At 34.0% G+C, this 144,179-nt stretch overlaps 1 protein-coding gene across 2 annotated transcripts; it reads right to left on the bottom strand.

Moving 5' to 3' along the window:
• Positions 1 to 33,530: 33,530 nt before the first annotated feature.
• On the bottom strand, positions 33,531 to 79,887 carry LOC143258684 (uncharacterized). Of its 2 annotated transcripts, none has more exons than XM_076518098.1 (4): positions 79,649 to 79,887; positions 69,561 to 69,638; positions 39,003 to 39,147; positions 33,531 to 36,465 (listed from the first exon to the last, which is right to left on the bottom strand). In XM_076518098.1, the coding sequence occupies exons 2-4, from the start codon at positions 69,636 to 69,638 to the stop codon at positions 35,735 to 35,737; spliced, it is 954 nt and encodes a 317-aa protein (XP_076374213.1). In that variant the 5' UTR covers positions 79,649 to 79,887; the 3' UTR covers positions 33,531 to 35,734. The 2 variants fall into 2 exon arrangements, with proteins under 2 accessions (XP_076374213.1, XP_076374212.1); XM_076518097.1 differs by lacking the exon at positions 79,649 to 79,887 and adding an exon at positions 70,933 to 71,651.
• Between the last annotated feature and the right edge of the window lie 64,292 nt (positions 79,888 to 144,179).

Below are 144,179 nucleotides of genomic sequence, written 5' to 3'. Positions count from 1 at the left end.
ATGATTATTTTAGTTGTGTTTTCTCTACAGGAATAGTTGTTTTGTTTCTTAATGTACGTATTATTGATTAAAGGAACTAAAGATGTATAACTTTATTCAAAACCTTTTAGTTTGATCAGATCACCTGTTTTCATCTTACAATTCCAGATATGTACTAGTCCTTTTCTTCCTTCTTATCATTCACCTGGAAGGCCAATCTGATAGCTTCTCGAAATAACAAATCTAGTCGCTAAGTTGAATTATGTTGGGCACAACTGTTGGATGGATTTTTTAAAGACAACTCTTCCGTCTTATGAATTCCGAGCATCTGAATAGGTGACACTGAAGTCCATAGCAGAGTACAGCCAATCAAGGAATACATTAGACCTCTATGTCACAGATTATATTTACAATGTTATCTTTGGTGAAATGACAATAAAATTGTAATATAATAATTAAACAGTTGGTCTAATGCCGAATAATACATTAGATATAATACTATAATATCATTAACACACCTAACTTAATTTAGTCTGGTGTATGGTGAGTTAAAAAGACTTCAAAACCCTATAAATAAAATAACTTTGTTTAATGTGCCGATGTTTTGGGTCATTCTAGTATGATATAAATACCATATTAAAAGACGGCACATAAGATTTAATAAGTGAATAATTCATTTAACTTTTTTGGTTCATTTGGTAGTTTCAGAACAAAGCCACATTGGGCTACGTGTCGCTTTCACCGCGAATGTTTGCATTGAAAATCCAGCAACTTAAATATATTTTGATTCTGGTATACCAGTAATCTATATAATTCTAGTTGTATGGCATACTGATTTTGGTTGCAATTTGCTTTTTTTCTTTATTGTGAGAGAAGATGCTTTAAAAGACCTTTTAACCCAACTGATTTCAGATAAATAACAGTTACAGGAATTCAATAATTAAGCACATGTCAGCTATCAGGAAGATGTTATTATGAACCAAACATTTTTCTAGATGTTTAACTTATTGCAAAACAGAAATACGATATTCTTTAAATGAAATTAATAAGTTTGTTTCTGGTAAACAATAACGTGTGAGATAAAGTTACGATACGATCAAAAAAGGCGAACACCATCAGTGTCTAAAACTTCTCTGCAGCCATGTGCTGACTGCCGCAGAGAGCAACCGAAATAAATTTCTTGTTATTTCTGTTGTCACGAGCGGGTGCTAGTTTCCATACATCGTCTTCCTATCCCTCTTCCTGATCCTTAACCTTCCATCCGCTTAAAGATCAAAAGATAGATATGTTACACTTTTTTCTCAAATACTTCTTAAGGTTTTAAGTATACTTTATAAAATGTTGTATAACCTGACCTACCGTGATCTAAGCGTGAAAGTACCAATTTGGCGTTATTATTCTCCTTTCTTCAACTAAACGCTTTGGGTTTTTTTCATTTCCAGTGTTGTTGTTTTCTAAATTATATATCCAGCTGTCCATTTTCACATCTCTTTATCTCACCTGTGTATATAATGTCTTCATTACGATGTGGGTTCGGGCACGGCATGGTCAGGTGGTTAAGGTGCTGAACTCGTAATCTGAGGGTCCCGCGTTCGACTCCTTGTCGCACCAAACATCCTCACTCTTGTAGCCTTTACATCGATGGAGAAGAGGAGCCAAAGAGTTAATACTGATTGGTGATTACTAGCTGTCTTCCCTCTAGTCTTACACTGCTAAAGTCGGGACGGCTTGCGCAAATAGCCCGCGAGTAGTTCTGCACGAAATTCACAACAAACTAATCTATGTATGGAAGTCTGTTTCTTGAAACTTTTTTTGACTAATTACGAGTAACCGATGAAAGAAAAAAAGAATATTCAGTAACTCAATTAAGACGTGATTAAAATCAAATTAGATAGCTTCTTTTAATATTTTTGACAACAATGAATATCTGAAGAAGTGTTATTGTACTTTGTTTTTTATTTCTTCGCCTAAACGACTAAGTTGGAGCACCACATTTCAGTTATATCATCCCTAATTTTCAGTTGAGGACCAGGAGGACAGCAACCAGTCAACAGCTCCACCCGCTTGAAGTAGCTACTCTTAACCAACTATTGGGATTTACTGCCATTCTTGTAGTGCACCCACTGTTGAAAATAACCTCCCGTCTACTAACCACTAGGCCACGCCTGGACAGATGTGAATCTTGTATTTATTTATATTATTTATACTACATGCGATTTTTAAGCAAGTATATTAAAACACATTGACAAAAAAGGTATTACAACTAAGTTATTTCATGGAAGTTATAGAAATTATTTGACTTTTAGATTTCAGCTATGAACTATTGCCATGTGAAATAGATTTCCAGCTGGAAGGCTAAATGGCCAAAGTATTTTTGAACGTTAACGTTCTTTTATTTGTTGTTTCAGGCAAAATGTTGAAATGTTCAAATTTTATAAGACAGCTCAACGATCTCTACTTCAAGCTGAATTTATAAACAAATGACACTCTCAATATCTACAATACAGCTTTATTAACATCAAGAATTTTTTTCGCATGTTCAGATTATGTGCACATTATAAATTGATTGGAAACGTCAAAAACGTTAAAGATGGTCAATTTAAACAACTTTGAAAAATATATTTATTCGATAACCCTCACAATAATGGTGCCTTTTGAAACTTTGTAGAATTGTTCTTTTGTTCATAATCCAAATTTCGTTATCACTAATTCATCCAATTGTTAACCCATTAACACAGCAAATAAAGTTTTAGCTAGAGGCTCATCCTTGGCTCTGCCACATTCAAAACTGCATCTCGTGGACTTCGTTACTCATTTTGAGACCACTTTACATCAGCTATAACAGGAACCGTGTGGGCCGACGGTGTTTTAACATTTTATAACATTAGGACTCATACCAGCAGCATTGCCCTTGATGCTTTCTATAACTGCAATCAATACACACACATACAGATAAAAACAACAACAGTCTACTCAGCAAAAATGAGAAGTGTGCCTTGATGTAATTTGAATAAAGCAAGAATGTAATTATTACTAGGACTGACAAAGCTATGGGGTTCTAGTCCTTAACAAGGACTAGTTAGTCTCTAGGTACATGAAGTGAAACACATTCTCAATGATTCAATTCAATTACGGAAACTAAATTATAACACAGGCTAGAGATGGTTATATTGTCTTTAAATTTTAACATACTCTACAGTAATTCCTGTACGCTGGATTCGAAAGTGTTATATATTTTTTCTCCATTACTTATAGATTTCCCATAAAATGTAATATGTACTTTTATATAAGTGAACCATTTTCATTGAAATTGTGTTACATTTTATTATGCTTAAGATCTTGACACCCACAGGCTATAGATTTCTCTAAACCAATCTCTGCATGAGAGTCTTATCGATCGTTCTGTAACCCGCGAGAAGCACATCACTAATACATGAACGATCAACAGACCGCATGACGTGTAATTTCTGGATAGTGTTTGTTTGTGCTTGTATTTTACATTATTTTCTCGTTTTATTATTATTTATTGGTCGCTGTGGTAAGAAGTTATGTAAATGACCCAAACATATTTTCTTTCATATTTGTTGTAAAATTGATCCAAGTAAAAGTTGTTTTTCTTCCCGATTTATAAAAAAATTCCTTACGTGATAGAATGACATTTTTTTTCAAATTTGCATAGCTGAATTGTGGAAAATCCATTATTATAACCAAAACAATTTTCATGAAGTTTTAATTCACAGGCCTGCGTTATTCAGTTTCAACTACATAGTTCTTTGATACATTGTTTAGGCAGAGTATTCATGATGAAACTTTATAGAATGGACAGCAGGTGCCTGTTGTGGAGACACAAGTGGGGACGACGACATTTCGAAAGTTTTCCTGAAGACGAAAGGCGGAAGACTTTCGAAACCTCGTTCTTTACACTTATGTCTCTACAACAGGCAGTTTCTGACCATTCTATAAAGTTTCATCACGAATTTTTTTTAATTAAAGAAAGCAACATTATTTTTGAATTTCTTTTGTGCAGGTAATTTATTATTTCATATTATACAGTGGACTCACCATTTAATAATTGCATCACATTTTTCATTTCATCAAAGATGAAATTTAAAATATTACTTGTAACGTAAGGACATAATGCATTTATTAATTCGCTGCACTCTCTGCTGCGGACTGCAGTTTAGCTTATTTAAGGTTTGGTCTGTTTTGAATTTCGCGCAAAGCTACTCGAGGGCTATTTCCGTCTTTAATTTAGCAGTGTAAAACTAGAAGAACGGCAACTAGCCATTACTACCCACCCGCCAACTCTTAGGATACTTTTTAACAATGAATAATGGGATTGATCGTAACATTATAACGCCCCCACGGCTGAAAGAGAGCGAGCATATTTGGTGTGATGGGAATTCGAACCCGCTACCCTCGAATTACGAGTCGAGTGCCTTAACCACCTGGCTATGCCGGGCCGCTTATTCAAAATAAATCACAACCAGAGACCAAAGAAATAGTTAAATCTCTTATAATAGTGATGTGTATATAATATTTGTGGTTTGTAAATCCTTTCTAACTTGAATTAGGCATTTTGCCTGCGGCCCGGTGTGGTCAAGCGTGTTAAGGCATGCGACTCGTAATCTTAGGCTCGCGGGTTCGCATCCCCGTCGCGCCAAATATGCTCGCCCTTTCAGCCGTGGGGGCGTTATAATATGACGGTCAATCCCACTATTCGTTGGTAAAAAAGTATCCCAAGAGTTGGCGATGGGTGCCTTCCCTCTAGCCTTACACTGCTAAATTAGGGACGGCTAGCACAGATAGCCCTCGAGTAGCTTTGTCTGAAATTCCGTAACAAACAAAGAGCATTGTGCCTATTTTTATTATTCAGTATTATAGAGTTAACCAAATGTTCAATGATTATAATACAGATTTTTTTTCATCAAAGGCATAGTGTCATAATATTATTTATGCATCTAAATTAACTTAGGTTACTACATGGCAAATTAAAAGGGCTTAAAGACTCAATATATTAAATATATATATGTATATTAACAAATAAAAACAGGAATAAATGTTTATAACCATATCGATGAAAAACAGGGAGGAAAGGATCGTGTGCTTGTCATCATTTATAAAAATATCAATATCAGAGACATTTGCCCCCATATCTGAAAACACCATCAACAGAGAAATAGCGTTAGTAGCATATTTTAACATCATATCTTTAAATACTCCTAATAAAAATTGGATTTATTATCATACCTAAAAACACCGCTAACAAATACACAAAGATAGAAATAGTATTTATGTTCATACCTGAAAATTCTAACAGAACTAAAAGTAGTGTTTATTTTTATTCCTAAAATTTCTTATAAAAATATAAAATAAAATTAGAAACAGCGTATTATGTCATACATTGAAACGAATTAATACCATCCAAGAAGAAATGACTGTAAAACAGAAAACGTTTTACAATCAGATTAGAGAACATTACTACCAAAGATGCAGGTTTTAACACAAAAGGATGATAATAATTAAAACGTTGAAAGTGTAGTAATGGGTTCACAAAAAGTATAGGAATTGATATGGTGTAATAAAACTCCTTCATACACTTTTGTCATATAAGGTGACATGATATTATGGACCACTCATTCATTTGCGGTGACATCCTATTGGTCTGGCATATTCAGGTGGTTAGAGGGCTCAACTGGCAATCTGAGAGACGCGGGGTTCGACTCCTCGTTGTACCAAACATTATTGCCCTTTCATCCGTGGGGGCATTATGTCGTGACGATCAATCTCACTATTTGTTGGTAAAAGAGTAACTAAGAGGTGGCGGTGAGTGGTAATGATGATGTCACGTAAGGGACGCTTAATGTTGCAGTTTATGCTGTCGTAACGTCGACGAAACTTATGCATCCCATAAATCATAAGAAGAATTATGTGATCTGCAGGCTACAACACAACATGTGAACTCCAAAAGCAAAAAATAAAAATCTTTATTACTCTTAATTTTGGATCTATTAGCTCTTGAAACAGACACTCTCGGGTGCCTTGCGGAAGTACATCTGGTAAAATACTTCAATTTATAAGTGTTCCAACGATCTATAATTATAGTCAGTGTAATAAACTGTAATATTATTTTACTTGTACTCTTTAAACGCTGATGTTTCCAGGATATGTTACTGAAGAGTTTAGATGAAAATATTATTCACATTTTTGCTATATTAATACATAAATAATATTCTCAAAGTTTTGAAAAAAGAACGAGAAAAAACCTTTTGAATGTAAAGAAAATTTATAGAAATATATTTGCGGAGACCTAACTCTATCTTAAATTAAAATTTTATTCCTTTTCTCTCATGTGACTACAAATATGTAGGTTCAAAATGGATTTGTATTGGCGTATAGTCACACTATATAAGAACATATGAACTTTCTTCCAGATTCGTTTGTTTGTTTGTAATTAAGCTCAAAGCAACACAATGAGCTGTCTCTGAACTGCCGACCACGGCTATCTAAACCCGGATTTTAGCGTTGTAAGTCTGCAGACATATCGCTTAGTAAATTATACTTGTCACTTAAGCAGTCGGTAACGTTTTTCTTGTCATTTTATTGAAGAATGCCATTTCACTGTCACATTATTTAGGGATGTAAGGTTCTTCTTGCTATCTGAATTAGAAATTTGGTAAATTCTTTGTTGTCATTTATTCAGAAACGATGTAAAATTCTCTTGATATTTTCTTTAAAATGTTCTAAGGTTGTTTTTTTCCTATAAATATTAGAAGACTTTCTTTGTTATTTATTGATGAATGTAGTAATACCTTTTATGTCATTCATCTATGAATGTAATGCCACTTTTCAGTAAGGAATATTGTAAGGCTTTTAGAAATGCATCATTTTTTCAGATTTTATTTAAAAGCGTAAGGTTATTTTCATTATTCATTTTGGAATGTTATAAAATTTTTCTTTTAATTTAACTAAAGATGTTGTAACGCTTAAGATTTAAATTTAAAATGGAGGATAAAATAATTTATGTTTGACAACTAGTAGCGCACAAAGGTATTATAAATGTCCCTTAAATTACCTTGACTGCCGTATGCATTAATTTTCTAGTCTCGTCTTTTGGTACTTGTTACTGAAGAACAACCTAACGTTTAAACCAAGATATGACTATGAAGTTGCAGTTACCTTTAACCCCAACTTGCATCAGAGTATTTTTTTTTGGCGGACTTGGAAATGCACGAGCAACTATACCGCTCATCCGGGCAGTCTCACGACAGGCGGCTGCTAGGGCAAGAGGGTGGATCTTCAATTTCACTACAGTAAAGCACGCGCTTTATAATGAAAACACTTCACCTTAGGCTACAGAGATCCGTGTCACGCGCACAATGAAAACGAAATCAGTTTATTAATAGAAGGATGCAGTACCCCGATATTAGGGCTGCACTAAGGGGGATCTAGATGTCGGAAAGGTCTTGACCTCCGGACCACAACGTGAGTGGTAGAAATATTTGCTCATAATCCTTGACACTTTGCTGACCCATGATAGGTATAGAGAAAAGTATGACTTCAGCTTTTCTTTGTTTCTATGCAATAACTTCGTATTATATTACGGTTATCGTAATGTTTCATTCGAACATTTAGTGCATGGACGTTTGCGTTTATATGACTCTTACATCGTTATCAATGCCTAAGTAGCCTATTTAGAAAAACAATTTATTCACCTCGTTTTATTATTCATGCCCAATAATTAATTGCTTGTTGCTGTTACAGTAAACTGTACCATAAGAATGTCCATAAAACAATGATTTTTAAACACATTTCTTATTTTATATCCACTTGACGGTCAAATGTAATTGAACAATCACATCCGTATTTTATCCGTTTTACTGTTAATTAATGAAATGCGTACATAACCATCATTTACAAACTTCTATTTCAAACTAGTTTTTTTTTTAAACGTTTACGTATCCCGAAGATTTTTTCGTTTAAAGCGACAAAAAACAAATAAGCGTGTGAATGAAGTTCTTTGGAAGCCTCAATTTATTCCTATATTTGATTTTTCGTATCGAACCCAGCATGGCGAGGTGGGTTAACGCGTGTGACTCCTAATCTGAAGATCGCAGGTTCGCATCCCCGTCGCGCCAAACATCCCTCCCCTTTCAGCCGTGGGGGCGTTATAATGTTACGGTTAATCCCGCTATTCGTTGGTGAAAGAGTAGCCCAAAAGTTGGCGGTTGGTGGTGATGACTAGCTGCCTTCCCTCTAGTCTTACACTGCAAAATTAGGGACGGCTATCACAGATAGCCCTCGAGTAGCTCCTCGCAAAATTAAAAAAAACAAAAAAACTTTCATCTTGAATATTTTTCATGGAACAAAACATACAGCGGCCTCAACTATTTTGGGTTTCTCGGTTTCAGGATCTATTTTTTTCATCGATTTGATCTCTCATATCGAGTAACTTATCCCAAACAGTGTATGATGCTTCTAACAACAACAATAATAATAAACATTTATGTTCTATTTAACACTACATTCACATTTATTTATTAAACAAACGGTGAAAAATAACAATAGAACGACTTTAAATTTTTAATCTGTGTGATAGAACAATTTCAGGTAAGGATTAAATACATTTCATAAGCACAAGATGGCGCTCTAAAAACCTTACCTTGTAGTACCATTTCAGCTAATAAACATGGAATACGGTCTGACAAATTAAAAGATATTTAACAAGTTTTGACTCCTTAACTAAAAGCCTAACAATTTAACAGAGCCACCCCCAATACTAAGGTCGATCGGAGCATGAAAACTTAGCTATGTTATGAAAGTCCCCTCCTAGTTGCTCAACAGCTTCTGACGCTAAAATTGGATTTCACTATACGCGACGGGGAGACTACAGGTAACTCATCGTGTAGCTATGGCTTAACAAATAAATTTATATAATTATTTTGATTAAAAATATTGATATTATAAAAAAAACCTTTTCCGAAATTAAACAAACGAAAATTGTAAATTACAACTGAAAACTCTGAAATTTCGGTTTAATTCTTTCTTACACAAACATTCACGATACATCTTGCTTTCAAATTTATAAGTTGACGATAACAAAAACTGCGGAAATTAATTTTTGTTGCCAAAAAACTCTTGTTTCTTGATGTTCTAGAAATTTAGTAGGTTTAATGTTTAACTGGTAAAGTTTAATCGGGTTTTGGTTTTAGTGATTCAAGTTTCAATATTAAAAAGGTGTTTGACTCAAGAGTACCAACTTAGCGCTATTTCAAATCTATAAAAATGTTCACAAATATATTTACAAAAAGTTAACTTATGGATATTGTATTTTGTTTATAATATCTTGTTGGTGTAAATTGTATTAATCACCTGGTCAACAACTTAAGTTATATCTCTTTGCACTATAGTACAGTAATCGGTTGTTGCAAGCTATATTCACGTGAAGAAACTGATATATTAAATTATGAAGCATTTTTCATAAGCTATGAAATTAAAGATATTACAAAATACCTTACCAGAAAAGGCTCATGATTTGACCTTTTAGCTTAGTTTCTGGTTCGATTGGAACTAGAGAGAAAAAATAATTACCACATAAAAGATAGCACTGAGATATGGTCTTGAAAGCTGATCTTGCTTGTGAGTGGTAAGAATAGTTTGGTTCTTTTTTGTTAGTTTTTTTAAGTGCCCGAATAGAAAATGCTCGTAGGTGAACTTTTTATCTCATTCGATAGGCCACTCTCATGATAAAGAGGAGTTACCGCAGACAATGTTAAACAAGAAAGTTTATCTGAAAGTTATAAAAATATGGCTACCCCTTACTATAAATAAACAAACGATATTAGTGAAAACGCAATTGTGACATCACTTGGACAAATAACCTGTAAAAGAAAAAAGAGTAAATAACTACAGTTGCAACATAGAGATTACTTTATAACTACGTGAGACAATCAAACTATCCATGAGTAAAAAGAAATCAACTTAAACTATAAAAAAAAAAAAAAAGAGACTTTCAAGTATGTTGGGAGTACCGACGATTGGTGTTATGCTGAAACAATATAAACTTAGTCAATAATGAATTGTTATGCTGAAACAATATATACTAAGTAGAAACAATACAAATTTATTTAGTCAATAATGAGTTCTTATGTTGAACCAGTAAAAATTTAATCACTAATTATGAGGTATTATTCTTGATCCAGCACTGATATGTCAGTTATTATTGTTTCTTTATGCTAGAGCAGTATTAACCTAGTTAATCAATAATACAGTTACACTGTAATGTTGGAACAATATTAATTTCGCGTTATTCCATTTGCCTTATATATTTGTTTCATCACAAATGCGTTGCTATATTAAAAATAATAGACTGGAAATTGAAAGTCTTTCCTTCTATAGATATTTATATTACGAAACACTTAAGGAAGGGAGGGAGGGACCAGTACTAATCTATAAACATTCAATTCCATTTTTCTCTTGTTTTTTTCCCTCACTTCCCTCACTAATTGCTTCCGTCAACCAGTCTATGCGAAATTTTTCTGCAGGGTTATTAGTTTGGACTATGTATGGTATTAGTCACACTGGCTAGATGTATCTATCGAAATTAGCCCCACTAATTTATACACACACCAGTACTTATGCAAACGGCCATAGACAACGTAATACATCAAATCCTCTTTTATCTGATTCCTTCTGGGATATGATTTACTACTACTTGAAGACGTTTCCTGATAGCAAGATGAACTCTTTGTATATCTTTAGTGTTTCATTTGTGTGAATTTCATGATTTTGCAATGATAAACTAGAGAGAACACCATCCACCGCTAACTCTTGGACTACCTACGAACAGTGGCATGGACCTTCACTTTATAGCGCCTCAACAGCTGAAAGGGCGATCACGTTTGGTAAGATGGATTACGAGTGAAGCACCATAATCGCCAGGCCATGCTAAGCCTCGTTATCTTTACTAAAGACAAAATATTTTTTTCCTATCGATCCTATTTCTTCTAATACCATGTTCCAAATACAAACTTCAGTCATGTTCAGGTTTCAAAAAGAACTTCAGAAATACGTTTACGTTTTAACAAAGAGCTATTTGGGCTTAGTAACATTGTCACCAGTAGTTTTATAGCTTGAGGCTGGAAGGCACCAAGCACAGTTACAACATTTTATTATTCAGCATATAGAGTCAATACAATAGCTCACATTCATGACGAAAAATTTAACAAAAGCATGAGGATTTTCATCACTTGCCCTTTTTTGTGGTTGAACAACAAATAGATATTAATGATAAACTCTTTATTGAGACTGGTCTTGATTCAATTTGCAACATTAAAATTATTTTGAAAAATAGTGAATGACATATAACTACCTCATTGAAAAGGGTAGCTATACCCCTACATTTTACGCTAAATAGTAAGAGCTGTCCTCACCAAAGAGTAAGGATAACTCTTACTGGTCAAACAGTATTGCTTGACCAGTCATTATTGCATTAACATGTTGAAATAAGAAGTGAGTTGACTGTCTAGTTATATCACATTTTTATATTAAAAAAGACGTAATTATTGCACTGTTTCTCTAAAACACTATCGAGTTGGCCAAACATCATTGCACTGTTATGTTTAAATAAAATTAATCTTTATTACGTTGTTTATTAAACAGAGTATATTTTTGCACATAATTATAAAGTTATATATATATAATACAGTAATATTGTATAGTGCAGACATTGTTGTATCGAGACATAACTGATTTTGCACGATATTATTGCACTGTTAGGTTAAACACGTGTGATTTTCCGTTAATATATTGAAATAGAATTGTATGAAATAGCACTGCGTTAGTTTATTGAAACAGAATAGATTTTGTACGTAATCATTTTCTTGTTCTTTTAAAACAGTATAAGTTAGTCATTAGTGTGTTGTTATATTGAACCAGAATTCATGTTACCATATTATTACATTGTTATCTAAGGATTGTTACTTTGACTTGTCAGTAATGCGTTGATATTGTGAAACATATTTGGATTCCACCAGTCATTACTGTTTCGTAAAGAGTATTGATATGACCAGTCATTAGTGTTTTATTATGATAAACTAGTATTCGTTTCGCTCATTACTATTGTTTCCCTAAGTTGATACATAATAAATTTGGTTAGTCATTATAATTTGTTCGTTCTGTTCAAAAAGGTAATACTTAGAAAAAGTCATTATTTCAAAATAAAATGGCGGACATATCATCTGACTGGTTCGGGAATAGATCTACCTGTTATAATGACTGCAGAGCAAAACAGACATATATAAAGAGAAAATTAAATGACTTCAATATCAGATTGTTGTGGTAATAAATATCTCGATATATTTTGACATGAAACAGTAACATTAAAGTACGTAAATTTATAGCTTGGAAAAAAAATCATGTAGACCTAATATCGGTGAATGTAACTTATAATGATATTTATCAAAACTTTTGGTACAACGTAAGAGATTACTTTTTGTTCAGTTTAAATAGAGAGCTGCACAATAGGCTACGTCCGTTGTTCCTATCGCATGGATCGAACACCGAATTGTATCTTCATAAGTCCTCTATCTTACCGTTGAGCCTTCGAGGACGTAGACTTAGTTAACATAGTATCACTTCTATACTATAAAATAAATAAACTTTCCTACTGCTGTTTAGAAGTCATTGGTCAAGACAAATAAATGATAGCAAAAAAGTTATTATAGTGTTTACTTGAAGTAATTTCTATGAACGTACAAAAAGTGGCTTTTAATTAAATAGATATCAAAGGATTTTGTGGCACTTATCGCTACATCATAGTTTAGCCAAAGGCGAAAAGATGAATTACATACGTAATAAAAAGAACCTGTGAAAAACAACGAAAATAGCTGTATCAAAATGCACGAGTTGAGATCCTATAAAACATATTTACAGCTTTTCAAACCTTAATTATACCATGAATACACATGAAGAATTCTGGGAGTCAGCCACAAAAAGTCTCGTAGTTGAAGACCATAGTTAAATTAACAGTTTATGAAATTCTCACTTTGATTTTACTTTTCTTTTCAACCAATAAATTTAACACTCCTTAATTTGGCGAAATTACTCTGATTGTTAAACACGGTTTTGTCGAAAAGAAAGAAGTGGGTGATCTCGCTTTGCTGACTTCATGAACTAACAGAAACTTCCGTCTGTACTTCGTTTATTATTCAACTTATTGTTTCATAAGTGCTATTACTGATACGTCATAGATAAACGATCTTTTCCGTATATATGTAAATTTCGCCATTATACAAATTTTCTACTTAATCATCGCCTAGTGAATCACAGTACAACATGTCACTTGTAGTGTTGAAAGTGAAAATAAGGCCAAGGTTGTTGTCGTACTTAAATAAAGGGACAGGAGTTTCAAAGCGGACCATTAAAAAAAGAAAAAAGACAATAGAATCCCAAACGAATGTAGAGATGCGTGAAACAGGAACTGCACACATGTTTTTAAGACCTTTCCGTTTAATACCAATAGTTATCCCACAATTTCTCAATAAATATTTTAGTGTTATATATTCTATGTATGTTATTACGTATTTTTCTATTTTTGTTTTCATATTTATTTATTTCCATATATGTATTCACACTGAGTTTTTCTCTTTCAGTAAGATATAATGAGTTATGACGTAATAGAAAGTGTTGGTAGTAATTTATAAAACTATAGATGATTATAGATTGATTTGTTTGTTTATTTTAGAATAAAGCTGCACAATGTTGCCGGGCAAGCGTAGCCCGATAGTTAGCATGCTCATACTGTTTATCCCAGAATTCATGGTTCGCGGCTCGTTCCATAACCACCCTTTGCACTTTGAGATGTAATATTATATAAGAATGAAGATCAAATTCCACTATTCTGTCAGACAAAAACAGTCTAGGAGTTGTCGGTGGGTGTTGCTTACTGCCTGTCTTCCTTCTAGTTTATGAATTACAATTTAAGAACGGCTATAAGTAATATACAACCCTTGCGTGGCTTTGCTAGAAATTTCTGAATCAAACATACAAAACTTGCACTTTATCCACCGTACGATTCGCATCCAGAAATTTAGTATTATAAGCTCTTAAATTAACCACTGAGCCACAAGGAGACAATATTTAGTTTAAAATGTACATATATATATTTGTTTTGTTGGTTATAGGTCAACTTAGATATAAAAGAAACTTAAGTTACAAGATATAACATTCCCGTATAAACACAACTATAAATGAATTGTACGTATACAATCTGTTTCAGAAATACAAAAATTAATTGTCAAACGAGTACGAAATGTAAGTAAGATTGGAAAATTTTCTCCACATAATTTTTGATAAAGTTGGAAAATTGGACTGACAAAATTATTTTTTATAAAAATATATATAGTACGGTTACCATTTCTTTAACCTGAATGATTAAAATGAACAAATAGACAATAGACACTCAAATCATGTTACTTAATCAACCATTTACTTATTTCAAAGCCATTATTAATCCTACTGTGTAACACGTTTCACTTTAACTATGCTTCTCAGTTCCTCAGTGGTAAATTTAAGGGCTTGTATTTAAAAAGCAACAACGTTTAATACTCGTAGAGAGCATAGCATACAGAGTCCATTACACAGCTTTGTGCTGAAAACACAAAAAAAACTTTGACAACGTTGTTTCATCTACTCTCTCGAAAACAAATATTACTAAAACTGTTTTATTAAATATCCTCTATTAAGGTTCACCAAGAATCCAACTTAAAGCAAGTAATTGTGAAACCTACAACGAAATTAATTCATATAAAACAACTTTGCCACCGATGGTAAAATATATATCGCATAATTTTGAAGTGTGTATGTGTGTTTTACTTATAGCAAAGATACATCGAGCTATCTGCTGACCTCACCGAGGGGAATCGAATCCCTGATTTTATCTTTGTAAATCCGTAGACTTACCGCTGTACTGGCGGGGGGCTAATTTTAAAGTAGTATATCCTGCGAAACATTACACCTTAATATCTCTGTGATCACCCCTGGAGGTAAAAAATATTAAACTATGATCCACTGTGGCATCTGCAGAATTTCAAGAACTGCAGTTCTGAAACGCACGTTTGCACACCTCACATTTAAACACACAATCACCAAGTGACACTTATATTTAAAGTATAAGGTTATGTTTGCATGATGAAAATATAGGAAATAAACGTTCTTTGATTTATTATTTAATTTCTAATGTATTACATATATATATATATATATATATATATATCAGAACGGCTGATATGGGTATTAACACTTTTATTGATAAGCAAAGAACAACGATTCGATCCTCCTAGGTCATCTTCAAGTTAACAAGACGGTTACCTGATGATCACAAGTTGGTGAAACCAGAATCTGGTTTCACCAACTTACTGCTTCATAGCTATGTTTTAAGTGACAAGATGTAGATATACTGATTGCAGTGGCAAACTAAAAAATAACTAACATCTGCATATTTCTTTAAAAATGCTAGTGATTCATTGACTCTTCTTTTCTGTTTGATGAACATTTCAAACAACTTTTTCAGTTTAACTATATACAACTTTAAAGAGCAATTTCAAATGTACTCATACAGTCACAATCTTTTTCTTATATGAATATTCTAAAAGAAAAAAACGAAACATTTGGTGGCACTAAAATCCACTACATGGCAGTATGCACACACTGCAGTAATCGTTAACGTTTTAGGATCGATAAAGATGAAAACTCATATCGGTTCACACATGTTGACAGTCCATTTATGTTACGAATATACGCTTCAAGAATTAAAAGTACATAAACCACCTAAAATAATTAGTTGTAAACCACACACAAGAAAATAAAGGAAAAGAAGTTTTCTACATACAATAAGCAAATAGCAGATTCAGTAAAACTATCTGTAAAGATAGTACAATCTATATACACAATCTTAAAAACATTCTGATAAGTTAGTTGGTTGAAATTCTATATGAGGCGACCTCAGATGACTGTTAGCGCAGCATCTTTTCTATCGGGAAGACCAAGATTGAATATCTGCCATTACCTTGAAGACGACAACACAAACAAAACGTATAATATAACGTAGTTGGTAATTAGCATCTAGTACACAATAATATGAGTAACTAATTAGTGATAGGACTGACGGTCGTATAGAAGACTAATCATGACAAGGATCCTTATACGATTTTGAATCATTTTTGAGTCATTGCAGTAACATAACAATCCTAATTAGTTACTAGAAAACTCAGTCATACAAATACATCAGAAATTTCTATACTACAAGCGTCAAACAGACATCTCAGGTAATCCCTAGGTTGCACGTGTATTCGTAGAATAATCTAGCTAGTTCCAAGATTTTGAAATCACAACAAAATCTTTGCTAGTTTCTAGAAAAGAAGATGGTGAAAAATTAATATCAGGTATAGTTCTCAAAGCACAGTTTATAGTTCTTAGAGTTCAGAGACGTACAGAAATTTTACACAATTTTAAATACAAACAGTCATTTAAACTTCTCAGCTAGTTATTATAAAATGCCACTCAAGTACCCCAGTTAATTCTCAGAAATACTAAACATACAAAAAGTATAATCCGTTTTTTGAAGTGTTGTCACATAATGCTCTTATTCGTAGATCAGAACATCAAACAAAAATTTCAACTGTTTCCTAGACTTCATCTTAAGACTACAATTATTGCTTTTTTCAAGTTATAATCATATAAAAATATTCAACTTATTTTCAGATGATACAGTGACTCAGACTAGGTGTCAATTTCTGCAGTTCATTAACCCTACAATAATTTAACGAGCTGATCTTTTTATCATATAAAAGGGCCCGGCGTAGCCAGGTGGGTCAAGGCTTTCGACTCGTAATCTGAGGGTCAATTCGAATCCCCGTCGCACCAAACATGCTCGCCCTTTCAGTCGTTGGGGCATTATAATGTTACGGTCAATCCTACTATTCGTTGGTAAAAGAGTAGCCCAAGAGTTGGCGGTGTGTGGTGATGACTAGCTGCTTTCCCTCTAGTCTTACACTAAAATCCTAAAAACAAACGGAAAATTTAAGTAGTTTCTTTAAATAACTCAAACACATAAAATATCTTATAGTCATACAACTTTCTAAGCTAGTTACTAAAATATGAAGGCACATAAAATTTGAGGAAATTCTGAAATAATGCATTCACACATTAATTTGAGCAGAAAAAAAGGAAAATAAAAGGTACCAGTAATGATTTAGAAAACTTTACTAAGAAAGAGCAGATTTAATCTAAATCATTTTATCTAGGGACGTTCAACTGCTAATCTGAGAGTCGCGGGTTCGAATCCCAGTAACACTAAATATGCTTATCCTTTAAGCAGTGAGAACGTTACAATTTGACGGTCAGTCTCTCTATTTGTTGGTAAAAAAGTTGGCGCAGATATCCTTCTTATAACTTTGCGCAAAATTCAATACAAACAAACGTTTTATCTAGAACTGACACCAGAATGTTTGAACACCCTGTGCGTATATTTATTTGTTAATTTTGTTCAGTACTTATCTGATAAATTCACGAAGAATTTTTGAACTAGTTTCCACAATGCTCTAACACTATATTTATCCAAAAAATACCTCGTATAAAATTTCGACATCCTCGAAGGTTATTAGATCAAACGTTATTAATATTTTGTGCCTTATACAGTTATTTTAACGAGGATGATGAAAGTGTATTAGACGAATCTTTATTAGTAGTTTGTGTCTCATACAGCTATTTTAATCACTTATGTATTCAACTCATCGGGCTATAAACAGTCTATGATCAAGTTAGTATCCAGGTGTGAGGAGACCACGGACATCATATTGTATTTAAACCGTTTATTAACATATACTGCTAATTTTCACATCACTATACCCATATTTGTGGTTTATATGCATATAAGTTTCTTTGTTGCAAATCTGACCCGTGAACCTTGATCTCTTGACATCTGTGCTGTTCTACATCCATATGTATGCATGGAGTCTGTATAGTCCAACTAACAGAGCTGCATCTTTACGGGTAGAGAAGAATTAGTTGACCTAAATCTCTTTTACACGGTACAATACTATATGCACGAAGAAACATATAGAAAACCGGATGATTCTTGTTTTACCTCATCATATCTTATCTTTTAGTTTTTTTGTTCTGTCCTTCCTATTCTGTGATAATCATAGAGATAAGGTGTGCGTGTTATATTTTTATCTACTTTTTTAAAAAACCAATGGAGTCTTGTATGTTAACTTTAAAATATACAGGTTTTTCGTTAAATATTTGGATTGTCAAATGTCATCTAAGTTTTTAAAATTCAGTAGTAATAATTACTTTTTATTTTGAATTGGAAAGGTCAAAGGTCAATATTTTATAATTGAGCTTTTAAACTTGTCTTAATTTTAATGTAATGATTTTGTACATTATCTTTGATGTTTTCCTCATATTTTTAAAAGATGAGAGAAATAAATATCTTAAATTTTAGCCTTGTTGAGCAGGGTACGTAGGAGAGCGTAGGAGGAAAATTATACGCAAGTCGGGCCACTGTCCAGTGACTCGTTTGTTTTATAGAGTTCTGAGAAAATAATGAAATTGAAACTGCACCCTGTTTTTCTTTAATTAATCAGGAAAATAAAAAGGATCTCATGAAATTACTTTCATTAGGTTTCACTCAATAAATCTGCCAAAATAATTAAAAACGCGTCTACGAATTAGAACTTGGCTGATAACAACTTGAAAAATGTATTCCCAGCTCGTTGCAAGAAGACCTTTTGTGTTTGTCTCTAATGTAATAAAAAGTGAAATTATATAAACATGTTGTTATTGTTGAGTGATATTCAAAAGATTGCATCATCAGAATAAAAATCGACTTTTATTTTTTTTATTTCTTTGTAAGTAAGCACAAAGGTACACAATGAGCTGTCTGTGCTCTACCCACCACAGCTATCGAAGGTGGGTTTCTAAGAGTTGTAAATCGACTTTAAAAATCAAAACTTTAGTTATCATTTTGACGGTGACTTAAACAACCATTTGAAATCCAACTATATGCACAAAGGTACAGGTGGGATAAACGGCCAGGTGAGATATTCTTAAAATTCATGTGAAGTCATTCCTAATTTTGAATTGCTGACTTGAAGTAAGGTATATCATAACAATAAAAAACACTTCTTAAAATTGGTTTGCTTGTTTGTTTTTTAGATTTTCGCGCAAACCTACATAAAAGGATGATTACGCTTAGTTGTCTCTATTATTTTGGAACTGATAAACTAAAGGGAAGGTACCTGCAGCCAATTGTTGTGTTACTCTTATCAGATCAGATACTGGGATTTGACCGTGCTTCTTATAAAGGCCCAGTTCCCAAAATAGTGTTCTTTTCGTGGCAACAGGATTCACAGTTCTTACATGCTATCTACTATACTGTATAGCTGAACCCAAAAACACTTGAAAAACGTATTTTTAACTTACTGCAATTTGTAATGACATTGGTATTTCAACCTCAGCGTCAGTTCATACGACGTGTGGATTAAATGGCCAGATCATACACTCATAAATTTTAGCTATCACTAATTTGTAAGTATTGACCAGACGGGAGGGAGAAAACCAGAAAAGTCTTTATTTGACTTTGAACAAATAACATGATTTCGTTTTATCTACATAATGCTGCCCCACATGGCTAAGTGGTTAAGGCGCTCGACTCGTAATCTGAGGGTCGCAGACTCAAATCCCTGTCACACCAAATATGATCGCCCTCCCGGTCGTGGGGGCGTAATAATGTGAGTGTCAATCCCACTATTCGTTGGTAAAAAAATAGTCCAAGAGGTGGAAGCGGATGGCGATGACTGGTTGCCTTTCCTTTAGTCTTACAATGCAGACAACTCTCACGTAGCTTTGCATGATATTCGAAAACAAACAAACTTATATAATGCATGCAGAACTGAAAGATTTCATCAGCATAACGACGCGAACTTGGGATTTTCCGATTCATAATCCGGTACGCTAACTACTATCCCAAATTTGACAATTTAGAATGCCTTACAGTAACATTATAAACATGTTAAAAAATAATACATCTGTGGAAACTATTAGTACAAAATCAATTTAAAATCACTTTTTCGTAGATTTATGTTACTTTAGTTTTTATATTATAAATTTTCTTTAAAAACGGGAACGAAAAAACGTTGATATTAAAATGCAGGCCCTGAGAAAACGAACGAATCTCATACACGAACAGTTAATTTTTCCATAGTTCCGTGTATTTTATAACGTCATACCGGATGGTTAACAACTGCTGTAGTGGAGGTTATAGAAAAAAAAACAACTTAAAAGCACGTCATCATATTATTTATCCACCAGATAAGAACGGGCTCATAATGCACTCTGGCGGAAAACAAGTGGTTCGGCTTTCTTTATATTTTCTCTCCTCTTACGATAAGAAAAAAAAATTTTTGGTAAACTCTGACCTCAAATATGATGAGTTTCAGTGTACAGTTGAAAAACAAAAAGAAACAGAAAATGAAACAAGATCTCTCTTTTCGGTAATAATTGGAATAATTTTCAACGTGCCCAGTACATATTAACCGTTTCCACCAGTTAATATTTTTTTCTTCCTTTCCAAGCAAATTTTCGTTGAGTAAAAAATATTAACTTATTGGGCAGACGTATCTACAATAACAACTAAAATTCAAAAATCATTAAACTTATCTCCTCCAGGTTGTTTGTTCTAAAACGCTAGGCTACTCGATAATGAGTCTGTCCTTAGCTCACCACGAGTATTAAGACTCGAGTTTTAGCGTGGAAGCAGTGGGTGACGATGGTAGAGTTAAAATAATCTTACTTATTGTTTGTTCGTTATTTCTTTTTGTTAGTACTATGAAAGTAGTTAAGGGCAGCTTTATGTGAGTATCCGAGAACAAATAAAGAAAGATTTAAATGTTGAGGTTGATAATTCTGTAACTTTGTTTAGATGAGTCGACCATGTTAAGAAATAGGAATTTCATGTGTTTGTATTCATGATATCTGTAAACACTTGAGGTGAACACTGACGAACATGTTAGGTGAAAAATAATTTTATTTTGCAGACTAATGAGTTAAAGCAGGATACTTTGTGTTGAGGACTAGCGCAGAGAGCGGTTAACTGTATAAATACTTATACTGTATAAACATTTAGTCCAAACCAAATACAAAACTCCAATAACATGCTACCGTAAAAAGTTTCGAGATCAGATCGTTTTTCCTTCTTCTTAATCAAACGAAAAACTAAGATGTTGTTTGTTTGATTGTTTGTTTGTTATTGAATTTCGCGCAAAGCTACTCGAAGGCTATCTGCGCTAGCCGTCCCTAATTTAGCAGTATAAGACTAGAGGGAAGGCAGCTAGTCATCACCACCCACCGCCAACTCTTGGGCTACTCTTTTATCAACGAATAGTGGGATTGATCATAACATTGTTACGCCCCCACGGCTGAAAGGGCAAGCATGTTTGGTGCGACGGAGATTCTAACTCGCGACCTTCAAATTACGAGTCGAACGCTTTAACCCACCTGGCCATGCCAGGCCCTAAGATATTGTCAACGGAACAAAAACTAATATCGGATAATCGTATTTGAAAAACATAAAAGAGGAAAATTCATACTTATTATTCCATTATGTACCATATTTATTATGTCTTTATCTATCATATTTATTATGTCTTTATATATCATATTTATGCGGAACATAGTAATAACCAGTAACGAATGACGATCGTCATCAAACGTCACTCTCGCTCTGCTCTTATGTAAAACAATGCATTACAATATTACTCCGTGAATGACAACTAATATGACAACTTATGTAAAACAATGCATTACAATATTACTCCGTGAATGACAACTAATATAGTCAGTGTTTGGGTTGAATTTCAAAACTATAATTTTATATAATTTCAACTATATATCTGAAGTCGTAAGTTATTAATTTTAAGTGATTTTTGTTAATAGGTATAAACTTCAATCAAATGTGAAACTATTAAACGGGCAACGCATAAACTGCTGTTCTTCCGAGACAGAAAGTCTGAAAACTCATCTAAAAGTTTTTTATTTGAAAGACGAAGATATGTTGTTTTAAAATTTCTATACTTGTTAACATAGAACTTAATACATCTCAAAATGTCTGACGATAATCTTACAGAAAACACTGTTTTTCAAGTTCACAAATTAGCTTTCTTCTGCTAGTAGTTATATGTACGTATATTATGATATACACATTTTAGCCTTAGAGTGAATATTCGTATGATAGTTGCATAGCCTATGGCTCTTGCAGTGGCTAATTTGATATGTGAACAGCGTCCTAAAGTCAGTAAATTTCTTTGATAACCTCACAAAAATCTGGACTAAAGGTTAGTTTTGTGCTATTCCTCCAACAACGCTAAAATAAGGGGTTCGACTTCCGACGCGCTAGTAACCAACCAATGATGCTTAATAACTATCGATGATATTATGTTTTGCTTTTTTTACTGTTGGACTTATAATGGACTAGTTTAACTAGAATCACACTTATTTTATTACAAGTGATGAAATGCAAAAAAAAAATTTCGTTATTTTTGAATGAAAAGAAAGGTGAATCCATGACGTGGAAATAATTAAAGGGTTACGCAAAATAATTATCTCTCATGAGCATTTGTTCATTGAGTTTTTCATAAGAATTTTTTTTTCTCTAAATCGGCACATTCGCGGACTCTCGATTTCATGATCAAACTGTCACAGAGCATTGTGTCTATTTGTCGTGATACGTGAAATTAAGACTTGTTTAACTTTGTGATAGTTATATACCTGTCGTTGTTCTTTCTAAGGTATTTCAAACGCAAAGGGAGAACCTGAATTTGACATGTAACTTATTCTATAACTTTGAAACTCAGGTCATATGAAAGAGGAGAAAATCTACAGGGAACCCAAAGGTTGTCTAAACTCATGAAATTTATCTAATCCACAGTGGATTTAGGTCTTAAATGACACGGTGGGTAGGGAAGTGTTGGTAGTGCGAGCAATATGAGACCTTTCACACCTCAATGGCGTACCTAGATACGCAGAGGCCGGATTGGTACTTTGATAAGCCATCTATATTCCTATTTAATTGAAGCGCATGGACTCCTGGAATGCCAGTGGGCCTGAGAAGCCATGTGATTGTTGTTTCTGGAGGTCGCAACGTGGGGGGGGTATAATATATTAGATAATTTTTAATTCTTTGTGATATTTAGAGCTCCCAGAGGTCGTTGAAATGGATACCTTTGTAAAATATTTTTAATTTGTTATTAGCAACATAAAACAATAGTGACATTTTCTACTCTCGCTGACTTTAAATATGTTTGTTTTTTGCTTTTATCTATGTTTCTTTTCTTCTCAATGAACGAAAATTAATCAGAAATCTTATTACGTTGGTTAATATCATTCTTAGACTGAAAAACAAATCTAGAATCAGTAAGCAAATGCACTTAATAAAAATTACTTTTTGTCAACAAGGCATGACATTGAAAGACACTTGAACTTTTATTAAGTCTATCTCTATATGTTTTGATAAACATGTAAAGAACGCTTAAGCATGTTCTTTTCATGCGATTGCAACATTTTTGAACACACTAAAACGACTATTTACATTGGTACATGATTAAGTACTGTATGGTAAGATTGTAGGCAATCGATTATCGGCCACTATCACAGTTGGTAGTCTATATGGTCACCTAATTATTATTATTATTACGTAATTACCTAAGTTTTTGCTCGTACTTAGACACTAATTGCTAACTAGTGAAGTCCTGAAAAGGAATGTTTATGTGGTGGTTGTAACAGAGATAAACACCACAAATGCGTAGGAAAAAAAGACTTACAGACATATAGCGATGTCTTTGTATCTCAAAGGTCACTCTGAAAACATGCAGAAGATAAGAAAAGTCAGAAAGGTAAAGACTACAATAGCATATTATGTCACAGAAGAAGACCACAGAATAAAGTAGAATAACGCCTAAAAATGTGTAATCTGATGCATAGAAGAGAAAAGGAGAGATTAAAGGAGTTTTCCAACTTCAGGTGGTCATAGGATTGAAACCCGACCACTAATACAATTAAAACAGTCATTTTTCGGTCTTCCTTAAAGACAACAGGAGATTGAAACCGAAATGTAGAATATAAACTAGCTAGTAATTAAATGATTTAACTTGTTTGTTTGCTTATTTGTTTTGGTGTTAAGCACAAAGCTACACAATGGGCTATCTATGCCCTACTCACCACAGGTAACGAAACCCAGTTTCTAGCATTGTAAGTTTACAGACATGCCGCAGTGTCACTGGAAGGGCATTATTTAAAACGACGTTTGTATAAAACATTTATTTACAACGTTTATGTCATTAAGAATAGGGACATGATAACAAATATTCTAGATAAGTTTCGGTGTCACCTGAGCAAATCACCGACGAACACACTGTTAGAAATTAAACGTTCTTACAGTGAAGACATCACAATACCTTTATAAGTTTTTGGAAATTAGATGTGTACATCATATTGCAGCTAGATCAAAACCATAACTAATGTTTCCGAGTTCAATGTCAGCTTTCGTGCTCCAAAAAAATGTCATGCAGTTTTGTTGTGTAAACCAGAAAATATTTAAAAATTATGTCTATTGAAAGTAATGGTGAAAATATCAATACCATGCTAAAAACTCTTTTAGATCTCCTGTTATTGTTGCGCACTTTTGCAAACAATATATGTGTACTTTTGTTTGTATATGTTTTATTAAAGAAATGTCTAGGCAAGTTATTATCATATAGGGCCCGGCATGGCCAAGCGTGTTAAGGCGTGCGACTCGTAATCTGAGGGTCACGGGTTCGCATCCCTGTCGCGCCAAACATGCTCGCCCGTTCAGCCATGGGGGCGTTATAATGTGACGGTCAATCCCACTATTCGTTGGTAAAAGAGTAGTCCAAGAGTTGGCGGTGGGTGGTGATGATTAGCTGCCTTCCCTCTAGTCTTACACTACTAAATTAGGGACGGCTAGCACAGATAGCCCTCGAGATAGCCAAAGATAGCTTTGTGCAAAATTCAAAACTAAACAATTATCATATAGGCAGTACAGTTCAGATAGGTACATAAAAATTATACCCAGTAGTTTTGTTTGACAAAGATATTTATTAAACGTATTTTCATACTTTTGTTTTTTATACAATACGTTGTCTAAAATTATAGAATGTGTAGCTTAGTGTAAATGTTTTACTTTAAACAAAAATTTATGCTAAAGGGCTGATATGGGTATTAAAACTTTAATTAAAATAAAATACAGAACAACCTTTCGACCTTCTCAGGTCATCTTTAAGTAACAAAAAGAGTTTGCAACTGACCGTCGCTGGACGCTTATGAAGTTTTAATACCCGTACTAGCCATTTTTAGAATACAGCTTTTACTTCATGTGGGTTTCTCGTCATAATGTATTTAACTGGATATGTTTTAACAGGCAGTTCAAAGCTTATTTCTTGATGAAGAAGGCGGTAATATAATGCAGGCTTGGATAAACCAAATACTTCCACTGCACATCTCATTGATATCATAACTAACAAGTTCAGCATTTATTGTCCTCGAAACAACTATTCGGTGATGCTTACTCTCTTCTACATTCTCTTTTCAGTAGCTATTAGTTTTAGGTGGCATTACACTACCTATGAAATGTCAGACAATATCAAAATGTATTTCAAATACATGTTGTTCCACTGTAACTTTATATCGTATGTGAATGTTATGTGAACTGGTTATCTGCATATCGAAGATAATGTACTCAAATCTATATTCTATACATAGCTGGTGCTTGCAATTCTTCATTTCTTTTTGTACAAATTATGATTATCATTTAAAATCATATGTTTAAAAATGTGTTCACATTATAGCCATTGTTATAATGTTTATGTTGATAGCCTGATCGTGGCATAATGGTTAGTTTATCGGACTGAGGATTCGAGGTTTTTGGTTTTAAGAAGGGGTTTGTTTGTTGTTAAGCACGAAGATACGCAATGTTGTTTTGACTAGTTTATGGCTTAATGCTTTTTGATCTATCTGGCTATTGGATTAGTGCTTGCTGATCTTTTTGGCTTACTTAGTGATTTCAGTTCTGTCTGTCTCATGACTAAGCGATTTTAGTTCTCTCTGTTTCATTGCTTAGTAATTTTAGTTCTGTCTGATTACTTAGTGATTTTAATTATGTTTGTCTTATCTGTATCTACGTGAGACAATTTTTACTTTCATAAATTTTAAACTCATAAATCAATGTTTTATAAGACTGATCTTGTTTAAACTGTTAAATGTCTTTTAAATTTTATCTGCTCTTATCTCAATGTTTTATTTTGATCCTAAATTTAATATCTTACAGTGTAGTTTCAACCACTAGGTCAATACTATATTTTAACTATCTCATTTTGACGGAAGGAACAGGGGGACGGAAGGACTCTTTGGTCTATTTTTGTTTATATTTTTTATGGTTTTCGTGCAATGTGTCACGAGCACTTCTAATATCTTGGAACTTAATTAGAATATATTAGAATAATTTTGAGAATATTTTTGCATTTCTGACTAATTATCTAATATTATTGATTTTCTGTGAACATTTTGTCCAGTATATCATCTCTGGAATTTTGGCTATACTTAAATATATGTGTGTGTGTATTTCCTATTCTGTTAATTTTCTTTACACCATCAAATCTTTATCTGTACCATATTTCTTGCCTTATATTCTTGGACTTTAATCAGCAGAAGCTCTGAACTACAGGATTTCTTTTATACTTATCTAGGTTTATTTCTCAAGTCTTGAAAATCTTGTGTTGATTTTAGCCTAAACAGTATCAGATAGATTTTTTCATTTTTTACCTTTACATCTAATTTCTTCCTTTTTGTTTTCATTTACATCTCACGTCTTCTATAAATGTAAGTATTTTTATGATCTTATGTGAAAATAAATCCGAGACCAAATATATGCTCAGTTCTATCAAACGTATTCAGACTTTTAGTTATAGTTGGACGGGATCCGTTTAGATATTACTAGATATTAGATATTTCATGATATTACATTAGATGTTATTCTAATACTGAGTAGCGTCACTACTGGATAGATAAATGCTACAATTATTTGTATTCATGGCAAAGCTACTAAAACTATCGTTTCCCACTGATACGGCTCTAAGTCTACGAATTTACAACGCAAAAATCAGGGGATTCGGTTCCCCTCTGTGGACACAGTCGATAGGCAGATGTGGTTTGCTATAAAAAAATCACACACTGCAACTATCTACCGCCGCCCATATTTTTAGAAAGCAGCCAATCAGAATCATCTTACCACTCACTATGCACACTATAGGATTGACTATCACTTTTACAAAGTGCCCCTGCCTTAAAGCACGAGGAATATTTTGAGTTGTCACACATATTCAAGCCAAGTTCACCAGCTCCAAAATCCGGAATATTCTGTGTAAAATATTATTGGTTATCTTCTGGCATGTGTCTACCGTAATTAATCTGTATCTTTGTTTCAAATCCCATTCAGATAATGACGACTAGTAGACAATGGTGTTATCTCTCGAGGTAACTTTTAAAGATGGACGTCTATACTTTAAAAATTGCATTGTGTCTTGAGTACTTTATGCCAGGTTTCTCTCTTGCTCTCACATCACTTGAGCTCAACATTTATTTCTATGTTGTATCTTGGAGTTTCAATAACCGTTGAATGGCCACATATACTGTAAATCTTGGAACTATTTCATGTGTTCATTCTTCAACATTTTCAGTACCCTGTAGAATTTTATTTATTAAAACCCCGTGGTTGTACATAAATATACACAAAGTGTATATCTTTAAAATGAGAATCATACCAGAGAAATATTTCTAAATACTTTAAATTCGACTTATGTAATCCGTTATTTGGCTTTTGAACATTTCAAAGTTACCTCCACTTTCTTGTTTCTTTCTTTAAAAAAAAACTTCATTTATTTCTATAAGCACAGGAAAACAGTTAATTCCCATGGCTAAATATAGGAAACTAAGAAACCAATTATTTTATCATTGTAAGGTCAACTGAAAAGTATTTCATTTTTGTAGTGGCCGTTAACGACACCAACCTTCGAGAAAGAAATGGATGATTAAAGTGTCAAGTAACTATTTAAAGTTAAAAAAAAAACAGTAAACTGAAAGCGCAGCCTTTTTGTTTGAAACCACACAAAGTTTATTTACATCTTTCTTGATGGCGAGAAAACCATTTGAAATAAAAATGTATCTCAGGACAGATGGTATGGGTATTAACAGTTTTATTGATAAAGCAGGGAACAACGTTTCTCCCTTCCTAGGTCATTTTCAGGTTAACAAAGAGAGAGTTTACAACGGGCACATGTTTTAGGGACGAGAGTATAAACGGGTACGGATGTAGGGGGCGTTGCAGTTAAATGTTAGGTTATTAATTAGCGTAGGTTATAAAGGTTCTCCTTTATATTGGTTTAATTTTGGTTTTAGTTGCTGTGTAGTTTGTTTTGTTTGTTTGTTTTTTAATTTTCGCGCAACGCTACACGAGGGCTGTAACCGTCCCTAATTTAGAGGGAATGCAGCTGGTCATCACCACTCACCGCCAACTCCTGGGCTACTCTTTTAGTAGTGTTGGCATCATACAGGCCCGGCATCGCAAGTTGGTTAAGACACTCGACTCGTAGTTCGAGGGTCGCGGGTTCGGATCCCCGTCACACCAAACATGTTTGACCTCCCAGCCATGGGGGCGTTATAATATGACGGTTAATCCCACTATTCGTTGGTAAAAGAGTAGCCCAAGAGTTAGCGGTGGGTGATGATGACTGGCTGCCTTCCCTCTCGTCTCACACTGGTAACTTAGGGAAGGTTAGCGCAAATAGTCCTCGAGTAGCTTTGCGCAAAAGTAAGAAAAAAAAACAAACCTTGACACTATACAAATTATTACTTACTTGCACTAGAAATTGTCAGTATTTACGAAGTAACAATCTGGTTTTAATTATTCTTTCACATTTGTTTTTTGGTAATTTCCCTAATTCAAATTATAAACACATTAGGTCCAGACTATTGCAACACATGAAGTTTTGATACACCAGCTGTGTGAGGCAAATGCAAAATTTCCGGCAAGTATTTGACCCTGTCTTTTGGTTGTCGATTTTTTATTCAAGTCGATATCAAGTAGTTTTTAAGGTTACTAGCTGTTTGTAAACTATTTCAAATAAGTATATTCACTTTCGAGTTGTTTTTATTAATTAGCACAACTCAACGTTTACAAACTAGCTTATTCACTAATCGCTTTTGTCGTGGGATTGGTACAAGTTGTTATTATTTTTGAAATTGCATAAAATTAAAGAAAGCGCTAAGGAGTGTGTTAAGTTCAACACAGGAGGTGAATTGACTATTTTTTCAAGGGTTCCATGAACTTGCGCTAATAATATATTCAGTCAAGCTGAAGGCCGAGTATTTACATGAACTTTATTAATTACGCTAATTAATAAAGAATAGGCTTAACAGTGAACTCGCAGTTTTGTTTTCCTTTATGGTAAATGATGTGGCAAGTTATTTAAAAAAAACAGTTTACTTGTTATAGTTTAATATCTACCTTGCGTACATCTATATTTCCACTTCTCTTCATTTGAATTATTCTATGAATAATTATATTGTTTATATTAATATTATTTTGTATAGAATTAATGCAATTAGAAATATTTCAGGTAACGTGAAACGCGAAATAAAAGTGAACATTAAATGAAATAATATATATACACATACACACACACATATATATATAAAGTAGTCCATTATTTTAGCTTACTTGTCACGCTATATAAAATTCTAAATGTTTGATAGAATCTTAAACTGTTTTGCTAATCAACGTTAATCCTTGGATAGGGGAGAGAGAAAAGTTTATAGATTTCAAACACTACAAACCGTTCAACTTCATTGAATTACTCGGACGTCATTATTTCTATGAGGGCATTAAATATTTTCCTCGGTAAGAAATAAGCTTGTAAGCGGTGTGAGACCAATCAAGAAATGACAGCTAGTTAGCTTGACCAAGGTGTGACAATATCAACTCAGAATTAATTTGTTCGTCGTGAACTTGGATCGTCGTTCTAGACAGAATATAAGACTCAATATTGACTAAAGGTTTGTAATACCTTTGTATATAAGTCACCATTTGTAATAACTCAATATAACCATTATTATAAATTCTTGTTTGTTTGTTTGTTTGTATATCAAAATATATTTGTGTTAAGAAAATAAAATTATGTGTATCAATCTTGTTGGCAAATATAATAAATTTGATACATATTAACATTTAATTAACTTCTAAATTAAAATTAAATTTTACGGCTATTTGAAATAGCAATAGGAAATGCTATTTGCGGGTTCGAATCCCCGTCACACCAAACATGCTTTCCATTTCAGCCGTGGGGGGTGTTATAAGTGCGGTGAATCCTACTATTCGTTGGTAAAAGAATAGCCCAAGAGTTGGCGGTGGGTGGTGATGACTAGCTGCTTTCCCTCCAGTCTTAAGTTGTTAAATTTGGAACGGCTAGCGCAAAGAGCTCTCGAGTAACTTTGCGCAAAATTCAAAACAAAACAAACCAAACTAATTAATACAGTTAGGTTTCCGGTGCAAATTCCCCTGACTGGGGCTCGACCTCAGATCAGTCGAGAGTACCCGCTGAATTTAAGCATATAAATAAGCGGGGGAAATTAAACCAAAAGGGATTCCCTTAGTAACGGCAAGCGAACGGGAAAAAGCCCACCGCCGAAACCCGCGTCCTATCGAGCGTATGGGAAATGTGGCGTTTGGGAGGTACTCTTCTGTTGAAATTTAATACAGTCCTGATTTCATGGTCACCTTGCTGCGCCATCTATATTCGTGTTTTTCACAAATGTGTTTCGCGTATGTTTTTAAACACCTTTACACCATCAGGCAAAGCATCAGGCAAGTTTATAACTTCCTTATTTGAAAGGACCACACAATGAAGTTATAAACTGTTTAGTTCAGTCATTATCTACACACCATTACCTAACATATCTTATGCCAACGCTGTACATCAGACTTGAGTACAAAAAAAAAAAAAAGCTGTATAAGTAACAAAAGAGAATATTTTGTTTTTGGTTCATGTATTTTTTTCATATTTCACCACAAATGTGTAAGAAATAATATGATTCATTCTGAAAATACAAAAATTATGTCGCTTTTATAAATTTTATTCTTGTTCAATAGTCATTTAATAATTTATACCGAGAATTTAACATTTAGGCGTGCACTCTGTTGTTATTCCAATCGCTAAGAAATTCATACGTGTATGTGTTTCTAATAGAGCCTAATTTTTTAACAACAATCTGAAAAAAAGCCACAATTCCACATTCAGAAAGAAAATAATACTCATGCTTTAACAATTATAAAAATACATTAATTTATTCTTAAAAATTACAGAAATTCAATGGGAACAAACACAAGGGTTAACTTCCACCCATAAAGTAATTCTTGACTTACTGAAGACATGGCAAGCCACATATAAACGTTATTACCTGCTCTACTTAGGAAACTAAACACTCTCTGTAAAATAGTTATTTTATAACTAGGGAAATTGAAATACATAAATAAATTCACTGATATGGACAGTTATTTGCTTGAGATTTCTCCGGTCACCTAACACAAACATTTTTACTGTTGAGTCAGACCAACTAATTATATCCCTCGATGACTTTTTGTTTTCATTCAGATAAGAGAAATAAATGTATTTACAACTATCTTCAGTTTTTGAAAGGTTAAATGAGAAGGTCGCACTCGATTTTTATAGCACTATCTAGTTAGCACACAACATTTATTTTTAAAACACTTTCACGACCACTTATTTTGATCAGTATAAGGACGGAGAGAAATTGAAAACAGCTGAATGAAGGTTTTGATCATATATATAATCTCTAAATTTTACGTAACTTTTACAACTATGAAAAAATATTCAGTTAATTTTGGCATATCTCATTCTGTGCAAGTTTTCAATTTCAACTTTACACATTTGGTGAAAAAACAACAACAAACGAGTTGTGTGTTTGTGTTTTCTTATAGCAAAGCCACATCGGGTTATCTACTGAGCTCACCGAGGAGAATCGAACCCCTAATTTTAACGTTGTAAATCTGTGGACTTACCGCTGTACTAGCGGGGGCACAAAGGAGTTGTCTTAAGCGTATAAACTGTGGTTAAATGGAAAATCCATCAAACCGACTTCTAAATCAGAAATTGCATTTGGAACATTTATACCCAATATCTATTTAATACTTCTTTGACAAACCTGTTCTAGTCAATAATTTTATTATAATCATTTTATGTCAATTATTCTTCAAGGGAAATGTTAAAATAAAAACATTACTGTAGCATGGTTTTGTTGTTGTTTTTTTATTAAAGTTGGTTACTACTGATACACTGAGAAACAAACCTTACACCAACATTTACACACACGCAAAGAATATATCACCCATACTCCACCAATGAGACCACAGGCTTGTCCCTGAGGCTATTTGAAAATTGTTTTACATTCTTAGATGTATTTCATACACAAAGTTTATGTTAAAAATAATTATTGCTAATCTTGCGAATTATGAAAAACAGTACATTGTAAAAAAAGTCCTATTTTAACATATAGCACATTAAACCAAACTTCATGATTGTTAGACATCATAGACAGTGATTTGTTGAACGGCGAGAAAAGTTCATGATTTCTTAAATTTTGACAAACGTCTTTTCAAATAGAAATAATACTTCTCATAATATTCTATTTTAACATCCGATAAAGACTTAAACTCCTTAACATGGTTAAAAATATTTTCATAACGTTATCGGCTTTTTAAGAATAAGTTATATGGAAAGTTGGAAACAAAGTATTTGCTCGAAAATGAAAAAGAGCTAAAAAGCCTGCCAAAAGAGTACTATTTATCAACACAAAGGTTATTGTATGTCTAGTGATATATTGTTGCAACGACTCAGAACCTTTGAAAAAATTCAGAAATGATAATACCTAGAAGTAGCTAAAACAGTTTGATTTAAAAATCACCGAGAAAACACAATATACTGAATCCACATTGTGACCACTATATAGGCGTCACAATTTACACAAATTAACAATTAATTTCTCAAAAGCATACAGAAAAAAGTTTGTTGAAATTTAATAATTATTCAGATATCTATATATGAATAATATAGAGATTCGAAGGCAAGCCTTTTTATGTACAAAGATATATTTTACTACAAAAAACTAGCTAAAAACGGGGAAGAGAAGATAACAGAAAAGTTAAAAATGTTGAAATACAGGCCTGTCATTTGTTGTTTCACTTCTGAGAATAGTTCAAACAAAACAATCAGTCAGAATACTAAGATCACGCACAAAACAAACTAGAATGGAAGATGTTTAGTACTTGGTAAAACAATATAAATAAAATATATATGCAAAAACGGCTCGTTTGGGTTGAGAAAATATTTTCTCAACCCAAACGAGCCGTTTTTGCATATATATTTCTCTACAAGTGGGTTTTCTCGACATCACTGAATATAAATAAAATGTTTGTGGTTGGTTGATAAAACAAACAGCAATGAACATAAAACAGAAAGTTATCTCACTTTCAACTGTAAATTTTTAACAATAAAAACTATCACAATGCATTAACAAAAAATAAAACGAGCACCTTTTAGAACCATTGTGTACATTTTCCTATAGTTTAAATTAAATAGTTTAAGGCTTAAAACTGCCAAAGAACTATACAATTAATATTACAACGTTTAAACTCTAATTTTGTTTAAATATTTATTCAATCAAAGCTTTAACTTACATTTTTTCAGAGTAAAACGTTTAACAGAAAAAAGTACACTGTAGTTATTGACAATTAACGAGGACTAGTCAGTGACTTTTATTATACATGCTAGTACCAATAAGTAGTCAGTGACTTTAGCGGGCTAGTAAGTAGGACTAGTCAATGACTTCAGCGTACCAGTATCTGTACTAGTGAACAACTTGCTTTCTTAGTATCCATTAAACGCTTTGCTTTGGAAAAGGCACAAATTGAAACTTTGGTTTAAAAAAATGTTCTTTTTATTCCTGAGAGCTAAGTCATTTTTACTTCTGAAATGAGTGTTTTACTCTAGTAATCAATACATTACATAAAAACTAATGCAATTTCAAATTCTAGACTTCTTAAGTAGGATTTGGTGTCTCAGGAAGAACATGAACTAACATATGATATAGTGAAGAAGCTAATTTATTTCACACAATAAACATTGATAGTAGTAGATCAAACAAAATCAGATCTATGCTAACAGCAGTTGGAGCAAATAGTCCGAAATTTGATAAAACGCAAGATTTAGCTATCATAAGCTGCAGTGCCGTAACTCTGGAGGGACATGGTATGAATAAAATTCACAGAACTTGGTAATGTTAAATTAAACAATATGACAAAATAACTCAAAAAATATCATACCTCTTTTTAAAAAAAAAACAACTAGAATATTCGAGATTTAAATTAATTCATGAGTGGTGCATGACTTACAAACTAAAAATCAATCATAATATAGATATAGTGAAATATTAGAATATTACAATTTCACATGCTAGCTTTATAGCAAGTATGCAACTTAGGAAACACTAATCAAATTACACAAAAGTACATATTTATGGGATACATTCACCTTTTGTTTAAAAATATATTAGATTCGGGTATCTCACAATGCCAAGACATTTTTTAAATCAAACATATTCTGAATAAATAAATTCTTATTCAGAATAAATAATATCTAAATTTGGGCAAACTTGTTTCTGATTCTTTACATCGCTTTGTAGCCATCCCATAAGGAAAAATCAAAGTTTACTTTATTAGTAGTAAACAGCTCATAGAATTGTCCATTCGATATGGAACATGTTAATTACTGATCAGAGAAAAGTTGTTGATGAAAATGGTGATTTCGTCACAGATACGTTGATGAGTGTTTTAGTTGTTAGGGTGTTACGCCAAGTACTTTATGACAACTAGCACTCCTCTTACAGTAACCTTTTACTGGCTGATATTATAATGTTAATTAATACAAGTATGAAAACCAGAAGATTTTAAAACTATATAAAAACGGACAAATAAATGTACTATGATAATACTCTTCGGCGTTTCTAAAATATAGAGTACAATGACCAGTAACATTAAATATATCTGTATTTCATGGTTTCTTTACATTCTTGCACTCCGAAATAAAAGCATACATTAAATGTCAATAGTTTTGGTTCGTTGCCTGTTGTCTATCTACACATTTAGCAACAACAAAATATGCAGCAAATGATTGAAAACTGATGAAATTAACACTGGCCTTTAAGTCGTTAGACTTATGTGAAATCAATCAGAATAAAAAGTATATTTATAATATTATTATTGTCGTTGTTTTATCGAATTCCAGTCTAACCCGTAATGATGAATTGTCACTTTCATTAAGAACTCGTAAAAAATTAAAAAATTAAGTATCTCAAAATACCATAACAGGCATTACTTATATCATATAAAGTAGTAATATATATATATATATCCAAAAACAGTTTAATGTCAGCTTTCCATTTTCAACATATTTTGTCCATTTGTCTCAATGTTAGTGAAGATACTATGCAGGCAATAATCTTATATGAAATCCATCACATTTAAAGTATAATTATAGGTCACAAAGAATGCATATCAACACATTTTCCTTGTAAGATCTAGAGGAGATTCTAAAACATTCGCAATCGATGACCTTTTTGCTTGGTGCTGCCTGCTTTGTTTGTTGATCAGACAAAGATTGTAGTTTGTCATCGGTAAAGGTTTCTTTACAGACAAATCGATGGGGATTTCTTGTGTATCTGCTAAGTAGCCCATGACAACTGGCGCGTCTTCTTGTGATGATTTTAGTAGCGAGTCATACTTATTGACAGCAAGAAACTCATAAGAGTAGTTATGATTAACATCCATTTTATAAAGCTGTGTTGCTCTGCTGTAATCTTTAGGGGTGAAAGCTTCGTTGCCATGTTGAAATAAAAATTTGCTGGTATTAAGAGGTAACATGGGAGAAACAGGGGACAAAGAAATGCGATTGTAACCAAAGTTTTCCTTGCGTTCAGGTGAAATGTTTGATGTTTCGAGATGTCTAAAACTGGTGGGTAACAATTTGGTATCGTATACGTTGGTAGGCGCCGGAAAGTTTACTACATATGTTATGTCACTAGATTGTGTTATCCTATTGGGTGAAGTCACTGAAGTATTGTCTTCTCTGTACTGTGATTTAATGGCTGAAAGTAAGTTTTTATTCTCGTGATGGAATTGTCCGTTTGTCGAGGCAACTTGTTCGACAGTCTTTTCGTTCATTTCAGCTTGATCTTGGATCAAACAGTGAATTTTAAACCAATTTGAGCGGCGTCCATATCGGGATCCTGTAAATATATAAAATCTACTTTATTAATTACACTTCTAGACAATTTGACAAACGTTCAGTGCAATTGGAACAGGTCAGGTGCTATTGTGAAATTATAAAGCACACAGACATACGCAAAATGTTTACTCTCACATATTTAAGATAGTTTATGTTAATTAAAAAATAAACTTAACAGAAAAATATAGTCCAATTTATCAACCAAAAATGATACACAATATGAGAACTCACAGAACATGTAATAAATATGTTGCGATAGTAAATTACCGAGTTTTGAACAAACAAAATTAAAGTAAAAATTACAAAATACATTCAGTTTGATAACAGAATTTATTTTAATATTGCCAGTACTTTACATGTTTATGCACATAAATGTTTGATTCAAATCATGGACATTGTTTGTTTAGAATTAAGCACAGAGATAAACAATGAGCTATCTTCGCTTTATCCCGAACGGGTATCTAAACTCGGGTTCTAGCGGTGGGAGCTGTGAGACATATCACTGTGCTACTAGGGCAATTATGGACCTATTCAATATCACTTACTACAGCAAGAGTCAAAGTTCTGACTCGTACGTTTTTTCATTTGATCGGTATTAACTTTTTTACTTGAAAATCGTCATAATTGAAAAAAATTGCAAATATTCTGAAAATATCAGTTTACTTGTCTGTTTAAACAAAATCGTTTATATAGAGTGCACTTCTGATGGCTATGTGACACCTTAAGTTTTCTCAGTATTTATGGTATTTACTGTAAAACAGCAACAATAGCAAAGGGACTCCATACTGAAACCAACACTGGATGGCATCTAATGAATTTGAGCTTTTCATAAAACAGATTCAAGTGTCGAATACAGCATCTCGTGCGGATTGGTGTATTTTCATATTAAAAAGGTATGATCCTCCTTACACATCAAATTTCACGAATTCAAGCAGCATATCAATATTTAGTATGCCATAATATATCAGTGTACAAAGCACCTATGACCCTTTTATTATTATTATTATTATCAGTGAATAAATCAAATTAGTTAAATAAGGAATATGCTAGGATATTACTCCTCATGATGTAAATACCATCCAGAGTTTTGCTGAAGGCTTGATCAAATACAGCTCTGTCATTCTGAAGCAAATACTAAGTAACTGTATTAATCGCCCCATTTGACAGTTTACTTTGCTTTTTACTCTAGTTTTGATGCTCAAGGAACCATGAGACCCTAGGTCTTACACTGGCTGTGATAAGCGCCTTATGAAATGCAGCCTACCTGTAAAGTCTAGCAGCATTGAGTTACTTGCACATAATGGATATACCGTAGTACTAAACTATTATCAATGTCCTGGGTAGTTTATTTAATGTCTGATGTGCAGTTTCGTTCCACAAGTTCGTTTTAATAACTCGTTAGGATCGAGAAGTGGCCAGTTTTAGAAGACTAGGTCGATATTATTATATTAGTACTTCCACTGATCTTTCGTTTCTTCGTTATAGCATTAACTATATCGAAGCTGGATACGAGAAGGTAGACTAATATATTATGAACACGCATATCAGTGTTGCAACATCCAAGAGCGTTCTTTTTTTCACAGAACTATGAGATCCAACACGTATCTATGCCAGTTATCGACTTTCATAAATCCTAGACAGCAGTGTACAATGGGATTCGAGTATATATTTAGCAGAAACGACTCTATTACTAAAAATTTTGGTAATACAGTTTACATACATATATGTGTTATTTTGCAGAATTTCAGGCATTACATTAAATTCCGATTGGGTAACAATGTTTGCAGTTTTTGCTTTGTAACAATAATTGTTTAAATATGAGTTTAAAAAATGCAGTGAAAAAGTATTTCTAAAAGATTCATATTTCGACATTAAATTGAAAAGTATCATAACCAATAGAAATATGTAGATTCCACGCCACATGTATTTCAGTTACTAAGTCGGTTTTATTAGTCTTAATTTGATTAGGTTTGATCTGAATTTTACGCAAAGTTGTGCAAGGGCTATCTGCGGTAGCTGTCCCTAATTTAGCAGTGACATACTAGAGATAAGAGCTACATTTTTCTAACGAATAGTGAGATTGGCTTTCAAATTATAACGCTTCCCCGCCTGAAAGAACGACCGTATTCTATATTGATCAACATAAAGATGTCATTCCGGTCTAATATACGTCCCGTCAAAGAGAATTTGATTGTATTATTTGACCTTTTTATGTTCATTAAAATCACGTAACACTTTCTGAATCATAAACGTTATTACTAAAGTGGTAAATTTTCAGATGTTTAGCATTTAATACAATTTTCGTACTCGAAAATTATAGTTGAAAGTAGGTCACATTCTTGGAGCTCTATTCAGATATGTACCATACTCGAGTGATTACAATCTCCCTTCCAACATTTTTAACTTAATTAACCTTTCTACTGACCTATAAACAATAACGTGACTGTACTGCATCATGTCGAGGTGTTTAATATTGTCTCTCTGTTTGCTTATTCTATTCGATTAAGATGACGGTTAAAAAATTTTGCGAAAACGTACCGCTTTTGGACATGCCAACCAATATGCACTTCTTCAGACGGCAACTCTTGCAAGAAGTCCGATTCTTCTTGTTGATGACGCATTGACCATTGTTTTTACACTCTCCTAGGGTCGAAAGATTGTTGTAGGTTCGCCCGAAGAAAGACTGCAATAAAATATATAAGGCGTTGTATTTTATTATAAAGCTACTTAAAAGTCGATATAAAAATACCTTAGAACATGTGGATTTGTTCAACAGGCAGACAAATAACTGCAGAGTTTTAAGTCACATGAATTCGCTCACAGAACTGCTTAACGTGGCTCATCTAAAAACGTACAAGAAAATGGAAATACCGATTTATAGTCAAAATTTACCTGTTGTGAAATATACTGAGATTGATTTTTACAGTTCAAAAAAGCATATATTAATAAGTTTTACTTTGGAAATCAGTTTGTTTGCTTTATAAATTAACTTGCTAAGAAAACGATGAGGTATATCTGGTTTGCTTTTTTCGTTGGCATTGAACCTTGCATTTTAGCGTTATAAGCCCTCAAACAAAAATAGGATGTTTTTTCACAATATCTATTTTTTGTGTTGCATTTAAAAAATATATTAACACCGTTCTTTCTTTACATTTATTTACGTGACCATTATTTTGTAATGTAAGCAAATACCTGAAACCACAATATTAACGTGACTTCGACATGACCAGGCAATTCCAATGTAGCCAACCCAGCATGTTCAGTTTTTTCACATGGTTACTTGTGCTAATTGAAGCAGTATTTAACTACACAAAAATGTTATGTTAATGGCAGGTTACGAATTAAAAACAAAACAAAAACATTTCGAGTAGTTACAGAATGTCGAAGGATTATTCGTTACTACGTAACACCTTAAGAAAAAACTGAAAGTGTTTAAAAAAAGTTTTACTAAGTGGTTTGTTTGTTTTTTAATTTCGCGCAAAACTACACGAGCGCTATCTGAGTTAGCCATCCCTAATTTAGCAGTGTAGGACTAGAAGAAAGACAGCTAGTCATCCCACCTACCGCCAATTCTTGGGCTACTCTTTTACCAACGAATAGTGGGACTGACCGTACCATTATAACGCCCCCGCGGCTGAAAGGGCGAGCATGTTTGGGGAGACGGGGATTCGAATCCGCAACTCTAAGATGACGAGAAAGCGTTTTAATCATCTAGCCATGCTGAACTACTAAGTGGTTAAAAAATTTGCATGACAAATGTATCATATATTTGATATGTTTCATCTAGGAAGATACTATTTAACAATTTTTAGAAAAATAAATATTGTGCCCAGAAATAGTTTTTATGTTGCGCGTACTTTACATCTGTTTCTTTCACTTTTACACGTTTTTATACAAACAGAAATATTCAGGTACAATGCCAAAATAACATTGAATAAATAAATGTCACTGGAAAAAGCCCAAACATTCACAGACTCAGACATTGAAAATTAAGGAAAAGAAAACTTAGAAAAAAACGTGCATCGAGTTAAACGATCCATCTCCAGCTCTTTGTTGCTTCTGTATATGCGCTTACAAAATTTTTTCATATGTCTTGTTGTTGGTGGCGGTAACTGATACTCACTTGGAGTTTTGCCACTGTTTTCTTCGAACATATCTTTTTTCTTAAAGTTTCTTTAGCTTAAAATTTAAATTAATGCTACTCATGACATCAAAATACAAGAAAAAGTAAAAATCATTAACATGCAGATTTATTAACCAAAATATTTTTCTTTAATTTACCACATTTAAGTTTGTTTGTTTGTAATTAAGCACAATGGATTCTAATGTTGTAAGTCCGCAAACGTACCGCTGTGCCACTGGGAGCATCACGCTTAAGATACATGCGAATAGGTTTCTTAAAATAAAAATAAAAATCAGCATCAGTATATACTCTAATATATAGTATTCACTCAAATGTATATGCTACTTCATATGATGATTTGTACAGCAACAACGAAGCTCAATCATTAGCCTTGCTGGAAAATTTAATCAGAGGAAATTAATGAATAATGTTAAATGTTGCACCCTAAAAATAAATCAGAGACAAAAATTGGAGATCATTTGATCGCCAATTGGTAACTCTATTTATTCTTGTTTCTCTTATTTTGCGATCCTATAAACCTCGAAAGTTTTGTAGGAAACAAGGAAGACAGGTGAAATCTGTAGAATCGTGTTACTTTTGATTTTACATTTTTAAGTTACCTTGTTAAACATTCAAGTAAAGAAATCCTTATATTTAGCAAATTCATTTATTAAAAAAAGTTTAGTTTGAAAATATCTTTGAAAGGCTCGAATTCCTCAGCGTAAAACATTGGATTCTGATATCCGTGGTGGTCAGAGCACAGAGAGCTCATTATGTGACTTTGTAGTTAACAAGAAATAAAAACTTTGGCAAAACCAGTTATATATACATAATTAAGTATTATGTTTACTTTTCCCTACCCGTTTGGTAACAGAAGCTTCAGTCACAAAGAAATAGTATTTGATAGTACTTTGCTCTCAGACTTAGTTGAAACATGTTATTCATATGGAATTAAAAAACATCCAAAGTAGCACCATGTCAGCAATATTTATTCGATATGAATGACTTATAGTTTAAGGCAGTGGTTCCCAACAGGGTTGCTCGCACCCCTTGGAGGTGCGAGATAGCGTTCCAGGGTGTGCGAGATAACAATTGTTTTGGCCACCTTCACCTTTATTCTTAAATAAATAATTACTGTGAAGGATGCGAGAACATATTAAAAAATTTTAGGGATGCGGAGCATAAAAAAGGTTGGGAACCACTGGTTTAAGAGAAAATGTTTCTATAAGTTGGTCTCCGTGAGTAAAATAAGGAGAAAGTGAATATCAACAATTACGTTGATTACGGAATGAGAAGTAAAATAACTCCTTCGTGGAGAGAAAATAGGGATAATATATAAATATCACGTGTCTCGTAGAGATACAATAGGGATAATAAACAAATATTACGTTCCTGGATGAGAAATTTAGGGATAAAGGAATATCATGTCAAGTGTGGTTTCTAGATTGGAAGTTCGGATATCTCTCAAAGCTCGATTTATGGACAGAAAGTAGGGAGAAAATAAATAATGTAAGTGCCACATGAAGCTAGGATCCTGCGTAGAAATGGGAAGAAAATAATTTCAAATTGCCTTCTGGATAGGCAATAAAGAGGAAAGAAATCAAAGTTGTCTCCTGGAAACATAAGAAAATAATATCGTGTTAGCTTGTTTCCAGGATAGAATTTCTTAAAGGTACACGAATATTAGATGAAGAAAAGCTCTTTGGCAAGAAAAAAAGCTTAAAGTTTGGTTGTTTAATTTAAAGTAAGAAAAGTAGATGAACATGGGGTCAATATTGGCCCATGAACACTCAGGTTTTCCACATGTTTTCGATGTTTCTAACTATAACTACTTGTTTACTTTAATGGTCACAAAATTAAAAGGCTTCCCATGGGTTTAACTACCCAAGCCCTGTAGAATCACGAACTTCTTTATCATAAACTTTCCTGTTTTTTCGTTATTCCACAAGCAAGTCTAGTTTAACCACCATTATAATCATTATCCGACCTGATGTTCCTTCCTTGAACATGTCTCACTTTTCTTCTTTTTAGGGTTCGAAGAGTTTCAAACACAAAGTTGATATTAAGTGTTTCAGCTAAATCATAAATATTTCTTTTTTTTTTCTTCTTTCGAATATTGGAACCCTGTATTCAACATGTGTTATATCTAAGGCTTGTTGAGAAACGTAATGACAGATAAGACTCTGGAGAACCACTTTTTGACCTAACAACTTTTACAATAATCTGTGATAACTCCGCAACCAACAATAAAAAACTATAAACAACACATGGATGTTAAGTTTCAAGATGAAATTTTCTACGGTTAGGTGAATAAATGTTTTATATCAAATAAGAAGATTATGTGACAATGACGACAATGAAATGTTCTAAAATATTACGTTTAATGTAAATAAGCAAGTCTACGCCCTCAAAGCCAAACAGAAAGGTACAACTTAAAATATTGATGATGCTAATATGTTATCAAAAACTTATAGTTTAAGAGCTTGTTCTGCATAATGTACGATGGGAGGTGGGACACCGCACAGCTCGTTCCAAGCTTTTATCTTTTATTGGGACTTACATTTTCAAAATCACGTATTTCGTGATGTAACAACAAATATATAGCAATTATATAAAAATATGTTTCTTGAAACTGCGTTACACTGTGACGTTTGTAATCTACAGATATCTACTTTCATTCATATGAAGATTAATTGAAACGAAACAGAGAATCCGTACAAGAAAAAAAACGCTGCAGATTGAATAAAAAATAAGATACGAGATAACTTAATTATACAGCTGCTTTTTAATGAGCTTTAGTAGGCGTAGCCTGGTGGTTAGCTCGGGGGGACTTTGAAACCAAGGATACATGGTTCGCGACCCACTACAGCAAGAATGGACTTCGTGGTTTCGAGTTGCGCACGCGCTATGAGAATGACGATTCAAATCTCACTCTTTGGTCAGATAAGAGTAGCCCAAGATTGCTATTGACTACCTTCGCTTCTTCTAATATACCAGTTCAAAATTAGAGATTTTTTTACAGATGGTGCTTATGTAGATATGTGTGAAATTCTGAAGCTTTCCCACACATGAGGATAAAGTAAAGGGTTTTAAACTATTACTATAATTAAATGCTTGAAGATGTATGAATATATATGGCACATAAAACGTATTTCACTATCTTTCATACTATATCAGTTCTCTGAAGAACTAAGTAAATAAACATAGCTATATTCGAGCATTCTAAGGTACTGAAAAATTAATTATTTACTCTGTAAATACTAAAATCGTTCTTCTGATTTTTTTGTTTTTTTATTTTTTAGAGCAGTCTCATTAGGCTATTTGCTGTGTCCAACGCGGGGAATCGAACGCCGAGTTTTAACGTTGTAAGTCCGCAGGCTTGCCGCTGACCCATCTGGGAACCAATCTAAATGAACTTGTAATGTTATTCCAGCAAAGAAAATGAAGCACGATAGATAAAATAAAATGGACTTTGATCGCTTCTTAGTGTCATAAATATATAATGTATGCTGAAACAATAAACTACCTTAGTGTTTAATTTTATCATTATCGGTACAAACTCACCTTTAGCAACAGAATGTTCTGAAGGCCTCTTTAAAGTCTCTTGAAATTGCACATAAGACCGGTTACAGATTAATTTCAATAATATACACAGACAAATATATGTAAGTGTGTGTGTGTGTGTGTGATACGACACATTTTCCGGGGAATCATTTTTTCCCCTTTATCCGCCAACCGCAGACATTAAATGAAAATGGTACTAATTACTAAATGACTGACTTTATAAACTCCGTAGAAAAGCCTATTGTGTTCACAAACGATTACTCTGTCTTTTCATACATGGTATTCCATACTCCGCTTTTATCTGTAACGTAAAGGAATTTCCTTCTTGTCCAGCGGATATAGTTGTCGGTGGTGTGTTTTGGCCTTGTGCTACGTGCCATTTAATGGTGCATAGGTTCGAAGAATCGTTTTTCCATGGACCAGAAAAGACCCAGTTTTGGAAAAAAGAGAAATTATTTCAAGAAACAAAAAAAGACTAACCTAAAAACAAACAAAAAACGCTTAGGGAGAATTGCGAAACGAAGATTGAAAAGTAAACATGAACATGGATACTTATGTGAGGTGGTTGAAGTGGAACGAGCTTGCCCTTCCTTTTCCTTTTTTGTCCCATTGAGGGTTGTATGTGGAGTTGGTTGTTTTGAAGGTCTAATATCATTAGTTACGAAGGTGTGACGTAAAATTAGCCACAACACTTCAACAGCTCCAATATAGTGAATGTGTATTTATATATCAGAACAAAAACAAAAATGAAGATACCAGGAATAAACTAGTCGTGACAATGGCAACCCTTTAGCAATAACTACATTAATCAGTTCAAAACAATGGCACACAACTTAAGAAAAAATGCTACTTCTAAAAACTTTCAGAATAGCAGACTTAGACAAGTATCCAGTGGACAGATCATTCTCGGATTTTGGTTTGGTTTGGTTTGAATTTCGCACAAAGCAACACGAAAGCTATCTGCACTAGCAGTCCCTAATTTAGCAGTGTAAGACCAGAGAAGACAGCTAGTCATCACCACCCACCGTCAACTCTTGGGCTACTCTTTTATCAACGAATAGTGGGATTGACTGTAACATTATAACGCCACCACGACTAAAAGGGCGAGAGTGTTTGGTGTGACGGGGATTCGAACCCGAGACCCTCAGATTACGAGTTGAGTGCCTTAACCACCTGGCAATACCGGGCCTCATTCTCGGACTACAAGTACAAACTGAGCGGTTTATGGTTTAAGTTTATGGCTAAGACAAAGTTTAATACGTCACAGGGCGAACTGCTTATAGCTAAAAAAAGTGAAACTAAATTTTACTTTTTTAAGGATTAAGATATTGAATTAACTGTCAGTGTGTCTTCTAAGAATCATCTGTTGCTTAAGTACTAATTAGAAATTCAAATACAAATATGAATTAAAAATGCTTGGTTTCCAGCTTATCGGTTGGGAGTGGCAAAGTAATTAGCGTGTTCAGCTGCCTATTGAGTAATCCAAAGTTTGTGACTTCACTGAACACACTCCACACTTTCAAGTGCGGGTATTTAAAAAAAAAAAGAAAATTCAGTTACATTAAAACGGCCGGACAACTGTAAACAATAACTGTACTTTTGTTTTTTTACCTTCTCTCTTCTCAGTAATTCAAAATTAATACGGCTATACTTCAACCCTAGGAATCTCTGAGGTGACTTTTTGCCTTGCGTTCACATAAGGTTGCTTTTGTTGTAAGTCAATTAAATTACCTTTAATCAATTGATTGAAATGTATATATGGTTTCTCGATATCACAAGTTGCTATAAGAAACGAGTTGTATCAGTTTCGGTTAACGTCGGCAAAAGAGCTCAAGTGGAACCAAAAGTTTCATGTCGAAATTGTTAAGTAACAGAAGAAACAGTTCAAGTTTGACAACTATTTCAATTTTGTTTATGTGAAGCCGACGCAAAGCGAACGGGACGTTAACGCTGAGCGTATCAGGAGTCCCTTCCCAGATTTCCCGTATGACGAAAACTCACGTCGTCCCGTCATTTCTGTGAAGTTAACAAAACATTTGCCGCGTGAGGCGTGAGCGCATTAGCTGGTATGTGTATGTGTATATATTCGTATACGATATCTACAATATTTTCGTTAACATGACACACAACTCTCTTAAGGACAGATCCGTATTGCAAGTTTTCCAAGTTTTGTAAAGCAAAAGTTTCTTCATTGTTTACCTAGTTTACAATACTTACAATGTTTTGTAATGTTTACAACTTTTCTAGATAAAATGACTTTTGCTAATTTCTAACGTATTTTATTTTAAGGCGCTTTCAACATAATATTTATAGTATTTTCAAATGTTTCTGGGAGTATATTTCAATACGGACAAAATTTTGCATATTATTGTATATTAATGTTATTGTCTTCAAGCATGAAGTAGTTATTGAGTAAATACACAAGTACTGTTAAGTAGTAGCGTATGATCGGACAAATATGAACGAGTTGTTATTCTGATCTTTATGAGTTGTTCTGAACATTTATTTGTCAAAACAGACATACACACCTATTTTGTGCAAAAACAAAATGTTTGGTATGAACCAAACGGACATTGTGAGAACATTGGGATACTCCAAGCATAATGTATTCTGAATCATGAAATGTCATCGAACTACAGTATTGTTCCATTGAGGTCTATTGGTAGATGCCAAAACCTATTGTCAGAGATGACCATGTTTTGATCAGGTTAACATGTCAATGTCGTAAGAAGTTTTATAACACCTTACATCAGGATAGTAGCCAGACTTCACTGTGTTATTTTGGCAAGACAACATGACAACTTACAGTTAGGACACTGTCGATGTGCAATTGCTTCATATTAATTCTGTTTCCGGCTTTTAAACCTGATGATAGGACTTGTGTTCGTCGTTTGCCTATAGAACAGATAAGGGAAGATTGTATCTCCAACAAAAAACACACAGAGGGTGGGAGGTGGTGTTTAAGCAGCTATTCATCATGGTGAAAAAATATTACTCTTTATATCCTTCAGGTAAACGTCAATGGTGCTTGGTATAAGTATCACATGGAGATGATATTTATGCCACATGCTAGGGCAAAGTTTGACAATAAATTTGTGTTCCAGGATCGCAATGACACTGTCCAGGAAGACGTTAAAATATTGGCATGTTTAGCAAGGTATCCAGGTTTTAATCCCATTTAAAATTGGTGTACAGAACTGATATGGAAACTTTTCCACCACGATCCTAAAACAAATATATGTAGCTGAGCTACAGTGCCATCTAGCGAAACGTTGTGATAAAATCACTGGAGATTACATCAATAACCTTCTCGACAGCATGCCACGTTGCCTTTCAGAATTTATTAAGAGTACGAGAAGGACCAGCCAAGCACTGAATGTTTAATACGAACTGATATAAGGTTACAGACGTAATTTACAATAACGTGAAGTTGTATTTTATCATTATATATATATATATATATTAATAATGGTTTGTTTCGATAGGTGAAATACTGAATTACACATCTTTCTACAGGTGTCTGACAAAATTGTTATGATGTCCACAGAATCTGCCTCAAAATACAAAAACATATGTATGTGTTTAACGTGACATGGATTTCTCAGTTGGACAGCACTAAGTATATAATTTGTGTTCCATATTAATAATAATGATCTTATTTGTTACAAAATACTCAAACATTTGACCAAAATTGTATTTTTTGGAACGATTTAAATAGTCATTCAAATATACTTACTGTTGTCACTGAAATTAGTACAACATAGCATCATATATTCTAAATCTTGTTTGCTTGTTTCAGATTTTCAAGCAGAACTATAAAGAGGCTATCTGGGCACAGCTATCCCTAATCTTGAACTGATACACTATACACTGGAGAGAGAATACAACTAACTGATAGTACTCAGAGAAACGCTTTGCGTTATTCTTGCCTGTTTGAATAGTATGATTTAACCGTCACTTTTGTTTCGTACCCACGAATTCTAAGTGTGCGCGTTTACATGAAACGGAACATTGAAATTTACAGTTCACTCTTGCTAACCACTAGGTCATGTCCGACTTTTCTTGATTGATGCCCGACACTACATTTTATTTTCATTTCTTAGAATGCATTATGTTATACACCCAATAGTAGTTTTCTACTGTGTGTATGCCGTAAATTCACGTAATATTTTATGTGGTTAGTGTTGGGTTCAATGTTTGAGCCACTTACTTGCCACCGTCACATTCCTCAATTTGAGATGTGGGCGCGTTATAAAACTGTGTTATCTGTGTTGAGTGGCGAGTGCTACTGAATACTTGTCCTCCCTCGCTCAAATCAACAGCTCTAAGCTGGGGCGAGTATACTTGAGCCTTGGTGTTTAAGACCATATCTGGCATAAGATGCCATTCACGTTGGAAACACTATTAAAACTTCCAAAAGTTGCCAATTAAAAACGTCTAAAAGATACAAGTTTTAAATTATTGTTCTGTTATGTTTCAGGTAATCATATCTGAAACATAATCAGCACTGTCTAATTAATTAAATTGTCTAAATATTATATAACATGAGGTGACAACTAAAACAAATATTTATTTATCAATAAATTACTCGCAAGTTTGTTTGTTTACTTTTTTAAAAGATTTGCTTGACAGTAAAATAGAAGAAAGAGAAGATTTAATTACAAAAGTTTCACATATGAAAAATGACAGATTTTACTGTAGGTCAGTAATGTAATATACAGGAGTTTCTTTGAAAGAGTAAATTAAAGGATAGGAATTGAACGGTTCACGACAGTATCTAAACACACTAGTATGAGACACATGGTTTCTACCCTAATGGAACGTAAGGTTGAGTTATCCGAGTTTTTAGGTACGTGCTATTTTATGAGAAAAGTGCGGCGTACACAGTATACTTTCTTCGAGTCTAACTACACGACACTGATTCTTTTGAAAATTTATCTAAAAACTGTCTCTTTCTCGTATAACTAACCACGCACCAGGTATAATTATGTTCAAGTATAATGTATCTCATGTCACAGCTAGTTACGGGTTTAAAATTTAATGACCCTTTTTACATGGTCGTTTAAAAGAAGGCACCTCGTTTTAAAGAATTTTATGAAGCTGTAAGTATGTGTGGTTCAAAATTCAGAGATCCGGGGAGAGAGAAAGGACAAACATTATAACTAGATCAGCTTCTGATATCAGGTCCAGCCACTCCTCTTCACCATGCTAGTTCAACAACAGAATTTCTCTCGCGGCATGGGTCCAACAGGGAAGGTGGCTCATGCTGTGATGAGGCAGAGAACACATCAAAAAGGTGTTGAAAGTTATGTGACGTTTTATATATGCATCGGACAGAGTACAGAAAAAATTCATATGCCATTGGTGTTTTTCAATTGTGGAAACCACACGAAACAACGCATTATATACTGACTGCAGAGGCACATGATGTCTTATCCCTTCCTTGTGAGGTCAAGAAAATGCACACCAAAAACTGAAAAATGTCCCATTTATTTCGCCTATTAAGTTTCGCTACCGGGTTATAGCTTATCGAAACTGTATCAGAAAATTATCAGAACGCTAATATTACAAATATTGTTTTATGTGTATCAAATTAATCGAATTTAAAAATTAAAAGAACTTAAGTACACTAGAACAGGGGTCACCAAACTTTTTTCACAGGGGGCCAGATTACTCTGGGAATGAGAAGCGCGGGCCGCAAGATCATTGTGTTCAATACTCATAAGCTAGAACGAAAACTGTCTGTAAAAGACTTAACACTAAGTTTCGGAGGCCACATTAGCCATGTGGGAGTACTATGCAATACACACATGTAATAAAAAACAAACAGAAATACAACCAACATTTTTATTTACCAAAAGGTTATTAAAGAAGGTGACATTAGCAAAAACAATTGTCACATCACACATAGTGAGTACATATATGAATGTCACTAAGCCGCAAAAAAGTTAGTGCGACTTAAGAAAGTGGCGTTTGGCTTTCAAAATATCTTCCATGTTTGGTTTTGAATTGCTGCATCCAATCATTAGAATTGCTTTCAAATGTTCATCAGTCAACCTTGATCGATGTACCGACTTCACATACTTCATTTTTGAAAATGCTTGTTCACAGACATAAGTTGTTCCGAACACTGATGCCATACCAGATGCGAACTGCTTCAGCTTTGGAAAATCATCTTCAGGTATGCAGTTGTAAAATTCAATGAGTTGACCCTCTCTGTGTTTTGCTTTCAACAAGTCAATTCCTTGTAAATCGATGACCTCCAGCTGAAGTTCCACTGGCACGTCATCAATGACACAATCAAAAGAATTCTGAAAAAGGAGAATGTCACTTTCGATTCTGTCGAGATCTGAAAATCTCTCTAAAAATGATTATTTAAATCACCAATAATTTTTTTCTGAAACTTCAGGTTGACATCTTCTGTGATTCCAGCATGAAACTCATTGAAACACTGAAAATGAGAGAGGTTTCCTCCTTCCAAATGTGCTTCAAACAATAACAGCTTTCTCCGAAATCCTTTAATGATTCGATAGAGATCACAGACAAGTTTATTCTTCCCCTGAAGTTTCAAGTTCAATTCATTTATGTGGAATGTGATGTCAACCAAAAATGACAACTTTGACAACCAGGTTGGATCCAACAAAAGTGGATCGTCTCTATATTTCTCGATAAGAAATATATCTATTTCTCTTCTCAGCTTATAAAAATGAGACAAGACTTTACCGCAGCTGAACCACCTCACCGCCGTGTGATAAGGCAAGTCACAGAAATCTGAATCAATTTCTTCAAGAAACGCCTTGAACTGGCGATGATTAAGTGCATGACCCCGAATGAAATTCACTGCAGTAATGACTGGTTTCAATACGCAAGAAATATCTAAGTCTTTTCCACAGTGTGCTTGCTGATGTATGATGCAGTGTATGAACAGAGCGCTTGGGAGTTGAAGATCTTCCAACTGTTTCCTGATCAGCCCCACCAGACCCTTCTTTACTTCAACCATGTTTTTTTCCTCCATCAACTGTTACACCTCTAAGCTGATTCCACTGAAGGTAATAGTCTTGTAAAGTTTTATGCACTACCATGAAAATGTCTTCTCCAGTTGTTCTTCCGTGCATGCTGCAAACTGATGCCAACTCTTCCGTGATCTGAAAGTCCAAATTAACTCCACGAATGAACACGAGAATTTGTGACGTACTCGAGAGATCAGTAGACTCATCCAGTGCCAGAGAATACCATAGTAAGTTTCTAGCTTTTTGGCGTATCTGTAATGCGATGTTCTCTCCAAGTTCTTCTGCTCTCTGTACAACTGAAGTTGCTGAAAGGCTGATACTTTCAAAGAAATTGGCTTTTTCAGGACATAGCTCATTTGCTGCTTTTATCATACACCCTTTGATGAAGTTGCCCTCAGTAAAAGGTTTTCCTCGCTCTGCCATCCTATGCACTATTTTGTAACTTGTACGAGTGACAGATTCATTTTCAGCAAACTTTCTCGTGAAGACTACTAAGAGAAATGAGTTTGCTAAAGCGGTAACACTAGGCTGCTGAATTTACAAGACGAGTCGATAGGACGAGAGTTAAGTCTGTACTTGTTTTCGAAATCCTAATGCTTTCATAGATACGTGCCTCGATATGAATAAACGGGCAACAAGGATGAAAGAAAAATTTCTTATTGGGTAAAAATGCGCGTTACAACCTTGTTTCTTTTTATCATAACGTCTTGTGTTTGCCAGCTTAAAGCGACCATCTGTGTGAGTTATTTTGTTATGACAGTCGGACAATTGATGAAATGTCACTTTTTATTTCCAAGCGGCTAGCTGCTGGCGGGCCGGACAAAATGACCTCGAGGGCCGTAGTTGACCCTTGCACTAAAACAAGAGTGAAAATAGAATTTATACTGAATAAACATTCTTACTGTTAGACAGTGCTTTTGTTCTTTTCGCAGCTAAATTCAAATAAGCAACACAGAATAATTGATGTAAACAAAAATTACACTTAACTGGTACATAGAACAGAGCTTTCTGGTCAATAATATTTAAAAAAAATCCAGTTTTCTTTTTTTCACATTTTTCATTAAAAATAGATTTCTGATTCTTCATCCAGACGTATAACCACGACATATATTTATTTTTCTTCTTCAATTTTAATTTCCTAACATTTGTGTTGTGTTTTAGTTATTAGTATCGTAGTCTTCTTGAGACGATTTGACCATTTTGCTCAACAAATAAAAATCAAATTTTCTTCTTGAATGTAAAGGTTAACCGTCATTTCTGGACAGGATTGTTCTTGAATATTTTCATGTCTTGAAATAGAAGTATTACATCAACTATTTAATTCGAAATACGATTTTAATTTCAGGCAACAACATTTATTGCCAGAGAAGTAAAACATTTATAAATAACCATAAAATCATAAATAAATCTGATTTAATACTAAATAATAACGAGATAAATGCTTTAGACAGTTTTAAATATGTTTGTTCGTTTTGAATTTCGCGCAAAGCTACACGAAGGTTATCCGCGCTAATCGTCCCTAATTTAGCACTGTAAGGCTAGAGGGAAGGCAACTAGTCATCACCACCCACCGCCAACTCTTGGGCTACTCTTTTATCAACGAATAGTGGGATTCAGTGTAACATCATAACGCCCCCACGACTGAAAGAGCGAACATATTTGTTGTGACGGGGATTCGAACCGAGACCCTCGGATTACCATTCGAGTCCTTAACCACTTGGCCATGCCGGGCCTTTAATTATCTTAATGATTCAAAGAAAGTTAAAAGAAAGACATTATAACTGAAATTGAAACTAACTTCAAAGAATTAAATGTTCAAAGAGCATTGTCAAATTGTGAAAAGTGAGTGTTGTACTTTATTAAATAATTTTAAACTCACACATAATTACGAAAAGAATTTTCAAATTTTGAAGAGATTAAAGAAACAATATGTGGTTATTTGCAAGGGCGATAAAGGGGGACAAACCGTGAAAAAGAATATGTTTTTAAAGTTGAAGAAATCTTGAAAGAAGGTAATGTGAGAACATAAAAGTTAATCCTAAAAAGAAACTTCATGCAATGATTAAAGAAAAACATTAAGAAATACGTAACTTTAACACTTATGTAAATCAAAGTTTAATTCCAAATAACTTTATTTTATCTAGACTATATGCTTCCGTAAGTTCATAGGAAAGGGGACAATTTTAGATCTATTGGTCTAATATTAAGAATTCAGCTTATAGTAGAAACACTTATATAAAAAAATAACATTTTTAAGGGAGAAAAAGTATACAGTTAAAAATTCATTTGAATTTGTGGAAAAAAATTAAGCATATACTGTTATACCATAAATATAATTTGGTGTATTTTGATGTTATGTCAATTTTCACTAAAGCACCTGTGAAAAAGGTTATTGCATGTCTCGAGAAAAAATAAAAATAAAATAATAACTCATTATTGCTATTTTTTTAATTTCGCGCAAAGCTACTCAAGAGCTATCTGCGCTAGCCGTCCCTAATTTAGCAGTGTAAGGCTAGAGGGAAGGCAGTTAGTCATCACCACCCACTGCCAACGCTTGGGCTACTTTTTTACCAACGAATAGTGGGATTGATTATAACATTATAACGCCCCCACGGCTGAAAAGGCGAACATGTTTGTTGTAACGGAGATTCTAACCCGCGACCCTCAGATTACGAGTCGAACGCCTAAACCCACCTGGCCATGTCGGGTCTTAATAACTCAATCTTAGAAATAATGGCTGTAATTATCCTGGTAAAAGTATGTGTTGAAAAACTTTTTTTTTCGAAATTAACAGTAAATGTTATAAACAGAATGAAGGTTTAACTATGAGTTCTCCTTTATCTCCGTTATTATGTGACTTATATATAAACGGTTTTGAAATAGAAGCGTTAGAAAAAGTGGATCAGAAGCGTAAAGTTTCGTTAAGGTATGTTGATCACGCAATTGTGATTTGGCAATAGGGTAAATAAAAATTGGGTTTAATTTGCTAATTACTTTAACAGCACTGACAATTTTGTTAAGTTTACTAATGAAGTTGAGTCAAATAGCCGTTTCTTTTTTTTGATGGTTTAGTGAGTTAAAAAAAGGTACAAATTGAAAACTACTATTTATCGCAAACCTTTCTATACAATCTTTCCATCACATCAAAAATCTTGTTACATTAAATATTTTTTTACTCTTGTGTGGTTAGGATATTAATATTATAATGTAAACAGGATAATATTAATAATGAGTTATTCCACGTTTTTGCTTCTTACAGCATTCATTTCAAATAAGTGGCCAAAAAAGTAGGTGCCATCACTCATTTTCTGTGTCAAATACACTGAGTGTTCAAGGATTAACTGAACAGACTAATTCCAATAATTATGGTATTTATTGTTAACTTTTATGTATAAATACGTGACCAATAAATAATCCGCCTTCTTACAAATCTAAAAAAAAGCACTGAGAAGCCGCCTCAGTGGTAATTGTAAGGCTGAACTGTTTTGATAAAGGACACGGGGTATTCCTCCTTCTGCATGGTTTTCAGAAAATCTATTATGAATCGCAGGTATTAGTTATCTTTCGATCAGACTTTGCCATTCTCAGTGCACATAGTGAAAAAGAAATCCTATGTTAAACTATTCCTATGTGAGACATCACCTGTACTAAGATAATATTGGTACGCTCGACTTCTTTAACACTTAAATATAAACTTCCCTTGGTACAAGCATGAGGTAGTATTTCAAGATCAGCGGATCAAATTTGCCTATAATCTCTCAACAACCAGAAAACAGAACAGTGATTTTGGAAGGACAGTTATGATGTAGCACGTGAAGCCTTGGGGCTTTATGAGAATGAACTGATTTCACTAAGAATGTACACGAACCAAATGAGGTCAATGTTTCACGGAGCCCTGTATGGGATACAAGAAATCGAGCTTCGCGTGCTAATGAATTCCGTGAGTAGTAAATGCATGTGTAGGTTGATAAGAAGACGGTTTTCACAATTTTATTTTCGTTGACTGACAGAAGCAAAAACTAGAGTAATCCGACAAACGCATAGCCAAACAGAGATATTTAGATAAATATAAACAAGGAAAAGGAGATGAAAAATCAATGGATAAACTACCAGTAAGATAAATCGATACACGGAGGAAATTACATGTACAAATGTAATGATAGGTAAAAAAAGAGTAAATAGGTGAACAAATTAACAAATAGGTAGATAGAAAAAGGTGATTAGATAAACGGAAAGGAAACAATGGACAAATAAATAGGTGAACGAATAAGTAAATACGTATAAATAAAGGATAGTTAGAAAGATATATAAATGCTTGGATAGGCAAGAGATGATTATATGAACAGATAATAACAGCTAGGTAGAGAGACTAACAAATGATTGGATAATTAGAAATACAAAGCATTAAGAAATGAATAAACTTAGATACAAACATATAACTATTTAGGTAAATGAAACAGAGTTAGGTAAAGTTATAACTAATGAGATATACAAGCAAAAGGTGGGCGATTATGCAACTTGGTAGTTTAATCAATATAAGGTGAAAGAGAACAAATGACTATAAGAAAGAGAGAGGTAATTTATTGATAGTCTCTGAAAACATTAAATAAACTGATAGATAAATTGAGAGAGATTAAAACAAACGGGTGAATAAAAGGTAGGAAGATAGGTTTAGGTAGGAAACAATAGGATAAGAAATGTGAACAGATTGAGAGGTAAACAAATTGAGAGAAATAGATAAACAGAAACGATGAAATATTTATTAAAACCAGCACAGCTACTCCCATCCCATCGTTCACCCTAACCTCACATTTCATAACTAACAGAAATAAATAAATAACTTTTGTGAAATTAAGTTTGACCAATAAAGTGGCAGAAAAGTTCATTTATGAGCCAATTACAGTTCAAATCATTCATGAAATGAATTCATGGCATTTTCTTAGAATTATTATTGGTAAAAAAATGGTTAGATTAACTTCTAACATGTAAAAAAGCCAGTGTGTTTTGATAATCGCTTGTACGTCATGTCGCTTAACAACAAATCTAAAACCTAGTATTTTTGTTATTCTGTGTATTAAAAATATAAAATGAAATGTATAGACAACAAAACTGGAAATTTCTTTTTTGTTGACTATCTGGAGTACACGTTGTTTGGACGGATCTTGTGTAAATTCTTGACTAACGAAAGGTTATCTTAGGAGGAATTAATGCTGCTTCCTGTATATGGAAATATATATATAAACGTAAAAATGCTCCTAAAAAACTGCAAAACACAATGTAAAACTGCGAGTTAGCATGAATTTCCACACTGACCAAATGAACTTTCAAGCGAAATTTGTTAGTAAATATAAATCCACAAGGGATGAGATAGTGGTAAAAAGAGACGCAACAACGCTCATAAAAACGGAAAAACCGAAAATTTTTATGCACCCCCGCATAGACCTGATGATCCTGCATATCAGTTTTGGTGAAGATTCATCCACTCCCTAGAGTTGGTAACATGGGCACACAACACAGTAGTATTAAATTTGTATAGGTTTCTTAATTTAGTTTCCATTTATTAAAAATGTTTGTTTGTTTTTCATTAAAAAGGTTGGTAATATAAATCAGAACAGCTTAATTTAGAAACGATTTAAGTTAAAAAAAAACTGAATCAATATTTTTGCTTTCATTATAAATGTTACGCACTAGGCTAGATGACACCACACTACGTCTTTACTTTCCCTTAGGTTTATTGTACCAACACTCACTGCACTTATAGTAAAGTTTCACAGTACACCTCCCTCACGATCCTCTTGCACTCACGTCACTAAAATCGTAATGGGCAGATAATAACCGAAATGTTCTATCTGAATAAATGCATTTTAGCTTTTATAACTCCTGTTTCGAGAAATCAAGCTTAACGTAAAGCACACTGGCTTTTATATAGATTAGATACTATATCGTAACAATTAATTAAATATTAGTTCTCATTGTTACCATTAATTGTTTACACTAAACTTTAACAAAAACTAAACACTGGTAAATGATGTATTATTATTCTAGTATTATCTTCTTTCGAATAAACACTTCTTGTTTAGTTTGTTTTGTAAATAAGCACAAAGCTACACATATGGCTGTCTGTGCTCTGCCTAACAGGGGTGTTGAAAGCCGGTTTCTTGTGTTTCAAGTCCACAGCCTTGTTTAGAAACACGCATCTTATACTTTAAAATAACGGTTTGACCAGTAGAGATGTTTGTCATTTAGTGGTTTGAAGTAAGTACACTGTTTCTGTACTTGTCAAAGGTGACCGTTGAAAAGTAGCAGCGACTGGACCTTCAAAAGGATGAGGATTAGAACTATCTGATGTGAAAGTGATGTTGATTGAGAAACAAACGTCAAGAGACAATCATTATGCAGGTTTTTCTTTTTACCGACAAATAACCCACGCCCTCTGATAACCAATGCATCACGCTTGCATGTTCTAACCTTCGTGGCGCGTGCAAGAAAGTAGGGCAACATGATGACGCAGGGTAAGAAAAGAGTGCAGGTTGTTGCGAGATAGAGTATTGTGACCCTTAAGTAACCCTCGCCTACCCAACATGTTGAGTACGGAAAATCAGCGCTTACTTCTTGTTCTAACCTCCTCCCCTCCACCCTGTAGGGTAAGGACATTCAGATGTAGCTATATGCTTCACCAACCTGTTGTTTACTGAATACTCAGCAAGTCCTTGTAGTAGGTTAAGCTTCCAGTTTGGGAATATATATATATATATATGGACCGTTACAAAACGAACGAGAACAACAAACCGTAAGAGGGACATGGCCAGCAACTGTGTCTCCAAATATGTCAGAACTGTAAACCTTATATTTCTTTCTACTATTTGCTCTCAACACACGTAGCCATGATTCCCATTTGCTTCTAATTAGCATAGAATTGCTACAAGAGGATAGAATATCTTTCCCTTTCATACAACAAGAAGATATTTAACTTAATTATTTTATGTTTCGAGCATCTTCAAATGAAAACTAAGTTCAAAAAGAAAGATGGGCAGTTAAGAAGTACAACTACACATACCTAAGATAGGTATACGAACCTATAAAGCATTTCCAATGTTTGTTTGTTTGAGCGCAAACCTGCAAGTATAGACTATCGGCGCGATACGCAACGCAGGAATCGAACCACGAAATTTATAATAAATTAATAAATAATAAATCAGTTATAATAAATCAGTTTTATCATTGAGCTACCGAAAACTAAACAAATGTGATATTTATATTTAAATTTATAGAACGTTAACTACACTTCATAAGTGAAGGAGGGTAAAAGAAAAACGGTGAAGTGAAACTGATACAAAATAACAAGTGGCTCCTGTTGAAACATTGGTTTTAACCCATGTTTCAATGTTATTTTTAACTGAAATAAGTTACATGAAACACACGATAACCGCAAAGTACAGTGTTATCATATATGCTATAGTTATATATTTCACTTTGGTAAAAGAAAAGAAAAAAAGAAAATTCTTAAACATATTTTGCGTATTTTCTTTGCATAATATCAGCACCGATTTCCAAAACTAAAAATTGGCATTCCGAACATTCTGTATTGAGCAAAGTGCTGAACAACGAGAATGTTCTGTAATGCACCCACAAGTAAAAAACAAATTCTTCTTATAAAACATTTCGATCTTATAGGAAAAAGAAACTGAAACCAATATGAAGGTAAGTGAACAACAATACGTAAACAGTAAACGACTATACGTAAGTAGTGGGAGGAAAAGAAATTAACGTTTTTTTGAAAAATAATATGTGTGTGAAGTATAGAAAAGCCACACTAAGTTATCTGCTCTATCCACCGCGGGGAATCGAACCCCTGAATTTTAGCGTTGTAAATCCGTAGACGTACCGCTGTTCCACAGGAGAACAAAAATTAAAGATCAAGTGAAAAACCAAATCTACATGTTTCTTTCTATCTTTCATTTTCTGCGCAATATAGCAAACATGTACATAATATTGAAGCTTGGAGCTAAAAAAACGAAAATTAAAACTGAAAATAAATTGAAGTTAATCTGTTGATGTCAGTTAATATCTTGCAATATATATATGTAGTTCATGGGGTTATTATTACACTTGTAATTATTTTGCCTCATCTACTGGCTGTAATATTTTTGTTCTTTGATAGAATGTCTATTCCAGTTCACTTATCAATATTATTATTGTAAATTAAATGTTAAGTTGTTAAATGGCTTTTATGTTTTGCTGTTAAGCGTAAAGCTATACAATTGGTATCAAAACTCGGTTTTCAGTATTGAGACGCTTTCAGACTTACCACTTAGCCACTGAAGGAGGGAATAGATCTAAATATATAGCTTTCGCGCACACGTACTAATTATCTATCTACCTTTCCACATATGGGTAGTCTTGTAAGATGCCTGATTGGCATTTATTATCTTATTCTTTTTCACTAGTTGCATAAGTTATCACAGTGATTCAGCAGTAAGGTTTGAGTCTTATACTGTAAAATTCAAGTTCGATCCCTGATGTGGTACATCATACGAACATTTTCTGCAGCTTTAAACTAGAAATAGACAAACCAACTTTGAATTTCAAAGTAAAATGTATACAATAAAACTAATTATTTTAAAAGAAATACGTTACGTTACTTCACTGTTTTTTTCTTTTTACATCCCGCCTATTTAATTGTAAGCTTCGAGGTCACATCTTCAGCCAAGTATTCACTAAAACGAAGTAATAAAATCAATGTTCGCGTCACGTCCCTCTGAACTACTGCTATATAATGTACAACTCGTTTAACCCACTTCCATAAAGGAACAGCGCCAGAACACGTGCGCGCGCGCTTCTCGCAGCACCTCTAAATCTGCGACGTCCTAAAACCTGCCGGGCTTTAAGGTCATTCGAGATGGCGCTCAGTGTCACAAGAAGAACGTGATGAGTTTGCTAAGACACTTCAGGAACAATATGACAACGTAGGAGAGCTGATCCTGGAGCAAAACGGAAATTCCAAGAGTCCTGGTGCATTTAAATAGAGAGAGACTGGATCTCTGTAGGGGTTAGCTTCAACCTATCTGGTGTCTAGACCAGATAGAAAAAATGGTCCCCAAAAGAAGAGAAACTGTCTAAATCAAACGAGACACATAAATCAGCTATAGTTTTCAGTATCTCACCATCTCGGGCTGTTGCTTCAGAAAAATCGCACTCTGGTCTTCTCAGCCTTCGCTCTTCTTATTGGTTACCACGAGTAACCGTTTATCTTAGCTCAGTTCAATGGGAGCATTTTAAACACTTAGGTCGAAATATCAATCACTTAATGCCAGAACGAATTCTATATGATAAACAAAATATATAAAGTGCAAATATTACAGTGTTGTTAACACTATAGTTATATTATTGTGTCATTTAACATATAATAAAATTTGCCCATTAAAATACCATTATTTGAGTAAAGAACCTGTTGGAAATACAATATCATTAATTACTTTGGAGGAGGATACAGGGTTCTGGATTTGGTAAGGGAGCGGAATACAACCCTAGGACCAGACATACAAGTTCAGTAACATAAAGGCATAGTTATAATGATAAATTTAATTCTTTATTAATATGGTGATTCATAAAATACATGGTATTTAAAAAAAAACAATACTAATGATAATAAGGAGTAAACTTTTCAATTTTTATTAAAAGTATAGTCTTTATGCTTGTTTTCCATTTTTTTGTTCTGGAAAATGGTGACCTGACCCCTGGCCCACCTATATATCCGTTTTTATTTGTTTGCCTGCAAAATTGTTTTATAAATGTCAGTTGCTTTTTTATCTGATATTTGATTCCTGGATTTGTAATTTATAGCATTCTGCCTATTGTGCGATTGACTTCAGGTTGTTTGCAATGCTAAGACAGTAACAGACAGGACAAAACTCTGCAAAATTATTATTAAAAAAAACATTGACACGTGAAACTAAGTAAGAAAATTATTAGAGAAAGTAACTTAATCCTATTTCTCACGATAGCGAAAAAACGTCTTTCGTTAAAAATTCTCTAAATATCCTAATGATACATCTTAAATATAGCTCTTACAAATAATGCATGTCTTCTGCAAAAACCCCATTTCAGTACAGATAAGTGCAATAGACGCTTTCCATCAAATAGATGGCTTAACTGACATTGCAAGTGAGGTATTACACCGCTACTAATTTTAATATATATTTCGCATGTAGTACTTTCATATTTACTCAATTTATATCACGTGCTAAATAAAACTAAACTTTCGAGTCACAGCCGTCTTTTTATGCGTTAACTTTTAAGGTATGAGACAGATGATAATTTTCCCCTTCTAAACAGAACATTAAACGAGGAATATTCCTAAAACTTGTGCAGTATAGGAGAACGAAAGATACTGGTCCTCTGCTATTTATGCATGATGTAGCATGACCAATTTTTAAAATGTTTATTCACGTTTTATAGATTAGTTCTGAGACCAAAATAAGAACTTTTTTGCCGACAACTGACTTATATAAAGTTAAAAAAAAATTACTAAATAAGCTGGAGATACCGAAATCACCTTCAATGTACTAAATTTTGCTTAGGAAAATCGAAAATGGAAGAAAGAAATACAAATCTTGTTCAATGTTTTCTTTATTAATTTGGTGAAACGTGACTGATATAATTGTAAATCGATCTTAATTGCTATTTTTGTTTTTCGGATGACAATACATTAGGATTGCATCTCCTCTCCAGCAGGTTACGTTTATCTATAATGTTTCAAACCTTATAACTAAAATTAAATTTAAGCATTATCTTAGATCTCTCCTTTTTTAATGTTTAAACAGACACATTTATTCAGTTTCACTTCTGAAAAAGAATGGATTACCTACCGAGTATCTAAGTGTCGTGCATGAGTTTTATAGTCACAAACACTTCTCATATATTTTGTATATATATATATATATATATTATAAACATATATATATAGGCATACATACACACACCCTTATACATGCGATGAGACGAGTAAAAATATTGCATTTTAGTAGTAGAATTTTGCGATAAGTGCAAACATTAAAACTGTAGTCGAGTAAAGTAAATAATATGAACAAACTGAAACCTCTATTTCTCTTGTAAAATGCAATCTAACAGAAGATTTGAGGTAATGAGATAAAATAAAATTCCGCGTAAAATATCTGTAGTAAAAAGAGTTTAAACTGGATCACAAGGACAGATGTGCATCCGGTTGAGAAAAAATAAAAAAGTTTAAAAATGATGGTTCTGATAATATTTCACATAAGAAGAAAATGTATGTTTTTCAGCTTACCTATTCCACGTCCCATTAAACTGCAATTTTGTAGCAATTGTAAATCCAGGTAATACTGTGTATTTGTATGTTTATACATCATTCACGAGTGTTTAGCAAGCAAGAAAACAAAAAGCACTCGCATATAAATATGGGGAATTATAACTAGGATGTCACCTACATTGTGGAAAGGATAAAATGCACCTAAGTAAGAGAGACATATGCAGTAATAGGACTCTCTGTATGTTGAATTTAATATGTATTCGCAAGCAGATTCACACATGAAAAGAAAACATTAAGCACAAATATAGAGTATTAACAGCAGATACGGGTTTTGCCCACAGCTAACTACCAATAACCAATGATATTTAACTGCGTGGTTTCGTAAGTTGAACCTAGATCTTTCTATAATGTATTGTTTCTTTTCTTCTTCTTCTCTCTCTCTTCTACTTCAGGTTTTCGAAAACGAGGTTAAATCTGATAGACTTTAAATCCATTCTGCTGTGCGGATCCTAATTTTCCATTCGTTAAGCTTTATTTATACTAGTTTGTACCAGATATATCATTCATTAAGCTACATTTTACCTTTCTCACAATGCAGTTTGTACCATACTTTTATTTACCTGTCTTTCAGGTGCAATGCATTTTATTTTTGATATTGTTTGTCTGAATTATTATAAAAAATATCAAAAAAGATAAGAAGATGCTGTTCAGATGCTCTCTTACGTTTAGGCATGAGAATTAACATAAGTGTTACGTACTTTTTACAAATATTTCAGTCACTATACTATCACTTTTAAAAACTTTACATTTAGTAGGGATTTTGTGTGTAAGTATTAAAGATATATCTGCTATAGATAAATTAATTTGGGTATTAGTATCCATCTATATTTATACATGTACACGCGCGCACGTGTATGTACGTTCATATAATAAACCATTGAAAAATTAAATTACACGATTGAAAGCAATCAAATGATGTTATCAAGAAATTTGTTTAATTTAAGTTATGTAACACCAATACCGTTCTACCCACCCAAAAAGTTGAAATTTGTATTAAAAAAAGATTACTTTATTTCAAGTTTCATGTTTAAAGAATAACCGAAATTGATAAAATAAACTAAACATTTACGCGCGTATATTTGTAGTTTAGACTTAAAGTGGTTGTTTTTTCTCCCCCAACCCACCAACTTCACTGATACCTTTCATTTCTTTCGCCTAACTTTAGTTATTCGTGCGGCTCAGCACAAAGTATATCACAATCACAAAAAAAAAAAACATGCGTAAAAAATCGGGTTTAACAGCTACGCTGCGTGAGCAATATAAGAAATTCTGAAGAGTGTTCGTTGTCTGTGGACAGTGTTGTGTTACGTGGTCTAAAATGGCGAAGGTGAACACCTGTTCGTGGGAGCCGTGCTTACATTCCCGGATGTTGTTAACAAAATATTTGTGATGTGAGTTTTCTCACTGATCTATATTACTTGGTAGTGATGTATAATTACAAAATAGAGAGATAGTAAACACAAATAACAACAATTGTTCACGGACAAATGCTACAGCCTTTCTCCACACCGTTGCAACTTATTTGGTAGTTCAAGCTATTTATCGTGTACTACAAACAATAATACCAAAACTGCATTTCTCAAACCAGAAAACTGTTGATACATCTTCGAAGAATATAGGCCGAGGTAGTTTAATTAGATATGCTTAACGTTAACTACATGCGACACTTGAATCATACGTTGAGTATAAACATTTACACCAAACAGTTAATTAAAGAGGGAAACATAATACTGCACTTTGAGCTCTATAATTAGATAACATGTTACTGGAGACTCACCGTTGACTCTCAGGAAACCAATGATACTTTGAGTCTTTTACATTGATTTAATTTTTTAACTTATAGGTTTACTTTAAGAAAAATGGCCCGGCATGGCCAAGCACGTTAAGGAGTGCGACTTGTAATCTGAGGGTCGCGGGTTCGCATCCCCGTCGCGCCAAACATGCTCGCCCTTTCAGCCGTGGGGGCGCTATAATGTGACGGTCAATCCCACTATTCGTTGGAAAAAGAGTAGCCCAAGAGTTGGCGGTAGGTGGTGCTGATTAGCTGCCTTCCCTCTAGTCTTACACTGCTAAATTAGGGACGGCTAGCACAGATAGCCCTCGAGTAGCGTTGTGCGAAATTCAAAAACAAACAAACTTTAAGAAAAGAGGGGAAGACCTGGATTTATTACAGCAAATCTACAGTACAACAGCCCCATCTAGTGATATGAAGAAATTATACATTATCGTGATGTGATGGTTTTATTTAACTATTTTATTTTTCTCACAACCGAAGACTACTGCTTACTAAAAACATCTTCAGTTTTCTTTCTGCCATAATGTACAAAAAGTAATAACTAGAGGAATATACTAGAAGATAACGCTCAGTGAATGACCTGAATATTAAAATTGTTAATAAAATATCGCATTTTTTTACAATAACGACTAGAGAAGTAGATTCATCATATACATAAAATAAATATGATTGGGAAACAGTGGGCCTACATAGGTGGGCAGTTAGTTGACGATGTAAGACGAAGGGTTGTTTTTGAAAAAAAGCATTATATACCTGTTAACTACAATAATCACAGATTAGGTTAGTAGTATCACTTTCTAATGGAAATTAATAAAGTTAAAATATCCAAAGTTTGTTTGTTTATTTTGAATTTTGCGCATAGCTACACGAGAGTTATCTGCGTTAATATCCCAAGTACCTTCTGGTTTTCGAAAATATAAAGATATCTTGAATGATTTTCTGATTAACATATTTTTGTTGCTCTGGTGAAAGGTTATCGACTACAGCTATACAGATATTTTCGAGGTATTCTGCTTTTGTTCTAAAGTAAAAATACTTATCAGGGTATGCCCTTGAGTTTGTCGTTTTATAATTACACTTTGACTACAATTATTTAATATTTCCTATCTGTGCAGAAATGATTAAAAAAAGGAGTTTCACAATCAAGCAATTACAAGTTTGAATGTATTATTAACGATAAATATATAATGATTCTCCAGCGCATAAGACCACTACAAAGGATTATTCTACCAGTTGTAAAATATAACAACTACAAGTTCTCGCCTCTTCAGTTACTTTTCATTTTGAGGAAACCTAACATGAAACAAATCGATTATCACTCGTTCTAATCTTGATGTTAATAGAAGCGTAGAAGGGAAGTTTTACACAATACGATTGTAAATGTTTCTACAAAGAATCTTGCTATTCACTCCCACAAATACTGACCATTAAGCGGGCAGTGAAAATGAGAAAGGGAAAGAGCTGAAAGCAAGAAACCTAGGTAAAGAACAGCAAAAAAAAAGCAATAATAACAGTAAAATTTCATAACATTGGAACTTAAACTAACCTGTTCCGAATAAGAAACAAGTGGTAGAGAAAAGTGCACAATCAACGAAAGTAAATATATTTGTATATGCAACTTTAATGCCTTCTAGCAAAGCCCAAGTTCAAGGACCGTTGAAGTATAAATATTTTAAAACCTAATAAGATGTAATAAACCAATGTCTCTGGAACCGTAAGGTAAAGACTTTAAAACCAACTGAGCTAAAGTTGTGCTTCTTGAGAACAATTGCCTTAGTCGTTAGTTTGTTTTATTAGTTTCGTGTAGAGCTAAACAAGGGCTAGCTATCCATAATTCTGAACTAATACTAAGAGGAAAGTCAGCTACTGAATAACAACCACCAATAACTCTTGGACTACTATTATTTGAAAGAAAAGTAGGATTTATCTATCACTCCTATAGTGCAATCAAAGCCCTAAAATACAAATTGTGCTTTAGAGGCAAGAAATGCGAACCCTGCGTCCTCGAATTCGCAGTCCTGGCATGCTAACCACCTAGCAACCCTAGTATATAGAAAATTCACGTTTAATTACCATTTTTGTTTAGATAACTTCAGATATATTTTAAAATACCGTATATTAAAAGATTTTTGAATTAAATGTGTATAAGCTTGAAATGATATTACGAAAAAATATGAGGTTTTACACGGCTTATCTACTTCTGCTGGATTGATTTTGGGGAATGCATCTGTAAAATGTATTCCTAGACTTTTAGTTTTCGACTGCCTCGGTGTGTTTATAGTTTACATCAAAGCTGATAAACCGAAGTGATATCATATTAGTTAAACGTATTTTTAATGCATTTTACAGCCAAACTCAACATACAAGGTTTTGGGGAAGATTTCTTCAGAAAGGGAGTTTCAAGTAATGGATTGTAATATTAAACCTTCAAGCAAATACGTACAAATACAACTGAAAATTTAAAGAATAGCATTAGAAACTGTAGACTGCCAATAGAAACTGAAAGCTACATTATTTATATGCAAAATGTTCTTTATTCTGTTTTCGTGATTGATGAATATCGGTAATAACAGGAAAATATTTCAAATGAGTAAAAAGTTCAAAATTACTTAACAAAATACTTTAACTAATATTAATGTCACCAGTTTTTCACATATTAATTATAAAAGACGGGGAGAAAAAGAAATTCTCCTGGTATCTAACATGTTGCATTTGGAATCATCAGTAAATTTGATGTATTATAACGTTAAACTTTGCAGTTCAATCCTCGCACAAGCAGTCTATTATGTTTTGTTCGTAGTCAAAACAAACAATCAAGTTAAACTGTAGTATGGTGCCCTAAATAATCAGCAGTAAATGTATAGAGCTATGACGCTCAAATTCAGAGTTTGACTCCTGAGGTGGACAAAACGCAGATAGCTTATTGTGTAGTTTCGTTAAAAGAACAATACTATCTACGGCTTAAAAATGTGGTTTAAATATATATATATATATGTGTGTGTGTGTACATATAATACACATACTCACACCTCCGTACATATAACTTTCTTTATTTCTATAGATAATGAAAATCAAATGTAATCGAGAGAAACCACGAAAAGAACAAATTTCAAGATTGTCTAACAGAATACTTTAATAAAGAAACATGTAGTAACGGCACCAGTTTTTCATAAATCTACTGGACAAGGTAAAGAAGAAATATAGGAATTCCGGTAGGATTTACTTAGTTGCAATTCGAACCAAACAATTCCCCTTTAAAACCCCTCACAACCAATATTGTAGTCAGTGTAAGGTTTTAGGCTCATGCTATACGTGTTAACTATGTAAACTCTCAATGTTTCTGTACCGTTATATCAGTGAAGGTCCATATATATATTGGAATTTCGCGCAAAGATTCACGAGGGCTATCTGCGCTAACCGTCACTAATTTAGCAGTATAAGACTAGAGGGAAGACAATCAGTCATCACCAGCCACTACCAACTCTTGAGCTACTCATTTACCGACAAATAGTGAGATTGACGGTCACATTATAACGCCCCCACGATTGAAAGGGCGAGCATGTATAGTGTTACGGAGATTCGAACCTGCGACCCTCGGATTACAAATCGAGTGCCTTAACTACCTGGCCATGCCAGACCTTATTAGTTTTACATTTTTGCTTGTGGCAACATTCGTTGTAAAGAACTGACTGAAACACGTTAACTGTATGAAATCACTATATTCCTATATATAATACATAGTAAAGCCAAACAGCAAAGAGAGAAATTAACTGAAATATGGACAATGCTTTATTCACATTTTAAAATTCCCCATCGATAAGGCTAGTGTTGATAAGAATTCAGGCAAAAGAAACTTTCAATTTAACCCTATGTACGTTAAAGCTTGATTCAGCTTTATTTATCATAATCTAAAACTATCAAGTTTTATTTATTGTGTGTGAGGACTTTCAATATCAACTAAAGTATTTTATTACAGTAAGAATAAATATGTTTAATGAAAGCTATTATTTGGGTCACCTCATCCTGTTATTGTCATTTTCCTGCGACTAAATTTGTTTTCTCTCTCTTATTACACCTACTTATTGTGTAAAACTGTCACTTGCGCCTTTCCATACCCTTATTATATCTATGTTAAGTTTTACCTTGTTTATTGTATTTTCTCTTATTACATCTGTGTAGATGTAGCCCTTTTAATTATGTATGCAACTGTCATCTGCGCCTTTTCACTCATTTATTATGCCTATCTTAGGTTTCACCCTGTTAATTTTATCTTATCTTGTTACGTCTGTGTAGGTGTTACCCTGCTAATTTGTCGTCTCATTCCTTTACTACATTTATTGTAGTGTATAAAGCTGTCATTAGTGTACCTTAACTTTTTATTACGTCTTTACAAGATGTAACCCCATTAATTTGTCTGCCCATTCCTTTATTACGTCTTTTGTATTGTATAAACATATGTGTACTTTAATCTTCTTATTGTGTGTTTATTAAGTATAACCCTGCCAAGTTTCTCTCTCATTCGTTTATTGAGTCTGTTTTAATGTGTAAAGTTGTCTCTAGTGTTTCTTAACCATAATGTTATGTCAAAATTACGTGTAATTTTTCATGTCAATTGTGTCTTTTCTCTCTATTATGCCCGTATGTAACCCTGTTGTATGTGTCTTACTGTTTGTTTGTTTTTATGAGAGCTGTTTTTAATCAATACATTTTATACACCAAACAATAAGATATGACACAAACTGATATCCAAACAGCAACTCACAATGACTGGAGGGAAACAAATATTCCATTACTTAGTAAAATTAGATTTGATTAACACATAACATGGATATTCGAGATTCTATTATTGAACTCCAGTAAATAAATATTGAAGGAACTTAGTAAGTATCAATCACTGTACATATAATTTGAAGTATGAATGCTAGCCCCATTATGATAGCTTTCCAGATGATTATATAAGCACACACACATAGCAGAGTTAGTGCTAGCTTTGGAAGGATAAACTTGTCGGCAATAACAAACTACAAATCGCTGGCTATACAAATAAAACACAACTTAATCCATAGATATAATAATGTTGTTTATGGAAATTCAATATCTTATGTTTATTGTCTAACAAATATGTAGGAAATATTGTGCGTGATATTTGTTTGTAAACAGTTAACCATAAAAAAAAAACATTATATGAAGAAATATTAAGAAAGAAGGTTGCATATTTATTATATTATTGGTAAAATAATCAAACTGGTAAACTTACCTTGCAACCTTCGCAGGTAAAAGCCCCAAAATGGTAGCCTGCAGCTGGCTCATTACATACTTTACACAACTGATTCATCTGTTACAAGAAATAAATAAAAAGAAATCAATTAATATAGTTAGAGAACATGTATAAATACGTTAACAAATAAAAGAATAAAAACACGCATTTCCCCTTGGGAGCTTCAGTCAATGCAGAACTGGAAAAACCATTCGTTCTCTACATACTAAAGACCTAAATAAAAGAAACCTTCAAAGTCAAGTAGATGAGCTTTGTGATTTTTATTCAAATACTCGCATATAAATATGAATATTTTTCCTTGTATTATTCAGAGATCCGGGGCATATTTGGAAATAGAGGCCAATGCAAACTTAGCTATAATTACACTTGAAATTTTTATATTTTATAAACGTGTTTGAAATTACAAGTAAAGTTTAATGAACACTTTGTTTTATTGTCCTTTTTTCCTTTTTTTTGCACTTGCAACATATGCAATAAAAACTACAGTTCATATATATATATGTTTGTTTCTACAGTTAGAAAAGCATAGAAAACAATTCTTACACGCTAGTTTGAAGTAAATAAAATTAAATGGATGATTTACAGAAAGATGAAGCTATGTATCTTACTTTCAATGTATAACATTTGTCACCAAATAAGCTCTTGTTTCAGGTAAGACTTCTTACTTTCAATGTATAACATTAGTTATCAAATACGCTGTTCTTTTAAGTAAGACTTCTTATTTTGGAGTTTATGTTTCTAAAAAAAATCTTAACACTGATGTATTCGGTTTACATATCTGCTAAATATGACTTTTTGTTCGTCAGTTTGAGATATTTTTTAGAAAACAAAATCAGAACACAAAAAGCACATATACATGGGATTTCGTTTGGAGAGAATGTAAGTCAACATTTGTAACTCACCAATTCTTCTCATTCGTTCTGACCAAACAAAAAATTAACGTCATTAAGGAGATATTTGTGTAACAATAGAAAGCTGTTTAACATAAAAACAGTTATATCATAGTCTCTTCAGAAAGACGTACTTTCAGTTTCACTACGGACAGTACCGTTTCTTTCTTTTTTTTTACTTAAAAACAAACGAGAACTAATACGCTTATGATTAACTAGAAGCATGAAATACAGAACATAGTAACAGACTCATACAAGCAATGAGGTTTCTGAAAAGAAAATTAAAGAAAAGAAAACTTGGAAGATATTCGTAAGTTATGTGATAAACGAATAAAAATAACTCTTTCATGTAAACAATTAACCGTCAGTGACACTATTACTAATTTCAATAAAGTTAATTTACACCTACAAATAAAACTACTTTCAAAACCTAATTTACAATGTAATATACAAATTAGTACCATTGTAGACCACCGGATTTGCTCTTGTAACGGTTCAGCTTGATCCTGTGTTCAAAGAAGGCTGCTGTTAGCGTGGGTGCCAGGTGAAAACCTTCAAACGTAAGTATAAATACGTATAGTTCGAAGAAATGAAAAAACACATATCGCCAAGGCATATGTCATGTCTACTAATAGAATTCGCCCTGTTTTTCTCCAATTATGCTCGAAGTCTTCAAAGAAACTTCCTATTTGATAAAATATAAGTTGATGTTTCAATAAGTGAACAGGAGACCGTTAGATGTTGACTCTGACAGGTGCATTAGATTATTTAGTTTTGGATCGATGGTGCAAGTGATTTTCTCCGTTCCACCGGAAGTGGAACAAACGGAAAGCACGACTTTTTCCAACAGTCTGCGCCCCGTGGTGGCAAAAAGCAGACAACAATACAATCGTCAGGTATGAGACGCTTGGAGGCGCCCAGAACGGTAAAAAGCTGGGGGTCTCAAGGTCTAGTGACGCAAAACTGTAAATGCCCATAGACCCGCTGATCACTTTCGCCGCTGATGTTGCAAGGTCTCCTTCCAAGACTGGCGAAATGTGCCGTCTCTCAGCCGCGCGCTGCCAAACAAACACCACCTGTGACGCTCGCCACTGAAATCTCAGTTAAGAAAAACTACAAGAATGAATGAAACTGAAGCGAAGGGCGTTTCCCAGTGAGACGGAGCAAACTTCTGAATGGCCCATGAAACTGTTGTATATAGCCGAAACATGGCCGTTGTTCTAGATTTGCTTGTTTTAGTTGGATACAGTCTCTAAACCAGTGCCACTACGAAGGAAAGGAAAAAGAAAAACTTGGTATAACTTGAGTGCAGGGTGTTACCTAGACATGTTAGCACGGAATTGTTAATTATCTTGTGATTTTGTCAACAGAGAGTTAGAAGACTATTAACCACCTGCTCTTAGTACGGCGAGTTTTGGATTACATCATGCAAAGTGTTTCGCACTCGGTAATTTGTATTAGACTTACCGTTGAGTTAGATTTAATAGTTATTGCAATACCAAACAAAAGTAATCTAATTTTCAACAGTAAGTAATATTATGTTTTTCGGCTTGAATGTGTCTTACTCGATTCAGAATTCTATGGTCTTGCGTTCGGGACGTGGTGCACTTTCACTCTGGTCAGTTTGGACAGCTACATTTGGACAATAGGAGTTTTTGATCTGACTGTTTAATCCATTATACATATAAGGTATCGTTTAAGTTAACAAACAGACGCACATTCTCACAAAAATGAATATGTATACTTTGTCATTCTTCTTCACGAATATAAAGAAACGCTTAGTGTTTGTTCGTTTATCTATAAAATACATTCAAAGTAGTTATCCAGACATTATCATTCTTACTAACAAAGAAACATAACGTAGGATCCCTCGCTTGTACAGAAGTAAGTTTACGGATTTACAACACTAAAAGCAGGGATTCGATTCCCCTCGGTGGACTCTGCAGATAACTCGATGTGGCTTTGCAATAAAAAACAAACACACATACCTAACGTAAGCTAATTTTTTTCCACAATGTCACATCTCGTGAAAGTTTAGTTTGGTCCTTTTAAGACAAAAACGACAGTTTTTCGTGGGGGTATAATACTTAGTATTTAAAACTATCGTGATATAATCAAGAACAAAATATGATGAAGTATATTTTTAGTAACAGTTTGATTTGCATCCTGAATTTCTGATATTGTGACACAAAGACGTACACTAGCATCTCTTTTTATCAAAACAAAATAAACAAAATATTAGATTTACTTAGTTTTTAGCTCTGGATTGACAACTATTAACAAAACGGTTACACCCAATTGGTACAACAATTTCAAATATATCAGGGGTGGATGAAGCAATTTGTGATTGGTCAAGGAACTCATAATAGTGTACAAAGCATACAAAGGGGGTCTAGGGGTAATATTTTTAAAATAGGTAATCTGTGATTGAATTTTATGCTAATGTTACTAAACACTACCTTATAACTTCCAATTTAGAGGATCACTGGCACTTGTGCTCGCGATAGATATAAACAAGCACAAGCATGTACACTTCCGGATTACACGTGTAATATTTCATGTATTGTTATGCTAATTCACACACATTACTGTAAGTCTTATCTATATGTACTATATGTGTGTGTGCGTGTTTCTTTATAACATCAGGCTATCTGCTGTGTACACCGACCGCAATCGAATTCTTGAGCTCAGCGTTGTAAATCCAAAGACCTCCCGTTGTGCCCCCCCCCCCTAGAACAGCCTAAGAAGGATATTGTGAAGTTAATTAATGAAAACTCTCTAGTTATTTTATCTCGACATTATCAAGATCATCGTCACCCGATTAACAATAATTAATATATAGTCAACTGTAATAAAAACCGTGACTAAAATTTAGGTAATAATTATTAAGTAACTAAAACTAAAGGTACAAATTCTTAACAATGAGTGTAATTATAACTAAAATTCAACTAATAATTGCAAGCACCTACATCTGGTCTCCTGCTTGGAAGGTGGTAAGTTTTCAGATTTACAGTGCTAAAATCAGGAGATCGACTCTACTTGGTAGACACGGGTCGGTGTGCCTTTGTTATAAAATTCCGGGCAAAGCTACACAAGGACTATCTGCGTTAGCCGTCTCTACTTTAGTAGTGTAAGACTAGAGGGAAGACAACTGGTCATCACCGCCCACCGCCAACTCTTGGGCTATTCTTTTACCAACGAATAGTGGGATTGACCGTACCATCATAACGCCTCCACGGTATGTTTGACGGGGATTTGAATCCGCGACTCTCGGATTAAGAGTTGAGTGCCTTAACCACCTGGCTAAGCCGAGCCCATGGTTTTATTATAAGAAAACGTTATAAGTATAACTGAAAAACACTGATTGAAGACTTAAATGGGAAGAACAGTTATGACAAAACTGATGAAATAGTCATAAGTAAATGACAAAAAAATACAAAAATAGAAAGTTATAGAAGAAATGAAAGAAAATAAAAGATAAAAGTAATATTAAAAGGTCGAAGATAAGAGAATGAAGAAAGGTTTATTTCGGATATTCAAGCAAGGACTATCCGCTACCAATAAAAGGAAGGCACCCTGTGGATTGTACCCATTGCCAAGTTTTGGTCTTCCCTTGTTTATTTTTATATGTAATTAAGCACAACGCTACACAATGGGTAACCGGTGCTACCCATTACGAGTATCGAAACCTGGTTTCTAGCGTCGTTAATTCCAGAAACATATCACTGTGTCACTGGGGGGGCTCTTCTCGTGTTTGATCGAATAGTGGTATTTGAGTATCACTCAATATAATGTACCCATTATCCTAAAAAGTAAGGATCGCTATTTAGCAGAAAGCAAATTATGAAACTTTATATCCTCAGTCTGACAAGTTAATTGTCAACCACGCCAGGGCTGAAATAAAAGGAGAAGTAGACTGAGAAAAAATTATAAATAAAGAACAGAAGAACATTTGTAGAACACGATGAAAGAAGAGAATATTTAAATATGTAATAGAGAAAAGAAAATTAAATTAAAACAAAAGTGGTAAAAAGAAGAGCTATAAGATAAGAGAGAAGAAAGGATTATATCAAATCTAAGAGATGAAAAGGAAACAGCACAAAAATATAATGATATATTAGAAAATGGTGTTTGAAATAAGAGAAAAAACAAATATTAGAAACAGAAAAAGAGAACAAATGATGATAATGCCGTAGATCTAAGAAATAAAAAGAAAACAAGATAGAATAATTACTATATATTAAGAATTATTGTGGAAGATAAGTAGAAAACCAAACCAGAAGAATTATGGAAAAATAAAATTACAAATGAAATATTTCAAAACTAAGATACGAAAAGACAAAGATAAAAATAATAGGACATAAATTGAAAAGCATGATGAATGGAGTTCCTTCGAAATGAAAAATGAACAAAGAAAAGCAAGACCGAAAGAAGAATATATTGAGGTTACAAAATGACGTATGTAAGAAAAGAAAGAAACACGAATGAATGAGATATGATGTTAATTACCTTCAAACAAGATGAACCGGAAAGGAAAAATAACCAATGAATCACAAGAGATTAAAATGACGTAAGCTGCTTATTAGCAGACTTCTTTTTCGAACGTCTGGAAGTTTCCACGACACTTCATTTTTTTTTCCCCCCTTACAAAAGCTCATATAATCCCATTCTTTACGTGGGTCACGATCTAACATAAGTAAGGATTACAGTCAACTCTGTGCACGAGAGTTTCTGTGACGGTGATTTGCTCGAAACATTAATGATCGTTTTTTAAACTTTTTTGTTATTCTTGTTTCTCCTATTTATTATTCTCAGTTTAACGACTACAAAGAATACGACAGGTTTTATTTAGCTTGTACTTTGCAGTTACTGCAGTAATCATCGTTTTTGTCATATAAATTACATTACGTTTCTCTATTAAATAAAGTTTGTTTGTTTCAAAATTTCGCGCAAAGCTACGATTATCCAATTATCCATACTTTATCTGAAGATTTCAACTGTGTGAGTAAACTGGGTATCTAGCCTAAAATGTTGAATTAAAAATGTATTAACATTCACAATCACTCAAGCATTCAGTCGTCTCCCTTCTTTTTATTGCATCCAAAAGAGTTGTTTCAGAAATCTTCCTCCGATAGTAAGTTTCATTTTGTTTTTTGTTTTCTCGTGATTGACGTTTTATAATTCATAAACTATCTCTCAGAGTATTCAAAAGATAACATCAGTTTTAGTTTAATCTTCCGACAGAAAAAGTAGAGACGGTTGAAAAAGTCAAGCAATAATCGAAATTGCTGATTGGAAGAGAAATGGAGTATTTTAACAGATGATAGAGGAACATAAAAAATGAGGGCTTGCGATATATAGTAACAAATATACACTTATAACAGAAGCCTGACAATATTGTGTGAAAACAAGGAGCTGGTTCGACTGAATGGTAAAGTAACTCATCAAGCCAGTGCAATTAATAAAGATTCGTAAATAAAGCGTTTTAGTTGTTCAATTAAAACTTTTCAAAAATAAATCATTATATTCCACTTCATGTTATTTAATATGTTTTCTCAATATGCTTGCAGTATCTCTAATTCTAAACAACCTGTTGAAAAATATGAATCGACCTGCTTATATTGTATAACAAATCCTATACAATGAACATCTGAGTACAACAATTTCCAACTATGACAGTTCTCATCAGTCTAGTTAAATTGATAAAATTCGCTGTTGTAGCCTCAAACTGCAGGACTGATATGATTATTATATCGAATTTATTATTCTATGTTAATAAAGAAGTTTTATATTTTATATATAATCTTGCGAACCGTAAAGTCTGTCCGAGCGTTTGTCTCTTTCCCGTTTACAGCAGGCAAATCCCGCTTTGTGCTTGAAAAGCTGCTTACGCAAGCAAACTCAACATTCACTTCTGAAATGACAGGAGAACAGGTATGAATAATGTTGATGCTTAATTATTTCACAAACATGATATTCCACACTGAACTGTTAGGAAGTAATCATGTTGTCATTTACACTTTAAGATGTGACGTAACTTAAAGAATAAAAATGTAGATTTACTGTACGTTATTATTGATGAAAAATGCTCAAGAATTTCATGGTGAGCGGTATAAGTAGCGCAGATCTTTCGTCCTGAATGAAATCAAGAATGCAACATAATTAACTTTTTTTAAATTTCATTAAATATATGAAATTGAAAGATTAATTAAACTTTTTCCGTCACTGTGGATGAGTACGTTTGTTTGTTTCAATATATCTTAGAGAAAGGGAACAAAACACGTGTGCTATATCTGGCTACAAAATTAAATATGTTGAAAACCTCTCTGATATAAAATAGTTAAAAGACATTTGTGTAAAACAAAATTTACACCAGAGTAACAAAGGTATTTTCTAAAAGTGGAGACAGTGACTTTCACCGAAAATAAAGAATTGTGGTGAGATATTAAACAATGTATTTTCCACTTGTAAAGGCAATGTGTTTATCCTACATAAGATATTTTTATATCACTCAGCATCAATGTAGTGTTTCTTATCATCGGATTTTATCATCATTCTAATGCGATTTACCAACATTTCCGACTCCACGCCTTTTACTCTCATGAACGTAAGAGTAACTTCGAAAATAAAGAACACATTAGAGAGGGAGAGATTTAATTTAATATAGAACAAGCTGCTGTAGCATATTTACAGTAACTCTACAAGGCCTGCTTTAATGAACCAAGTACGGCTGGTGGATAACATACGCAACTTCAACAAAATATGTCTCGGCTATGAATTTAAAAATTTGTGGTTCACATCTAGTTGCCACAAAAATTACACGACTCGCAATTTTGAGCCGTGAGTGTACTTTATGATAAACGGTAAAATCCCATTATTCGATTAGATAAAAATAGCCCAAAAGTTTGGCGGTGGGTACTTTTGATTAGCTACCTTCTCTCTGTCTTGTCATTTTAAAAGTATAGAAGGCTAAGCGCAAATAACCCATTACGTAGCGTTGCGCGAAATGTCACAACTAACACGCAAACAATCCTGTATTCTTTTGCGATATTTCCAAAATTAAGAAATTCAAAAATGCGATTGACTTTAATTTTGACCTGTAGTGATTAGTTTTATATAATGTTCTAAGTATATGAGAAATGAGATCTTAGAGCGAACGTATTGTTTCTGGAAAACATATTTTAAGTTAGTTTTTCATGACCCATTTAAATTAGAAAGTAATTGCAAGATAACCTTTATAAAGTATTGCTCTTTTGAGAACACAAAAACTCTAAACGTGTGATTTTTTGCTTTGGTTTTTATATTTACTTTCATACAATATATGTTTGTATCACACATTATTTGTAACAGGCATAATATTTAGTATTGTTCAAAAGCGTATAGTATAACATTGTTTTTAAACACCAAAATTTTGACATGCGTTTAACATTTTTCCTGTTCTACTACAGAGTCATATGATCAGAATAAACATAATTAATTTAACATTGGGAATTCCAGTTTCCCCTGATGAAGAAAGGTCCACCTTCTAAAGCGTTCTTATTATAGAGTTTCGTATTTTTGTATTAAAAGAAACAAAATGTTCAACTTGTTTTACATACACGTATCATTTCATTTGGAAGTTTGATATTGTTGCTTTCGGTATGAAATTCATACAGTAATTTTGTTAATTAACCAAATGTGGGTTTATCAATAAAACAAAATAGTGTATCTTAGAAATATTTAGGTGGACAGGATAGTTTTTAAAGAATTTTGCCAAACTTGCTATCAACAAAATGAAAAACGATCAAGAATTTCACATACAGTGGTCACGTGGACTTGACAGACACACTGAGTTCAAGTAAACATTTTTACACGTTGCCATCAGGCTATCCTTTCAAGGCTTATAATGACAGATCTTTACTTTAAATGCTAAATATTTATCTTAGAAAACGAAGGTGTAATATAAGCTATAAACAGGAAATGATTCGTGTAAATTCAATATTTGAAGGTTGATTAAATCAACGATGTTGATGAGCCAAAACATTTTCTGTAAGTTGTTTATAAGTCATGTTTACAGAATGCAAAAAAATGAAAACACAAACTACACGATACACTTTCATAACATACTGACAATATAAATTAAATTACGGTATAATTTCAAAGCAACAAGACAAATTTGATGCTTTCATTTTATTACGTTCCTTAAATTCTACTTTGTATATATTAACATTCTCCTCAGTCATCTAACTGTATAGTGACTAATACACGTGACACAAGTGTTAAAGAAGCTGTTTGTATTACACCTGCCAAGATAACATCAGTAAATAAAAAACATTCAAATTAATTGTTAATCAAGATGAAAGCCATTGAACAAAGCACTTGCAAAAGCACAAAACACCAAGATATAAGTTTTTACTTTAGTTATGTGACACTAATAGTTCTAATAACCCGTTCAAAGTTTTACTTGTTCAGCACAAAACAAAACTTCTTGAAAAATCAATTGTTTTTAATTAAATGCTGTGCCTGATGATTGTGTTTGAAACTGCACTGCTTCATGTAGTTTAATATTACTTTCAATACCTTGTCTCTTAACCACCTTTCGACGGAAGTTTTTTTTGTCCGTTTATAACCGTTTGTCCGTTTATAACCGTTTGTCCGTATATATTGAACTAAACTTTTCATGCACCCTTATCGGTCCCAGGAAAGGTACACAGAGTGGTCATCATACTGGTCTGACACTTTATGTCACCCCGACGATCCTCATATCTTCTCCGTGCGTTGAATGTGAAAGTCAGCTAGTATAATTACAATAAAACCTCTTACAAAATATTATAATATCTCAGCACAAAATTCTGCCCAATGTTACTTGTGATGAAAATTATTAAAACGATGGAGTAAGAGAAACCTTTCAAAAATGAATAGACGAAATCTGACGCTTCATCTATTGATATTAAATTATTATAACAGTAAGTTCTATAAAAGAATGTTTGAACAACAGTTGGTCAATGTTTAGTAGTATTAATGGTACACTGTTATCTGGGGGAAACTCTTGTAGGTGCAATGCAATAATGAAAAGAAGCCGAACTAACTATCTAAGTGATTGAAAGTTCACATCTCACTATTTCACAAGTGAGTGAATTCTTTTATAAGAATGAACTAATGTTTAGTTTACAAGGTTAGCTGATAAAATAAACATACTTGCCCTTTCCGATGTACACCAGAGAATATATAACCTTTAGAGCAGCACACGTGGTCTGCTCACAACAAAAACACGTGCGAAATCAGAAACCACTCTTGAGCTTGTGGGTTTAAAAATCGACGCAGGGAAAGAGAATACACAGATGACCCGTGCGCTTTCAATCGACAGACTTCGCTAACTGAGGCGAAGCCGGCGGAAGATACACAACTTTAGCAGCCTGAATGTACCGAGGAGAATCGAGGTCATCTCGAGAGCAGAGTGAAGACCAGTCGCGGAACGGTTTGACCTACCTATCGACAGAAAGCAGCACGAGATCTACTTGCTTGGGGTTAACACTACCCGTAAAGCAAACAACCAATCATAGCAATCTCTTTTAGACGTCAAAGGTTTGTTTGTAATTTCGATGCTTATTCGTTTTTGAATTTCGCGCAAAGCTACACGAGGGCTATCTGCGCTAGCCGTCCCTAATTTAGCAGTGTAAGACTAGAGGGAAGGCAGTTAGTCATCACCACCTACCGCCAACTCTTGGGCTACTCTTTTACCAACGAATAGTTGTAATTTTGAACACCCCCCTGCAACCTATGAAAAATTCTTTTATATCTTCGTCCCTCACATGACAGGCAGGTTAACCTGATACTACTGGCAAGCAGAATCTTAAAAATCATTCATTCAAGCATGTTCCATGGTTCAAATCTAATAAAGTCTTACTTTCACAGATAAACTTGAAATACGTAAGTCAATTATATTAATAAAAAAAGGACTTAGTTTTAAATTAATTATAAGGTTAACTTGAAAAATAATTTGATAATTGATAAATTACAGTAATTACAAAGAACTAATAGTTTGGTGTATTACATCATAACAATTTCATTTTCTAAAGTTAATAATTGATGTACTTGAGACTATCTACGTGATAACTATTCAAAATTCCATAGTGTATCTTAATTTATTATTACCTTTCTTAACATTCCTTAAAACAACTATACGCTAATAAATGATATAAACAGTGAGTATGTCCAGTTTTAATTAGAAATCGAGTGATCTAAAGAATTTACATTCATAACAAATAATATAGTGAATAAAATGGTTCTTTGAAAGAAACGTAGCCTAATATCTTGTACAGACATTGTTATAAAAGTATAGTAATGTATGTGTGGAAGCGCAAGCGGGTGGGATAGATTAGTCTAGTCTAAATCCTGAACCAAATTTTAACAAATAAGCACGAATTTGTAATTTGTCTGTAAAATATGACACTGGTTGGAAGAACATTGTCATGATTTACGGTCTCCACAAAATTTAGAGAAACGTTATGAAATGAAAAATATTTAAAATTACAGAATAAAAAACAGTTGTTTTAAAATTTGTTGCTCGTTTAATAATGCTTGGGTTATTTTTAATTAATGATTTCTGTTGAAACTCGGCACTGATTTTAAGACTGTATAATTCAAGTACTCCATGAAGGAAGTAAATAAGCGCGAAGGAAAACTCTTCTAACATCGTTGTGAGATATCGTTTTCCTCAAGATAAACTTGTGCAACTTTCAGTTATCCCCGTGTCTTTTGTCCGTTGCACTTGTTTATTATCATTTCCGCTTTAAGATTAACTTCACTGCTTAGATTTCAAAGAGAAATCATAATGGAATTAATTTGCTTCAAGAGCCAAAGCCTTCCTGTTCTTCTTCCATTGTAGCATGCGTTTCGCTACTTAAGTATGTTTGTTGTGTGTCAGATTATGGTAAACATTTCTCCTGAAGTTGACAAACATAGGTAATGCAAAACAATTGTAAGTAATTCTAGTTCTTGTGTTCTGGAACAAAAAATCTGGACTATAATTAACATATAGGAAAGCTATACAGTAAAGACGCATATCTCACTGCACTGATTTCTCATATATGTGTTTGTATGTCTGCATAAATATACAGATAAATATCTATGTACACTGCTGGACAAAATCTTAAGGCCAATGAACGTAAAGAAAAAATATATGCATTTTGCATTGTTAGACTCAATCACTTATCTGACTTGAGCTTCGAAAGATGAAAATAAGAAAAGAGAAAATTAAAAAAAAAATTTTTTTAGCATTTACTAGGAAAAATGTGAAAACTGTGAAATTAGCTTAAATACTAGCTGGTCAAAAGTTTAAGACCATACCAAAAAGAAGTTCTAAAGAGGGTAGGAAATGCCCAACAAGAGATCTCAGTAGTGAGTTGCACGGTCATCATTGCGAATAACTTCAAACATTCGCTGTGGCATAGTCGATATAAGCGTTTGCAGAAGGTTGGCTGGAATGTTATTCCAAGTGGTGAAGATGACTTCACGAAGATCATGCACTGTTTGAAATTGACGTCCATTTCTATAGACTTCCCTTGCCATCCACCCCCAAACATTTTCAAAGGGCTTCAGTTCGGGCAAACACACTGGATGGTCTAAAAGAATAACGTTATTCGCCATGAAAAAGTCCTTTGTCCTGCGGGAATTATGAATTGCAGTATTGTCTTGCTGAAAGATCCAGTCATTTCCACACAAGCGAGGGCCTTCAGTCAATAAAAATGATCTCTCCAACATGCCAATAAAGCCAGCTGCTGTATTACGCCCCTGTATAACTTGAAGCTCCATTGTTCCATGGAAGGAGAAAGCACCCCAGATCATGATGGAACCTCCTCCACTGTGTCGTGTAGAAAATGCCTCCGGTAGGATATCCTTATCGTGCCAGTAACGTTGGAAGCCATCTGGACCATCCAGGTTAAATTTTTCCTCATCATAGAACAAATCCTTCGTCCATTTTTCTACGTCCCATGTTTGGTGCTTCTTAGCAAAGTTTAACCGAGCTGTTTCGTGGTGTGGAAGGAGGCGTGGCCTTTGAAGATGTTTAAGGTTTTTAAAGCATTTCTCTCGTAGATGCCGTCTTATTGTTCTTGAGCTGCATTCTGCGTCCGTAAGGTTCGACGACCGGACAACCTGTCAAATCCTCCTGCTCAACGCCGGCGAAATTTTATTGGGCCGACCATTTGAAATTCTCGCTCCGTATCCCTCAGGGTCTTTGCAACAGCAGTTTTACTACGCCCAATCTCACCAGCGATGAAACGTTGAGAAAGACCTTACTTTTGCAGCTCGACAATTCTGTCACGTTCAAACTCTATCAACTTTTTAGCCTTTGCCATGTTTTTACCCAATGTAACACAGAAAATGTCAGTGGGAGATGTTGACAATGCTAATGCTTGAACACAAATGACTACAATTCGTTACGTGTTTACCGATTAACGCTTCGTTTCAGTATGACCAACTAGTATTTAGGCTAATTTCATAGTGTTCACATTTTGCCTATTAAAACAATTTTGCCCAATGAATGGTAAAAGATAGAGGTGGGATAAAAAGGAATCAATTTAACACCTACCCGAAAGCATTAGACGTTGAAAGAAGTTTCAACTTCAATTGAAACCTAAAATAAAATAAGAAAAAATCATTTTCTGATGTTGGTTTCGGTGATGGTCGCATACAAATAAGACCAGGATAATAGAACCTAAGATGTCTAGGTTCATTTTGCAACGAAAGTAAGAATATTAAACGTTATTCTTCTAACTCCTCTAGTATCATGTCTTCACTATTCAGTATAATATACTGCTACATGAAGCTATTTATTAGCATTTCTTAAACCAGGTACATATCTTAACAAGAAACAGGTTAGGATAAGAATGAGTGCTTTATTAAAGATAGTTTGATTCAGAGGATAAATGCTAAGTGTGTTTATACAGAAGTATAAAAAGTAAGTTAAACGAACCAACCACACAAATTCCAAATAATTACAAGCTTTCCAATAAGTATAAAAATAACAATCACTGCACATTTAAATACTTACGAAACTAGTTTTTACATTTGGCCACACAAATATTCCCACATAGAAATATAATAGAATTATTATTCCCACCACCTGCAATAGCGGTTCACTATGCTCCATCTGTTCTACTAGTCTAATTATTTTTTTTTAACACTGTTCATACAGGTTTAAAGCACAACTAATCTGTGAAAAGGAGTTTGATCAAAATAACTGCAATTGTTCCACTGGACATGTTCTTTATATCACGAACCGTTTTGTGCTTGACTGTGAGTATTGAATAATTCTGCTGACTAACCTGGTACTGTCTGTTTGTAATCTTTATACAGTGACATGACTCTCATTCATTTGCAAAATCTGATTGATTTGTGAACATCTGATCCGTATGATCCATTTTTGAAGCAGTAACCAACATGCAGTGAGCGAAAATTGATATATATTAGTAGTATGGTAGTGTTTGCAATTTTTGGTCATGTCAATGTATATGACTAATTGTACATTGGTTTGTAAGCGGTTCTATATTCAGATAACACACCTCAATACATTTATATATCTATTTTCCAAATAAGCGAGACATTAAATGTCTTCTTTGATGTCCAGCTATGGTTCATGAGCAACTTCGAAACAACAATATATAAGACCACTATGTCGAGTGATTCAGGAGTCTATTGACAGACAAACAATTAAGGAATGAGAGGTACAGGAAAATAATTGTTAGTGGAACAAAATAAGATTTTGTAGGCCATCCTTGTAACAATAGTTGTGATGTCGTTGATGGTATTCCACAAAGGTCAATTTCAAAGGCTTGCTTGTTTTGAATTTAGTGCAAAGCTACACGAGGGCTATCGGCGCTAGCCGTTCCTCACTTAGCAGTGTAAGACTAGGAGGAAGGCATTTAGTCACCAGCGCCCACCACCAACTCTTGGGCTACTTTTTTACCAACGAATAATGGAATTGACCGTCACACTATAACGCCCCCACGGCCGAAAAGGGAGAGCATGTTTGGTGCGACTGGGATTCAAACCCATGACCCTCAGATTACGAATTGTAGTGCCTTAACCACATGGCCATGCAGGGCCAATTTCAAAGGTATAGAGAATGACAAAAACAATTTAAATTAAAAACTCAATAAAATTTCTCCACAACGTCAACAGTTACAGGCACGAATGTAGGTGAGACGAACACCCTAAAAGTAATACAAAATTCTGACAATCAGTCAATTGTTGTTTTCAAAGTTCTATTGAAAAGTGACAAATGTCAGTATAGTGGCTACATTTTCAATGTCACTTTTGTTGGACTGTCTACACAACGACTATGTGTAGATAAGCCTGTAATACGCATGTACTTAAACACATTTTCTATCATTTGATGTGCGAGATGACATTAATTTGGGAAGCGTTCGGTATACAGTCTAGCAGTAATCTGGTCATTCTCCATACAGTAATACTATATTAATCTGTTCTTCAACTAAATACTGTGCCATTATTTATAAGTAGCTATAGAACAATGCTTGTGTTATAACTTATGTACAGGTTATTATTTAACACTTTTCTATCCTTTTGAAACCTTTCAATGAGTTACTTATGCAAAATTCTAACCTCACTACTTGACACAGGATTGTGTAACAGTCTTTGTTTTGGTCGGAATTTGATCTTTTGTGGCACAATTTTTTAAACATCGAAGAGGTGCATCTGGTCATTGTGAGACAGGTAGAAGGCCTTGCTTGAGAACTGTAATGCATGGAGAGTAGTGACCATCCGTTTGCATGTCATCAGGTTTAATTTTCAAATGCCCAAATAACAAAGTATTCAATATCTCGAAAAGTAGAAGAGGGTACTGGAACTTTTATGTTCTCTATTATCGATTTACAAAACCGCCTAAAGTAAGGAATGGTTTCCGTGTAGCTGGTGCTCTGCCTTCAGAACCAAGACTGTGAAGGTAACTTCTGAAACTGTTGGGGGGAGAGCACCTGTTCTACAACATTAATGACTGTTTGACGAGGGGCATTCTCCACACTCCTCCTCACATTCTATTGGTTTTAGGCACTCGAACAATGCAGAAACTGATGTATTGTTACATGACTGGGATGGCACTGTCAGCACCACGTTCTCTTAGAACAGCTGTATTATAAATGATCTGGCCATTTCTTGCTGAATTTCTCCGCCCCCAACATTAAACTATTACAGTTCATGAAAACACGTGTTTAATCTTCCACCTGTCAGCTATATCACTTACGTTGTAAAGCTTATCCCTAAAGTAACATTGCAATGCTTAATGATATAGAAGCATAAGATATCCATTCTGGTTAACAAATGGAAAATAACTGAGATAGAACAAAACTTGTTTACTAATTACTTCGTGGTTACATCACTTCCCCTTAAAACTCACTCCATAATTTCGGAATATTTGTAAACTATGAGCATAACGGTGAAAAGTCACTTTTCGATCGGTTAAAAGTAGACTAACAGTCGACGGAGAGTGTTCTTGACAGTACGTGTCTTCTTTATAGTCTTATCACTCGAACTTAGAAACAGTTATGTGCACATAGACTGTGTAGCTTTGCGCAAAATTCGAAAACAAAGCAAACAAACTTTTCTGAATTACGAGTAATCTGTTACTTTATTAAAAACTAAGTCCTTCTATGACGATTGACATTTGATGATAAATTATTCTTTTTACGCAGACTGCAGATTAAAGATGTTATACACTTACAAATTAACCTAATATATAATGTGGAAACATAGGTAATGACGTGATAAAGGATATCGGTACAGTGTTCAGTTGAACTCATTAAATAAAAACGTTTACTCAGCTGTAAACAGAAATACCAGTTTTGTTCTAAACGTTTAACAACGTTATTTGGTACCGTTGTCGTTATACAACGTTTCACTAATACACTATTTTAGACAAACGATTCCAGTTCATTTCAGGATTCAACCATTGATATATAAGCTTCGTATGCCCGGCTTAGTCTTAATATACAGTTTAATAAGGGATCTGATTCTTCCTAACGTATTTTGCAAAATGCAACTGCATAAAAGATCAAAACAAAGCAAGTGTAGTAACGAAATATGATACAATGATATTCATTGTTAACTACATGTATTCCAGACACAACCAGACTACATTTTATTCACTACATGTATACATATATAAATTCAACCATCAAACTAGTTTGTACAGTACAGTTTCTCTCTCTTACTTACCTGTTTCAAAACTGATTCGCTCACAGAAGATACACGTAATACTAGTTCAATAGTTCAGTTTCTGTGTATAATCTTTACCCTATAAAGGATACGCACATGCTAATGATATAGCAACATCCGCTTATAACAAGCGTGGTTAACTATTTGCAGATACACTCTATTACTATAGTTATGAAAAGACATTTCAGGTGTCAACTCAGAAAATGCATACATCCTAAATTGCTGAAACACTGATTCACTAACATTTCTAAATAAAATCCATGACGTCATAAATGAAACAACATAATTTGACGAAATAAATAACAATGGAAGATTCGTTCGAACATCAAGAATATCAGTAGTCAATATAGTGGACTGTTGAGTAGATTCTACTGCGTATTCGCAATATTTCAGTGAGTGTGTGTGTATGTTTTCTTATAGCAAAGACATATTGAGCTATCTTCTGAGTTCACCAAGGGGAATTGAACCCCTGATTGTAGTGTTGTAAGTCCGTATACTTACCGCTGTACCATCGGGGGTTAATATTTCAGTGAATTTCATGGTATCACGTGCTTCTATTAGGTTTGTTTTTGTTGTTTTTTTAATTTTGCGCAAAGCTACACGATGGCTATCTGCACTATCCATCCCTAATATAGGAGTGTAAGACTAGAGGGAAGGAAGTTAGTCATCACTACCCACCGCCAACTCTTGGGCTATTCTTTTTACCAACGAATAAAGGAATTGACCATCACTATAACACCCTCACGGCTGAAAGGGCAAGCATGTTTGGTGTGACAGGGATTCGAACCTGCGACCCTCGGATTACGAGCCGAGTACCTTAATCACCTGGCCATGCCGGACCTATTCGTCGATCCATTAACGACCAGAGTGCATTTAATTATACACTTAATAGATTACTGGTTACCCGGTTAACCCAAACAAATGTTGCAAAACTGAAAGAAGAAACAATATAAGCCAGTGATAACTTATATTAACTGTTGTAAGAGATTTATAAAGATTGATCACAAAATGAAGAATAAATGGATAAAATACCTAAATATTCTTATGAAACAAAAAGTACGAATAGCTTCGGTTTTTTTTGTTAATTTCGCGCAAAGCTACACGAAGGCTATCTGCGCTAGCTGACTCTAATATAGCTATGTAAGACTAGAGGGAAGGTACTAGTCATCATCACCCACCGCCAACTCTTGGACTACTTTTTTGCCAACGAATAGTGGGATTGGTCGTAACAGTATTACGATCCCACGGCTGGAAGGGCGAGCATGCTTAGTGTGACGGGGATTCCAACTTGCAGCCCTCAAATTGCAAGTCGAGCGTCTTAACAGCCTGCCTGCCCATGCCGGGCCGTACGATTTCTGGGTAAGGCAAAGAAATTCGTGAAACAGTATGATTCGTTATTTTCTGAAATAGAATGAGCAAGTTTGCACACATTTTTAAGAGAAAGTCAATATTCTATAGGCATATCGTACACTTTATGAAAACGAACTGTTCAGCCAAAGTCAATAGTTAAATATGTTATAGAACATAAGACTCAATAAGTTCAAAGTACGCAATTCTTATTTAAAATGTGGAACGGAAACTCCATATATGATTATTTTTACCTTCACCTCAACTTTTACAAAACCATTAACAAATATTGGAACTTTTCAAATTCAGCAGATAATTTATCGTAAGGAAAAATGGACTTGAAAGGAAAACCCTTTTAATTCCGTTATTAATAGTATTCCTCCCAGCCCACACAAAAAAAAATGAAGAAAAATATAAGGCGTTGTCATGCGTATCAAGGTTTTAACCAACTTGTCCTTAATTAATTGTATAATGGGCCTGGCATTTTCTTACACTATGAAAATTACTTTAATAAACCGGTCTATATTTACGCAATATAGAACACAATCAAGTTGATATTATTAGGTAAATGCAATATAAACATATTAATCTACTGATTTCACACGTAGCTGATAGTCATTTTCGTCAATTTACTATATAACACAACGTCACCGTTATGTGGCTTGAATTGAAATACATCCTACTGAAGCAATACCTTAAGAAAATATGATCCATTACTGAAACATAAGACATTCAGTAAGTTAATCATTCCCCTACTATTTTACTGATGCCATAAACACTTTTTGTATGCTGTTGTTTATGCGAGCAAAACTAACTGTGGCAGGAAATATGCTAATTACCTAGAACTTGATTTTGTTCCTGAAAAGGAAAGGTGAAGAATTTATAGACACCTTTTCATAATGTGCTTTGCGTTAACATTTACCGAGAAAAAGATGGGAACTCCGTCTTTGTTGTACTTGTTCTTTTGTGATATGGTTATGTAGCTCTAGAATGTTTAATTTACCTGTTGTTGGTGAACTCACACAGAAAAAAACACTGTGATATAAACATAAAGTAAAATAAAAATTAAAAACTATTAAAGCTCTTCGTGTCCATTTACATAGCAAGCAGTTATATTTAGTAATACAAAAACACTCGGGAAAAAATGAAACGTTTCATTTCACAATTTCATGCAAATATTACCCTTATATATCTTTGCATAGTTGTTCCTAATTTTAAATTTATGTGCTACAACGATAACAGCTAGTCAACAGCACTCATCACCAAATCTTACTTGGCTGAATAGCAGGACTTGACAACCACTGTTTTAACACAACCATAGTCCCTAAGCGTATAACCACTGTTATAACGTGCTCACAGTCTCTGAGACTATAGCTACTGTTATAACGCACCCACAGTCTTTAAGTCTATAACCACTATTATAATGCACCCACATTTTGGTAACAAAAATTTTAAAACAGGTTTTGGTTTTTGCTGGCAGTATATTACTTTCTTCTTTCCCCTTTCATGGTTTATTCATACTCTCCCTCAAATCTCCCGGTCTTTTGATTTTTTCATTGTTATTTCCTTGAATTTCTCCTTTTTTTATTCCTTTCTCAAAGCCACGTCAAACATATGTTTCACTTATATCGGATTACAATATCTCATAAGAATAAGAGACCCATAATTTCCACAGCAAATGAGCAAGAAAGGTGACCGCCTTATTTCAATAATTTTCTAATCGAGCTGTAATATTCTAATCCTTTAGAGGATGATGAAAAGAGTGCGCTTTATCAGCCCTTTCGACTCTAATTGATATTCCTTACACCTAACTTGCGCAGATAACCCTCGAGTAGCTTTGCGCGAAATTCAAAAACAAACAAACAAAAACATAAACCTATCTTCATAAAAGATCCATAAGTAATAAGTTGGATTTATAGAATATGTTGACGGTGTCTTTGTTTATTTTTAAGTGTGATTCATATGTTATTAACAACCTTATAACCAACAAAATCACAGACTTAAAATCAGTCTTATGTATATATAGTTTAGAAAAATGTATTTAAAAAATATGAGGTCTTTAACAAGGTGGACTTCATTTATTTTCTTTAAGCAGTGCTCTATACAGTACTGTTCACTTTTGAACTATACTGCACAAAAATGAAGTGTCCTATACAGTGTTCGTTTTTCGAATGTTTCATATAAAAATATGCCCTACATATCGTTTTCTGAGTGTTTCTGTCGTATATAATTTTGGAACTCATAAGTATATCATAAAAATACTCTAATAAGAAATAAAAAATAAGATATTCGAATATTCTGCATAAAAAGAAACTACAGTACCAACTGAAATGTTTTTAAGACTTGTGTCGGAATTACCGTGAAATCATGTATCACATGTCTTTCTTGTTTTTCAGGTATTCGTCTGAGATGTAATTTAAACGTTTCATACTGTAAAAGCTTGTTATCCTAATCACTAATTTCTCAGATTTCTATTATTTTTTGTATACACTGATAATTTTGTTTATTATGAAAAAAACTATTGTCAACTCTGATATTACAAGAGTGAATGACACTTGTCATCTCTTAACTCTTCTCTGTGACTCGTTTACATAGAAATCGTTAATTCAAGACACCTTATTACTTTAAAGTCGACCATTCTAAAGAGAATGATTTATTAAAATCAAAAGAAAATGTCAACCAAGACATAACATTTTATATTGTATTAAGTTCATTGGTTTTGTTACGAAAATAAACCAGCCCTTATGTAAAACGAATTGCTCCAATATCATAACGTTCTGCAGTATCTGCTGTCCAGATTGTAAAATGGATTACTGTAATATCTACGTATGGATGGATGAAAACAGTAAAGATAACAAATATTCTATGTTCGGTTACATATATTATTGTAATTACTAGGATCGATTACATAAACTATTGTAATCACTAGTTTCGGTAACATATACACTATTATAACCACTAGTTCGGTAACATGTAGACTATTGCAATCATTAACTTCAGTTACATAGAATATTGTACTCAATAGCTTTGGTTACATAGATTAATTGTAATCACTAGGTTCGGTAACATAAACTATTGTAATCACCAGTTTCGGTGACATATAGACTATTATAATCAATAGCTTCCGTAACATAGACTATTGTAATAACTAGGTTCCGTAACATACAGACTATTATAACCACTAAGTTCGATAACATATAGACTATTGTAATTACTAGGTTCGGTAACACATAGACTATTGTAATCAATAGCTCCGGTAACATATAGACTACTGTAATCACGAGGTTCGGTAGCAAACTATTGTAATCACTAAATTCAATAACATGTAGACTATTGTAATCACTAGGTTAGGTTACATAGAGTATTGAAATCATTAGTTTCGGCTACATAGATTATTGTAATCACTAAAACTCAAAGCAAAATGATTAGTTTTAAATCAGACATTGTTTCATGGTCCAACCATCCTCTCTTCATCATTTCTCTTTAGTTAAAAGACAAATAATTAATTGTTGAACTGATAGTAACTCGGGCAGTAACCTTTATCGGCAACTTAGCAACAGGATTTTCCGTTCTTCAAGGCTTACTCAATACATTATATATATATACAGTCATGTATATTATACATTCCTCATTATAGGAGGCCATACAATATCTGTGGGCATACAGTCATGTGAAAAAGTTAGGACACCCTATGAAAGCCTATGTATTTTTGTAACATGTTTGGATATATAGATATTTAATCTCAATTTCAACAATACTGAGAGATTATAGGAATATAACTAAGCAATTAAAACTGAAGAAATGAATTTTCATGATCTTCTGTAAATGTAATTCTACAAAAATGCATATTCTTGTAGTGTTACCCCTTTGGCTGAAATAACTGCAGTGGAACGCTTCTTGTAGCCATCTACCAGTCTCTGACATCGGTTTGAAGAACGTTTGCCCACTCCTCAACGCAAAATTTTGTCAGCTGTGAGATGTTTGAGGGGTTTCTTGCATGTACAGCCCGTTTCAAGTCACCCCACAGGATCTCAATGGGATTAAGATCTGGGCTTTGACTCGGCCATTCCAGGACTCTCCATTTCTTATTTTTCAGCCAGTCCTTGGTGGATTTACTGGTATGTTTTGGGTCATTGTCGTGTTGCAGGGTCCAGTTTCGCTTCAGCTTTAATTTTCTTACAGATGGTCTCACATGATCCTCAAGCACCCTCTGATACACAGTAGAATTCATGGTGGATTCTATGATTGTGAGCTGTCCAGGTCCTGCTGCAGCAAAGCAGCCCCAAACCTTGACACTACCACCTCCATGCTTCACAGTTGGTATGAGGTTCTTTTCATGGAATGCTGTATTTGGTTTATGCCAAACATGTCCTCCGTTCTGGTGTCCAGATAATTCAATTTTGGACTAATCTGTCCAAAGAACATTATTCCAGAAGTCCTGGTCTTTGTCTACATTCTCTCTGGCAAACTTCAGTCTGGCCTTGATGTTTCTCTTAGAGAGCAAAGGATTTTTCCTTGCACACCTCCCATGCAAATACAGTCTCTTTCTGATTGAAGAGGCATGCACTTTCACATCCACAGTAGTCAGAGTCTGCTGTAGGTTTCATGATGATATGTTAGGGTGTTTGGAGACCTCTTTTAGCATCTTGCGGTCTGCTCTCGTGGTGAACTTGCTTGGACGACCAGACCTGGATATTTTGGCAGTTGTTTTGAAAGCCCACCACTTGTTGACTATTTTCCGGACAGTGGAATGGCTGATTTCGAAATATTTTGGGGACTTTTTAAATCCCTCACCAGACTCATAATCTGCTACAATTTTCTTTCTGAAGGCCTCAGACAGCTCTTTTGCTCTCACCATGGTGCTCACTCTCACTTCAACAGTCAGGAGCACACCAAACTAAATGTCTGAGGTTTAAATAGGGCAAGCCTCATTCACAATGCTGAGTAGCGATCTTCTAATCATGTGTACCTGGTGTGATACACCTGTGTGTGAGTCGAGCCATTTTAAGTGGGAATAAATGTAGGGGTGTCCTAACTTTTTCTTCAGTTAGAATATGCATTTTTGTAGAATTACTTTTACAGAAGATCTTGAAAAGTCTTTTCTTCAGTTTTAATTGTTTAGTTATATTCCTATAATCTCTCAGTATTGTTGAAATTGAGATTAAATATCTATATATCCAAAATGTTACAAAACTACACAGGCTTTCATAGGTTGTCCTAACTTTCTCACATGACTGTGCATGTTGCGTTAGTTGTGCAGCAAGATGTTTATGGCTAAAGTTTCGTCCAAGGCTGTAGTTTGGCAGAGTTCCAGAGTTTCTAACGTCCTTGTCTAGTTCGACAGTAAAACAGAATTCCTCTTCCCCTATTGTTACTGAAATAAACTCGTTTTTGTTTCCTAGTTTTTCTACTTATTTGTTTTATTGAAACAAGTTTATCATCCGTATCTGAAACCTTAACATTTTTATTCTATTCACGCCAATATTAGACACAACACACTGTGTCTTTTAGTCCTATTTTTCTTCGCACAGGTAGTAAAAGACATGATAAATTAATACCTAATGAATCACAACTTGAAATTTAATCATTACTTTATAAATCAGCAAATCATTACTAGTATATAATCCTTTTAATAAAAAGTATAAAGTTAAAAGAATTCCGGTTCCCAAAAAACAAAATCAATGCTCATTTTTTGCTACATTAATATTTTTAAAGTGTTTTTTACATGCATGAGATGAAGTAGGTGTTTTGGGAGTGGCCTATGTAGATCATCCACAAGATTAGTAGAACTGAGAAAGGCATCTGCATTCTTCAAGTGTTGTTGAATTCAGTCCGTCCACATTATCTCTAGTTAGAATTAACTACAGTTGAGAAAAGAGATCACATCGTGACCATTACCTCACTTATGAACTATTTGGTGCCATGAGTACGTGGAAAATACGCTTGGGTCATATATGTCACTAAACTTCTTACCTTGGAATTGGTTAAGGGACATGGTAAAGTGACTTTTCAGTTCACTTCAAACTTCTGCTTGTCTCAGTTAGGTTGCTCTAGAGTTATTGTTATTACTATTATTAACTGGAATAAATATATGTTAATTGTATGTCACTGTTAAAAAGATATTATCATTCACTTGGTTACAAGTTCTCTTTCGAAGTATAATATATACAGTTATTGACTAAAACATTTCAAGTAGGCTTCACTTCAAGCTATCCAATTTATTTTTATTTTACTGTAAATTTTCAATATTATAAAAACACTATGATTCTTACATGTGTTTAAATTATATTACCGCATACTGATTTTGTTAGAGTTTCGTGGATATATCTAAAATGTGTGCACATATGTCCAAAAATAGCATACAACACATACCTAACGATGCAGGGTGAGTACAAGTTCTCTGATGTAAGAGGGTGACTGGGCGGGTGGAGACGACATGTTCCCACCAAGTTCTGTAGCAAATTTTGGGGCAGCGCGACTAGATTAACAAATGTATGCTCAACTGTCACGCATAGGTAGTTGTAAGACATTGCGAATGGGAAGCAACCTTTGGGAAAAACCAAAGGGCAAGTGGTCCCGACCTCAAACGTGGAAAACAGAAGCAATACGATGGGAAAATAATCTGCTTTATCATGGATGGTGTTATCTGGATAGGCTACTGAACTGCCATCAATACATCTGTTACTCCTGTGCTCTTGAGAGTAACTTGTAGCCAGGCACCCGTTTTCACGGCAACCTCTCATCCTGTAACATTACTTTGGTTAGATATGTCAAACCGATAAGCTAAAACAAAGTGCAGGTTATCGCAGTGCTTCATCAACTTATGATTTATATGTAAACGGAAACCTTATATGTGTATTATTGTACAACAATGCAATATTAGTTACATGCTCTATTTCCAGTATGATTATAATTTATCATATACCTTTCTGTTCGATGACGGTAAACGCTGTTTTCTCAAGTAAATTTTACTTTATCCTTGACTGCTGTCAGGAAGAATGTTAGTCCGCTTGTTAGCATTTGCTATAAACTGGGTAAAGTAGAAAACAAGCAAAGCATTTATTTTTATGAAAACCAGAGACATACAAATAATACAACAAATAAACTAACGAAAAAGCCAGAACGTCATAGGGTTGAAACCTAACCTTTTGAGATTATGAAACAAAAAGTCAAGAAATTTATTTTACAGACGTTGTTAAAAACATGATCATAATCTACCTACAATAGAAACTGATGAATAAAATTGCGCGAAAAAAAGAAATAACATTTTTTGTACAGAAAATGAAAGAAACCGGAAATTTCAACTGAAGAGCATTTTACCAGCACGCACGCAAGATAACCGATCAAGTTAAAGCACCTTGGGGTTGAGGAATAGCCGATTCTAAATATGCTGATAATGGTTGGAAAAAAAAAGTACATTCTCTAAACCCAATAACAAAAGAAGATGAATAGATTCCAAATACTTGTTTTATTTTGAAAATGACAAAAATAGAGAATTTTAATATTAACGCGACAGCTGCGAGTGTAATTTAATGTAGCCTAAAGAGAATAATACCTCTGAAATGAATAGATTAAAAAAGAAAGGATAATTATTATTATTTTATACTGATAATTTCTTTTTAATTTACTTATTGATATTAATAAATTTCATTAATTAATTTGAAATGACTGTCTATAAATACTATTGGCGCATTCACTAATAACATTCAAAATTAGTCGATGTGTCAATGTGATAGAAATCATTCAATAACGTTTATTCTTAAACTCTGTCCTTCGGCACTAATATAATTTGAATTAAAGAAATTAAAGATATATAGACTTAAATACTGTAGTCCATAACTGAGGAAAAAAAATAATTCAATATGTGTTTACAAACATTATGGCATAATCATTCGAACTATCGGACTGGAAATCCAAGGGTCTTAGGTTAGAAACGTGTTGTAACCAAACATGTTTACACTTTTATCTATGAATGTTTTACAATAGCGATAGTCAATGCTTCTATTCAATTTAAATTAACTGGTTTAGGCGAAAGGCTGACTGCCTTTCCTTTAGTTTGTGGCTCAAAATTGTGGACCTTTACGCCTGAACAATATGAGACTATGATTTGGTTTGCCTAAGGAAGAAACGAAAAAAAAATTATAGGAAATGAGTCGAAAACTTGATAGAATGAAATTTAAAAAAAAATGGGGATGCATCAGAAGGACATAAAACGTCAGGACATTTTGATAATTTTATATGTTAACAAATTGGGGTTTGTTCATGTGTAGGCTTTGTCCTTGTACAGACCTCTGTCATCCTTATTTCATAGATTATCAAACAGTAATTTAATATTGTTAAGTGGACCAAACTATTGAAACTATTATATAAATTAATCTATCTGAGACAAACATTTACAGATATTAAATTTGTGTTTGAAGTTTATGATTCTGTAATATTATATATTACTGTTCATAAATGCTTGTTATATCTACAGTTTAGGAGAAATCAAGATCAAATGACAGTAGTTTACTTAAAAATAGGTTGGCAACCAACAATTTAAAAGTGTAAAATAAAGTTTTAATTGTTCTTATAAATCTTTGTTAGCGTACCTGTTACCATATTAGCACAATGCGTTTCCTTACTCAAATGATTCATTACTTGCTATGAATTAATGTTTTCAACATTTTAGCTTTGAATATCAAAGCAATTATTCAACTCTTAAGTATGTATTATTTTAATTTTATTACCCAAATTTTATAAAGCTCGGGTCAGATCTAGAGCAAGCCTCTCAAAAATCAGAGTTAAAACAAGGAAGTTACGAGCATTCAACAAATACGTTGTCCAACTTCCTTATCGGTTGCACGTTGATAGTGGTGCAGAATGGTAACCATAACCATCATCAAAGGTCAGATTTTGGAGAGCATAACTCAAAAACGCGATTATAAACAAGTGTAACTGTTTTGAATCAAAGCGACAGTTATACAAATGCCAGAGCAATAAGAATTCTGTTAATTACAACAACCTAATTGAAGTAAATATGAACAAAATAGACAAATAACCAGATGTGACATGACTGTTGTTTGTTTTCCTTTTTTCTTACTTGTACGATTTGAATGTCTGAATACGAAAAGAAGAGAAATTGTCTTGAATTTTTTTCATTTGTATTTTATATTCCTGTAATAATGTTGTTCTTTTCAACAATAAGAAATTGAATGAAATTTATTATAGTTCTTATTTTATTATATTTTATCATTCTATTTTTCTCTTGTCCTTAATTGTTTTCTGGAACATCTTCATTATTTTTCCATTTTTTCACATCATTTTCTTGTACATCTGTTTTTGTTTCTTTAACTTTCTTTCGTCCACTTTCACTTTTTTCAAATTTTTGGTCCTTTTTCCACTTTAGTTATACCACATTTTTAAACTGGCTGTTTAGCTCTTTGTGTACATAAGATAAACAAACGTACATATTTTAATGTAGTATATTAAAATATGTTCGCAGCTTATCATATTATACAAAATCAGTTCTAAAAATAATGATCTATGATGCGTTTTTGCATAATTTTTTGATTACTTTAAAATTAACACACACAATATAACGTATATGAAATCTATCACAATATTAACAGAAAATTGTATTTTTAATTTTGTAAAAGTTTTTAGAAAACTACATTCGTTTGCAAGTTCATAATTTACAAGTTACATGATCCCAGGCTATCGTTTAAAGCTATATAATTGTAGAGTGTTAACTATATCATGGTTAGTTCCCATAACAATGATTGGTAACAAGGATACATTCGAATTTCTAAAATAGTGGAACCTGTGTAGTAGTAGAACAACGACAGTTTCTTCTTGGCTGCCTGTTCAGATACTTTTTTCAAGTATCACTTAAAAAGGATTACATTTGCCGCTTAAAACTGTGGCCGTAATAAAAAGACAAAGGTGGGAAATAGAGTTTCTAAAGTTAGATAATGTCATATTTGCCCAACTGGTCATTTCTATAATCACGCATAGTGAATTAAAATATATGTAATGAATATGGCAGCCGTTAACTAGTTCAACAACCTGCTTATCTCGAATGATAAAGGAAAAAGATGTCTTCAGTGGTAATTTGAGAACATACTACAGACAATGGAAACTTGTAAGGCTTTTTATCCTTCTCTGTATTGACGGTAGACCAAATTTGAAGAAAACCAAACGAATCACTTTATCATTCTTGTTTGTTTGTTTGGAATTAAGCAAAAAGCTACACAATGGGCTATCTGTGCTGTGCCCACCACGGGTATAGAAATTCGGTTTCTGGCGGTGTGAGTTCACAGACATACCGTTGTGCCACTAATGGCCTGTCTTTCTTGTGATGTTCTGACAGTGCATAATTATAAAAATGGTATAATGGTGTGGGATATTTTTGTGTTAACGGTTTGGTACTTTGATACATGTAAAACGGCTAAATAATGTAATTTAGTTCTGAAAGCTGTTGACAGTGATGTCAGTGCGACAATCTTGCATTTCAACCCTGATTGACAAGAACAACAACCCAAGACACTCGTATTGCTCAAAAAATTTAATTGAAGAGACACTTCTTTCAGTCAGCATAGTCACTAAATCCTTATGCGATTGTGCATCTTTGGAATAAACGTAAGCACTGAATTTCTCTTACAGTTCACTGCCGACATCTATGAACCAAATGAAGAGCGTAGTATACGTGGACTGGACTATAATCAAACAATATACCTGCTGTCATCTTGTAGATTCTGCGACACGTCAGGTTCAAACTATTACCGCGGAAAAAGCTGGAGCAAAATGACATGAGGAAGGTTTCTAATAATGTGGATAATCAGATTATAATGGCTGAAAAATATTAAATGTTCTTCGCTCTGTTGATATAATTCAAGAATAATGTAAATACAAACATTTATGAGTTATGAGTAATGTCGTTTAATTTTATTTCTAATACAATTATAACTCAAAAAAGATATTTAGAATACGAAACTTAAATATTTCAATTGCAATTTATAGCGGCTTTGCAATATTAAATGCTGTTTAAAGTAAATGAAAATTTAAAATGCTGTGTAGCTTAAAAAACCCTTAATTTTCATTGAATTGAAACTGTAATAAGTGTATGATTGAAAAATTCATCGTTAATGGGCTCATTACTTTCAGTCTTCTTAACCAAAATCTTTAGCAAAGTGTGTCTGGTAACTATATTTCAAACTTTGATTTTAATCAGCAATATATGTATTGAAACCACCACATATCATCGTTATTTTCGAGACCCATAGCTAGAGTATGACAGGGTGGGAATTTTTCCACAGTTGTAAGACCTTTTTCACTTATTTTAGCAAGCAAACTCGAAGAACTAATGTGGTCTTATGCGGGTGCATTATATTTTACCAACACACCAGAAAAGTGAGATATGAAATTATGTGGAGTAGTCTTCTATGTATAATTTTTCTGCCTTGTATTTTTGGCTGAAATGTTACTGCATGTAGGTGTGAAGGTAAGCCTTCAAATCTGATTGCTTTTGCCCTAACCGTATTCACTTAAAAAGACTTCCTCCAAAACAAGACTTTTCGGACACTCATTCCTCCTTCGGTTTGTTTGTTTGGATTGAATTTTACGCAAAGCTACAGCAGGGTTATCTGCGCTATCCGTTCCTAATTTAACAGTGTAAGGCTAGAGGAAAGGCAGCTACTCATCACCACCCACTGCCAACTGTTGGGCTACTCTTTACCAATGAACAGTGGAATTGACAGTCACATAACAATGCCCCACAGTTGAAAGAGCAAATATGTTTGGTGTAAAGGTGATTCGAACCCCGACCCTCAGATTGCAAGTAGAACGCCCTAATTACCTGATCGTGCCGGACCATCTCCTTAGGAGTGAGATGGGTCAGGAATAAAAATAAAATGGACAATACTTCAATTAAATAAATCATCATATCCCTTAAATCTGAAAAGGAGATAATTATAATTATCATAATTCATTTCAACAATTACAACCGTCGTTTTCGTCTAATTGATTTAGTGTTTTCATTTATACCTCTAAAACATTTAAACCAAAAACTTTCAGGCATAAAAACTGGGGTATGTTTAAGCCAATTTAAATATTCTATGAGAACATAAGTGTTGGATGTATAATCGGCATGATGCAAAGTAATATTTGTTAAACATGACGGAAATTATGCTTATCTAATAATGAGTTTCTTTAAATACTGCTATTGTATTCATACAGAGATCACAGCGTGTTGATTTTTCTGTTACAACAACAGTGTAACTTTTCGAATGAATGATGAAAGACAAATGGAAGGTTTTAGAATTTTACACGCACGTGCAATTCTGAAATACAATAGTTTTCCAAACTGAAGTTCTGAGAATAACAAGAGAAAATGGACAGTGATGAAGGAAAATTAGGAAATCTAATTTACATTATAATACTGCGGTACGAAAATACACACCCTTAAAGAAGGAGTTATCTATGCATGATCATGCGATTCATGCACATTTTGTAGAATGAATACATCCACGAACATTCTCTCTCTTAACATGCTACAAAAATAGCAAAGTTAAAGGCAGATCTTTGTAATTAACATGGAAACAGTTGAAGATAAAATGCCTTTCTAAACTTATACAAACGTACTTCCTTATGGAGAGGCTGTTTAAATAATATAATTCTACATATGTTTAATAAAGCACAGATTACTTATATGTATTGTTTTTTTTAAGTTTGAAACGTGCCTTGAATATTTATCAAAACGTCAACGTTATATAGGCACATTGAACACTAGTATAGTAATGACACGAACCGGCATGTGATCCCTACTTACCTATACATCGATTTTGCTAAACGAAACAAGATATAGATAAGGATTTTGATCATTTCTGGAATCTAGGAGGGTCAGGTACTACACAAACCTCTTCCTCTGTAATACTAATACTCAAAGTTTCGTCTGTCCTGAAAATGCATGCGCATCTTACTATCTAAATAAGCATGGTCGCGTACTTCATTTCCATGGATGTAAACAAAAGGCAGATGTATACATACTTTCTTAGACATTTTGCATAACAACATGTTAAAAGCCTATCACAGTTTTTCAAAAGTTAGTTCGTAGAATAACATTATAAGTTTATTTACTGAGAGTATTAAGTATGGTAAAGTTTAGCCCTAACTAAACTATACAAAAAAATTGCAGTGTTAATTTATCCTTTTATCGAATACACACCGTACTTAATAAAAGCTTAACTAATGTTTCATCCAAAACAAAGTGTAGATTTCGGTATCTGCTATTAGAATTATATTCTGTCGTTCTAGAAATCCTGTATTTAAAGACGTACTATTAAAATAAATATATTAATTTGTATGTATGCATGTAAGTACAATAACATCTCTAATGGTAATTATTCAGTTGTCTACAGACGTGGCCAAAATTTTTGTTCGTTTCGTAACAAATAAGATCATTAAGATGGAATACAAGTAATACACTTAGTGTTATCAGACTGGGAAATTCATGCTGTATTAAACATCTGCATATGTAATTTGTATAATGAGACAGGTTCTATGGATGTCACGAACAATTTATAAGAATAGCAACCAACAAATCACGTTTTAAAACACGGATACTTAGATAAAATAAATAGGTGGATCACTGATCAATTACATGGATAGGGCCTGAAGATAGGAAGGTAAAAAAACATGTAGGAGCAAATCTTTACATTATATAACTATACAGGGTGTCCCAAAATGCATACACCAAAAATAAAGTTAAAAAACATTTTGTGTTATTTGAGATAACAGTAAAATTCAAAACAAAATGTCTTCTAAATTGTGTAAGTTTAATTTTATTTTATTAATAAACTTCTACAAGTCGTTCTTCATTAGCTAAAATCAATCTAATTTTGCGTTCATGTTCTGAGAACATATTTTCCAACACAGTTGTATATTTTTTGTTTGTTTGTACTTAAGCACGAAGCTACACATTGAGCTATCTGTGCTCTGTTCCCCCCAGGTATCGAAACCCGATTTCTAGCGTTGAAAGTTCGCAGATATTCTACTGTGCCACATGGGACACGACGCAGTTATGAAATTTCAGTTCGACAAAATCCCTTGGTTTGTTATGATATAGTTTTGTTTCTGGGGATCACTTCAAGAGTTGTCATTGTACTCAAAAACAGGTTGAGTTTTGAAATTTCAAATAAAACATTTTCATAAAAAATAATAACAAATAATGTCTATAATAAAAATTATAATTAACTTTAAACAGTTTACAAGTCTTCAAAAGGTATTTTATTTTGAATTTTGCTGTTATCCCAAATAATTAAAAAGTAATTGAACTTTCTTTTTTGGTATATTAATTTTGGGACACCTTGTACATTGGCTAGAACTAATAATAGAAAAGAGAGAACCGCAAAGGTGTGCAATCGCCTTCAAACAAAAATTATATTCTAGGTTTGAATAAAGTTATGTGTTTGCTTATTTGTTAAAGTTCAAGACAAAGCTTATATTTCTGGCAAATTATGCCTAGGGTAGACAACAGAAGTTTGTGGATAAACGTCCCTCTGATCACACCAATTAGAATATATCCCATTTATTATTGTTACGAGGCTCTAGTTCAAAGACGATAAATGTCCCAGTCTTTTTCTGTAGCTTTTAATGGCCTTTTCAAACTGGTGTGAAAGACACAACTAATTACGTTACTCTAATGATGCCGTGGGATAGTCGACAGGGCACGACGTAAGTTTTCTCCGACCTAGCTTCTGTTCGCAAATCGTTATAGGGCCATGAAATACCTGAGGTGGTTGCCCTAGAGAACGAAAGCAATCCATTTCTTTATCGTCCCATAAAATTATACTGGTTCATTGCCAATCTCATGAAAGTAAAAGTTGATTAACTGTTATATCGAAAGGGACACACAATTATCAAATGAATCTGGCGGGAAAATGTACTTGTATTTGGGTGTGGTCGACCGTGAGAGCCATCTCAGCCAGAAAACTCACGTCTAACTAACATTCAACATAGATATGCGTGTGTTTGTGTGTATAATGGCCTCATCCATTTTAAAAGTTCAACTTTTTTTTTTCTGAGATAGAAACCTCAGGGGAAACAATTGATATTAAAGTAAAGCTCAGATTAGATCAATTTACATTCTATTATCTAAAATAAGTAATATGCTATTGTGGGGTATACTTGGGTTTTCTCTAACTTAAAGCTCAATAACTGATTTTTGTTTTTAGTTCTTCTTTAAAAACGTATTTTTAAAGCCTTTACAAAACTAGTGAAGTTCTTGTATATTTGTTTAAAGTATTTTCTGAATGTAATTAATGAGTAATACTTTACGTCACTGAACCGAATTTATATCTTAGTTATCTCAAAGTCCATCATAATAAAGAAGGACGTTTAATTTTTCGAATCTCATGTAAACTGTTCCTTGGTTACCAATACTCCCTAGTGGTTCAGCGGCGTGTCTATGGACTTACAACGCTAAATATCGAGTTTCGATACTCGTGGTTGTCACAGTGTAGATAGCCCAGTGTGTTTCTTTGCGCTTAGTTAACTTCAAACAAAATCGATAACGAGATATTTCACCAAATCCATGAATTCTGAAATTGTTTTGGCTAAATATATACAGCCATTTTTAAATCCTTTGACGTTTGTGTCTTAATGTTCAAAATTATAATATTTGCTTGGAGTATCTGCAAGCAGTTTTATCTAATTTATTTTGATGATTCAGTTTCATCAGACTTACCTTAATTATGTATAAATATGATCAAATATTAAATCAATGGTAATTTTTTCTTGCATTAACATTTTTAAAGTGTTTTTAAATGCAAGAGACAAAGTAGGTGTTTTAGAAGCTGGTATAAATAGATCATCCATAAGATTAGCGGAACTGACAAGGCACCTGTCTTCTTCAAGAGCTACTGCATTCAATTCGTCCACATTATCTCTAGTTAGAATTAACTAAAGTCGAGCAAATAACATAAAGCAATGATATAAAATAAACGAATATCTTAAACTGAACAAATAGCAGAATCTACCAATACAAAACCCCGAAAATATGAAAATCAGTAAATAAATAAATATAACGTACTCATCGAATGTAACTGACGTTAAGACAAAAATAAAACATACTCATGCAAAAGAAATGAGTATTTTAAACAAAGAAAACTAACAGAATGTGTTTTTACTGATTAACTCAATATGTTGAGCTGAAAAAAAAAAAAAAACGTATAGACATTGAGGGGGTAGAGATGTCAGTGAGAAGTCGTATTATTGAACTCATTTCTTGCCCTCAGGTTCTAATCGTGTAATTAGGTGAAGTAGTAAACACAGACCTTTTCTCTCTCCATTTCTTGGTCGTTCATGAGGCGCATAGTAAGTAGAGCAAAAGATTTTAATGTTACAGTTGTTTCGGATCGCCGACTCAAACTTTAGAAAAATTATGAAAGAAAAAATCTGAGTGTATATGTGTACGAGTTAGGATTTGTAAGTCACGCAAATATTTTTGAGTTCCCTCGTGTTGGGTAAGCAGGCAAAAACTAAAATATGACAACGCCTGGTGCAGACATTAACGTGTTTACTTCCTTCAGTGAGCCAATTAAATGATTTTAGGATTCGTGCTCCTCAATCAATATCATTTAACTCCTTAAAAAGCGATAAAAAGTTTTCTAACTCTGTTTACGAAATATTATAATACAAAGAATAAAAAGCTTTCACGAAACGAGCTTTCTACTTTCATAATTCTCAGATATCTTCTTCACCTAGTTACCTACACAACCTTTAAAGCAAAACATCATCTTCCTACCAAAATGCTTTCAGGCGAACTTGCTGATAATTATGCGATTTGCTGGTTTTAACTCTGTTTTCACAATTTATACATGATTCAGTATACATTTGTACAATTAGGGCTTATACTCCGTCATTCTGTGAGTAGAATTCCTATGTTGATAATTAATCTGATTAAGTAATGAAAAGTAGATAAATTATGTTAAATGTTTGCTGTTTCATCTTAATTAGTTATATACAATTTCAGCTAAAAGTTTACAATTTAAGCTGGATTTTGTGGATGATCAGAAAGTACTATTCTTAATACTATATAAAAGTAATGAGCAAGACATTTCTCATTATGTAAAGTATTTTATTACAAAGCACAGCTTTTAGCATCATTTTCCTAATGAAATTCCTTACTATACGTTCTTATAATAAAATGATTTAAAAAATCAAAAAGTATTAGTGAGTCTTGTGACTAGTTTTCATTGGTAGTTTTGATCAGTAATACATTTAAAATACCAACTAACATAAAGAAACCACTCATAATAATAAGAACAACTAACTAACTTCGTCAAAACAAATAGTCTCAGTTGAACAAATGCTTACTAAAATCTATTTATTTTAAACAATCTGTTTGAGTAATGTAGGAGCTATAAAGCAATAACAAATAGATAACTTCACTTTCCATATGCAAACTACAGAGACAGTATTATAAAACACTCCATCTAGTTCAGGAAAATAACTGTTCTTAGTAGTGAATGCAGATATAAATACATAAACACTTATTATGTTAGAGAAGCTTCAGGAGGAAACACTGCACAATCCTAATGCAGCTTGGAAACTGCTTTTTATTCACCAAGGTGAAGCACAGGCTTAAGAGGACAAGTTAGTAACCTCTCAAGTAAGGTGAAGTATACCACTACAAAATGTTGAAGGTAAGCCAGCAACCATCCAGCAACATGAAACATACCACCACTGAATGTTGAAGGCAAGCCAGCAACCATCCAGAAACATGAAGCATACCATCACAAAATGTTTAAAGCAAGCCAGCAACCACTCTAGCAACATGAAACATGCCACCACAGAATGTTGAAAGCAAGCCAGCAACCACTCCCGCGACATGAAACATACCACCACAGAATGTTGAAAGCAAGCCAGCAACCACTCCAGCAACATGAAACATACCACCAGTGAGTGTCGAAGGCAAGCCAACCATCTCTCGTATATTTGTGAACAGGTTAAGAAATGGTGCTCAGTATTACTATCACACTGTCACAATTACAGACCTTAAAATGTAACGTAGCTAATAGCAATCTCTAAGGCAAGAGATTCTCTAGATTTCGCACGAAGCAAGAGCAGAAGATCAGCAGAGAAGGTTTTAACTCAGTTAATACCAGATTATTGAGAGACTGTTGTTGTTGTTTGTAATTAAGCACAAAGGGCTATCTGAGCTCTGCCCACCATCGTAATGAAACCCGGTTTTTAGCGTTGTAAGTCCACAGGCACACCTCTGTACCACTGGGGTGGGCAGTATGGGAAGAAATGTTTCCTCCACAAATATCTTGTAAAAATATTAAACTATGTATAGGTAGGGTCTGATCTTTATATTAGGAACTGTATCCTTTCGGAGAATTGGACATGCAAACTTGATGTGTCAGGTGAGCTTTGTAGCACTATAAATTACTAGGAAAAGTACATTAGCAATTAATCCAACAAATATAAGAAGAGCAAATATATTGCAGCATTCAAAGGAGGCATGATAGTAAGTGAACGTTTAGCATGGGTAGTCTGTTTCAAAACAAAGTTCATTCAAATACATCATCTGTATCTTGTGAAGAACGTTGTAACAAATGGATTACTCTTTTGTACAAAGGTGGGTAAGATAAATTTGGAAAACTCTACAAGAATAACTCACGTTTTATGTGTGGTTTCAACTGTACAGGTCTGTCGTGGTGAATTTATGATCGAGGCATATTTGTCTGGTCATGCTCTGAGAACCTTAGTCCATTTAGGAGGCAAAATGAATGCCACAGAATACCTCAACATCATTTTGATCAAGTGCATCCAAAAATACGATTAAAGATGACAATGATTCCATCCACCGTACTTAAACTGTACGTGCTGAACTGTACTGAACATGACGGAGACTTTAGGCATTTTCTATGGCCACCACTCTTTAAGAATGTCAAACCAATAGAATAGGGTACCTAAACTGTGGTATGTGCACCATTGATGGTACATTAAACTAATGTCAGTAGTAAGTGAAAAGAAAAGTAATGGAAAAATTATAAAATTTGTAATAACCCCACTATGGGCTTTCTGCATATGTGTATACACAGGCACTTCGTTTATAGTTGAACTTTCCGTTTGTAAGAATTTCCAATATTTTCTTCTTTTCAAATTGATAAAATTTGCACTACACGTTCTTCAATAGGCCTGAAGAAACAATCGAATCCTTCTCGTTAATGGATAAGTGTCAGAAAAATAATGTTTACTACTAAGATTTTCGTTTTTCAAAATCAAATCTGGGTTTTTACTTCAAAAACGTTCAAATAAAAAAAAATGGTACCCAGGCTTAAATAGTTTGAGAACCACTGCAATAGAATATTTGTTGAAAGAGCTTGAAAGAGAGAATTGCAATCATTATCGTTTGCGTACCTCATTTCATGAATTATGTACAATATAAATGAATAAATGAGGAAATATCTTTTGGATACCTTATAGAGTCTACGCCACTCTTTATCATGGTTGTTATTCGAGACAAAGGTAACCCAACCTATTATCAAGTATAGTTCCTTATTTGGTGGCCAGATGTTGTGTTTCTTTTTCTGTATACACAAAACTTTTACACTTTTTCCGAGTTCCAAGATGAGTCATAGGCATATGTGCTAATCACAATTGAGTCTTAATCAGAGTTGTGGGGTTTCATTGCAGTGAAAATCAAATGGATAACTGGTAAGGCATCCAGCCATCTTTAAACTTTAACACAGTTGTTTCAGGCTGACCAAGAGTTCGTACCTTCAGATTCCACCTTTCGATTGTGAAGAGACCTGAAATAAACTTTCAGTTTTACTACCTCTTTCTTGTGGGTCTGGTTTCTATAATCATCCAGTAAAGTAACCTAAGGAGTTTTATTCAAACTTTTTAAATTAGGGGTCTTAATAAATGGCAGGTCTTTTTAAATGATAGGTTTTATTCAGACCTTTCAAAACTAAAGTGTTGTATGAAGTCTTGTGCTATATTTCAGCCAGCATGTTCATCTGAAGTAGTCCATATCCTGATATCGATCAGTGAGGTAAGTATTAAGTCGAACTGAAGTTAAGCTACAAGGAAAGTTAATTAAAAGCTATTTCATTGTTTTTGGCAAAGTTGCCTTTTTTTCCATTTATTCTAACCTAATACTCCTCCTGTCTAAACTTCAGAACTTCTGATAATCCAAGGATGGTTTATCTATACATTAAGATAAAAGGTGTTATTAAGGTGTGATTTCAACAAGCTCACCCGTTGTTCTTGACACCCTTATAAGAGTAAATTTATACCAAATAATATTTCACACTCCTACTATGCATATGAAGATGTGAATATTTAAACAGAATACAAAGTTTTGTGAGTGGCTTGTAAACATGAAATAATTTATTTGTTTGTTGTTAAACACAAAGCTACACAAAAAAATATCGAAAATCAGCCAGCTAGTTTATTGATTGCATATAAGTGTATATTTCCGGACATTCCTCATTAAACCAACACAACTGTTCACGATGTTCATGTGGGTGATGCTTCTCCTGTAAAACAGCATCCCTATCGTGTGAATCCAATCAAGGCTGATAAAATGCGTAAAGATGTATCTTATATGCTGGAGAATGAAATTATATAATACAGTAAAAGTGACTGGTATTCACCTTCCTAAATGTAATGGATTGGTTAGATTCTGTACAGTTTTTCGCAAAGTAAATGCTTTGACAAAGACAAATTCCTGTTCTCTTCCAAGAATGGAGGATTTTATGGATAAAATTAGAAAAGTCAGATATATCACAAAATGTGACCTAAAGAAGGGATACTGGGCTGTCCTTCCAACTGAAATGACGAAAGAAATATCTGCTTTTCTTACTCTTGATAAATTATACCAGTATAATGTAATTCCATTTGGGATAAAAATTTCTCAGGCAACTATTCAGCTATTGACGAATTAATGTCTCAACAATCTATCAGATGTTGAAATTAATGTTGATGATATTGTAATTTTCAGTACCACCTGGGAAAAACACTTATGTGTATTACGTGGTGTTTTTGAAAGGCTTAAGAAAGCCAATCTCACTGTAAATTTGGCAAAAGGTAACTTTTGTATAGCCTAAGTTATTTACTTAGGTCATGTGATAAGCGGTCAAGCTTCTCCAATTCAAGCCAAAATTCATTGAATTGTGAAATATCCAACCCTTAGAAATAAGAAAAGTTTGATGAGATTTTTGGGAATGATTGGTATTATAGGAAGTTTTATAAGAATTTTGAAATTTGGCTGACATCATTGTATCATTGAAGAAAAATCAAAAGTTTAAGTCAGTATACTATAAGCCTCGGAAGTTATAATTCTGATAAACGCTTGTTAATTGGAAAATTACAGAACTTGACCAGGAATGTTTATAGCCTTCGAACATTACGAACCGTTTAACTTCAGTGAATTAACTTCGGACCTTAGTATTTCTACGAGAACATTAGATACTGTTGTCAGTAAAAAACTTACACGTGCTTCAAGAGAAGTTGTACCTGTGTATCAAAACAGAAGTAATTACCTTTCCGTGAACGTCAACAAAAGGTTCGGTTCTCAACCAAATAGAAGACTCAGTATTGTTTGCAAGTTCGAAAAACTGGCATATAAATCATTATTCGTAATGATCATTATTATCGATTGTATTGTTATTTGTACATTAAAATATATTTGTGTTAAGAAAGAAAATTGTTTATACCAATCTTGTTGGCAAGTATCATAAATTTAATACATGTCTACATTTTATTAACTTCTAAATTCAACTTCAATATTCTGATTATTTGAAATCGTAAATTGGAGACTTGTCCGAGATAAATTATAATCTGTCACATGAAAACTACAGAAATACCTTTATTTACGTGAACAGTGGCTGTGAACCAATCTCCATATACTTGGACGTGTATGCTAGTCAGTCTTGAAAACGAAGAGTATGAGCATTTGATGTTACAGTACTATGAATATTAAATTATGTATCATGTCACAGTGTATAGTAATCTTTTGTCCTAGTTGCGACGACTTGTTGTCCATACGTTATAAGCACACGCACATAACACATTCATCTTCATATCTCTATTATTCCATTACATACGCTGTACAAATACCACAGCAGTTTATGCATATAGTCCATATCAATAATCATATTGTACAAATATTCATTTTGTCTTATTCGAAAGATGGAGGCGGGGTAAAAAGGACTATCGAAAGCACCATTAAAACAGTTTCCTCTCTCAGTACTTTATGTTCACCGGATTTTAGGGACAGAAGCGGTCTATAGGATGACCCATTCTGTTAGGATGGTTCAGCCTTTCTTATTCTAAACTGTCAGAGTCATTTCTATTATGTATTGGATTCTAGTGAGAAGCAAAGTGGCCTATCCTGATCACATGCGTAAAATATACGGTCCTATCTTTCAGTGTTTTAGGTGTAGCTAGGAGTTGTTTACACTCAGTTTGAGTTTAAAGTGCACTGTAGTCTGATATTGTGTAATATTTAGTCAACATGACTGAAACTTCTGTAAAGCTTGGTTTTACTATTTCTCAGTGAATGTTTTTGGCGTTCAATGGTTACAAAAGTTCTGAGTGTAAACATCTGACTTAAAAAGTCAGACAGATACAAGTATGTTTATGTTTGCCTAGTATGTGTCTTATTTTCGCCCTTAATTTTCATTAGTTTTTATCTTAGTTTCACTCTACATCAAATAGCACATAGTCTTTGTTTTTTGTGTGGCAGAGGGTGGCTTAATAGTTAGCATGCTCGATCTGTGAATCCGAAGATTCATGATTCGTACTAATTGCCACAGAAACGCACTTCCATCTTGGAATCGTGGGTGAGCTGTAAGAGAGATGGACAAATTCTGATATAAGGTCAGATCACACAAAACTTGCCCAAGAGTTGCGGTGGGTGCTAGTAACTATCTGCCTTTTGTTTAGTCTATTAGTTTATTATAAGAGCCGGCTAGCGCAGATAGTCTTTCTATGGCTTTGCCGGAAAATTCTGAAAGATGCAATCTCAAAATCCTTTACTGTCATATTCTCTGTCAACTATCAGTTAGTCACGTATCAACTAGATTCTTTTGAACCTTCATTTGTTAAGGATGTTTTTGTTTATTTGTAGTTAAGCACAAACCTACACGATTGGTTGATACACAGGTATCGAAACTCCATTTCTAGCGTTGTAAATACGTAGACATTCCGCTATGCCACTGTAGCTCATTTATTAAAAACTACGTTTGGGATTCGGGAAATAAAATTGTAACTTTTTTATATTACTTTACAACACATTTGTGTACATGATATTTGTTTGTTTGTTTTTTTAATTTCGCGCGAAGCTACAGAAGGGCTATCTGCACTAGCCGTTCCTAATTTAGCAGTGTAAGACTAGAGGGAAGGCAACTAGTCATCACCACCCATCGCCAACTCTTGGGCTACTTTACCAACGAATAGTGGGATTGACCATCACATTATAACGACCTCACGGCTGAAAGGGTAAGCATGTTTGGTGTGACAGATTACGAGTCAGTTGCCTTAACCATATGGCCATGACGAACCACATTATATTTCGCAACATAATAAGAATATACTTAGAAAATTTTTACTTGTGTATTGTTTTTACTTACTTTTGTACAATAATATACTTATACGAGTTTGTATGTAACTTACATAAAGATTTAACATTCATTTAACATGATGCTTCAATGTTAATAAAAAAAATTGCGAAAGGAAGAAAAATACAAATTAAAGTTATTTGCATTAACATTATAAAATTATATACTCGGTCAAAATATTGTATTATATAGCCTCTGTCATATTATCTGGAAAAATACGATGAATAAAAAAAATCGGTACCTAAGCCAAAGCACATCAGAAAAACAATCTATTTATTTTCATAAATTACAAAATAAAACAGCTCTACACTAACAGAACATTGTTTTTAAGTTTCTTCCCGGTATGCTCAATTAGACGTACAATTCAAACTTGAGGTATACATTAGTAGCTATCAATTCTATACTAACCTAGGACGCAAACGTGAGGTGCGCATTATGGAAAAACACGATCTCAAAACAAGGTCTAATACAGAAGATTCAGTCGTGAACCTTAGCAAAGGAGAGGTAGGCCTAGGCCTATATTTTCATGTTCACAGGAGGTCATTCAATCCTAGATCACTGCTTTTCCACACGCTTAGTATAACTATCGATATAGATTCCACATAGACTTTTAGAAAAAAATTATAAGTGATTGCTAGTGCACTGATACTCCATGTACACAAACCCATGATAATAATAAACAAGAGATTGATTAATCGTCCTACATGAGGAAGCTAACATTTTAATTGATGGCGCTACGTTTGTCTCGTATGAGATTCTTGATCGGTCAATACTTTTTAACAACATTATCTGAAAGAACTTCTGTATTGTTGATTGCAGTGTACTACATAATTAAGATATAAAAACTGACATTAATAGCTGCGATAAAGCGGAATGCTCTTTGGAGTGTGTTTCCTGTTTAAATAACTTGAGAAACTTTGTCTAGCTTCTTATGTGACGTTCGTTTGGTCAGAAAATAAATATAAGGAATTTGCGTTTATTATGTTTTACGTATTTGCTTTAATGTGCTGAGTGTTCCGTCAGACATGACTTCTTGTTATTACAGTCTCTTAACAGGTTTTTTGTTTTCCTCGTTACAAATATTATTGTATTCTATTACTAGTTCTCTTGATTTAAATACATATTTCAGTTTTTCCACAATACTTATGCAATTTTTGGTTTCCTGAATAAATAACTATTAGAGCACTGCATGTTCGTTATTCTTAATATAAGCTTTTATCCTCTGTCCATATGTTCGTGGCGATCCTTTTTGCGCACCGATCAGAGCATGTTCAGAATATGGAACAATAGAAACGTGTTTATTGTGCTCAATATTATAAACGCAAATAATCAGAATAAGCTATCTTTGTATATATCGAGACGAGAGAATATTAAGGCCATTGTTACTCTTCATTAACATTTTAACATGAACTTTGATGATACAACTCGCTGTATTATAGAGTAATAAGTGTCCTTCACAAATTACATTCGCCATTTCTGAGCTTATAAGCTATCTACATTAGGTTAACAAATAAATCTCTTAGGTTTAACTTCCATCCCCTTTAAACAAAAACATTATGTTCTAAATACAGTTAGTTTATTGGAAATACCAGTGGGGAAACGTTTGTAGAAAAACCTCTTTCTTCCACTTAATATATTAAATAATAATAATAAAAACAATTTCAAACGTACCAGTGGATAGAGCTAACACCATACTTTCGGTCCAGTACAAATGCACTGTTATACAAGATTACCTAAAAAGTAAATTCCCTCTTTTAATAGGATCAGCATGACCAGATGGTCATGGAAGTAGACCATCGTTGTAAGGAACTAGACTCGTAAGCTGAGGGTCGCGGGTTCAAATCCCCATTACGCTAAACATGTAGCCTTTTCAGCCGTAGTCGCGTTATAATATGACGATCAATCCCACTATTCGTTGGTAAAAGAGTAGCCCAAGAGTTGGCGGTGGATGGTGATGATTAGTTGCCTTCTGTCTAGTCCTACACTGCAAAATTAGTGACGGCTAGCGCAGATAGCCCTCATGTAACTTTGAGCGAAATTCAAAACGAACAAACAAACCCATTTTTATTCTTTTCTCACATGAGGTTTATATTCTTATTTCTTTTATCATATTTCTTTTTTTTTAATTACTACACACTGTTATTTTACCCACGTAATTATGTAAATTGACAGTCAATTATTTCGTATTCTAATTCATATTACTTCAATGCAGGTAAAGTTACTTTTTTAACCAGCCTGTGATAAACATAACGTTAGTTCTCGGTAGTGAGATGGATGTGACGTAGTGATTAGCGGGCTGTGAATATAAGGGTTCATAGTTCATATCTTGTTGCAATCAAATTATCGATTCTCATTTTGGACTTGTGAAAGCATTCAAAAATACTGATCTAATCCAGTCATTCAACTAGATAGCCTAAGAGCTGCAGTGGGTGCTATTGACTAACTGCCTTACCTCGAGTTAATCAGCTCAATATAAAGCACGGTTGTAGTGAATATCCAAAGCAAATAATCAAACCAAGATGAGTTGTTTTTGTTTCTCTATCTCTCAAACATTACGAAACTAAGATTTATGTCATATGTTTAAGGATTCATGACACAAAAATGTAAGCGTAAATATAATTGGCATTTACTTTCATAAAAACTGTTTACATCTTTAAAAAATCACAATATTTTAACTTTGGAAATTCCATGTAAGACTTTTTTGAATTACTTCTATAAGTACTTCTTTGTACTTATTTACAATTATCTTTGTAACGCCTGTGTATAATAAACTTATCATTGCCTATGTTTCAGGGCTTGAATGATATGTTGCTAAAAATATTCATAAAATCTAAACACGTTTATATTATGTACGTATGATTATATATCACCTGATACACGTAATTTAACACACCCGGTGTGTGGATGGGTGTGTTCTCATAGCAAAGCCACATTGGGACTATCTGCTGAGTCCACAGAAAGGGAATCGACCCCCCTAATTTTAGCGTTGTAAATCCGTAGACGTACTGCTGTACCAGCGGGGGACTAACATACCGGTTAGAGAATCTTCAGCTGAAATAATTTGATATTTTAAAACTTAGTGTTAATTTTACTTCTTAAATAAATTTTTATCTTGAAAGTAAAACGGTTAACAACAGACACATGTATGTATATACATTTTGATGCAATGTACATGGCTAAATAGTCGACATATTTAATTATCTAATATTTATTATTATTATTATCTATTACGTATTATATTTTATTGATATTATTTGTAAAAAATTAGTTTTTCTTCTTTTTCTCTGCATGAAAATATCATAAAAATCTGATGTTAATAACTTATAAAAATGTATGCTCACAAACAAGCCTGACTTCTGATTTAATTGGATTTACATGTTTGAGGGGTATTTTATAATATATCCTTGTACTTTTTTCTTCTTTGTCTTTCGTCTCGGTATTCCTTGACAGTTTTCCGGCAAATCAATAAATAAAATAATTTTTGTTCATTTATAGAGTTTGAAATGAAACATAATATTACGTTATCTTATTTTGTAGCACAGTATAATGCACATTTTTACACACGTGTTTTCTTACAGTAAAACCACATCAAGCTATCTGCTGACCCCACCGCGAGGAATCGAACCCCTTATTTTTACGTTGTAAATCCGAAGACATACCGCTGTACTAGAAGTGGGCTTTAACATAACTAGCATTGACGTTATGAGTTTTTATAGAAATAAATTGTCTATATATCCAATACCTTGCACAATTACCCTGAAAACTTTGCCTTTCTTTTAACGAAAAAAAACACACACGTTTGTCTGCATTTACACAAAACTGTTATTTTGATACAAATACCTTGTCAAGATTTTCAGCAGACTATGATTAATACAACTGAGGTACCTAAAACTGTCCATATAATTACAATACCCAGGAATCCAGAACACTATTAGTTTAGGAACAACTAATTTGCTCAAGTGTTAACTATAATATGTTTTTAATACAACTGGGCCCGGCATGGCCAAACGTGTTAAGGCGTGCGACTCGTAATCTGAGGGTCGCGGGTTCGCACCACTGTCGCGCCAAACATGCTCGCCCTTTCAGCCGTGGGGGCATTATAATGTGACGGTCAATCCAACTATTCGTTGGTAAAAGAGTAGCCCAAGAGTTAGCGGTGGGTGGTGATGACTAGCTGCCTTCCCTCTAGTCTTACACTGCTAAACTAGGGACGGCTAGCACAGATAGCTCTCGAGTAGCTTTGTGCGAAATTCAAAAACAAACAAACAAACAATAATACAACTGTGATATTTAATTTAAGTATCTCGAAGTCAGAGAGAAAAGCCGAAAGTTTCCAAAAAGTACATGTTCAATATTTTAAAGCGAACAATAAACTGAATATGGAAAGAAAAAGAAACAAATTAATTAACGAAACATTTATTCACACAAACGTTTATAAAATTACGAAAAGTTCTGTTCAGTCTTTGCTTCTATAAGACTATACCACAGCCGAAGAAAGAGAGACAAAGTCAACAGGAATAAGAAAAAGTATAGAAAGAAGTATTATAATATCTCACTTATATTCTCAGTTCAGAACCTCAGTTAAGTACCCCACAAGCCCATGAGTTGCATACTTCATCTAATAGCTTATGTACAATTTTAAGATATTTCAAGCTAATTTTACAATATCACCTGTTTGGATAGGTTTAATTCCAAAGAGTCTATAGAGAAACGTGTAAATGCTAACTTGAGACTCAAGAACAAAGGTTGTAATGTGTAACCATTACTTCTGTAAAAGATAGAACATGTTTACGAAACTTCAGAAACCAATCACGACAATGAACTATATGCAGAAACTGCATCAAAGTTTGCTAAGTTATCTGAATATGCATAAATAAAGAAATATTCTATACTAGTTATGGAAGAATGAAAGTAATGGCTTGTATGTTTTGATACATTTAAGTTTCAATAATTCAGCAAACTTTGAGCTTTCGAACAACTCCGCTGTTGCCCAAGTGTCGACTGCACCACAAGTTTTGATAAAATTAAAAGAACCAAAAATCCAATACATTATGAGTTTTGGAGCAACTAAATTAACAAATTGTCCATTATACCATGAGTTTTGATACAACTATAGTGCCTAAGTATCAGATACAGTATAAGTTATTGTATAAATTGCACCTTTGACTGTCATAAGATACTTGAATTATTGTATAAAAACATTACTCTACTGTTAAGAACAGGACTGGATACATTAACTTGCTCAGATGTCTAAGATACTTTAGTAATTTCTTGTGAACTCGTTAGAGAGCAACACAAGAGCAGGCTTTTCTTTCTCTTGTTGTTAATAAAGTCTTCTTCCAAGTTACAAATTTATTCAGGTGATGATGTTTAGACTATATCTTTTACTTTCCTCAAATCCCTCAGCTTGTCCTTGTTATTCTGTAATCATTGCAATAGTTTCTAAGAAGCAGGCCACTGCAATTATTAAACCACACAGATGTGTATAAATACGCTCCTAGTCAGAGTTACATTAATATATTTGTTTATCGTTCTCATTTTTATCTCTTTCTAGCTATAATGCTGATGGGCAGTGAACGCCTCCACTCCCTTAAAGTGAAAATGAATCAGCGATAAACAGCAAAATCTGGAGCTGTAAGGCCTCCACTTTATGGTACAATGCGAATAAAAGTGATGTCTTGGAAGAACAACAAAACTTAACAACGCCATGACCTCATTTTGATTTAACACAATAGGTTAGACACCATTTATAACAATAACTATCTCCTTCTTCACTGCAGCTTCGTCAGCATTCAACATAGGAAAATCCAGTTTTACAATAGATGAGATGGCGCTGGTGTCACGGTTGGCAGGTCTAATCAAACACAGACAATGAGCGCGAAACTAATTAACATAAAATAAATAAAAAGTTATAAATTCTCTCCCAGAACTCAGTTGATAGTGTAGAATAATAGAGGAATGTATGAAGATATCTACCCTCATAGCTTATATTAGACTCCACAATTTACTCCCTAATTCTCTCTAAGATATTGAAAAAGATACCTTGGGTAGACTTTTCACCTCTAGTACCTTGCTTTCTACAGTCAACATTTTTCAAAAGGGTGGCTATTTTTAACTACATACAGATTTGAGGAGTCAATGAATCACTTTAAAGCATTAACTGTTTCGTATGAACAGTCTTTTTACTAGACTCAATATGACGCTTAATTTAATGTATGTGCATATAGTGGGACAAAGCCTAGTCTAATGCTATGTTTTCGTAACAAAAATGCAACCTCTTTATTGTTATTTGTCACCTAAAACCTTGAAAACACGGTGGTGGGCGTTTGAGTACACCGACAATTATATCTTTCCATTTTAACGTTTGGAAGTTCACTTATTTTGCAGTTATAAACGGCCACCAGCAGCAATCCTGTCTCTCTTGGGATGTCTTAAGGAAAGCAAAAGCTCCCAACGTGTTCAACACAGATAAATGTAAACTGTGTCACAAAAGGGAGACTTTGAAATTAGTATATCCTGATAGTTGTCAAAAATGAGGACACGAACGGAGGCAAAATGAAGTGTGGTTATTTGTTTTTAAGTACAAACCTATACAATGAGTTATCTGTGCTGAACCCACCATGAGTATCGAACCATGATTTAAGCGGTGGGAGCTCATAGACTTACCGCTGAGCCACTTGGATGAAATGTAAAAGCCATTTAAACATATCAGTAAGATAGACAAAAGTGCATTACCACATGGATAATAGCTGCTACAAAACATATGCATGGAAAACTTTGGATGCTACCTTTAAAAATGAAAAACACCACAGCTGACACTGCAGCCAGTGATAATTCCGATAATGAAAGTCACATCGAAAACATCCTCCAATCACACAGATCGTTCTTCTGTAAGCTCATGAACAATAACCTGGCGATCTACTCAGTAGAGTGTGTAGTTGTAGTCTAACAACCGAAGAAAGTATGAAGCCGAAGAAAAATGTCAAGATTCGTGAAGAACAGCAGGTGAAAATTTTCTTATGAGTAGTTAACTGTTTCAAAAGAGACATTTTTTATTATATTGCAGACCTTGACAGTAAACAGATAATTTTTGCTTCTGATCTATTTGCCCATGAAAAATTCATAAAATTACTTTCAAGAAAATTCGAATCATTCCAACAAGCTAAAAATGTTCCCGACCCTTTTCTAGGATAAGAATATAATGTCACCCTTACTGATATCAAAGAGCTTTGACAACAGTTTTTATAACAACTATGTCAAAATTTCGAAAATCTGGTGCAAATATACAAAGATCGAAAAAAAATAATTATTGCTTGTTTTTTTCTGCTGACCTTAAGGCAAAAAAGCTTGTTCCAAAAGTAATATGTCAGCTACAATGATGCAAGAAGTGATTTCTAACTACAGGATATCTTCTGTGATACAAAGAACTGCTCCAGGCCTCAGAGAACAAAAATATATTTTATGTGCTTCTGACTTTTGTCATCTTTCATGAATATCACCATGTAAATATCAGCCCATCTCTTAAGCTGCACAGTCTGACATTTCAAAAACTGGTCACATGACAAATATCATCAATCACGTAATCTGTGTCGTTAGTTTTCAGTTTAAATATCTGAACTTGCAGCTTAAGAGACGGGCTGATATTTACATGGTGATATTCACGAAGGATGACAAAAGTCAGAAGTAACTGTTTACAATATTATCTAAGATAAATGCAAAAGCAGTAAGTTGATTAATTCTCTGAACAGAAGAGGAGTTTCCATGTGCCATGCTGACTTGCTGAAAAGTCAAAAATTGTTATTTGCTTATACCGTACAAACATACCCAATCAACAGAACTCTCATTCCAACTTATTTCAACACCACAGACTTCACCATTTGTGTTCTTGATAACACTTACTTTGAGGATTTATCATCCTTCATGACAGATATGTACACATAACACATATGCAGTCATGTGAAATACTTAGGACACCCTATGAAAGCCTGTGTATTTTTGTAACATTTTTGGATATATAGATATATAATCTCAATTTTAACAATGCTGAGAGATTATAAGAATATAACTAAACAATTAAAACTAAAGAAAAGACTTTTCAAAATCTTCTGTAAAAGCAATTCTACAAAAATGAATATTCTAACTGAGGATAAAGTTAAGACACCCCCACATTTATTCCCACTTAAAATGGCTCAACTCACACACAGGTGCACATGATTAGAAGATCGTTACTCAGTATTTTGAATGAGGCTTGCCCGATATAAACCTCAGACATTTAGTTTGGTGTGCTTCTGACTGTTGAAGTGAGAGTGAGCACCATGGTGAGAGCAAAAGAGCTGTCTGAGGCCTTCAAAAAAATTGAAGCAGATTATGAGTCTGGTGAGGGATTTAAAAAGTCCCCAAAAGATTTTGAAATCAGCCATTCCACTATCCGGAAAATAGTCAACAAGTGGAGGGCTTTCAAAACAACTGCCAAAATGCCCAGGTCTGGTCCTCCAAGCAAGTTCACCACGAGAGCAGACCGCAAGATGATAAAAGAGGTCTCCAAATACTCTAACATGTCATCACGGGACCTACAGCAGGCTCTGGCTATTGTTGATGTGAAAGTGCATGCCTCTACAATCAGAAAGAGACTGCACAAGTTTAACTTGCATGGGAGGTGTGCAAGGGGGAAACATTGGCTCTCTAAGAGAAACATCAAGGCCAGACTGAAGTTTGCAAGAGAGAATGTTGACAAAGATCAGGACTTCTGAAACAATGTTCTTTGGACAGATGAATCCAAAATTGAATTATTTGGACACCAGAACAGAGGACATGTTTGGCGTAAACCAAATACAGCATTCCATGAAAAAACCTCATACCAACTGTGAAGCATAGAGGTGGAAGTGTCATGGTTTGGGGCTGCTTTGCTGCAGCAGAACCTGGACAGATCACAATCATACAATCCACCATGAAGTCTACTGTGTATCAGAGGGTGCTTGAGGATCATGTGAGATCATCTGTAAGAAAATTAAAGCTAAAGCGGAACCGCACCCTGCAACACGATAATGACTCAAAACATACCAGTAAATCCACCAAGAACTGGCTGAAAACTAAGAAATGGAGAGTCCTGGAATGGCCGAGTCAAAGCCCAGATCTTAATCCTATTGAGATGCTGTGGGGTGACTTGAAACCGGCTGTACGTGCAAGAAACCCCTCAAACATCTCACAGCTGACAGAATTTTGCGTTGAGGAGTGGCCAAACGTTCTTCAAACCGATGTCAGAGACTGGTAGATGGCTACAAGAAGCGTCTCACCTCAGTTATTTCAGCCAAAGAGAGTAACACTAGCTATTAGGGTGTCCTAACTTTTTCCTCACTTAAAATATGTATTTTTGTAGAATTACATTTTCAGAAGATCTTGAAAAGTCTTTTCTTCAGTTTTAATTGTTTATTTATATTCCTATAATCTCTCAGTATTGTTGAAATTGAGATTAAATATCTATATATCCAAAATTGTTACAAAAATACACAGGCTTTCATAGGGTGTCCTAACTTTTTCACATGACTGTATGGTGCTATTTCACGATTATGCTGGTTATGATGCTCCTGGGAAACTAGATCTTCTTGTTGCATACTTGAAAACACGAGGATGTAAGCTGGATAACATAGCTATCATACCAGTATCTAGGGTTTTAACCTAAAATTAATAATAGGCCTAATATGTCTGAAAGCTTCAAAACTGGCAAAAACATCAGGTTGCAATGTGACTTTCCAATATTGCATCACTCGAAGCTACCAACACTGAATTTTTTGAACATCTTGGCGAGGTTCAAATAAATGGAAGAAAAAGCCAAGTGCCTTGTTTGGAAGGCTTACATGCTACATGCACAGATCACCCACTCGAGAGAGTGAGATTTTTACCGGTAACTCTATACCAAATGACTGATCATATCACTAAGTACTCAGCTATGAGAAGCTGCACACACTCACCTACAACAGCATATCACGCCAATTTTTTGAAGTAGTCCTGAAGAAGTTGTACCTTACGAAGGGAATGTTTCATACGCCAAAAATGGCTCTTTACTACAAGGGAAGAGTGGGAGTGAAGTGCAATTCTAATAGAATCTGTAATTGCTGAAACATTTTGTGTTAAAACTGTCTCAATTGTCTTGAAGGGAAGACATAATTTCATTTTTGCTCATTGAAGGACATGCCGATCATATCGGAAGTTATTAAAACAATGATTATGCCAACTTTCTGTAACATTAGCAAAGAACACGATTTCCGTGAAATGATCCCTGGACACAATGAGTTCACAGAAGCATTGAAATCATAAGACAGAATAAAAAGCTTGCTATTTTTTAAGGTTCTGATAAACGCTAAAAGTAAAAGACTCAAACAAATATTCGTGGGTTTTGCTGAAAACTCTTACGAAGAGTCTGAGCTTTCTGAGCATTAGTGTATCTTTTTAACAGGTTCTTTTAAATATCTTGTACATCACAGAGTGAATTGAACTGGAATCTGCATATGTAAACAGGTGAATCACGGTTCAGAGTGTATCACGAGTTTGACTGTATCATTTACTTAAAGTATAACTACTTTGAAAGAGTAAAAACGTTCTAAATTAACAATCTGTTTCTGTATTAGATGTTTCTCCAGCGTCATTTTATGGTAAAAGAAAAGAAGGTCAAGTCCAACGCTGTTACAACAGATATAAAGCTTGACCAGACGATCCAGAAGTCACAGTAAAGATCAAACGATGAAAAGTTACTATGTTACCGAAGGACAGCTTGTTTATCTTGAAATTTTCGAAATCAGCATTGTTTCCACGTGCTAATAAATGCAAGGGTAATGGATAACATAGAAACTTATCATCATCATTTGACAAGTAGAACAAAAAAGCTGTTTGTTTTTGTACTAATGTAATTCGACCTTTACAAATTGTACAGTAGAAAGAAAATCCATTCGAGGTTATTCAGCACCTTGATCTTCACAACATTTCACCAAGTGACATTGATGAAAGAATCGAACAAATATGCCACGAACAATTTATTTTGAAACATAAAAAAGCTCGCAGATAGGATATCCAAAGCAAACTTATCAGGCTTCAGTGACTCAAACAATATGGTGAACAGACTGCTGCAGTAAATATAACATCAAAACAACTGAACCAAGTGAACTTGGTGTATTTCAGTGACTCGAAACATCTGGTGGACAAATTGCTGCAATAGATATGGTAACAAACCAGCTGAGCTAAATGCAGAAAGTACTGGAATTTACAGGAGAGAGGGGCCAGTCAATCAAAGAAATATCGGCTCATGATCTACTGCTCAACAACTCTACAGTCTAAATCAGACAAACTTCTTAATAAACTTGAGAAAAATATCACCTTCGAAACTATACGTTTAAGCCAGTATTAATTAAAAATGGCAGTCTCTAATGATTTCATATCGTAAGGTTATGTACTGAATATAGTATCACAAAATAACTTTGGACAAGCATTAAACACGGTGCTCCAAGGCTCACAGGCAGTTTCTGCTGTGTAAAAGCTGCATAAAAGTGTAATAGCTGTCTAAATTTGTATGAGAAGAAATCAGTTAAGCTTGGCAAAGCATTTATCATAAGCAGAATGTAGCTAGTACGCATCTATCCCGACACATTAATTACTGATTAATTAGACAAGTACTGAACAACATCTTCAAACAAAAATATTAATTTCAATAGTAATAATTCCCCTTTTCAGAAGAAGATGGACACTCGGTTCGGACAAACATTTCAGGCATTGTAAGTTCATTGATCATAAATGAAGTTGTCCCAGTAAAGATATGCTCAAAAGTTGATAGTTTTAACTTGAAAATCCCAGTAATTTAATTTAAAAAGATGGTTGCCACATTATTTCTCACGTTAACTGAGCAGTGGTAAATGGTGCCTAGCGTGCCACCTTCCTGTTTAACGATACAGAAGTTGTTATACTAATATAAAGTATGTGTCCACTTTCAGACTTAAAGGTTTAAAATCGTTGAGAAACGTCAGTTTATCTCGTTACATTATCTGCTTACTAATACTGTTTTAATGAAAGTCTGCATTGCCATGGAAACAACACCCTAAGGAAGACTGGGAACAAACTTATTGCAAAGCAAGAAAAGTTCTTAATGAAATTTAATGAAACAAACGTGTTATCAAAAACTGACATGGAATAACTCGAAAAGTGTTCAGAGAGATTATGATCACTTTTGACAAGCTTCTTTCATTATCATCAAAACTAAACAAATCGCTTGCTTATCTACTACTAGTATCTAGTTTGGTCTGAATAATTCAGTTGTCGTAGAGTCACTCTCCCTCCTAAACAAAGATTATGCAGCACTATCTCTAATACGTTATAGTTGGGAAGACGTTGGTGGTCTCTTCCAACTATGAACATGTCTCATGCCGCAACCAGAAAACTTGTCGACTTTACGCGGCTGCCAAACCTGCAGCACAAACCAGAGCTAACGCAAAAAAGCAGAACTTGACTGTTATGCATTCTTCAAGTGTGAAAAACCACGCAGTAGGTGTTCTTTGTGTTGATTGTTATATTTTCCATAAAAGTTTGAAAACAAAAATATTTCTTTTTCTAACAGACTGTAATTACAATCCTTATTGTAATAAAAAAACTGTTCCTACGAAAGAGATTATGCTCCTATGTGATTCCTTGACCCAACAAATCTGTGGTTTAACACAGAAATAAACTTTATACATGTTTTACCATCAGAGATATTTAATACATAGTCAGAAATAACCACCATTTTGGAAAATGGCGGTACAGAAAAAATGTGCAAGAACTGAAAAGTCTACTCAAGGTAATGTTATTGTTTCTGGAACACATCTCCTAATACCACTTTTTTAATGGCTTGATGAAGTGGGGCCTGTACTAAATGGCTCAGTGGCAAGTTTGAGAGCTTGGAACCCTAAAATTGGAGCTCGATGCCCACGGCAGACATAGTGCAAGTAACCCATTGCGGTATAAAACGAAATCATTGTTGCATATAACCACTATACGTGTCATTTTAAATTAGGTGATTTATAGAAGCGCTTATTCCGCCTACAATCAAGTAGATATGGGACCTGTTTCGTTAATATATTCTATCATTTCAGGTATAAATACCTATATCTATAAAATATAGAATCTCGAATTTCTGAAAATAAATGTTGGGCTAATATGCACTGAGTTTGAAAAAAAATAATTAACGTTTAAAAAAAGATTAATTTTTTACTTCAGCCATAGTCTGTTCCTTAAATCTTCACACGTTTAGCACGTATGATAACAAAACTTTCGCCCCAATATGCCTTTTAAAACTTCACACGTTTAACAAATGTGATTGAATTTCTTTTACTCCAATTTGTCTGTAAAATTTCTACAGTTGGTGATAAGTTTTCTAACGTAACTGAAAATATATTTCATATTGTACGGTTTCGTAAAACTTATAAAACGTTTGTATGATACTAAAAGTGTTAATTTTGGCTCGTTCTTAAAATGAATGTTCAATTTATTATGTGCCAACTGAAGTCTAAAATCATTCTGAAGTTTCACAAATAATATCTTGCACTTAAACATACTTTATTTATTCAGTTAAGTTACTATTGAGTTTAATAACACTAAAGAATAATTTTAATTTCATTGTTTTAAATAAGATGTAGTTTATTTTGACGAATAAGATCGGCTCTAAACCACCTTTCTAATTAATCGTTCAAAGGTCATCAGCACGAGGGCGTGTTGACGTTTACTTTCCCTGCACCCTATTTTCATGAAGGTTTATGAAGAGCTCTCTCACTGTCTGTCGATATAGGTTCATCTTCAACACTTGACTTCACGGCAAGAGAACCTTTACACTTCCTACTGCGATGCTATTACGTCGCATCACTATCAGTAGCACACAGCACGAGAACACGAACGCTCTCACATGTTTCCCAGATGTCATATCCATGACCCCGAAAAGAAGTGTGTCAAAGGGCACAACAAAAAATCTGAATCAATGATGCAAACGATCTTTTCAAAAAAACCTCTAACGTCCAACGTAATACTTCTCCGCGGTTGAGATTGTCAGCTACGACCCCAGGGATGGATTTGAAGCAAACGTTTTCTGAAGTGACCCTGAAGACGCTGTCATGATCAGTACGAAGAGGAAAAACTGCGATCGGCGCTCAGGAAAATAAATGTTATTAAATTAGAATATTGTTCTGAGAATCTTGTAAGCCACGAAAACAGTACCTCTACTGAAAATATCTCAGACACTACATGGACTTCCTGCTATCAGAATGTTCCTACTAGATGGCCTTGGGTTACTTACCACAACTCTCTCTTCATTTATACTCAAACGTAAAGAAAACAAATAGATGTTTAAAAACATCAGCACACCTTAAGTAAATAGCATTTCATTTTCATAATGATGAGAAACCCATCTGAAGTAAAAATGTATTCTCAAGTAGCAAACTCTCTTTGATAATCTGAAGATGACATAAGAAGGTCGAAACATTGTTCTCTACTTTATTTTAATTAAAGTTTTAATACACATACCAGCGGTCTGGAAAATAGTATTTCATTATGTTACACAACTTCAAAAAATTATAAAATATACTAGAGTTCAAAAGTATGTTTGAATATTCACTATCTAAAAATCTCTCACTGAAGCAAATTAGCAATATTAAAGTACAATTTTGTTCTCTTTGGTTATTCAGTTTGTTTGAGAATTTTTGCCCAAAGTTATGGAAGGAACTACCTGCATACAGCCCTCCCTAATTGAGTAGAGAGACAGCAAGTAGTTAATAGCACTCATTATAAGACCTTGTGATACTCGTGTCTGATCTGAATTTCACGCAAAACTTCACAAGGGCTATCCGCGCTGGCCGCCCCTAATTTAACAGTGTAAGACTAGAGGGAAGGCAGCTGATCATACAAACCCACTGCCAACACCTGGGCTACTCTTTTACCAACGAATAGTGGGATTGACAATCACATTATAACATCCCCACCGCGAAAGGGCGAGCATGCTTTATGTGACAAAGATTCAAACCCTCAACCACGCGGCTATGTCGTGCTCGTGTCTGATCGAGCTGTGAGATTTGAGTATCACTCTTACAGGCTACTCGGGACCTCAACGTGGGAAGCATGTCTTGTAGTAACAGGACGCGAACCATGAACCCTTAGATTCATAGTTTTATAGTGCTAACAACTCAGCCAAACCCGAACTGTTGTAATCATGAGACTAGGCTTTATTATGAAACTGATAATGCACTAGGGTTGCCATATTTCTCAACAAACTCAATCTATTCCCAAGCTAACCAATGTTGAATTTAAGTAAAAATTGTGTATATATGCAAATATATAGATTCATTGAACATAAGCACGCACATATTTTATTTTTAGACACATGAGAAATAGATATCATTCGAAGTTTAAAAACGTGGCATTGTTATCTTGAAACAATGCAAAGCATGCTACATACTCGTTACTATTGCTGAATCTTTTTAAAAATATTTAAATATATTCAACCTCTCAAACTTTAACTATTATATATATACACGGAATTACAGTACAGTAAGTTTAAAATAATAATGCTTTTATAGTGATTCCATTTATACATCTTTAAATACGCTATATGATGTTCATTTCGAATATTCTATGTTTGATAAACTACTATTGTTTCAAACTTTTTGTTCCATCTGTTTAAAATCACCAGAGAAAGGGTGTCCTAGCCTGGCACATCCTGAACATTAAAATATTTACTTACAGTTTACCATTTTTTGCCGTATACAAGTTTTCTTCTTTGTATTCGATTTAATTGTACCACACTGAACTTTGTCTGACTTTCCATTTTGATACTGTTCTCTAGTGGAGACACAATTGTCTTTAAATCTACACCTAGACTAAAGAATTTTTTTGACAGTGATGGCCATCTTCCGGTCACCCACTTATTTTGTACATACAGTCATGTGAAAAAGTTAGGATACACTATAAAAGCCTGTGTATTTTTGTAACATTTTTGGTTATATAGATATTTAATCTCAATTTTAACAACACTGAGAGATTATAAGAATATAACTAAACAACTAAAACTGAAGAAAAGACTTTTCAAGATCTTCTGTAAAAGTAATTCTACAAAAATGAATATTCTAACTGAGGATAAAGTTAAGACACCCCCACATTTATTCCCACTTAAAATGGCTCAACTCACACACAGGTGCACATGATTAGAAGATCGTTACTCAGTATTTTGAATGAGGCTTGCCCGATATAAACCTCAGACATTTAGTTTGGTGTGCTTCTGACTGTTGAAGTGAGAGTGAGCACCATGGTGAGAGCAAAAGAGCTGTCTGAGGCCTTCAAAAAAAAAATTGTAGCAGATTATGAGTCTGGTGAGGGATTTAAAAAGTCCCCAAAAGATTTTGAAATCAGCCATTCCACTATCCGGAAAATAGTCAACAAGTGGAGGGCTTTCAAAACAACTGCCAAAATGCCCAGGTCTGGTCCTCCAAGCAAGTTCACCACGAGAGCAGACCGCAAGATGATAAAAGAGGTCTCCAAATACTCTAACATGTCATCACGGGACCTACAGCAGGCTCTGGCTATTGTTGATGTGAAAGTGCATGCCTGTACAATCAGAAAGAGACTGCACAAGTTTAACTTGCATAGGAGGTGTGCAAGGAGGAAACCTTTGTTCTCTAAGAGAAACATCAAGGCCAGACTGAAGTTTGCAAGAGAGAATGTTGACAAAGATCAGGACTTCTGAAACAGTGTTCTTTGGGCAGATGAATCCAAAATTGAATTATTTGGACACCAGAACAGAGGACATGTTTGGTGTAAACCAAATACAGCATTCCATGAAAAAACCTCATACCAACTGTGAAGCATGGAGATGGAAGTGTCATGATTTGAGGCTGCTTTGCTGCAGCAGAACCTGGACAGATCACAATCATAGAATCTACCATGAAGTCTACTGTGTATCAGAGGGTGCTTGAGGATCATGTGAGACCATCTGTAAGAAAATTAAAGCTAAAGCGGAACCGGACCCTGTAACACAACAATGGCCCAAAACATACCAGTAAATTCACCAAGGACTGGCTGAAAACTAAGAAATGGCGAGTCCTGGAATGGCCAAGTCAAAGCCCAGATCTTAATCCCATTGAGATGCTGAGTGGTGACCCGAAACGAGCTGTACATGCAAGAAACCCCTCAAACATCTCACAGATGAAAGAAGTCTGCATTGAGGAGTGGGGCAAACTTTCTTCAGGCCAATATCAAAGACTAGTAGATGGCTACAAGAATCGTCTCACTGCAGTTATTTCAGCCAAAGAGGGTAACACTAGCTATTAGGGAGTAGGGTGTCCTAACTTTTTCCTCACTTAAAATATGCATTTTTGTAGAATTACATTTACAGAAGATCTTGAAAAGTCTTTTCTTCAGTTTTAATTGTTTAGTTATATTCCTATAATCTCTCAGTATTGTTGTAATTGGATTAAATATCTATATATCCAAAATTGTTACAAAAATACACAGGCTTTCGTAGGGTGTTCTAACTTTTTCACATTACTGTATGCCCACAGATATTGTATGGCCTCCTATAATGAGGAATCTAAACGCCATCTTAAAGTAAGGAAGCATGAACGAAAGGGACTATTTAAACACAGTTTATGAAATACATAGTGTTGAGAGTTTCAAGTAGTTTCATGTAAAGTTCTGGTGTTCTAAGCACAAAATTTCTGGATGTGGGGTTACGCAGACTGTTGTGATATTCAGTGTTTTGACAGATATGTCTAACATTACTCCTGTTGTGCTGTATGCACAGCTATTGTAGATGTGAGGATATTCAAATTGTCGATACACCTACTGTTTCGACACCTACCTTATGTTAAGCTTATTGCGTGGAGAAGAATATGTTGTAGGCACTGTTGTTATAATAGAGACCTCATCTACTAGCCTACAGAATTACAGTTTGTTTGTGTGTGTTAATTTCAAATTTTGCTGATTTTTCCACATATAATAATTGAAATAAGCACGAGTATGCTATAAAAATGCTGCTGATAACATCTGTGTTATCTTTCATAATAGGAAACAGTTGTTCATTTGGCCAGAAATAGTCAATTGGGATAAAGACGGGATATGCGCTAACATTTATCTAAATATATACCTAAAATAAGCAAATATAATAAAAATATAAGTATAACGGGATTAGAAGAAACCATATGAACAAAATTAAAACATAAGTAGAATTTGTTTTCAAATATCGTAGTTGTGTTATCTCTAATACAGAAAGGCCGATAATTTTATTCTACATTTATCCACTGTTGAAGGATTCTTAATGTTGTTAACTAATTCATTTAAACACACTATTGGCCCGGCATGGCCAAGCGCGTTAAGGTGTGCGACTCATAATCTGAGGGTCGCGGGTTCGCATCCCCGTCGCGCCAAACATGCTCGCCCTTTCAGCCGTGGGGGCGTTATAATGTGACGGTCAATCCTAATATTCGTTGATAAAAGAATAGCCCAAGAGTTGGCGGTGGGTGGTGATGACTAGCTGCCTTCTATCTAGTCTTACACTGCTAAATTAGGGACGGCTAGCACAAATAGCCCTCGAGTAGCTTTGTGCGAAATTCAAAAAACAATAAACAAACTATCATTTTTTGTGTTGGAGTGGAGGGAATTGTTTCATAATTTGCGGACAAAAGTTCATAATAGAAAAAGTGTTTGATTTACTGGGATTTTATTTTGGTTGTGCAAATGCTCTATCATTACAATCTGTGGTATTGCCATACTTGATGAACAAAATAAACTTTGCAAACATATTTAGTTATCTTTGTCTCATCACAATGGAAATTAAAATAATCCATTATTTTCTTGCAAACTTACGTTTGTACTTTTTCCATTTTGTATTTTCGGATTGGTACACTTTGTGACATCACATCACATCACATCACAACTGATCGTCTGAAAGTTCTTTCTTTACTGGTTCCATAGTAGAAGTTCTCAATAAACGTGGAAGCATCTTAACTGATATAAGTAATTTTATGTCATTCTGATAGTTTGGTTACAGAAGTAAAATCAAATTGATTTGTAACATTTATTACCTGTTCTGTTTGTTTGTTTGTTTTTTGAATTTCGCGCAAAGCTACTCAAGGGCTATCTGCGCTAGCCGTCCCTAATTTAGCAGTGTAAGACTAGAGGGAAGGTAGCTTGTCATCATCACCCACCGCCAACTCTTGGAATACTCTTTTACCAACGAATAGTGGGATTGACCATCACATTATAACACCCCCACGGCTGAAAGGGCGAGCATGTTTGGTGCAAAGGGGGATTCGAACCCGCGACTCTCAGATATCTATTCTGTTTAGCCGATAAGATAGATAGTAGAAACTCGAAATACAAGTGTATTATATCTTAAATGAAAGATTGAAAAGTGAAAAATAAGATATCATGATTTGACACATTGCTTGTTTATTTTTTAATTTTGCACAAAGCTACATGAAGGCTATCTAGAAATAGCCGTTCCCAATTTATCAGTGTAAGACTAGATGGAAAGCAGTTAGTCATCACCACCTACAACCAACTCTTGGGCCACTTCAGATTACAAGTGTGGCGCCTTAACCACCTGGTCATGCCCGGCTTGACTTAAAACATAAATGTCACTTATGTTTATTATTTGGAGAAAAACAAACATATTGATTGTATTGACCTCTTATAACATGTCATAAACAAAAGTAAATATTTCTAATGTTTGTTTTGACATCTGGTAGAATAATACAGAACTGAAAACATTTGTTAAAGAACTCCTATTTGGGCTTAAGTCTACTTCTTTAGTATTTCCTAATATATACTTTATATCACAAGTTTCTTGCAGTAACAAAGATATTCCCAAAGGCTTATAATGTTATAATATTTTATGCACCTTACTTTAAGTAATTTAGATAACCCTCATGAACTGGACCTCTCTTTTAAGTCCCCCTCTGGGACAGCGGTAAGTCTTCGGATTTGCAACGCTAAGATCAGGAGCTCGATTCTCCTAGGTGGACACAGCAGATAGCGTGACATGACTTTGCTATGAGAAAACACCCACCCACTCTCTTTTAAAGTCTCTGATACAGGAAGACCATTAAGATAGATTGGTTGATAATAATACGACTAAGAAGATTAAAATAAACAACAACTTTTTATCAGTAGTTTCTAGCGAATTTTAATTACGATATACTGCTACAGAACAGTATATATTTCCTACAACTCAATAGTATCTCCTTTTTTTCACTTGCAAAAGATGGTTACTTAATAGTTGATAAACAGTTAGAAGACGTCCTTACTTATTTACATAGATATTATTCTGTTACTTTTCCTCCCTCTTACAGCTTTGCTATAAGTGTTAAACAAACTCCTCAGAAAAAGGCTGCCTGTTTGAATTGCTGTTGTTTAGCATGATAAGTCACCTAATTTTGACAGTTTGTTCGTAGTTCTTTCATAACAAAGCGTAGAAATAAAAAAGCTACTTATCAGTATATCTCAGCAATGGCCTGTCTATGTTTCTCTGTATTTATAGAAGGAAAGTGGAAAATATTCCACTAAAATAAAGTATTTAGCGTTTGTTTACATGGAATATTCATCCGTATTTTTTCGATTTTTCCGAACTTTGCGAAAACATTTTCAGTATTGTCAAAGTGAAACAGCAATATCGGTCTGAAAAGTAAGCTTAATAATAGTTAAATTGAATTTAGTCTCAAACATCATTTTACAGCCTCGCAGAATAATTTCATACAAATTTCTGTAGTTCAGCCAATAGTTCAGGGTTTAGAACTAGAAAGGTATTATGTGTCTTCTGAGACTTACAAACCGCTTGAACTGGCTTAAGTGCCCTGCAAGAACACTATCTTTAAAAAATCAATGAAATTTGAAAAAACTATATGTAATATTCATCAGATTGTCTGAGGTTTTATTTTTTCAGAAACTTCAAGCCTCATAGGACAGTGGGTCATACTTTGAAATTGCATTCCAAGTTTCCATGAGGTGAATGAAAGCCCCATAGATCCCACTGTTATTTATTTATTTTCCTTCTATGCTTGGTAATTACTCTATACCTTCAGTATCTTCTAATTTGATCTGAAGTGAAAATATGACAGAAATAATCTTCTTTTATCAATAGAAAGTCATAAATAAAATCAGTTGTAGACGAAGTAGACACGTGATTCTTTTGCATTTAGCATTACAAGAATGATTTTTTCACTTGTTTCAAAATTTCGCGTAAAGCTACACATGGCTGTCCCTAATTTTATAATGATAGACTACAAGGAAGACATTTAGTCAATGGCGTCCACTTCCAATGCTTAAACTGTTCTTGTCTGGTAGAACAGTGAAATTTGGTCTTGTCAATTATAGTACACAGATGGCTCGGAAATGCAGAGCGCTTTTATGTGGCAATCAAGTCGCGAATTAGTGGCTATCAAATCACAGTCCGAGTATGCTAATCACAAGATTGCGTGGAGTACAAAATATAGCATTCTAACATTATTAGAGACAATACAGCATTGCATAACAGTTACAGTTGCAAGAGCAGCTCCAATAGATGCTTTGAAATCATAGTTAGTTTTGCAGGTTTGCAGTTATCATTTTTAAACACTGGGAAGGAAGAAGACTTGTCACAAGTTGCCCGGCATGGCCAGGTGGGTTAAGGCGTGCGACTCGTAATCTGAGGGTCGCGGGTTCGCATCCCGGTCACACCAAACATGCTCGTACTTTCAGTCGTGGGGGCGTTATAATGTTACAGTCAATCCCACTATTCGTTGGTAAAAGAGTAGCCAAAGAGTTGGCGGTGGGTGGTGATGACTAGCTGCCTTCCCTCTAGTCTTACACTGCTAAATTAGGGACGGCTAGCACAGATAGACCTTGAATAGCCTTGTGCGAAATTGAAAAACAAAAACAAACTTGTCACAAGTTAAGCAAAGCTATTTTCCAAAACTAAGTCAGACTTTTTTTTCATTAACATGTTCCTCATTCTTATAATCTAATACTAACGTATTATACAACGTATATCACACTGACAGTCATAAGCATACCATACAACAGAAAGTTAGCTCTCGTCGTTAGGTTAATAATAGTGATGAAAACTGCAGATCTCACATGAACCAAATATCTCACACATACTTAGAACAGGAACAAATACAGATTAAATACGCAAAACGCATCTAAATGCATCACGTTTATTGCGTTTTAAGCCTACAAATAATTCACTGTAATCTCAAAGAGGATTGTGTGTGTTTGTGTGTTTTTCCTATAGCAAAGCCACAAAGGGCTATCTGCTCAGCCCACCGAGGGGAATCGAACCCCTGATTTTAGCGTTGTAAATCCGGAGACATACCGCTGTACTAGCGGGGGGCCTCAAAGAGGAAAAGGGCGAATCTTTGGAAAAAACATATAATGTTTGCTAATATTTAGTATATAAATTCTGGAAAGAGAACTTACAAAATACGTTCTTGTAACTAGTTTTTACTAAAACTGTAATAATTAAACTTAAAACTTACTGTAGTATGTGTTCTGAATAATCTTTGTTAAAATATAAGCTTTCTTATATATTTAATATAAGCTTTTATACTTGTAGTAAATTTTTTGTAAATAAACAAAGGCAGAACATTACATAATTTGTTAGAAAAGCTTATTAAATGTATTTTGGAATAAGACATGGGGACCAATACAAATCATAGGCTCCGTACAAAGTTTGCACCATTTGTATCGAAGAATGGAGAAATGGAATAAAGTTAAGAAAAAAGTATTTGCCTTTTGTAAATACAATGATCTAAAAACTACAGAGGTAACTTATTTTTTCTCATGTACATGCAAGTCTACAACACCCGAAATTAAAAGGAACTTCTTATTCGAACCTTTAATCTGCTATAAGACCTGTTTCTCATGGATATGATGTACCTGTACCTACTCCGCTAAAGACGTTTGATGCAGTTTCATCTGATTCTGAATCTGAAGTCACAAGAAATGATCACCACGAAACGTCTCGTGAACCACAAATTTTAATACAAGACGAACTTAATTGTTTGGTGAGAGATTTGGATCTTCCAAAAGATTCTTTAGATTTTGGGATCCAGACTTCAGACGAAAAACTTACATTCTCCAGGGACATTATTTTACTCTTACAGAAATCGTAAGATATAGTACATGCCATACTTTTCGCAAGAAGACTCACTGGTTTATTACAATGATATTGCTGAATTAATACCAATGCTTTGAGCTCCTGTCTATGAACCAAGTGAGTGGCGATTGCTTGTTGATTAATCCAAAAGAAGCCTAAAATGTGTTCTCCTTCTCAATGGTAACATATATGAATCAGTTTCTATTGCTCATTCGGTTCACTTGAAGGAAACGTACGAAAAAGTGAACTTCTTAATAAATTCAAATAATAAGAAGTCTGCGGAGACTTTATACGCTATTGGGTCAGCAATTCGGTTATACAAAGTTTTCATATTTTTGTGTGTAAATGGGACAGCAGAACACAAAATTAACACTGGATAAAGAAGCAATGTCCACACATGAAAGTTTGTTTCACATGAATAAAGTCCCATTACCTCCATTTAACATAACATTGGGCTTAATGAAGCAGTTTGTAAAAACCTTAGAGAAAGATTATGACTGTTTCAAGTACCTATATGGGCAATTCCCAGCTATTTCACTAGCGAAACTTAAAGAATTAATCTTTGTTGGACACCAGATTATGAAATTTCCTAAAAATAAAAAGTTCGAAAGGACAATAAGGAAAGTTGAAAACAAAGCGTAGATTGTCTTTAAAATATTATTGACAAATTTTTAGAAAAGAACAGGGACCCAAATTACAAATACATTTTCAATAACATGCTTGAAGTATTCAGAGAATTGGATTATGTAATATACTCTTCAAAAAAGAAACGCAAAAGGCAAAATTTGAGACAAATTGTTAACAAGTTTATTCCGGGTAGTTCTGTATGACATGTGTGAAACTTTGCACATTCACTGCTGAACATCCAAAGTCTGTAAAGGCGAAGTCCACGCTCACTAGTTGAAGTTTAACGTCACTCAACGTCAATAACGAGTATGCCCCCTGTAAGCATCAATATCTACTTGGCATCTCCTGCCCATGGAAGCGATGAGATGACGAATCACATCCTGTGGAATGGCTGTCCACTCAGCCTGTAAAGCTGCTGCAAGCTGAGGTAGAGTCTGCGGTTGAGGTTGTGGCCGTCCCAGACGTCGGTCCAACTCGTCCCAAAGATGTTCGATGGGGTTTAAATCTGGTGATCTGGAGGGCCAGGGAAGAACGTTGATGTTGTGGTGTCTCAAGAAGACAGTGGTGAGTCGGGCTGTGTGAGGACGGGCGTTGTCACGTTGAAAAACGTCGTTGACGTTCACCATGCTGGGTTGCACATGGGGTCTAAGAATCTCGTCGACGGTTGCGTACGGTCTGATCAGAAATCCTACGCAGCCCTGGTATGGTTGAGGCAGTAGACGTCGCAGTGGTGGTCCTATCCCGAAGGTGACGTAACCGGATGTAGCGATCTTGTGCGAGCGTGGTCACACGAGGTCTGCCAGATCGTGGACGGTCACGACTTGATCCATGTTGTTGGTGACGATTCCATAGCCTTGTGATGGTGCTTGGGTGGACATTCACAGCTCTGGCAACATCTGATCGAGATTCGCCTGCTTCCAAGCGACCAATGGCGTTGTTGCGTTATGCTTCAGTCAGTCTTGGCGTAACTGTATTGCGTGTCGGTGGCTTAACACTGAGCTATGGAAATCGAGAACCCGTCACTTTTATAGGGATTTTGCACATGTTGCACTTGCAGAACATGCAGATCTCTTAAACAAATTTATTGGACACGATTGCGTTTTGGCGAAAAATCCGTTGTTTTCCTCCGTTTTTAAAGTGCACAACTTTTATTGTCATTTTGGTCTGACAATCAGTGCCTTAACACGTGTAACATCACATACTCTGAGCTTGTAACATTATTACATATATTTCTCTTTAAAATAACAAAAATATCCCTTTTGCGTTTCTTTTTTTGAAGAGTATATTATGATTTATGATGCCCAGACTGATGAATCCTGGCAGTCAATGCGATTTTACATTACAGTAGGACTTGCAATACCTCTATTCTATTTTTTTTTTTTACAAACTCTTATCGTTTTCGAGTGAACGGTTAAAATTATATTATACCTCCCTTCTAGGAAAGCTGTACGGGGTCAGTAAAGAAATATGCGATAAAATCTCTTACTGGTGTTGTTATAATGTAATAACATACAAACCACCAACCAACACTCATTATTTTATGATATAAATTTCAAGAATTTCAGAAGACTATACAGTAAAATGTATTCTAGTTAAAACTTCTATATTTTATTAGTATGTGATGTTAGTAGCTTTAATGCATTCATTGTTACCTGGAATCTATTACTTTATTAGCGCATATATGAGTGTTTTGTTTTTCATTTGCTTGTCACCCACTAGTTAGTCAAATTAAGTCAAATTTAGCGTATTACTACAGCATGAGACTGTGCCGCCAGTGCACTGGTACACCTAAAGAGAAGTTTTTAATTTAAAGCTGAATAGTGTGTATAACCACAAATCGTTTGATTTATGTACGTTATGTGTACTTTTTAGTTGGAGAATCTCACATTAATTATTCTATATTGTGGCTTTTATATATCACCTTTTTTCAGCGGCATATTCGGTGTTATAATGTTACGATCAATTCGCCTTTTGTTGGTAAAAGAGTAGTCCAAAATGACTAGATGCACTCCCTCTAGACCTATATTGCTAAATTAGGGATGGCTAGTGCAGATATCATGTAGCTTTGGGCGAAATTCAAAAGAAACCCACAAACATTCTTGAGAATATAAACCTATGAGTTAATAGGTGGTACTGGTAAATATGAAGGTACCAGTTAATATTAAAGTGATACTGGTAACATTCAATTATAAGTTATCAAAATATGCTGTTTTGTGCCCTATGATCGACAAGAATAACTACATCGCTTTCCTGGGAAGTATAAAATTAACAATTAATCAAGTGATACAGTTGGCTTCGTGTGTACTACGGTATTACAAACTATAATGATATACGAAAATTTCTTAAGGTAATGTTTCTTTATAAAATGTCACTGTTAAATATTACATTCAGGTTTCTGTAGAACTCGACGATATCAACAGATGATAAATGAAATGACTACATTATGAAATCTAGAATACTGTAAATTACTTAGTTTATTTATATAGAATTAAACTCAAAATACCTTATTATGAGAGGTCTAATAGTATTTCTTCGGTTTGCCAATCCTTCAATAGGCGAAACTACAGTCCGCAGCAGACTGTTCGGCCAATCAAAGGATGTAACAGACCACTATGTTACAGATTTTTTTTTCAGTTTTACCTCTGGTGTAAAAAGGAAAAAAATAATTCTGTATAAAAATATATAAGTTTCTGTTTAATTTAGCACAAAACTGCCCAAACGTATAGGTGCGCTAGTTGTCCCTAATTTTGAAGTGATATATTATATATAAGGTAGTTATCTCACACCACCATGTCAAATCATAGGTTACTCTATCAAATACTAGGAGTTGACTGTCACTCTTATAACACACCCACGGTTCGATAGAGCGCTATTTTTTTTCTTGACGGTAAACATAGAACCTGTGACCCACACAGTCTTCGTTTCATGGAAAGTATTAAATAACTACGCAACCCCTAAAACTTAAATGACAAACTGTGTACAGTTTACTATCACCACTTACTCATTGAATATTGTTAATGAATCTGTTTAATTGATGCTATGTGGTTAGTTATAATCCACAGAACTTGAATTAATTTTAAAGTAATCAGACTTCTGAGTCTGACTAAATAAACTTGTCAAGAAGGGACAGTCCCTTTTGGTACAGATATAGTTCATTCATGATATGCCTTTGTTTAACTGTTGAACATTTTTATGTGGAATTCTATTATATTCCTCAGTAAAAAGAGCTTCAAGCTCGTTAACGCCGCGAGATAAAATACGTTGCTAACACAGGCACGTGATACCTGAAGATATTCCAGAAATGTTCAATTAGGATTGCATATGGCTACCTTGCAAAACAGACTAATACCTCTATAATGTCTCTATTAATATCGTGGCCACAGGATATCATCCCACACCCGGAAAGTGCAAGGTCCAGTTACACCTGCAAAAAAGTTTTAGACCTTCATGTATTATTCACAGAAATGTAAAATCTACTTTTACAAAGAAAGATGGCTTGCTTCTCAAAACAAATACTTTGAGTTTCTCTTTTTGTTGACTTTAATCTTGTGCCTCGTTTTACGAATATAATTAATTGAAAGCTTGCTAAATATATATATATATTTTAATTTCGTTCAAAGCTACACAAGGGCTATCTGCGCTAGCCGTCCCTAATTTAGCAGTGTAAGACTAGGAGGAAGGTAGCTAGTCATCACCGCCAACTCTTGGACTACTCTTTTACCAACGAAAAGTGGGATTGACCGCGACTATATAACGACCCCACGGTTGAAAGGTCGATCATGTTTGGTGTGACGGGGATTTGAATCCGCGACCTGGGCTTGCAACATATAATCTTCTGATGTTTTAGGACAAATCATATTCCACCTGATTGCAATGTAGTTTGTGTGTTAAAGTGCTAAAATTTGTGGCAAAATTTAGCTAGATTATTTTTCATGCCCTTTGCCTGTGAGAACTCAAACTTCATTGTGATGTTAACATTTTAGTGCTGATGATTAACTTGTTGACAAATAAGATAGTCTGTGTTATTTATATGACTATATGCCACATGTGACCGTTGTTTCTGAAGTTTTCATTCCTAACACAACTATGAAAAATCAGTAACGGGAAAAACAACTTTAATTTCCCAATTAGAGTGATTACACAATCTTCTAATTCACGTAGTAGCTCTTCATAAATGGGTAATACTCAAATATTACGCATAAATTAAGCGACAGTATTGAAGTAAATTCTCCTTTATTAATATGCAAGTCAGCGATTAAAGTAAGATCAAGATCAAATATCTCAGTATTGGTGATTTGAGGTTTTCTCGCTAGCATTTTGTTTGATACCAATGTAAGTTGATTCTGCAGGTCACGAAACATGAGACAATAAAAGTTAGTGAAAACTTGAATTCAACATTAAGAACAATGATTTAGATATAGGCTTTACAGAGTTTTTTTGTCATGAAAAAAGAAAATTTCTTGTAGAGGTTTTCTGCCACAATACCTTTCGATTCTAAACTTACTTCTTACTCATGGTTTAACTGTTCAAGGGCTGAATGCAATTTTTCATTGTGTAGACGACTGTCATAAAATAAATAAATAAATCTGTCATATCTTATATTTTTAGATCTTTTTAAAGGTTATCCTTTGCCCATCTACTAACATTGAATTGACATTGAAGTCAAAATCCATAAAACGTTATCCAACTAGTTTATATTATTAAGTTTTATTTTTCCACAATTGCCATATACACTTCAAGTATAAAGTTTTTCTTCTTTTTTTCTCGATGGACTCAGCAGATAGTCCGAAGTGGCTTTGCTATATGAAAAAACACACACATATACACTCTTTTTTATTTCAAAGAGTATTACTTTACTTTCACTCCTTTAATCTATTTGATCATTTTTACATAGCGTATCAAATGTATAGCGCTAGCAATATGAAAAAAGCGATGTCCGACATATGTATTTCATGTACACCATAATGATAGATGCTGGACCTAAACGAGCCCCCCATTCAAATATCACAGCAAGTGGACCTAACGACCGGTTTCATCGACAAAGTATACAGTGCTCTTGCACTATGAAATTATTTTTCTTTAGAAAAACATCTAGATAGTTTTCATAATTAAATTTTTTCACGGAAACGAAAAATTTATTTACACACAGAAGTAATGTTGTAAATATGTCCATTGACTTATCGCTTCTCTTTCTGATAATTCTGCACAAACTTTTCTTGTAGAGGGCGTTACAAGCTTAACTTCCACTTCTCTGTGAAGGTCTTATGTACCAAATTTTCCACTTTTTTAATACGTATTTTTTCACTGATGTATTTAACAGATATTAGACTTATTCTTGTGTTAAATATCATTAAGTACAGCATTAATCATCTATCGCATTTATTATAATAATAACAAAACAATAAAAATATTTTGCTATATACATATTTATAGGGAGTTATACTTCCCATTTGCTAAGCTCGTCCATTGCTGGTACAGCGGTAAGTCTACAAATTTATAACTTTAAAATCAGGGATTCGTTTCCCCTCGGTGGACTCGGCAGATAGTCCGATGCGGCTTTGTTATACGAAAACACACACTGCTAGGGCCGGCATGGCCAGGTGGTTAAGGCACTCGACTTGTAATCCGAGAGTCGCGAGTCCGAATCTCTATCACACCAAACATGTTCGCTCTTTCAGCCGTGGTGGCATTATAATATGACGGTGAATCCCTCTATTCGTTGTTAAAAGAGTAATCCAATTATTGACGGTGGATGGTGATGACTAGCTACCTTCCCTCTAGTCTTACACTGCTAAATTGGGGAAGTCTAGCACAGATAGCTCTTGTGTAGCTTTGCGCGAAATTCAAACCAAACTCACCTGCTAACCTTGAGAAAGTACAGTAAGGGGAGATGTATTAAATCTTATTATTAGAAAAACTTAAAGAATATAGCTCATAGATCATAATATATATTATCCTGTTGGATAAATCACACACGTAAAAGTGTTTATGTTGAATTATGATATTTGTTCATACTGAAAACGTGCTGAAATGATTTGAAGATTAAAATTATGAGAAGGTATCTTTAACGTATCCTTGAATGCATTTAAGGTTAAACAAAGCTAAACAAGTAAGATAAAATTCAATAAGGGAAGAACTATTGCTGTTTCTTTCACACTTGAATTAGTCTTCACATACCATTCAAAGTTTTCTTACCAGAAAGTGCAGTTGATATTAAGGCCTATGTTGTATTAGTAGCAAGTAGAAAGCGGTTAAGATCACTTTCTGTCCAAGAGGAAGTTGCAGTAATATAAAGCATCTTCGCTGAAAAGTACTGGCGTTGTAATATCCTTTGTGACTTATTATGACGTTAACTGAATGTAATAGGTGATCAATGTTCTGAGGAAACTAAAGAATAAGTTGACGTTGTCGTTGAACAAAGAAAGCGAGTTTACCTGCTGATTTCTGGCAGACTTGAAACTGAAGCAAGGAAAGTATTGTCTCATGCAAGCATGTTTAAAGGGAGAAGTAAAGGTTTAAAAAGCATAGATAAGACAGCTGCATCAGAAGTTTGGCAATGACCTGCAATTAAGCGAGATGTCTGTAATTTCCTTGATTTTGCATTGTACTTTCAGTGAGTTGTGGATAGCTATTCAAAGATAGTAGCACCATTATTGGCCCTTACAAAAGTGGAAGTGGACTTTGAATAAAATGAGGAAGCTTGATGTAGTACATAACATAACGTTTTGAAATAACATGGAACCTGTTGGTCCGTCTTGGCTGTTCTGTCCTCTAAACTAAGTAAAAATAATTACAAACAATAAATACAAAATCGTAAAGCTAGCTCTTATCGTTCATATACTTATCAAGCTTTTTATTCAATTCACTTAAAAGTTACTTGTATTTACAACATCCAAGGGCAGCTCATTTCAAAGTCCATCCACCCTGTTAGAGAAATGAAACTGTCTTAGCTGAAGATGACTCCTACCCTGCCAAAATGTATATTTGTGTCCTCTAGTACTACTGTTCTCATGGTTTGATATGAAAAGAGATGATGCTTCAACACTACCAATTGCCTTTACAGTCTTAAACAACTCAATCAGATCCCCCTAACTCTTCTTTTTCTCAAGAGAATTTGAGATATTTCAACCTTTACTTGTATGACAACCTCTTCACCTCAGCTACTATTCTAGCAACTCTTCTCTGAACTTTTTCTAAATTTCAATGTCTTTTCTAAGGTGAAGACTGAGCACAATATTCCAAATTTGGCCTGATCAGTAACTTGCACGATGAAATTATAACCTCTTTAGACTTGTATTCGATATTTCTGTAGATACAAACCAAAGTCCTATTTACTCTATCAGCAACAGCACACTGCTTGGGCAGTTTTAGAGACCGATTGACTATTACACCAAGATCCCTTTCCTTTATAAACACAGTTAAGGTTATTCACATCCAAATTATACTTATAATTCAAATTATGATAACCTACATGCATTATATTAAATCTATTATAATTGAAACCCATCTGCTATTTATTTCCTAAATCACTAAATGATCAAAATTCTTTTGTAAAGCAGCACCATCCTCTTTACAGCTAGCAACACCAAGACCTTGTTTGCAATTGTAAGTAATTTGTTAAATCTATCTGATTTATGTGAATGAGAAAGTGTTTAAAGTACACCAATGAGAAACACCACTTAATTATAGTTGAGTCTTTCTTTCTTACAATAGCTTCACCAAGAATCTGAAATTGAAACCAATGAGTCAGAAGAGGACGAGAACACAACCTTCGAGTCATCTAGGCTCATCCTATAATGGAGATGACAACTAGGACAACCACTATATCAACAACCTAATGATTAAAATGAAGTAACAAACTTTGCTTTCCGATTCATTAGGTGATTTATGTCCGATTATCAGAAGTTAGGATGGTCAAGTAATTGGAACACTACTGACCAAAATGGTGTAGTTACTGCTTGCTTTTGGAGCCCCGAGTTATAATGCAAAATACCTATATGATTACTCCATTATCATAGCTACTATAACAGTCATAAGATCACGAACCTAACGATTAAAAGCAATTTTTTTTTGCTTTTCGAGCTATCAGGTGATACACATTTGGTGTATGCACTTTACTGTTTGATTTTCACTTGTTTATTATAAATATTAAAACAGTAATGTAGTTGGGAGAATGCTGATAGAAAGTAAACACTTGTTTTCCAAATCATCAAGTGGTAATAAAAGCACAATCTATGCATTATTGTAGAGTTACTGCCAAACCTTCAGAGGTAAGACAATTTTTATTTTGCAAAAGCAATATCTGAAAGGAAATACCATTCCTTACTCTCCTAATTTTCAAATAATAAGTCCAGCAATTTATGAACTTCATTTTGCAATTGTTACTTAATTATTGACTGTTGATCTTTATGATCATAGAATGAAATTAAGTGATATTTTATGCATTCTAAGTTATGGAATAATAGTGATATATGATTATGTACTATATTTTAAAATTATCACTTAGTTATTGATAGTTAGGAAAATCATGCTTTAAAAATTCACCATAACAATCTACTTGAGTAAGAAGAACTTTCCTGACATTATCACCTAGTTCTCGCCGGGTTGTTTTTCAATTACGATTTTCAAGACAATACATTTTTTTTCTGAGTGTGTACTGGGATGCATTAGTAACAGTAGATAAACTTTCAGTTCAAAAATCTTGAATAGTTTGAATTTTACCAATGTGGTGAAACTTAAAACAAAAATGAGTTGAATTTAATGGCCTTATATA

The sequence above is a fragment of the Tachypleus tridentatus genome, chromosome 8 (genome assembly GCF_004210375.1).
Source record: "Tachypleus tridentatus isolate NWPU-2018 chromosome 8, ASM421037v1, whole genome shotgun sequence".
NCBI classification, from domain to species: Eukaryota; Metazoa; Arthropoda; class Merostomata; order Xiphosura; family Limulidae; genus Tachypleus; species Tachypleus tridentatus.
The sequence above is the reverse complement of the archived record's forward strand: the minus strand, read 5'-3'. Positions and strand labels throughout refer to the sequence as shown.

Coding starts and splice junctions, on each gene's coding strand:
- LOC143258684 (XM_076518097.1), bottom strand. Junction 39,148..69,560: donor TTACCTGCGAAGGTTGCAAG/GTAAGTTTACCA, acceptor ATTTTATTGCAG/TCTTTCTTCGGGCGAACCTA. Junction 36,466..39,002: donor GGTTGGCATGTCCAAAAGCG/GTACGTTTTCGC, acceptor ATATATTTACAG/GATCCCGATATGGACGCCGC.